This window comes from Phoenix dactylifera, unplaced genomic scaffold (genome assembly GCF_009389715.1).
Source record: "Phoenix dactylifera cultivar Barhee BC4 unplaced genomic scaffold, palm_55x_up_171113_PBpolish2nd_filt_p 000064F, whole genome shotgun sequence".
NCBI lineage: Eukaryota > Viridiplantae > Streptophyta > Magnoliopsida > Arecales > Arecaceae > Phoenix > Phoenix dactylifera.
Window position 1 is genome coordinate 888,499 of NW_024067673.1, and position 142,360 is coordinate 1,030,858.

Genomic DNA, 142,360 nt, shown 5'->3' on the forward strand with positions numbered 1-142,360 from the left:
CCCTGCATGTCCTCCTAAAACACCTTTATAGACCGCACCAAATGACCCTCTGCCCAGTTCTTCCTTGAACATGTCGGTGGCCTTTTCGAGCTCTTTGTAGGTAAAGGAGCGCAAGTTTACTCCTTCAATATCTGAAACCTGGTGACGTCTCTTAAGTTTCCTGCGATATGGAAGCAAGAAAAACAAAGCAATTCCTGAGAGTAGGAAAAGATTGACGAGCATCGAACCACCTAACATCACTGCACCAACGCTGTTCAACTTTGATTGGTCTCTCTTCCTTTCGTGCAATTCCGGAGGAGGAGATGGCAAAGAGGAATTGCCGACTGCTACTTTAATCAAAGCCTTCGCGTCAGGCACAGGGCTTCTTCCATTGGAGAGGGGGAGCTTCTTCTTCCAGCAACCTGCAGTCCCAAAGATTGCCACCGCACAGAGACAATCTTCTAAGCAAGCTCTACTACAGTCATCTTCGTTCATCGGAGTCAGTTTCTCGTAATCCGATGTCGGCCAATTCGTGCGAAGTAAATCCAGCATGCGGTATGTGACTCCTGCTTCCGATGCATCCATGCTACAGCTCTGCGCAACGAAGTCAGGCTTGCAGCCATTGCGAGTGTTGTTTGGATCCATGTAAGAGTACATCCGTGGGCATTTGCATGTAGGCCGGCTGTCTTCGAGAATACAGTAGCTGTTGAACCCACAAACACCGCTGCCAATGTCTTCGCTGGTGAGCATGACTTCAAATCCTCCCTGCACGGTTAGGTCGTTGCCGTTCCGTTTCAGATACCAAATGATGGTTTTGTCAGGAATTTTGTCGAACCATATCGCCACAAGGTAGAGGTCCGTGTGTGAGGACCCGTGCGGGCGTGTGTTTAGTCCCACATCGGTTATTCGCGGGATAGATCTTGGGTACTTATACAGGATTAAGGAACCCAAATAATAACTTCCGGCTAGCCATTTTGGGTGAGATCCTGGATTGTTACAAATGGTATCAGAGCGTACCCGACCTATAACCTATGTAGACTAGGGGACACTGCAGCACGGATCCATTGGGGCTGACCACAGATCAATCATGGTTTTTGTGATTAGATTTGAATAGATTTGAACCCTTAGCCTGATGAGGATGTCAGGGCTTGAACGGGGAGAGCATGTGAGGACCCGTGCGGGCGTGTGTTTAGTCCCATATCGGTTATTCATGGGGTAGATCTTGAGTACTTATATAGGATCAAGGAACCTAAATAATAACTTTCGGCTAGCCATTTTGGGTGAGGTCCTGGGTTGTTCCACCGTGTCAGTGATACAGCAAAAGCCGAAGGCAAATTCCCCAGAGGGAGAAGTGACGCAGGACAGGAAATCAGCCCCGATAGGGATGAAGACGCTGATCCTGGGGGTTGATCGTGATTGAAACCCAACCGCGGAGTGCTGGATTAAGAGTCCTTTTGCATTTGAATTCTGTTTCATTTGAGTCAAGAGTCCTTGTCATTAAGTCTGGTTTGGATTAAGTTGGGATTAGGAGTCTTATTGGTTTGGGTTTAGTATTCCTTGAGTCCAAATGTATGAGGGATTAGGGTGTTTTGTGATCCTATATAAGGATCGCGTGAAGGGATTGTTCTTCTTCTTCTTGGTCTTTGTTTTTTCAGCCGTCAATGAATGAATGAAAATTACGCTTGAGAGTTTCAGCATTAATCTCCTACTTCATGCTCTGTTTCTGGGTCAGCAAACAAAGTTTTACTTGATTTTTTCAGTGCCTATTTGGTTCTGAGTTTCCCTCAGACCCAGCAGCGTTGTGAACTCCTTTTCTCCACGTTCCAGCCGCATCATTTGGTATCAGAGCGAGGTCTTTGGGCTTCGATGGCGAATGATAGTGCTGCGAGTGTTCATGCCGGCAATGGCGATCAAGGGATGCCAGCCTTGTGGACAACTGTTCGCAGCTTGAAAGGAGCCGTCTGTGACATCCAACAGGTGCTCCAAGGCATTGCGGATCGACCCCAACCGGGAGTGCGTGCAAGCCCATGAGGATCTCCCTCACGGTCCGCCGGTACCGGCACGAGATCCCACCCACCAGCGTAGGGCAGACGATTCTTCCGAAATCATCTGACGAGGAAGGAGATGGAGCGGGGGCCTTCATTGTGTTCGATGGACCGCGCCCAAGAGGGAACGCCGAACCAGCCGACTACAGGAATGTGGGAGGCGGACGGAACCGAAGAGGCCCAGGTGGAGGATGGGCGTTCGACCGAGGTTTCCCAAGGGAAGGCAGGCCCTTCAACTGTTTCCATGAGTTCCGCCCAGGAGGGAATGCAGAACCTATGGCGTATGGGATCCATTAGGGTGCTTGGAACAGGGGCTCCCCTGATTTCCATTTGAACATGGACCTCCCTACTTTCAACGAAAGCCTCCATATCGAGGGATTTTTGGATTGGTTGGCTGAAGTAGAAAAATTCTTCGATTATATAGAGATCCCGGATCAGAAAAAGGTGAAGTTGGCCGCATACAAATTGAGGGGTGGAGCATCCGCATGGTGGGAACAATTGCAACAAAATCATCTGCGGCAAGGGAAGATGCAAATCACCACCTGGTGGAAGATGAAGCAACATCTGCGTGGTCGATTCCTCCCATCGGATTACGAGTAGACGCTATATCATCAATATCAAAATTGCAGACATGGCCTCAGGATGGTGACCGAGTACACGGATGAGTTCAATCATCTCAACGCTTAGAACAATCTGTCAGAAACATAAAATCAGCAAGTGGCACGGTACATCGGAGGATTGAAACTGACAATCCGAGATTAGGTAATCTACATCCGATGTGGAGTTTATCTGAAGCCACAAGTTTGTCCCTAAAGCTCGAGGCACAGGCAGCACGGAAGCTGACTAGCCCATAAGTCGGACAGTTTCTCCGGACTTTCCTATGGCAAAGCAGAAGGTCGTTGATGTGGCTGCCACTTCGGGCCATTTGCTGCCAACGTCCATGACCAAAGGAAATGAAAATTTCAGCAAGCAGTTGGCGGTCCCGAAAGGTAACAAGAATCCCTATGAAAAAAGCTGTTGCCCAAGGTGACAACCCAAGAGGGGGGGTGAATTGGTTTTTTCTAAATTTTTGGTGCTTTAAAGGTTTTCTTAGTTAAGTGCAGTGGATGCTTTCTTAAATTATTTGAATGAATTAAACTAAAGCAAAGATGAAAGAAAATGCAAGAATAACCATAAGAACAAGCACAACACAAACACAACGATATATAGTGGTTCGGTGCATCCCAAGGCACCTACGTCCACTCCCCAAGCGTTCCCTTGGGAATTTTACTATAACCCCTCAGATTACAGTAGGATTGTTTTTCGGGCTCACAATCCAAAACCTTTACAATTTGGTTTTTCGGAATCACCAATAACCTATGTTGATTTTACGGGCTCACCAACGAACCTTCACAATTGGCTTTACGGGCTCACCAACAAACCTACGTTGGTTTTACGGGTTGACCAACAACCTACGTTGGTTTTACGGGATTACCAACAACCTACGTTGGTTTTACGGGCTTACCAACAACCTACGTTGGTTTTACGGGCTTACCAACAACCTACACCGTTGGTTTTACGGGCTTACCAACAAACCTTACAACAAGAATAGATAAGTAAAGAATGAAAGCTCCTAAATGAGCAAATAAAACAATTATGAGCAACAAAGAAGAGTCTAGAATATAGTTATCCCTTTAATAAGGCTCTTCTCTTCTTTGTCAAGATTGCTTCACTCTTCAAGGGTTGGTGGAGCTCTTAATGTCTCTTGGAATCTGCTCAACTACTTTCTTTTGGCTCTTTGAATGAAGCAATTGAATGAAGCTTGCCTTGCTAGGGTTTTCTCTTGAATGCACTTGATGTATTTTCCAAAGCTTACTTTCTCTGATGAATACTCCCTCTTAAATACTTCTCCAACCTCCAAATAGTCCTTCCTGACCGTTGGATTGAAGAAACTAGCCGTTTATAGCCCAAAAAGCACTTCTGCACAACTAGCCGTTATGCTTCTGCCCGTGCTTGGGTCGACCCAAATTTTTCTTGGGTCGACCCAAACCACTGTTCATCAGACTTGGGTCAGCTCAAGCTTTTCTTGGGTCGGCCCTCTCAGAAAATCCAGAACCTTGTATTTCAGCCTTCCTTCACTTGGGTCGACTCAACTCTTTTTGGGTCGACTCAAGGTTGGGTCGACCCAACCTTGGGTCGACCCAAGTTCAGTTAGGGTCGACCCTCTCAGGGATTCCAGAGACTTGTTTTCTTGAGGCTTGAGGATGGGGTTGACTCAACTTTCACTTGGGTCGACCCAAGTACTGTTCATCCGTGCCATAAGTGCTAGAATGTGCCAGAATGTTTCTTGATGTGCCGGGATCGACTCCACCTCTTCTAGGGTCAACTCCTACTTTGTGCCAAGTGTTCCAAAGACGTGCCAAACGTATCGGGATCGACTCCAAACTAATTGGGGTCGACTCTAACCATATTTTTCTGCACTTTGAAGGTTAGTTATGCACATTGAAACAACAATATGATATTCCAAGCAAATTATGATGCATGGCACAATAAAGTTTCATACCCTTAACAGTAGAAATTACCGAATTGCCCTTTTAGGTATTTTTAACGTGAAACTTTGTCAAAATAAATTCTTGAGCTTTCTACCATTCTCTATTACAAATTGTATGTCGTTTATCAATCTTGAGAGTGGTTTTGACCATATAATCCTAATGTATCATGAGTGTATCGAGGGTGTGCCATTTATCAATGATGTATCAAGTTAATTTGCATTTCTAATTTGATATAGCCTCAATGGTTGTGTTAATCATCAAAATAACATTATCATCCTCAATCTCTCCCTTTTTGATGATTACAAAACATTGAGTGTAAGCAAATTGGCATTCATATGAAAAGTTAGATTTAATATCCATAAAGTACTTTTGGTTCAAGAGTTTCAAAATAGTCTTATTTAGAGTTTGTATAAATGAACCAAGAGCTCCCCCTATCCTATCCAAATGGATGCCAAATGAGTTTTAGCTTTGCTCCCCCTTACTCTTGTATTTCATTAAGACAAAATTTTCAAAAGTTTGTGTCAAAGCAAGAGTTTCAAGTCATGTATCGAAGCAAGAAAAATCTCTATGATTATGTGCCAGATTTAGATTTTTCTCTTTGTTAAATGTCTCCCCCTTAAGTGTATGATGCATGTCTCCCCCGTAAGTATACAATATATACCTTTTATATTTTCTTCCTTATACGGTCTTTGTTTATAGAATTATCTTTCTTATAGAATTTGCTTCTAGTTTCTCTCTTATACTTTCTCCCCCTTTTTGTCATCATCAAAAAGAATGAATAGCAATGGATAGTATTGTTATGACAATCACAAAGATCATGACTCAAGAGAAACATTGTCTATGCCAAAAGCACTATATTTTAGAGAAGAAATACAAACTACCACAAAGAGCAAATATAAATCAAAACAAATACAAAGTTTGGGAGATACTTTAAGAACATACTTCATGATAATGCTTTAGAGTTAATCAGCTTTAATATTAATCAACATATTTCAATCTAAGCTGATTGATATTCAATTCAAAACATAAAGCACTATGAGCATATACTCAGATATATATATTTTTTTTTGACAATATCAAAAAAAAATTGCAAAATAATGAAATATTTAAGCACAAGACAATATTTCATTCATTGCATGCCAAATTATTGCAAGAATATAAATTATGTGACTCAAGACAATACTGTCAGGGCAAGATAATGAGTATAGATCAGAGCCAATTAAGATAGTTTTAAAATTATGATTGGATCACATCAAAATCAAGGATGAAAAGTTTGGCTTTAAAAATGAGACATTTAAGATGTGAGCCAGAAGAGATCTCTAAATGTAGATTTCAAAGATAGTTTTCAAATCAAGTATAGATGGAATCTTTTTCAAGATATTTCAAGAAGTATCAAGAATAATATTCAAAGAAGGCACGAATGAAAATCCAATAATTTTTTTTGAATATATTAAGTATATAGCAAAATGAGAGCAATCTAATTAAGCACAAAGTTTAATACCACTTTACATTTAGTATTCTTTCTCTCATCTTTAGATGTGAATTTACACGATTAAGTTCTATATGATCTCTCCCTCTGAAATTTTCTTTCTCCCCCTTAATTAATTATCACATTTGAGAGTTTAGAGTTTGAAGATAATTTTCAATAAAGAGATTGAGTATTTAAAGCTCCCCCTCAAAAGATGCATTTTCTTTTAAACTTTCTTTTCTTCTTTAATATCAAGAATGTAGAGTGATCCAGAATTTTTTTTTTCAAAATTTATAGCAATCACTCTTTTTAATCTTTCAAGAATAAATTATATTTCTTCTTAATTTTTTTTAAAATATGTATGAAAATATTAATCAGAAAATAATTCTTTTGAAGCTCAAATTTCTTTCAAAAGTAATTACATTTTCTTTCCTATAAGAATTATTGGAGTGAGTTGAAATATTTTAAGCTTTAGGATCATTAACTCTCTTCTTAAGAATAGCTTTTCTTTTTAATGATAGAAGCATTTAATAATGCAGGAGTGTATATTCAAAATATTAATTTCTTAGTCATAGTTTTTCAGCAATGTATATATGAAGCACGATAAATCTTTTTAATATCAAAATAACATCATATGTTTAGAAACATTTGTTCGCAATCAAGATCATTGAAAAACGCATCATTTAGACTAATTTTAATAAACTTATAAGATAGAAAATGATATGTTTCAGATGCGTATCGGAGCAAACAATCAAGGCATCAAAATTAATTCTATTTTTCTTAGACCGTAGTTTTCATCCAGGAATCATATTGAGTTATTCCTCAAAATGATGCAATCATTGAAGCATATAATGAAAGTTACAAAAATGCAATGATAGAAGCATTTTTTAAATTAAGTTTAAGCTTTTATACAAAATCAGATTATGAATTTCATAAAAAATTTCAAGGAAGCTTTCAGGATTATAATTTGAGATATGCATCTTCTACATTGTAGCTCATCTTAAGTTATTAAGATTGAAAACACATATTTCAAAAGTATTAGAACACATTCAGAATCTTTGTAATTAACATTTAATTTTGGCACAAATTGGAGCAATTTAACAAGTATCAGGATATTATGTACCAATGTTAGGCAAGATAAAAGATAAATCAGAATCAATTCATTTTGCCTAATTTGCAAATTCAAATTATTCTTTTTTTTATTTTTCAAAATATATTCACTAAAACAAAATGATGTTGTTGTTGGTAATAACATGTTTCAATCAAATTTTATAGGCATGAAGCATTACAAGTTATATTTAGGAAAGATCTTTGTTATTTGAATATTGAAAACACATAATTCATAACATCATGTCACATGCAAAACATAATATGCATTAAGTCATAACATCATGTATTAAAACATTAAGAGCAAGCATGTCAAGGATCAAAATTTATTCTTTTCAAATAAACTCTCCCTATTTATATATAATTCTACACTGATTTTATCCTTAAGGTGTGTTTTCAAGTGATCGAAACTTCATTTGGCTTTTCACAAGCTTTTTATATACTTTCATTTATCTTGTCATTCATTTCCTCATTTTTGAATTTCTTCCTTTAACCACTTAGTGAACATTCTAATCTTCATTTCTTTTGGTTTTACTTTTCTATGCTCTATACTCTATTTGCTCCCTATCCGGTGGAGTTGGAAGGGGCACGAGGTACTACCACTAGCCTCCCTCTTGTGCCGTCCCTAATATGCCCTACACCGAATAGTTGGGTCAAATAGTGTCGGGTACTACCACTAGCCTCTCCATTGACACCATCCCTATGATGAGCAATATAGAAGGGTTAAAATGTTCACTTCAAACTTTTTCTGTAATTAATTACGGATTTTATCTCTTCCAAAGGAATGTTCATATTAGTCTCACAAATATGCCAAATATATTATGCTTGTTTTGCTTTTCCTAAAGATTGGAGTATTTGCCTTTACTTAGATTTTACTTCCCTTGAATAATTGTTCATTTTCTTTTCTTTATCTCTTCCTCTTTTTGTTATTCTCAAGTAATTTACATGAAAGAGCAGAATAAAGAATTAATCTAATATGTTGCATATAAATGTATATCATGCAAACAGCATTTTCATTATGCCCAATGATTCATAGCTTATCACAAGTTATTTTGAATTAGAGATTTGAGGCATAAACTTGTGTATTTCATGGTTATGCATTATATAGGAAAAAGTAAACTTCAATTTAATCACACCATGAAACAATTATCACTAGCATGAGAATGAAGCATGATATCAAGATGATCAGCAATTAAAGGTTTAATCATGCTACCATATAATTTCAGACTATTGATTTTGCTCAACTAACTCACAAGAGAAGAGTTTAGATTACCAGTGCATTTAGCATTCTTCAAGCCAAATACCTTTTAGATTCTTTACACCCTTGACTGAAGAAAATCTCCCTTTTTTTTTGTTTCCAAGGGAATGTTTATTGTATCTTTCATCGAGCTGTCCTTCAAGTTGAAATTTCTTGCTCATAAATCCTGTATCATTAGCAAAATCTTTTTCTTTTCTTGAAGGCAATTCATTAGGTTCTCTAGGATACAAAAACATTCATACAACATATTTCTTAACTAGATGACTCAACATGAGACATGACAATAATTGAATTTGAGTCACTTTACTCAAGAGATTGCCTAAATATAAGCAAGCACAAGTCACTTGAACTAAAGAGATAACTTCATTAAGTAAAATGGTTCAAGGACAAGCATGTGAGGCAATAGAAAGATTCATTAAAGTTAAATCATTTTTTTTTTGTTTTCAGAATCAATTTAACTTAGATTCTATTTGCATAAGATAATTATCAATAAAATATACAAGTTGAATTTTAATCAGATTATCTTAAGTAGTTGTTTCTATCAAAATTCTGATTATGATTTAGCTTTCAACACAGATACTCTTGTTTCAGGAAGACAAGCAATCTTCTTTTAGAACAAATAAGAAATATTTTTGACTTATGAGAGATAGTTCAAGAAAATTAATATTCATGCTTTAATAGATTTTTATGCTCAGATTAAACATGATGAGTTAAAATTAATCAGTGGAATTTGAGATCATTTTAGGAGAGGGTATTAATCATTCAATCAAGGATACAATGATTATGCTCAATGAAGTTTTAACATGAAGGCATGAAATCAGCATCAAACGTTTATACTAGAGAGGAAATTTAGATTTTGTAAACTTGAAGAAGAAGGTTATATATATATATCCATTCATTGTTTTCTTATCATGATGCAAGCACTAGAAAGTTTCATGCAAAAATCGTTGAGATAAGATTTAACATATGAGGCATTTAAAAACTTTGATGCAGAGAGTATCGTAATTTCATAAAAAGATAATTTCGGTACACGATGTAGAATGTTAAATCTTATACTAGATTTAATGAATAAATTGAGACTTATCTTTAATTATGTGTCAACGCACCCATTTGTAGGAAAGTTTCATTTGTTCCATGGGTAGCTTGGCACACCTACATCTACACCCTCATATTTTTATTTTGGGTACCCAAGCTTGCTTGGGTCCTTGAGGGTTAGTGCATATGGTTAGGCCTGTTAACGAGCCGAGCTGCTCGGACTCGGCTCGGGCTCGGCCCGGTAAAAGCTCGGCTCGAGCTCGGCCCGTTAATCAAACGAGCCCGAGCCCGAGCCTAAAATGAAGCTCATTTAAATCCGAGCCCAAGCCCGAGCAGCTCACGAGCCTGTTTGGGCTCGCGACTTCCCTGCCTGGTATCAAGCATGGAGCAGGCCGAGCCAGTTCCGCATGGCTTTGGATTTGTTTTTCCGGGTAGAAGAGAACATGCCACCATGGTTCCTCTCCGAGGTGGGCTCCAGCTTCTGATCCTCGTTGAAGAGGGCGAACAGGTAGACATCCAGGTCTGCCTGCGGCCGCCGTGGCATTCCAACGTTCCCTGACAGCACACGCCGCACGCCGCCCCTGCCCCTGTCTTGTTCGCATCCCCCTTCGACGGCCACCCCGTGTCAGAGACCATGTGGAGTGATTGATTAAAACTCCACTTGATTTTGATGAGCTCAAAGCATTTGAGTATATCTTTTGATTACTAATGAATTCAATTGAGTATTTCAGTGAAAATCCTGTCTAGTGTCCCAAGACTTGGTTCATAATTTTTGGATAAGTTAAGGAGTCTATTTGAACCAATGCCTGAGACTCGAGTCGACTCCCGAGTATCACGAGTCGACTCCAAGCGTATCAAGTTCACTGGCACGAGCTCGAGTCGACTCCAGATAAGTACGAGTCGACTCCGACTGAGAACAGACAGAAGGACAGAAAGCTTCAACTCAAAACCTGTCAGCGAGTCGACTTCCGAAGTGCGCGAGTCGACTCCGATGTTCACCGAGTCGACTCCAAGGAAGTAAGAGTCGACTCCAAGCAGTCACAGGCAGAAAAGTCAGAGAACAGTTTTCGGGTCTGAGATTCGAGTCGACTCCAGTGGAACGCGAGTCGACTCCGATAGGTGGCAAGTCGACTCCAGTGGAACGCGAGTCGACTCCGATAGGTGGCAAGTCGACTCCAGAGAAAGCAAGAGTCGACTCTCAGCGGTACACAAAGAAAAAGTCAGAGAGCATTTTATGGACTCTGAGATTCGAGTCGACTCCCGCAATACGCGAGTCGACTCCAAGACACCGCGACCCCAAGACAGACAGAAAACCAAGTTACTGCCTCTGAGATTCGAGTCGACTCCCAGACAGCTCGAGTCGACTCCAAGACAGCTTCACGTCAAAAGGCAGAAGACCATCTTTCGGAAACTGAGAACCGAGTCGACTCCAAGGAAGTTCGAGTCGACTCCAAGACTGGACGAGCCAAAAGACAGAGGATCGGGAGTTCGGGCTCTGAGATTCGAGTCGACTCCCAGGACAGTCGAGTCGACTCGAGTGGACAAAATTCAAAATTGGATCCACGGACTTCAGTGGATGAGCCGACTCCAAAATTGCCAAGTCAGCTCCAGAAGTTGACGAGTCGACTCCAGGTCAAGACGAGTCGACTCCCAGTCGTGAAGGCAACTTTAATTCAAATTTGGAACAGTTGCCGAGTCGACTCCGGAAAAGCTTGAGTCGACTCCCGCTACAGCCGAGTCGACTCCTGATCGCGCGAGTCGACTCCAACCCACCAACGGTCATATTGTCAGGCTGCGCAGAGTGTTCAGAACGGGCAGAAAAAGCACTCTAACGGCTAGTTTCCGTAGGAGTTGGCTTAAATAGCCACAGAGGACTGTAGCAAGGCAGAGAACAACCATTCCACTCCAACTAATCAAGCATTCAAGCTCTGCAACGTGCTCTTCAACAAAAAAGAGGAAGATCTGCATTTACTGCTTCCAACTACATCTTCCCAGCAATTAAAGCCTCCTTCTCCTGCATTCAAGTCGACTACTCTTTCTAGAGGAGACCAGAAGTTTAAGAAGTCATTCCTCATCTCCAATCTAAAAGCGTTTGAGGCTTCTTAACTTCATTTATTGTTCATATTGTTTTCATCTGCTTTTTGAGAAGCTCATTTTCTGTTTTCTTTCTACAACTTGTATTTACTTGGTTCAATCGGGGATTGAATCAAGGGGATTGTGGTTGGTTGGTGAGCCGAGTTAAAACCAACGTGTGTAAGGGTTTGATTGTGATCCCGGGAAAACAATCGGGGCGGTTCTAGTCGGTGAGCCTGGGAAAACCGACCGAGTTCGTTGTGAGCTCGTAAAACAACAAGTTTGGTTGTGAGCTTGGAAAACAACCGGCTGTAATCCAAGGGGGTTATAGTGAATTCTCAAGTGAGACTTGGGGAGTGGACGTAGGAGCAAGGGTTAGCTCCGAACCACTATAAAACCTTGTGTTTGTGTTGGATTGTCTCTCTTCTTCTTCCCCTCACATCACTCACAGCACTTAGCATTAATTAAATAACTTGCAATAGTTTTTAATTAATCAACCACATCGTTTTAATTATTCAAATTATTTTAAAACCCAATTCACCCCCCCCCCCCCTCTTGGGTTGTCTATCTGGGCAACAAGTGGTATCAGAGCCTAAAACTCTTCCACCCAAGAGTTAAAAGATCAAAATGACAACCCCATTTGGATCTTCCCACATTGAGGGTCAGTCCACCCAAAGACCCCCTTTCTTTAATGGATCCGACTACTCATACTGGAAGGCTAGGATGAGAATATTCATCCAAGCCCAAGACTATGAGATGTGGACCATTGTAGTAAATGGCCCATACATCCCATCCATATATGTAGAGGGTGTCAAGGTACCCAAACTAGAAAAGGATTGGGATGAACATGACATGAGGAAGGCACAACTTAATTCTAAAGCTATGAATGTACTTTATTGTGCCTTAGATAGAAATGAATTTAATAGGGTCTCTACTTGCAACTCTGCAAAAGAGATCTGGGATAGACTTGAAGTGACCCATGAGGGCACAAATCAAGTTAAAGAATCCAAAATTAATATATTGGTTCATAAAGATGAACTATTTAAAATGGATTCTAATGAAACAATTACATGCATGTTCACTAGGTTTACTGATATTGTCAATGGCCTAAAAAGCCTTGGCAAGAACTATACTAACAGTGAGCTTGTCAGGAAAATCCTTCGGTGTCTACCAAGGTCTTGGGAAGCTAAAGTGACGGCAATCCAAGAAGCCAATGACTTGAACAAATTACCACTCGAGGAGCTCCTTGGATCCTTGATGACGCACGAGCTAACCATGAAGCAACACAACGAGGAAGAGTCCTCTCATAAGAAAAAGGTATTAGCACTAAAATCTACTTCATCTAACAAGGACTTATCTTGCAGCAGCAGCAGTGAAAAAGAAGAAGATGAGGAAGATGATGGTGAGGCACTTCTTGTGCGCAAGTTCAAGAAATTTATCAACCACAAGAAGGCGTATCATCAAAGGAGAGGCCCCTCAAATTCCTACCGCAAGGACAAAGGTAAGAAAAGGGAAAATGAGGGGATTGGGTGTTACGAGTGCAAGAAGCCGGGTCACATAAGAGCAGAGTGCCCCTTACTGAAGAAGGGGAGTAAGTACAAGAAGAAGAAGGCTCTTGTCACTACACTATCCGACTCCGACTCATCATCCTCCTCATCAGATGATGAACAAGAAGAGAAGGCCAATTTCTGCTTCATGGCCAACGAAAACGAGGTAACTTCCGATACGCATCTTGATTTTTCTTTTGATGAACTTTATGATGCATTTAATGAATTAATGGTAGAATATAAGGCCATAAATCTTAAGAATAAAGAACTAAAAATAGCTAATCAATCATACCTACATAAATACGATAAATTAGTTAAGGATAAGGATTTAATCATCAAAGAAAATATAGAACTTAAGACAAGCAACCAACTTTTAACTCAAAAGAATAGTACCTTAACTAAAGATAATGAAAAACTAACTAAGGAACTTTCAGAACTTAAAAATCATAAACAAATCTTAAATAAGGATCTCACAAAAGAACTTAATGACCTAAAAGCAGAAAATCAAACTCTAACTAAAGAACTTAACAAATACAAACCCTTAGTTGAAAAATTTACATATAGTTCTGAAAAATTAAACATGATACTTAATAGTCAACGAGCCGTATTTAATAAAGCGGGTTTAGGGTATAAACCAAGAAATAAACAAAAACTTCTTAGTAACTTCTTTGTTAAAGCTGGGGAAACTAAAACTAAGAAAATAACTTGCTTTTGCTGTGGTACTATAGGTCATAAAGCAAATGTGTGTAATTTTAGGAAAAATAAAACAAAAAAAAAATTAAAAGGGTATGGGTTCCAAAAGGAACCAACTTGACTAACCATGAAGGACCCAAGAAAACTTGGGTACCTAAGATGACATGATTTGCTTGTGTAGGAGTGTCTTGCAGCCAAGGTCAACAAAAACTGCTGGTACTTGGATAGTGGCTGCTCAAGGCACATGACGGGTGACAAAGATCAATTTTTCACCCTTGAAGCTAAGAAGGGAGGTGCTGTGACTTTTGGAGACAACAACCAAGGTCACATCATTGGTATTGGTAAAGTTCAAATCACCCCTTCTACTTTTATTGATAATGTTAGATATGTTGATGGTCTTAAGCATAACTTATTAAGCATTAGTCAATTATGTGATAAAGGGTATGATGTTATGTTTAAGCCATCACTATGCATTATAACAAACCCTAATGATAATAGTTTAGTTTTTAAAGGGATTAGACGTGGAAATGTATATGTTGTAGACCTAGAAGATCTTGCAAAACATAACCAATGTTTAGTTGTAAATGAAACTAAAGATAATGATGCTAGTTGGTTATGGCACCGTAAGTTAGGTCATGCAAGCATGGACACAATAAGTAAACTAGTTAAAAGAGACTCCGTGATAGGTTTGCCAAAATTAAAATTTGAAAAGAACAAAATATGTGAAGCATGTCAATTTGGCAAACAATCTAGGAACTCTTTTAAATCCATAAAATGTGTCTCTACCTCTAGGCCTCTAGAATTATTACACATGGACCTATTTGGTCCAACTAGAACAACAAGCCTAGGTGGAAATAAATATGGTCTAGTTATAGTAGATGATTACTCTAGGTACACATGGGTCATGTTCCTAGTGCATAAGGATCAAGCATTTTCTATATTTAAGAAGTTCCATAAGGAAGTAACAAATGCTAGAGAGTCTTCAGTCATAGCCATTAGAAGTGACCATGGTACCGAATTCGAAAATCAGTCATTTAATGAATTTTGTAATAAGAAAGGGATAACCCATAATTTCTCAGCACCTAGGACACCACAACAAAATGGAGTGGTGGAAAGGAAGAATAGAACACTAGAGAAAATGGCTAGAACTATGTTATGTGAAAGTAACCTCCCTAAGTACTTTTGGGGAGAAGCCATCAATACCTCTTGTCACATACTAAATAGAGTTCTATTGAGACCCATTATAAAGAAAACACCTTATGAACTGTGGAAAAACAGAAAACCAAAGGTTAATTATTTTCATGTTTTTGGATGTAGGTGTTTTGTGCATAATAATGGAAAAGATAATCTAGAGAAATTTGACCCTAAATCTGATGGAGGAATATTCTTAGGTTATTCTACAACTAGTAAAGCCTATAGAGTCTTTAATAAAAGAACCTTAGTTATAGAAGAATCTATACATGTTGTTTTTGATGACTCTAGTGACATCTCGTCTAGTAAGAAGGTTAATTTTGATGATGATGTTGAAATACTTGAAGAAAAGATAGATAAGATGGGATTACAAGATGATAATCAAAAGTTAATTGAAGGAGAATCATCAAGCCAAGAGGCTATTATGGATCATGGGCTAACTAAAGCTTGGAGGTATGCTCATGGGCATCCTAAGGAACTAATTCTAGATGATCCATCTCAACCCGTTAGGACTAGAGCATCCCTTAGGAATTTGAATAACCATCTAGCTTTTGTTTCACACTTTGAGCCCAAACATATAAAAGAAGCCGAAAATGATGTAAATTGGATAAATGCAATGCAAGAAGAATTAAACCAATTTACTAGAAACAAAGTGTGGAATCTAGTAGAGAGACCTTCTGAATATCCAATTATTGGTACTAAATAGATTTATAAAAATAAACTTGATGAAAATGGAATTGTTATAAGGAATAAGGCTAGACTAGTAGCAAAGGGGTATAATCAAGAAGAAGGTATAGATTTTGATGAAACCTTTGCTCCCGTAGCTAGATTTGAGGCGATTAGACTACTATTAGCATATGCATGCTCTAAGGACTTCAAACTATTTCAAATGGATGTAAAAAGTGCATTTTTAAATGGGTATATTAATGAGGAGGTATATGTAGAACAACCTCCTGGTTTTGAAAATCATCAATACCCTAATCATGTATATAAACTGAACAAAGCACTTTATGGCTTAAAACAAGCACCTAGAGCATGGTATGAGAGGCTTAGCAAATTTCTATTAGAACATGAATTCTCTAGGGGAAATGTAGACACAACATTATTTCTGAAAAAGCAAAATAAAGATATGTTATTAGTACAGATTTATGTTGATGATATCATTTTCGGTGCTACTAACAATCGCCTCTGCGAGGAATTTGCTGATTTGATGCAGAGTGAGTTTGAGATGAGCATGATGGGAGAGCTGAACTACTTTCTCGGGCTTCAAATCAAACAGTCTGAAGGAGGCATCTTCATCAATCAAGCCAAATATATCAAGGAGATGCTCAAGAAGTTTGACATGGAGGGAAACAAGTCAATCAGCACCCCCATGAGCTCATCATGCAAGTTAGACCATGATGAATCAGGTAAATCTGTAGATCAAAAACTTTATAGAGGTATGATAGGATCTTTACTGTATCTTACTGCAAGTAGACCTGATATTATGTTTAGTGTGTGCATGTGTGCTAGATATCAGGCTAATCCTAAAGAATCACATCTAGTTGCAGTTAAGAGAATTTTTAAATACTTAATAGGAACTAAGAACATAGAGCTATGGTACTCTAAAGAATCTAGCCTAAACTTAATAGGGTACACAGATTCAGACTTCGCTCGATGTAAGCTTGATAGAAAAAGTACCAGCGGGTCGTGTCAATTTTTAGGAGAAAACCTTATCTCATGGTTTAGCAAGAAACAAAACTCGGTTGCATTATCCACTGCAGAAGCTGAATATGTTGCAGCCGGGAGTTGTTGTGCTCAAATCTTATGGATTAAACAACAATTAGAAGATTATGGCATTAAACAAGATAAAATTCTCATTAATTGTGATAATACAAGTGCCATAAACCTAACTAAAAATCCAATTCAACATTCAAGAACTAAACACATTGAGATAAGACATCACTTCATAAGAGATCATGTATTGAATGGTGATGTGACACTCCAATTTGTTTGTACTGATAATCAATTAGCAGATATTTTTACAAAACCCCTAAGTGAAGAGAGGTTTAGTGTGCTTAGGAGGGGATTAGGAGTGATTGATCCATCCTAGGGGTTCCACTAGATACATTGATTTTGATGATTACAATGTGGTTAAAAATAGAGTTTCTTTCCAATGATCATCAAATCAGATCTTAATTAAGTGATTTTCCGTCATTCGGCACGATTATAGCATGAGTTTTAGGTGCGTGCCAAAGTTAGAGACGACTCGAGTAAGTTTCAGAGCCGGCTCCTAAGGGGGAGTCGACTCGCGCATTGGCGGGAGTCGACTCGCAAAGATGGCAGCAGAGGGGGAGTCGACTCGCATACTGTCGGGAGTCGACTCGAGGTCCACAGGCGCATAAGGAGAGTCGACTCACGCATATTCTGGAGTCGACTCGAGGTCGAGTCGACTCGCGACTCAGTGGAGTCGACTCGCAGTCGGGATCCGACTTTTTAACCCTAGATTTGTCGTTTCGAAAATACTTTTCTTTCAAGCCGCCACTGTTCAAAAAGCCCTAGAGCCGACTCCTAGGTCGTCCCCGATCGTCTCCAAGCCATTTTCCCGTCGATTCTTCGCCGGACATTGAGTTCTCCTCCCTTCCTAGGTCATTCCCGGTCGGTTCCGAGTCTTTTCCGTCGGTCCTTCACCGTCCTCTAGGTTTTTCCTCTCAGTTTAGGTCAAAATGCCGCGTAAGACCGTAGTTAGGAAGAGGTCCCGACCCGAGGCCGGTCCCGAGCGGCGCTCCAAGGCGCGGCACGATCCCGCGAGGCAACCATCTCCGGCTCGTTCCCCGCCTAGGGCGGTTCCCGCGAGGCCATTGGCCGGGAAGGTCGTCTCCACCGGGAGGTATGTCGATTTCGACTTCCTCTCCCGGGAAGGATTCACCATAGGTGATAGACTTAGGGCCCAGGGCCTAGAGTACTTCCTTACACTGGACCTCCCCACTTACCCGGGCCTTATTAGAGAGTTCTATGGTACCGTCCATCGGGGAGATGGAGGTATCGAGGGCACAGTAGCCGGTGTCCCTTTGCGTGTCACGGAGGATCTTATTGCCCACATCCTCCACCTTCCATTAGCAGGGGTGGCTCCCGCACACCCTGAGGATAGGGTTGAGGCCCTTACGGCCGTTCTAGGACATCCACCCCAGTCACCTCTAGACGAGGTATCCGCGAGCTCACTACCGATTGAGGTGCGGATCCTCTTGAGTATTTTGTCTAGGTCCATCTTCCCTAAGACAGGGAGATTTGATTTTGTAAATGAGAGAGACCTAGCTCTTATGTTCTATATCCTTCAGGACACCCCAATCAACTTCCCTAAGCTCATCTATAGGTATATGTGTGAGCCCCTAGATAGACCTAGGCTCACCCTCCCATACGGCATGATTTTCACCCTTCTTTTTAGGGAGTACGAGGTTCCCATTCCTGAGGGGGAGCCCTTTCGCGCTTTGCGATGGACTGATCGCACGCGTGCGGGGACCCTACACAGGATGGGGTTTCGGAAGAGAGAGGGGGTATGGGTTAGGAAGTCTACCCTCACCGCTCAGACCACCAGACCTTCACCCAGTCCTGAGCCCGATTCAGACTACCCAGACCTTCCAGACCATCCAGACCTTCCATCCACTCCTCCTGCTCCTACCACCTCCGCCGGACCTTCCTCCTCGGCTCCACCATCCATGGAGGTCCGGATTGATCCTGAGCAGCTCCGGGAGCTGCGACAGGAGATAGTCAGAGATGTGAGGGATGAGCTGCTTCGGGAGCTCCGAGGTGCGGTGCCTGCTCCCACTCCTGCACCCGTATCTTCTCAGTTGGTCCCTTTCTTGACAGCCGTGACTGACATGACGGCTCATGTACGGGAAGAGATCTACAATGTCCGGAGTTTGGTCCAGGCCCAGTTCCACAGCATGAGTGAGGTCACGAGCACCACTCGACAGATACGAGAGGACATAGGTCGTGACATGCACACCACCACCGAGGGGGCCGAGCGCTTGTCGAATGTACTCATCGACAAGCTGGACGCACTTCAGACGTCGGTGACTGGGCTTCAGACGTCGGTGACTGAGCTCTCCACTACACATAGCAGAGCCACTACGTCTATTATCACGCAGCTTGGCCATGTTACAGATGCAGTCACCCTCCTCATGGAGCAGAGCCGATTGAGAGGAGGAGCCACATCCTCGAGAGGAGGTGCCTCATCCTCGAGGAGGCCATAGATGTTTTTTGTGTTTTGTCTTGTTTTACTTTACTTATTGTATTCTCACATGTATTCACATTCATATCAATACAATGAGTAGACATTTTATCTTCAATTATGTGCCATTTGATGATTGGTTGTGCCATTGATTGTGTGTGATTACCTCCTTTTTGATATGATGACAAAAAGGGGGAGAAATAAAATATGTAAAAAAAAAGGAAGAAATATGTATAAAGTATGTAAAAGGGGCGAAATATGTAAAAGAAATCAATGGAAATCAATAAAAGCATAAAACTCTTAAAAACACACAAATTTGTTCTAAGTGGATTCGGTACCTCGAGGCTCATTATCTCTCTTTTGGGGCTCCTAATGGAGTAATCTCCAGAATCTATTCAAGGGATATTCGGAGATTAGCTGAATCCTACACAAGAACAAATTGACAGATTTTCCCTCTAAATACAAAAAAATTCAGTTCAAAAACTTCAAAGCATTAAAAGGAAATTCAGAGAATCAAAACATAGTTGAATGCATATGTTGAGGGGAAGAATCTGAATTTTAATCAAACTAAATTATTAATGACATATAAGCCAAACAATTGATTGCATAATATGAAGGCTTATATAATTCCAAATGAAAGGGGGAGCTTTAACTCCGAAATTTATTGTTTCACTCCTTTCAAGCTTGGATAAATTGAATTACCAGACATTTGAATTCATTTATGGATTTTATTTCATTATTTATTGAGCAATTCATTTTACATATACTCAAAGTTTTGTCATCATCAAAAAGGGAGAGATTGTGGAGTGATTGATTAAAACCCCACTTGATTTTGATGAGCTCAAAGCATTTGAGTATATCTTTTGATTACTAATGAATTCAATTGAGTGTTTCAGTGAAAATCCTGTCTAAGTGTCCCAAGACTTGGTTCATAATTTTTGGATAAGTTAAGGAGTCTGTTTGAACCAATGTCTGAGACTCGAGTCGACTCCCGAGTATCACGAGTCGACTCCAAGCGTATCAAGTTCACTGGCACGAGCTCGAGTCGACTCCAGATAAGTACGAGTCGACTCCGACTGAGAACAGACAGAAGGACAGAAAGCTTCAACTCAAAACCTGTCAGCGAGTCGACTCCCGAAGTGCGCGAGTCGACTCCGATGTTCACCGAGTCGACTCCAAGGAAGTAAGAGTCGACTCCAAGCAGTCACAGGCAGAAAAGTCAGAGAACAGTTTTCGGGTCTGAGATTCGAGTCGACTCCAGTGGAACGCGAGTCGACTCCGATAGGTGGCAAGTCGACTCCAGAGAAAGCAAGAGTCGACTCTCAGCGGTACACAAAGAAAAAGTCAGAGAGCATTTTATGGACTCTGAGATTCGAGTCGACTCCCGCAATACGCGAGTCGACTCCAAGACACCGCGACCCCAAGACAGACAGAAAATCAAGTTACTGCCTCTGAGATTCGAGTCGACTCCCAGACAGCTCGAGTCGACTCCAAGACAGCTTCACGTCAAAAGGCAGAAGACCATCTTTCGGAAACTGAGAGCCGAGTCGACTCCAAGGAAGTTCGAGTCGACTCCAAGACTGGATGAGCCAAAAGACAGAGGATCGGGAGTTCGGGCTCTGAGATTCGAGTCGACTCCCAGGACAGTCGAGTCGACTCGAGTGGACAAAATTCAAAATTGGATCCACGGACTTCAGTGGATGAGCCGACTCCAAAATTGCCAAGTCAGCTCCAGAAGTTGACGAGTCGACTCCAGGTCAAGACGAGTCGACTCCCAGTCGTGAAGGCAACTTTAATTCAAATTTGGAACAGTTGCCGAGTCGACTCCGGAAAAGCTTGAGTCGACTCCCGCTACAGCCGAGTCGACTCCTGATCGCGCGAGTCGACTCCAACCCACCAACGGTCATATTGTCAGGCTGCGCAGAGTGTTCAGAACGGGCAGAAAAAGCACTCTAACGGCTAGTTTCCGTAGGGGTTGGCTTAAATAGCCACAGAGGACTGTAGCAAGGCAGAGAACAACCATTCCACTCCAACTAATCAAGCATTCAAGCTCTGCAACGTGCTCTTCAACGAAAAAGAGGAAGATCTGCATTTACTGCTTCCAACTACATCTTCCCAGCAATTAAAGCCTCCTTCTCCTGCATTCAAGTCGACTACTCTTTCTAGAGGAGACCAGAAGTTTAAGAAGCCATTCCTCATCTCCAATCTAAAAGCGTTTGAGGCTTCTTAACTTCATTTATTGTTCATATTGTTTTCATCTGCTTTTTGAGAAGCTCATTTTCTGTTTTCTTTCTACAACTTGTATTTACTTGGTTCAATCGGGGATTGAATCAAGGGGATTGTGGTTGGTTGGTGAGCCGAGTTAAAACCAACGTGTGTAAGGGTTTGATTGTGATCCCGGGAAAACAATCGGGGCGGTTCTAGTCGGTGAGCCTGGGAAAACCGACCGAGTTCGTTGTGAGCTTGTAAAACAACAAGTTTGGTTGTGAGCTTGGAAAACAACCGGCTGTAATCCAAGGGGGTTATAGTGAATTCCCAAGTGAGACTTGGGGAGTGGACGTAGGAGCAAGGGTTAGCTCCGAACCACTATAAAACCTTGTGTTTGTGTTGGATTGTCTCTCTTCTTCTTCCCCTCACATCACTCACAGCACTTAGCATTAATTAAATAACTTGCAATAGTTTTTAATTAATCAACCACATCGTTTTAATTATTCAAATTATTTTAAAACCCAATTCACCCCCCCCCCCTCTTGGGTTGTCTATCTGGGCAACAGACCACGACTTTAACGTCGTTGTACTTGAGGGCGGACATGGCCGCGAACACGGCGTTGATCTGGGCATCGAACGACGTTCCCTGGCCTTTTTTTTTCCCTCTTCCCTCCCCCCAACGGGCCCACCCGCACTTGCTAGCTTTTAAAAGCTCACACCCAGTTGCCGTACAGGACCAGTGCTTCGATATTGGTGTAGCGATGGGAAACTCCGGCGCTCCCCCCTCTTCCCTCAAGCAAAATATCTGCCACTGGCCCACTGTTACTCGCCGCAGCAAAAAGCAATCAAACACCCCTTAAAAGACGTCACCGCCCCACTGCACTCTCCCATCTCCTGCACCCCTCAGCCTTGCCATGGTAGGATGTAATGGCGTCTTCGGCCGTGTCTGCGGCCGACGCCGTGCCGGCGGTGCTCGCGGCCGAAGCCGGCGGCCGCCGCACGCGACGAGGTGAGTCCACTCTTCTCCTTTTTTTTTTTCTTTCTTCCCTCCCTTCATTCTTCCCTTCTTCTTTATTTCTCTCTTTTTTTCTTCTCTCTCCCGCCTGCCCATCCCCATCCCCTGGTCGCCATCCCGGAGCTCGGGCTCACGCTCGGCCCGAGCGGCTCGGGTTCGGGCAAACGGGCTTTACGAGCCCGAGCCCGAGCCTTTGTTGTGCCTACCGAGCCCGAGCCCGAGCTCGATACAAGGCTCGGTACCGAGCCCGAGCCCGAGCCCGAGCCTAAAATTTTGTGGGACGAGCCGAGCCGAGCCCGAGGAGGCTCGGGCTCGGCTCGGCTCGTTAACAGCCCTACATATGGTTCCTTTTGGAACCCAAATCTGTTTAATCGTAATAACTTTACCATTTGATTTATTCGTATTAGAACTATAGGTAAAGTTTTTATGCCCAATCTTTTTATGTTTGAAATAAGTTATCTTATTTGATGGTTTGCTTGGCGAATTGATAACCTTTTTGTTTAGGGGTTTATTATTGAGCAAAGGAATCCAGCCAAGTCTTGATTTATCAAAGACAGCATGTTGGCTTTCAAACATCGTTTTTAATCTTTCTGAACTTACAGTGAATTTGTTAATAAAAGATTTCAATTGGTTAACTTCTTCACTTAAGTTTTGATTTTCTTTAATTAAATTCTGATTTTTCTGAATCAATTCTTCTGAATTTAATCTTAAGCGTTCATTCTCAGAATTTAATTTGTCTTTCATTTCAGCGGAAGAATTTCTTTCTTCTGATATTTTCAGATTTAGCTTTTTAAGATTTTTATTTTTTGTAGCTAATTTTCTACATTCACCATACAAATCATGAAAAGCATTTAATAGTTCATCATAAGAGAATGCTTCCTAAAATTCATTAGGTGTAAAATCAGATTCAGATTTTACCTTATCTTCTTGTGCCATAAAGCATAAGTTAGTTACCTCTTGTAGTTCTTTGGAGCTAGTATCATTATTGTTGCTCCTAACTTTCATTTTCTTGCTTGACTCTTCCTTGGTCAAGGCTTTCTTGCTTTTTATCTCTTTCTCCCTTTCTTCTTGCTTCCTCTTCTTCTTTGTCTTTAGGAAGCTTTTGAATTTTTCGGTGTTTGGGTATGGATCCTTGTTTTCATCACCGAATTCTTCATTTGTTGTTCTTTCTTCCGGATTAGGAGATTCAACATCTTTTTCTGCAGGCTCACTATTAGTATGTAATTGAAGCACATGTGAGCTAATCTGAATTTTTTCATAAATATTTTCTAAAGTATCCCAGATTTTCTTAGCAGATAAGCATGCAGAGATTTTATTAAATTCAGTTTCATGGATAGCACAATATAGTATGTTCATAGCATTAGCATTTAATTGTGCTAAGTCTTTTTCATTAATAGTGTGAGAGAGTGAGTGAGGGCCATTTGTTATGACATTCCATAACTCATAGTTTTGTGATTGAACAAAGATTTTCATTCTAGCTTTCCATTGGATATAGTTATTTTCATCAAACAGTGGAGGTTTGTTTATGGAAAGTCCCTCGGTGAATAACATATTATGCGGGGTTGCCATGATCTTTGGCTCTAGTCGGTTAAGACTATAAATGACAAGAGAGCACCTGCTCTGATACCACTTGTTGCCCAAGGTGACAACCCAAGAGAGGGGGTGAATTGGGTTTTTCTAAATTTTTGGTGCTTTAAAGGTTTTCTTAGTTAAGTGCAGTGGATGCTTTCTTAAATTATTTGAATGAATTAAACTAAAGCAAAGATGAAAGAAAATGCAAGAATAACCATAAGAACAAGCACAACACAAACACAACGATATATAGTGGTTCGGTGCATCCCAAGGCACCTACGTCCACTCCCCAAGCGTTATCTTGGGAATTTTACTATAACCCCTCAGATTACAGTAGGATTGTTTTTCGGGCTCACAATCCAAAACCTTTACAATTTGGTTTTTCGGGATCACCAATAACCTATGTTGATTTTACGGGCTCACCAACGAACCTTCACAATTGGTTTTACGGGCTCACCAACAAACCTACGTTGGTTTTACGGGTTGACCAACAACCTACGTTGGTTTTACGGGCTTACCAATAACCTACGTTGGTTTTACGGGCTTACCAACAACCTACGTTGGTTTTACGGGCTTACCAACAACCTACACCATTGGTTTTACGGGCTTACCAACAAACCTTACAACAAGAATAGATAAGTAAAGAATGAAAGCTCCTAAATGAGCAAATAAAATAATTATGAGCAACAAAGAAGAGTTTAGAATATAGTTATCCCTTTAATAAGGCTCTTCTCTTCTTTGTCAAGATTGCTTCACTCTTCAAGGGTTGGTGGAGCTCTTAATGTCTCTTGGAATCTGCTCAACTACTTTCTTTTGGCTCTTTGAATGAAGCAATTGAATGAAGCTTGCCTTGCTAGGGTTTTCTCTTGAATGCACTTGATGTATTTTCCAAAGCTTACTTCCTCTGATGAATACTCCCTCTTAAATACTTCTCCAACCTCCAAATAGTCCTTCCTGACCGTTGGATTGAAGAAACTAGCCGTTTATAGCCGTTGGGAGTCCAAAAAGTACTTCTGCACAACTAGCCGTTATGCTTCTGCCCGTGCTTGGGTCGACCCAAACTTTTCTTGGGTCGACCCAAACCACTGTTCATCAGACTTGGGTCAGCTCAAGCTTTTCTTGGGTCGGCCCTCTCAGAAAATCCAGAACCTTGTATTTCAGCCTTCCTTCACTTGGGTCGACTCAACTCTTTTTGGGTCGACTCAAGGTTGGGTCGACTCAAGGTTGGGTCGACCCAAGTTCAGTTAGGGTCGACCCTCTCAGGGATTCCAGAGACTTGTTTTCTTGAGGCTTGAGGATGGGGTCGACTCAACTTTCACTTGGGTCGACCCAAGTACTGTTCATCCGTGCCATAAGTGCTAGAATGTGCCAGAATGTTTCTTGATGTGCCGGGATCGACTCCACCTCTTCTAGGGTCGACTCCTACTTTGTGCCAAGTGTTTCAAAGACGTGCCAAACGTATCGGGATCGACTCCAAACTAATTGGGGTCGACTCTAACCATATTTTTCTGCACTTTGAAGGTTAGTTATGCACATTGAAACAACAATATGATATTCCAAGCAAATTATGATGCATGGCACAATAAAGTTTCATACCCTTAACAGTAGAAATTACCGAATTGCCCTTTTAGGTATTTTTAACGTGAAACTTTATCAAAATGAATTCTTGAGCTTTCTACCATTCTCTATTACAAATTTTATGTCGTTTATCAATCTTGAGAGTGGTTTTGACCATATAATCCTAATGTATCATGAGTGTATCGAGGGTGTGCCATTTATCAATGATGTATCAAGTTAATTTGCATTTCTAATTTGATATAGCCTCAATGGTTGTGTTAATCATCAAAATAACATTATCATCCTCAAAAGCCAATGCCCATAAAATGTTACGATGTCAAGAGATTGGGCATCGGTCCAACGAATGTCCAAAGAGGCAACCAGCCAATGTGGTCGAAGCTGCGGAAGAAAGGGTGCCTTTCGAAAAGGAAGAACAAGAGGAGGTGCCGACTGACGACAACGACATCGTGCTGACGATGCCTAATCAGGGGCCTCTAGCTTCTTTTGTGGTTCAGCATATCCTGTTTGTCCCGAAGAGTGAAGAAGAGTCGCTACGCCACAACATCTTCAAGACTCGTTGTACCGTCAACAAAACTATGTGTAATGTGATTATTGACAGTGGCAACAGCGAGAATATTGTTTCTTTCGCATTGGTTAGTGCGATCGGATTGAAGACAGAGAGACATCCATCTCCCTACAAGATTGGTTGGATTAAAAAAGGTGCGGACATGAGAGTGGACAAGATTTGCAGAGTGCCACTATCAATCGGGCGGTACTACAGGGATGACGTTTTGTGTGATGTGGTGGATATGGATGCATGCCATGTTTTACTTGGGCGTCCATGATAGCATGATACAGATACATACAGGGGTCGAGATAATACTTATTTATTTCATTAGCAGGGTAAGAAGATCCTACTAGTGCCAGGGAATGAAAGCACTACCCCCAAGCTTCTAAAGTAGAGGGGAAGTCTTTTCTCATTGTGCCAGAAGAGATAGATGAATTGATCGAGAAGCAGCTATATCCAAACATTAACTTGAGGGAGAGTTGTTTTCAAGTGGAGGGGACTGATGCAGAACAGAAAATCAGCCCCGATGAAGATGGAAGCAATAGGGATGAAGATGTTGATCCTATGGGTTGATTGTGATTGAAATCCAACCGTGGAGTGCTGGATTAAGAGTCCTTTTGCGTTTGAATTCTGTTTCATTTGAGTCAAGAGTCCTTGTCATTAAGTCTAGTTTGGATTAAGTTGGGATTAGGAGTCTTATTGGTTTGGGTTTAGTTTTCCTTGAGTCCGAATGTATGAGGGATTAGGGTGTTTTGTGATTCTATATAAGGATCACGTGAAGGGGTTGTTCTTCTTCTTCTTGGTCTTTGTTTTTTCAGCGGTCAATGAATGAATGAAAATTACGCTTGAGAGTTTCAGCGTTAATCTCCTACTTCATGCTCTGTTTCTGGTTCAGCAAATAGAGTTTTACTTGATTTTTGCAATGCCTATTTGGTTCTAAGTTTCTCTCAGACCCAGCAGCATTGTGAACTCTTTTTCTCCACGCTCCAGCCGCATCAAGAAGCCCATGAGCTGTTTTCCTCAAGGGCGGACAAGGAGGAGCCCAAGGTTATTCTGCCGTTAGTTTGAGCAGTGATGAAGGCAGGAGAAAGGAAGAGCAGGAGGTACAGAATAAGAGACTCAGAAGCCATGGTCATCTCTTTGTGGCCTTCGTGTTAAATAGAATTCTCGTGACAGAACTTGGCTAAAGATAGGCCACATTCGAATACTTTTGTGTGCTTACCATGGAGGTGACCTGAAGTGGAGCCCTTCGAAAATTAAGCACCATAGAAACTAAATTATTTGCAGATTATCACAGGATTATCTAGCTCATCACCCTCGGAGGATTGGTACTCATCCTGAAGTGGAGCCCTTCGAAAATTAAGCACTGTGGAAACTTTTGGCAAGATATGTTGCTGGAAGTCTAGGAGGGAACCTCACCAAGTCTTCGCTCCTCTATACAAACATTTCGGGAAAAACAAAAGATAAAAAAGAAAAAAATTCACAGCCAAATTATAAAAAAACGACTAGGAATTTTACATTATTTCATCCTTTACCATTGGTAGCGCAAGAATTAGCATTCTTACGGATTCTACAAGGAACCACATGCTTTGGAAAAAGAACAGGCTAGTGCTAACTTTGAAATGAACGGTGAATTATTTATTTCAGTAGACAAAAAAGAATGATAAAGTCATTAACTTTAAAATGGTAAAATTTTAGGGAGTAAATATACTCAAGTATGCTAAATTGCATGAACCAAAAGCTGCGCTTGACACGTGTCTCAAGAACATGCCTCGGGAGATTAGATACTAGATCTTATAGGAACTCAATTATTTGCAGCAATTGTAGCAGATTAAGACATGACTGGGACCATTTGCAGCCGAAGAGCCAATTAGGAATCTCTCATTGATTACTACACCGGCTGAAAGGACTTTGATGGCTAACAGAAGACTTTTCTTTTCTTTTTTTTTGGCGTAAGGTGAGTAAGAGAAGATTTTTTTTTGGTACGAGTTGGTACCGATGCGAACCGAATCGAATCGGATGGGACGATTCCAGCCGGTTCTAGTTGATTTCGGTTGATTTTGGCTAGAGCCAATTAGATTCCAGCTTTCTTGGGATCGAAATCATTTTCTACTGCCGAGCTGATCTGATCGGTCAGAGACCGGATCAGTTCAGTTCGGACTAAACTGATCGATTCGGCTTGGTTCAACCCTTTTTTTTTTTTTTTTTTTTTGACCAGCGGAAGACTTTAAGGTCTAGTTTTTAGTGCGGACAAGAGAAAGCAGTGAAAATGGGGCGGTCGGGTCTGCAGACTATTCGAACGGTGTTGGAAGACTTTTCTGTCTCTGATGTTATACCATGAACGAATGGCTACCATTTACTCTCTCTTGGGGACATCTACGACTATTCCGCGATGCTTTCAGGGTGCTACATTTTTCCAAGATTCCTTCCTCCAATAACTGAGCCAGCTACAGCCAGGTTAACAATCTCCACTGGAGAAAAATCCTACAACCAAATCCCACTCGCTGGTATGGCGCCCTCTTCTCTGTTCCACCATTTCCTACCACCTCTCCTCCTGCTTCAAGCTTTAATCAGCCCTTCAGATGCTCAGGCTTACCACAACATAAGCTTGGGCTCCTCCCTGACTCCCCTAGGCGAAAACAGCTCGTGGCTCTCGCCTTCCGGCGAGTTCGCCTTTGGATTTTATCCCCTCGAAACCGATAGCAGCCTCTTCCTGCTTGCCATCTGGTTCGTGAAGACAGCAAACAAAACCGTAGTTTGGTACGCGAACGGAGACAAACTGGTGCAAGACGGAGCCGTAGTGCAGCTGACCACCGACGGGGATCTCTCGCTCAAAGACCACAACGGCCAGGACGTGTGGGACGCTGACATCAGCAATGCCTCCTACGCTGCCATGCTCGATACTGGAAACTTCGTGCTTGCAAGCGCTGATGCATCCGTTAGTTGGCAGAGCTTTGACAGTCCCTCGGATACCATCTTGCCCTCCCAAGTATTGAATCTGGGCACCGATCTGCGAGCCCGCATGATGGACACGGATTACTCCAGTGGAAGGTTCAAGCTCAGCGTCCAAGCTGACGGTAATCTAGTGTTTTATCCCGTGGCCGTCCCGTCTGGATTTCAATACGATCCTTACTGGGCCAGCAACAGTGTTGGAAACGGCACACGGCTCGTCTTCGACGAGCTGGGTACCATTTACTTGGACCTAAATAACGGGACTCGATTCAATTTTACATCTGCGCCAATAGCTTCAATGGGTGATTTCTATCACAGGGCAACCCTCGACTCTGATGGGGTCTTCAGGCAGTACGTCTATCCAAAGAATGGGATGCGGGATGGAAGCTGGAACGAAGGCTGGAATCTGGTGGATTTCCAGCCTCCAGATATCTGCCAAGCGATAAGGACGGCGAGCGGGAGTGGGGTTTGCGGCTTCAATAGCTACTGCACATTTGGCAACCAAAGCGTCGACTGCGAGTGTCCACCCGGGTATTCCTTTTTGGATCCAAATAGGAAGTACAAAGGGTGTCAAGCAAATTTTCCAGCACAAAGATGTGACGCAGATGAGAAGGAGATAGAGTCACTGTATGATTTCTCAGTGAAGATCGACGTCGACTGGCCTTTATCTGATTACGAGCACTTCAACCCCGTAGATGAGGACCAATGTAGAAAAGAATGCTTAAGCGACTGCTTCTGTGCAGTTGCTATCTATAATAATGGGGATTGTTGGAAGAAGAAGCTCCCGCTTTCCAACGGGAAGATGGGCGCTTACGTTGAGAGAAGGGCTCTCATCAAAGTAGCCAAAGGTAATAACTCCCAGCCTCCATCTCCGTCTCCAGTCATAGTGAAGAAAGACAGAGGGGCTTGGATTTTGGTTGGATCGCTGCTTCTAGGAAGCTCTGCTGTTGTGAATTTTGTCCTCATCACTGCAATACTTTTCGTGAGCTTTTGTTCTCACAACAAAGTGAAGCGGAAGCTTCAGCCTGGCTCGAACATGGCAGCGCTGAGCCTTCGCTTATTTACATACAGTGAGCTTGAAGAAGCCACAAATGGATTCAGCGAAGAACTGGGTAGCGGTGCTTTCAGCAGAGTCTACAAGGGTTACTTCGATGATGGACCCACAACCTGTGTTGCGGTTAAGAAACTTGATAACCTTTTGCCAGACATGGACAAGGAATTTATGAACGAAGTCGGAAGCATCGGCCGGACCTACCACAAGAACCTAGTCCGACTGCATGGATTCTGCAACGAGGGGAATGAACGGCTTCTGGTATATGAATTCATGAAAAATGGCTCACTGAGGGAATTCCTCTTTGGAAGCGTCAGGCCAAACTGGAACCTGCGAGTCCAGATAGCTCTGGGGATTGCAAGAGGCCTCCTGTACTTGCACGAAGAGTGCAGCAACCAAATCATCCATTGTGACATAAAGCCTCAGAACATACTCTTGGACGACAATTTAGTTGCAAGGATATCTGATTTTGGACTGGCAAAGCTCCTGAGGACAGACCAGACTCGAACAAACACCGCCATCAGAGGGACCAGAGGGTATGTTGCGCCAGAGTGGTTCAAGAACATAGGGATCACAGCAAAGGTGGATGTGTACAGTTTTGGAGTTATGTTGCTGGAGATCGTGTGCTGCAGGAAGTGCGTGGAACAAGAGGTGGGGAACGAGGAGCGACTGATACTCACATACTGGGTTAGCGATTGCTACAGAGATGGGATGTTGGAATTAGTGGTGGAAGGTGATGAAGAGGCAGCCTTTGACATGAAGAGGGTGGAGAGATTTGTGAAGGTGGCCCTTTGGTGTATCCAGGAGGAGCCATCAATGAGACCTACAATGCAAAAGGTGACTCAGATGCTGGACGGAGCAACCTCAATCCCAGAGCCCCCTGATCCTTCCTCCTACATGAGTTCAATCCAGTGAAATCATGTGCTTTTCTTGAGAATCTGAAATCATGTACTTGCTACTACGATATGTCTCATGTTTGTTGTTAACCTATGTCCTGCTTCTGCAAAAAATAATGGCATTCTCTAGCCAACCTTGATCTTTGTGTAAATCTATTTTGTCAATCCATGGGTTAGCAAGTGTATCGATTTTAAAACTCCTAGAGAGTGTTTCTTTTTGCTCTCACTCTTCATGTAGTTAGCTTGTGCATCAAATAACAGGGATTTTGATAGTATGTGTTACCCCTGAAGTGTTGCATAAGAACCAGCGTGTGAATGAAAGCTTAATGTACAGGAGAGAGGGAAAGTCCTTGATTTTACATGATGGTACAGTAATCGATTCAAAGCAAGATCTATTGAATGCAAAGAGGAAGCATATTTGGACCTCAGAAATGTCATCAGCCGAACTGCCTGCTCAGTTATTGGATTTAAAAAAAGAGAGGAAAAAATAAGGGAAAAAGTCCTAAACTCTTTGCAGTATCTGTACTTGCAACTGGAAGAAAATACATAAAATTATACCACAGAAAAAAGAATCAAGAGGGTAGATTGTAAGTGTAATTTGAAAAAGAATCAAGAGGGTGGATCGTAAGCGTAATTTGTCTAAAGTCTTTCTGATATGTTCTGAAGGAAGACAATCCCATGGAGAGCAGAGCCAACCTTGAACTGACCACCAATGGACAGTTTGCTCACAAACCACACTAGCTAGGCAGCCTGGAGGGCTAATTCACTGACGCCTCATATGCTTTTTACAACTTGACACCAGAAACTTTGTCCTTGCAAGATCCAGAGGCGTTATTGAATGACAGAGCTTCAGACTGTTTTTACATGTCTAACTCACCCAGATTACCCTAAAGAAAGGTTCCAGCTTGCGACTTAAGCCTGATGGCAATTTCATGCTTCAACGGTTGTCTGTACCAACCAGATGCACCTATGATCCTTACTGGTTAATGGACACCATTGGAAATGGAATTCAGCTCCTCTGAAGAAATTAAGCATCATCTACATTCCTCTACATTCCAGGTCCGTAATTTAACATCTGTGAGCCTGCCCTCGATGACAGAATTCTACCAGAGCAATGCTGGATCTTGATGTAGTCTTTTTTTTCTTTTCTTTTCTTTTTTTTTTTTTGGTCAAATGTGATGGAGTCTTCAGGCAGTATATCTATCCAATAAGAACTGGAGCGAGATCTTGGAGGAGGCAGAATGGTGCAATGCTGTGGTTTATGTTCAAAAGCTACTATAAGTCTGACGATAAACAGAGGGTGGACTTGCAAATGTCTGCCTCAACGTTTCTTTTTGGGTTCTGATAGGAAATATGAAGGGAGCAAATCAGTCTGGTAACCCAGAGACGGAAGTGGAAAGCAGACAACTTCAGATCTGCAGGGATATTGATCATTGATTGGCCTAAATCATTCTTGGAGTTATTAAACCACAGATGTGAAGAGCAACCAACAAAATATATATGGAGAAAAACTCACTGTTTTACCAAGGACCAGGCAACAAATCTAAGAACATTCCTCTGTAGCCACTGATAATAAATGATAAATTTTATGGAACATACATAATAGGATCAGGGTTATAGTGAGTTTCATTGGGTCTTCCCAACGAAATGACAGTTTCTGCCCACATAATGTTCTGACAATGACCGCTGAAGCGTGCCAGATGCAGTCAAGGCTGTAACTTGAGATGCCTCCCATCAATTTATGATAACCTGATCTCTAAATGTAGTCCATAACTTTGTTACCAAATGAAAAAGCTCTTCAGGTTTAAAAAAATCAAAAAGCCACAGATTTTTAAATATACTTTCAAATAAAAAAGGTTGTCTTCACGTACTGTTTTAATTGGCAAGCGCAAAACCAAATGGAGACGCATCCATAATCCTACAGGAAACAAAAGATAAGCAACAAGAGTTCCAATAAATGAGTGCCACAAATTTTTTGCTCAATATTAATAAACTTTGCAATATGGATATGTGCTAATCAAAAGCATGGATTGTGAGAACCCGAGCGGGCGTGTGTTTACTTCCACATCGGTTATTCGCTGGGGAAATCTTGGGTACTTATACAGGATCAACGAACCCAAATAATACCTTCCGGCTAGCCATTTTGGGTGAGGTCCTAGATTGTTACAAATGGTATGGGACACTGCAGCACGGATTCATTGGGGCTGACCACAGGCCAATCATAGTGTTTGTGATTAGATTTGAATAGATATGAACCCTTAGCCTGACGAGGACGTCAGGGCTTGAACGGAGGGAGTATGTGAGAACCCGTGCGGGCGTGTATTTAGTCCCACATCAGTTATTTGCTGGGTAGATCTTGGGTACTTATACAGGATCAAGGAACCCAAATAATACCTTCCGACTAGCCATTTTGGGTGAGATCCTGGGTTGTTACATGGATGCACACATTGATATAGCTAAAAAAGACAAACTTAAAATGACAACAACAACAGTACTATTATAAGAGTAGCTGCTTAAGATGATTGAATGAGTAAACTTGATGATTAACATTTCATAATTACAGATAACATTATCAGGCACAGCATATAAAACCAACAGGTGATCTCAGATAAGAAGCTAAAGCTACAGGCACAGATCCAGATAAACATGCAATAATTCTATGATGGAAAAACACAAAAATCAGTATACCAGTATTACAGAATGTTAGTAATTAATGATGGAATAAAACAAAATTGGGGAATAAAGCTGGAGAATAGACATAATCATCAGCCAAGAGTATGCACTAAAATATACAGAAGAAACTTCAAACAATGGTTTCATGACCTAAAGTCAAGGGCAATTCAGAAATATGGAGACAACTATTAGTGAAAGATAAAAATTAATCACCTAATTTCACTGAAAAATGCTGCTGACAGAGCCATCACCATGAACACGACGGATGGTCTCAGCAAGAAGGTTTGCCACAGACAGAACAACCAGTTGAGGAAAATAATTATGTTCGGCAACTGGAATGGTGTTTGTAACTATCACTTCTTGAAAAAGACCTCCAGAGAGCCTTTCAATTGCAGGAGGACTGCAAACAAAGCATGAAAAATCTTATTTAACAAAGAACTCAGATGCAAAAGGTAATGTTTTAAGAGCTATTACTTCTTTCAACATGCAAAGTAATATCAATGACCCAGCAATCGTAACAACATCAAAACTCCAGATGAGGCGCACAGAAATTCTATTTTATTCGGTAGAATGGCTTCTGCATTGCATCTCATACATATTTGCATCCATCTAACCATGCACCAAATTTCCTTCTGCAGTATAGACAAGTTTAAAACATGCATGGACCGAAGGGATTATTTTGCACGGACAATGCACATGGTAGGCCAGCGGCTACGTCACTATTTCCATGCCATACATCAACTGAACTTTTGTCCTTCCTCATCTGGTTCCTGAGCTCTAGGAACTCATAAGTAAAAAAACAATGATAGAAAGGCAAAATTATGCACCTGACATCTCTGAATTCTTCTTTTTACACTATCAAAGTTGTCTTAAGACCAACAGTGGGATTACAAATTGATGATATGTACTGTTTCCTTATACTTTTAAATATGTATAAGACACAATAGGTTATTACTCTTATCTCTTGAATGCTCTCTTGACACAACATGTTGGAGAAAATCATGTAAATATTGTATAGAGATAATATAGGAATAGGAAGCTTTTGTGACTATCCATTTGTACATAAAACAAGAAATAGGGGATGATTCCCTTCCTGTGCTCTTCTTCATATCAGTAGATACCTTAAGAAAACTTATAAAACTTACTGTTCTTTCACCTTCCAAGCAGTCATTTGGGAAGTAGACAAGCTGACAAGCTGCAAAATGTGTTTATGTGTGCACATATGTACGCATACCTAAATGCACAAATAAAAATATATGAGTACTCATACAAACACACATATACCCCTGAGTGAAACCTCTTGACGTAGGACCAACGTCGGCGGAACCGATACTGGGCACCGGACTGGTTGCTTGGCGAAACGAGTCGGTACGGGCCCGCGCCGTGCCACGTCAGGCCTGTACTGACACAGTAAAAGAAATGGGGGAGAGGCAGAACGAGAGAAGAAGAGAGAGAGAGAGAGCGGAAAAAGGAGGGAGAGGGAGACGAAGGAAGAGAGAGGCCGGCCGGTAGAAGTCGGGGAGCCTTCATGTGGAGGAGGCGGAGGTCGGGGAGACGCCCTGTTTGCCGACTTCAACTTAAAAAACCCCCCTCCGGACCGGAGACTGAACGCTGCCTCCGCGTCTCTCCGGCCTCTACCTCCTCTGCGCGGAGGCTCCCCGGCCTCCGCCGGCCAGCCTCTCTTCCTTCCTCTCCCTTTTCCTTCCTTCCCCGCTCTCTCTCTCTTCCTCTTTTTTCTTCTCTTCTCCCCCTCCGACGACGGCAAGAGGCGTCTTGGTTTCAATGGAGGAACCGTCCCGGTCCGCCACCGGTACGGCCCGAGACGCCCCGGACTAGGCGGTTCGAGACAGTTCCGCATACCTTGCGTAGGACAGTAGAGGTTAGAGCTGCTTATATGCGATGGCAGGCTTCTGAAGCGAAGAATTACGGTTTAAGATGAAAGGAAATTAGGGTTTCATGGGTAGGGACAAGAATTTTGAAGTGCTTTTAGCTGCAAAATTAATAGCATAAGACATAATAATAACAGGAAGAGTAGTAGAACGTGGAAGAAGATAAGAATTAGAGAAAAGGACGAGGAGACAGAATCGGAGAAAGAGAGGGGAGCATGGCCGAACTTTGGCTTTTTTTCTTTCAATCAAATCATCTCAAAGACCATCTCTTGGAAAAGAAGATTACAACCTTTATATATACTCAACACCATAACTTTAAATCTTGATTACTGGAAAAAAAACAAATCCTAGCAATCAATTAAATCGTAAGGAAAAAATCCTAAAAGACACAAAAGCCCCTGCATAATCTGCAATCAATACCCTTGAATAGTGGCTGATACAGTAATGCTACAGTAACTTGACGAAAAGAGACTTTAAAAATCACCGAAACCCTTCATTAAAATATGGACGGCTAGGATCTTTTAAACTAGTGATTTGATACACATCGGTCTCGATCCCAAAACTAGGATGCGATTGAGACAAAAGCCCCCACATCACCTTGCATTTTGTGCACCTTCTAGTCATTGCACATATTAGAACAACTAATTTAACAAATTGCAGATATTCTTCTCATCCAATGCATTTATTTACCCGAAAGACATTGAACTGCCATCACCTAGAATAGGAAATTTAAATCAACATTTTCATATGCATTTTCAGTCCATCTTAATCAATACTTCCAATTAGTACTATGATACCAAGAAGCAATTTCCCATTCTGTGGCAAATTCATCCTATATGTATGTACCTTTTATGCTGAGATGCATGGATTAGAATTCAAATAAAATTTTAACTATTAGCTAGTACCTGATTTACAATCTTCTGCATTCCATTTTGTACGCTGATTGGTTGAAATTCTCCACCTTGCCACACCGCTTTTCTAAGGTATTACTACAATGTATGCAAAGTTCAAGCATTCAAAGTTTTCTTTACCTTCATATATGCAAATATTCACAAAAGATCTTTTTTTATGACTTCCCATAACTTCTGAAGGAATAAAATTGGAAGCCATCAGCCCCTGGAGCTTATTTTCACCAAGATCAAATAAAAGCTATGTGAGTTCTTTGATAGTAAGATTCAAGATCAGATAAGCACTATCATCATGACAGCCTATCCAATCAGCAATATATAGTCTTAAATTTCCATCCCAACTAGTTCCTCAAGAAAGGCAGTAAAACACTCCATTTCCTCTTCCAATAAAATGTTAAACAAGCAACTCTAGAAGGCCATTCATTTGGAACCCCAGACCTAGGCTCCAACCTCCAACAAGTTACACAAGCAAGGAAATTTAACACCTTGTGCCATTTGAGCTAAGCCAAAATGATATGCGATTACTTCTTTCTTTAGTTTAGTATAGATTTACAAATTAAAAATATCAGAGGAGTGTTCTAAGGAGTACTTATACAAATATATTCACCACATATTCCCTGAATCTTGATGGATATAAAAGTTTTATTTTAATGTATATAGCATAAAATCTTAATAAACATAAAGTAATTGGATCAGAAATTTTATGACTTGGTACTACATTACTTGTGCAACTGCCTAGGCATCTAAGCAACTGCGTCAATAGGCTAAGTCTATCACCAGTGGTAGCTTTGGGCTATCTGACTGCTATGTTTAGACTATATACTAATTATGGAACTGACTCTCAACTGTAGCTTATGACTTTAAGAAATAATTACCCAATCATCAATTATCAACTATATACTTTCTATCTAACCAAGAAATCTTAATAACTATGAATTATGGACTTCAGATGCATAAAACATTTTTTCTGAATTCAGTCATTCATGACTGAGAGGAAGTATTGCATATTGTTTTAATTAACAATTTACAACAAGCAAATTACTAAGTATAAATATAGACTATGGAAGACCACGAATCTGATATTTCAATCATGATAGGGTTGACAGACATGGATGTGAATTCAAAACAAGTGGTTACCTGAAAACAGCATGGGTGCAGCATGCATAAACTGCACTTGCACCCTCCTTCTGCAACAAATCTGCCGCATTGGTGATTGTTCCTAAATTCATAAATATGTTAAGTAACATGAAAAGCATGTCTACAATGATATATTGCAAGATTTGCCTTGTATATTATTAGTTTAGATGCAGAATAGCTTACCAGCAGTGTCAATCATGTCATCCACCAGAACAGCTACCTTTCCCTTCACATCCCCAATCAAGTTCATAACCTGCATAATTCAAATTCAATTTTTGATTAGGATTCTGTGAAAATTGTTTCTTCCACATATCTGAATTTGATTCATAAGAATAAAACACAAGGTCTATTCTCCGGTCTTATTTATTTTTTAAAAAAAATATTATGGAAGCTAGAAAAGGATTTTACAATATTAGATTGGAAACATGAGACACAAAGGTATAAGAGATATTTAGAAATATTGTGTTTTACAATCCTGCTTAATTGAACAAATCTACTTCTTCAGGTTGTAGTTTTATGACTTCTTACTTTAGCAGTCTGAAACATAAAAAGAAGAAATTACAGGATAAATGTATGAAATGATCCCTAAACACAGCATATTCACCTCAGAGATATTATGTCCTTGACGTCTTTTATCAACAATAGCTAAAGGTGCATCTGATAACTTCTTGGCCAAACCACGGGCTCGTGCAACCCCTCCCACGTCTGGAGAAACAACCACCAGGTCCTTTGGAGAAATTTTCTTACTAGCCAAGTAATCCAGAATCACAGGCTGCATAAGTTAAATAATTCGTTATACATTTGACAGGATAATAATATTCTCCAATTTTCATATGCCAAGCACCACAAAAGATAATATTGTTTTAGTGCAAACCTGCTTAGAACTAAAAAAACACGCATGATGAGAAGGTACATATGCAAAAAAATACCTGTCCAAATACATGATCGACAAAAATATCAAAATATCCCATTGCCTGTCCAGAATGGAGATCACAAGAAAGAACTCGATCGGCTCCAGCTTCTGTGATCAAGTTCGCAACAAGTTTGGCAGCAATGGATTCACGTCCTTGAGTCTGGAATCATGAAAGATTCAACAGCATCAAGGAATTAAAAAGAATAGGTCATCAGAAAAAGAAATACATCCCGAAAAGTGAAAGGCCATCTAATAAGTGTAATAAGAGGTGAAGCTGAATGGCAGCTGTAAGCATCATCCACCATATCGAAGGCTCAAAAGCTGATGTTAAAAAATTCTAGCTCACAAGAGAGAGCATTTAGAAAGACAACTGGAAAGTACAAGCTTATTCTAACATTTCTGAATTTTGTGCTGTTTAGAAATACTTTTGTCTTCAGTGTGCTTGTGTATAATATATGTGCATCTGAAAATGTCAACTTAGTACCAAAATAGATGTACAACAATGGTCTCAAATCCCGGCAGGACTCCCGCAGGACACCGGAATAGGGTCCCATCTTGAGTAATCGGACAAGAACGTCCCCCCATTGTTCGAATATACCAATCAGTACGTCTTAGAACATCCCCTGTCCTAAGTGTCGAGACGGAGTGGGATGACAGCTCATCCCGTTCCATAGGCAAACCGCCACAGCCCCATCCCACAGGATTTAAAATGTTGTGTACAACAGAGAAAAAGAATTTACCTTTCTATCTGCTCTAGCATATCCAAAATATGGAATCACAGCTGTAATGGTCCGTGCAGAGGCTCTCCTACATGCATCTATCATTACCAGAAGCTCCATAAGATTCTCATTTGCTGGGGCACATGTTGGTTGCACAAGAAAAACATCACATCCTCTGACACTCTCTTGCAGTTGCACGTATATCTCCCCATCAGCAAAGCATTTAATATTAATTTTGCCAAGGTTCAAACCTATGTAGCTTGCAACTTCCTATGTACATGCACAAACAGCAGAAAGAAATTGATGAATATAAATTGAAAATCATAACAAAGCCTTTCATATCATGCTAGAAACTAACCAGATCCCCACTCTGAAAATCAAGGAACAAGGAATTTTACATCAAAAAATGTCAAGACTAGACTCCTTAGGCGCACTCTTGTTGCATGAACAAATCTATCTCTAGTTGTTGGCAGAGTCTCATGCAAGTGATCTGATGTTGTTGGGAGGATTGGAGTATTCATCAAGGCATCCCAGGTACTCATTATGTTGTTTGGATGTCTCTTATATCCATGATAATGCATAGGCATCTAGCTAGCTCAGTTTGTTCAAAAGCACAACTTGAAGTGAGGCAAGAATGATATTACTGATTGCATCTTTACGCTTTTAGCCTGTGCAGCACTAGTACTAGATCCATCATGTCAAGTTAGCATTGCCCCATGCATTTGCTAAAAGTTAAGGATCAGTGACACACCACTACAAACATAAACTCAGACCCACACTAAAGCACCAGTAGGTAGTTGAGAACAAAACAGGATGCAGTATCATTATGAATGCTCTGGCCCATCATCCATATGTCAAGGTAAGCCATTGGCTAAATGATTACCTTTATTTATCTGCAAGATATAACATTATTTTCCCATACTCTAGATGATCCGTCATGTTAAAGGAATATTTGCAATTGATCTAAAGCACAAGCAGCATCTGCAAAAAGATAGACAGACTTCACAAAAGATGGCTTAGGTTTCTCCTTTTAATTTTGGATTCCGTAGACACAGTCATCCTTAGAAGGTAAGAAGCATCGTTTTCTAGAAAACAAGATAACCTGGTTACAAGGTTGTTGGTATAATATGGAAATGTACTATGTTATCACTGATTTATTCCGATGGGCCCTCTGGAATCTGGCAATTGATAGCATAAAAAATTTGATTTGATAGCCCAAGAAACTATATGCCATATCGCCAATGGCAAGTAAATAGATGTCATGGCAGCTTCGCAACATAAATGTGAGCAACCTTTTATTTACATTTGCTATCATTGAATACTTTCAAGATACGAATTGAGAGTACAATCGCATTCTCCATCCACACAAAGTAGGCATACCTATATTTTTATTTTTTTCTTTTGAGAGAGGATAGGCCTGCCTACATTATTAAAGAAATATACTTATCCATTTCTGAGTGCAAATTAGTTCCTAGCCAGTGTGAATTAATAAAATGCCCATAGGTCGTGCGCTGGGCTGGACATCCATGTATTTAACTGAAGCAAGAAAAGTAAGAACCTGTGCAAGTGGAAGATTTGCAGTGCCAGAGAAAATTCTCATTCTTGTATCAGGCTTCTGTACAATTTCCTTCTCTTGATGTGTTACTGAAAGGCCAGGTACAGCGGGATCTTTCAATGCTGGTGTGCACAAGCTTTCATTAAAAAATCGCAATGGCTTGGGCACCTCAGACTTCTATCAGAAGGAAGAAACAACAATAACAATCAAAGAAGCACGTGATTATAACCAAATGAATAGATAAACTTTAAACAAGTGATTAAAAGAGATGGAGTAATATCTTCACTAAACAAGTTTGAAGTTACTGCATATTGTTTGGCATTTATGAATTAATAACAGCATTAAGCTGAAGTTGCTTCAGCATTGTCTCAAACTTCAATCAATTTAATCATAAAACAAAACTAAAAGAACTTTAAAAAAAAGAAAGAAATTGCCCATTTTGCTTCCTTATATTCTATAGCTGTAGGCAGAGTAGCAGCACGTTCTCCAATTTTTAGCACTGGCACCATCAAACACCTCACCTGGTGAATATATGAATGGGAAATAAAGTATCTTTCTTTACATATGGCCATTCTAATAAGTTATTAGTCATGTAATGCCATATAACATGATATGAAAATGTGCTTATTTTACTTATCATTAATAAAGTTGATACATAAATTGGGACCCTTTTATTTTCTCTCTCTCTGTTCTAGAACTTTCTTAGTTTCTTCTAATATGGCCCAGAGATCATGATGTGTCACCGCGAACCCTAATGTTCCATTATCGTGAATTCATGCATTGTGCCCCTGATTGCCACAAGATGCTCTTCATTGGAGTCCATGCTCATTCAGTTCTTTCCCCCTTGCTAAACTCCTACCCACCATGAATCCCAATGCTTTGTTGCAAATAGCAAATACCCGAGGCAAGTGACTTTAGAGGTCTCCAACATTTTAATACCTTGGAACTTGCTCTAAGTTCATATCAGCTGCAAATAAACCTACAAGGTCATTTTTCAGCCGCATGGCTCCATTAAACAGTGCAAAGGTAACTTAGATAATAGTCAATAAACTTAAAATGCATTATCCCAGTGTTAAGAGATAATGAAACTATGAATTTTGACTGATTGCAACGTAGTTCATGCTTAAGAAGGTCTACAAGCTCCTCGTAAGCTTCAACATCCTCCTCATGTCATTTATCATCTTTGTTAAGTAATCTAAAATCCTCGCAAGCTTGGCCTAGACATATTAGCTGACTAGTCCTTCAAATTCTAATCAAATCACAAACATGAGCATATAAATTAGGTATCTTTTTCAGACTTGGTAATATCTAACACTAATCTTTGTCGCAGCCTCTCCCTTTGGGCTCATCAACCCTCTGTGGTCAGGGAGCACCCCCCCTCCCCTTCTCTTGCCCCTTCCTTCCCTCTCTCCTCCTCTATTCTCCCTACCTCCTCTTTCTTCTCTAGTTTGAGAGTCCCTTTAACAATAGCCCAATGGGGTTGTTGCATTGTAGGGAAGCCATGCGGGGTGTCAACGGCAAGTGCTGGAAAGCACCTCTTTGGCATCTCCCTTGCTGCCACCTTCAACTCCATCTCACCACTGCCTCCCACTCTGCCGCTCTCCAGCATAGAGTCGAGAAAATCACAGATCTCGACTCACATCTTGGCTTGGGAAAAATAAGGGCTACACTGCTACACCATTGTCTCGGCTACCTCGTGCCACTGCATCACCTTCAATTCACACTCCATGTTCTGAGAAATATATACTATCCTGCCCTGAAACTGACCAATGCACGGTGCCCATTCGCTTCGCACGCAGGAAGCCAAGGAAGTTTCTTTTTCTCTACATCGCTTTCTTCCATCTCATCAACCCTTTAATTTCTTTATCAAACACTGTGTAACCACAGTGTAGCTGAGCATCTCAAGCATCTATGCACTATCTCCATCCTTCAAGAGAAAATCTTATATGTGAAGCTCAAGAAATGCAATTTCTTAGCTAATAGCCTGGTTGGGTGGATGAGGAGAAAGTGAAGGTGGTTCGTAAGTGCCCTACACTAAAGTGTGTTACAGATTTGAGGAGCTTACATGGGCTGCAACTTTCTATAGGTGATTCATGCAGAACTTCAGCAGTATAGCTGCACGACTTACAGATTATATGAAGAAAGGATAATTTAATTGCACGGAAGAGGCCGAGAAAAACTTTGTACTCTTGAAAGAGAGTTGACTTCTGCACCAGTTTTAGCTTTTCCTAACTTTGACAAGTTATTTGAAGTTGACTATAATGCTTTGCATATTGAAATAGGAACTATTCTTTCTTAAGAGTCGACCAGTGGCATATTATGGTAAAAAGTTGAACATTAGCCAACATAAGTGGTTCACTTACGAGCTTGAGTTGTACTTTATGGTCCAAGCTTTATAGCATCAGCAGCATTATCTTATTTAGAAGGATTTCTTGTTGTATTCTAATCATAAAGCTTTGAAGAATGTTAGCAAGCCAAACAACACGAACTGGACGCATGCTAGGTCGATTAGTACTTTGGAGGAGGCAAGGAGTATAATTATGTGCACTAGTCTGGCCACCAAAACAAGGTGGCTGATGCATTGAGTCGAAGAGCTGCTCTGTTGGTCATTTTAAGTAGTGAGTTTGTGAACCTCAATTACCTAAAAGATCTTTATACGGATGATGAAGATTTCCAGGAAGAATGGGCTAGATACAGCAAGGAGCAACCAGTAAAACTGTATGAGCATGATGGTTATCTATTTATTCCTCGAAGTTCCTTACGTGAGCACATTATCCATGAATTGCATGCGAGTGGCCTAGCCGGGCACTTAGGACGAGAGACAATACTACATGGTGGAGGAGAGCGATACTGCAACACAAGAAAGATGTGGGAAGAGATGCGGAATGGTGCTATATTTACCAGACTGAAAAAGACCATTCACAGAACACTGGCTTGTACACCCCATTGCCTATTCCAAGAGCAGGTAACGAACCAAACAAGGTATGATTTCTACTTTTGTAATGGTTGACAGGTTCCTCTGATTCCTCATGCCTCCAATTCCGTGAATCTATTTTCAGGGAGGTGGTTCATCTTCATGGTGTGCCCAAAGCCCTTACTTAAGTTGTGATAGAAAATTACTTAGCCATTTTTGGCGAACTTTTGGAGGTGGTTTGACAGATCCTTGCAGTACAAGAGTACATGTGACCCATAAACTGATGGCCAAATAGAGGTGACGAACCAAACTCTTCGGGACATCATTCGATGTCTTTCTAGCATCAAGCCAAAGCAATGGGTTTACTGCTTGGTGCAAGTTGAGTTTTCCTTAAAGTCGCCATTCCAGATCGTCTATGATTGAACACCTCAACACACACTAGATTTGGTACCATTGCCAAAGATTCCACGTTTGAATGCAGCAGCAATTAATATGGTTGAAAAAATGGCTACAATGCATGCAGATGTGAAGAAGTTGGAAGAATGAAATACCAGGAACAAGGAAGTTGTTGATAAACATCGGCGAGCTTCAGTATTCCAAGAGGGAGATCAGGTGATGATGTATATGAGGAAAAAAATTTCTCCAACAAGAATACATAACAGGATGAAGGACAAAAAGATTGGACTATATTGGATTATCAAGAAAATTAATGACAATACCTAAGTTGCTGATCTGCCTTACACCATAGGAATCTCAAAGACCTTCAATATAAAAGATCTTGAGCTAGAGCTTGTGTTGTAACTACTGGAAACTCAAGGATGAGTTTTTCTTAAGGGGACTGATGTAAAATAATTAGCTTGGATTATCCTAGAAGATGGATCGAACCAAGTTGCAAATCAGTTCAGGAGCATGGGTTTAAAACGTGCAAGCATCAGAAAATGAGCATGACTTAAGTCAGATTTTAGTGATCTAGGTGGCGTTGGAAAGCTTATGAAGATGGTCAAAAGTTGCAGATCAGTCAAAAGCTAATCCCGTTTTCTTGCTGTTTTTGGTTGGTCAAACTAGTCCTTTGTATTTTAGGAAATATTTAGGAAATTTCTATTCCTGAAGCTTAGAGAGTCTAATTTGATGAGGATTGAATCGGGGTTTGAGTAGTAGATATGTTTTGTTTGGAGTTTTCCTAATTCAAGTTATTTTTCTATTTTTGGTAATTTAGGATTGGATTCTTATGAATAGGGGCTGATGATTGTATAATTGAACATTTGTTCATAATAACATTGAAATTTGAGCTTTTTCACTCCATTGGTTAAGAAGATAGTGTTCTTCTTCCTTGTTTTTCTTGCAACAATAGTAGCCTAACAAATCCAAACCAAGTCAACTAGTCTATTAAAATGATGACCTTACAACTCAATCCAAACAAATTAAGACCATTTCAAATTTTGAAAGTGTCCATCTAGGCTCAACCGGCTGGTCCCCCACGAGATGAAGGACCACAATGCGTGCTGCTCCCGAGTGCCCTTGTGCAGCTTTCCATCATCAGACTCTAAGGCTATTTTACTGGACTCCACCACTAAGTTAATCTACTGCTAGTTGATTACTCCTTCCATCATATCCTTTGCCGCTCTTGACGATTAAACACGGCCATAGTGGCATGCTCACCTCCATGACACCCTGCAACGTCTACACCACTACCTGAAGGCCGGTCACATCATCACCTCATTCCAAAGGGACTACAAAACCACTTTGGCCACTAGGTTGACTCCGCATTAGTCCAACATAAAAATAGCATAAGCAAAATAACAAACAAATTGGGTCATTGGGTGGAGGCTGCTGGCTAACCCTCAAGTTCCAACACTTGATTCATCTCGGTGACCCTCCCATGCTCGACCACCACTGTCTATCCTCCACTAGCTCCACCCCTATCACCTAACGTCATTCCCCGTGCCCTCTCTTCACCAGCATGGCCTTATTTCCATCGCAGAGCAACTCCATCGCCGCCTTAGAATGAGTCAAACCCATGTTTGAATTAAAATTGAGATTTTCCAATGAAGGGATTCAATACTTGGTTCATCAATCTCATAAATGTGCTGGATGCATTTGAGAGCCCAAAAGGGATAACCAACCACTCATACAAGCCCTCTTTAGCCTTAAATGCTATCTTCCACTCATCCCTAGATCTGATTTGAATCTAGTGGTATCCACTTCTGAGGTCAATGTTTGAGAACTTTGACCCCTCCAACATGCCTAACATATCGCCTAAATGTGGAATTGGGAATATGTACTTCATAATGATTTGATTCAAGGTACATCATCTCCATACCGGGCTCGGTATCGATGCTACCCTATTACGTGGTCAATACGCCTCCCTTACTGTGTGCCAGTATTGAACTGGTATGGTATAGTACGTCCTATACCATCCGGTTTGATACAGTACGGCATATCTTAATTTGATTGATAGCCCGACTGTCCATACACATCCTCAAGCAACCATCCTTTTTTGGTATCAATAAGAACAACACGGCCTTAAGCTTTCATGCACTAAGCTCTTGCACTACAGGCCTTGCACTTGGCCTTGTAGAATCTCGTGCTCCATGGGACTCATTCAATAATGTGGTAGCTTAGGTAAAATCACGCCAAGAACGAGATCAATCTAATACTGGATATCTTTCTTATGAGGTAGGCCATCTAGATATTCCTTAGGCATGATCTCTTAAAATTCTATCATCAATGGCTTCGGCTCCTCTAAGACATCAATGGGCAGCACATCATCTCCTTGCACCATCAAAGCATAGATCTCTCCGCCTTCTTCACTCTCGGTCCGCAAATCCTTTACCACTAGAAAGGACTTCCCCTCCACTTTAAAAACTTCGAATTGTTTCTTATCAAGCCAAAGATGATTTTATTTCCACCTTTATAAGACGTAAACAAACTATCCCTGCCATTATGAGTGAAATCTACATCATGTTGCTAGGACCTACTAAGTAGTAGATGACGTACATCCATACCTATTATATCACACCACATGTTATCCTTATAATTCTTGCCAATAGAAAGACGGGCAAAGCATTATGGTTCTGATATGCATTGGATCAGTATGGTAAGTACAGCTACCATGTTGAACCATTCACTGGCAATACAATCTCCAATACTAGTTCAACAAATCTTGTTTGGGTATTATCATCTTCTTGATATAGCTGCTCTTCATATTCTTCTATATCTTCAGGGCTACAATGTTTGTTTTAGCATGTTTAAGACACTGGTTGAAATAATTCCTAGACCTTTCTCCATTTTGGTTCAAGATGACAATCGATTGGATGCTCATTCTTGTTGGGACCTTCCTGAGATCAATTATTCTATAATCTGCATCCATACAAGGGGCAGGGGGAACCATGCTCATCTGCCCTACTCCTAGTTGGCTTCTAAGAGTTGAACAAGCAAGCTACTCCTCTATATAACTTGAAGTTGGATCACCTCGTTAAATTGGTAGATTGGTTGCATATCAACCCTATCTTGGATTACCAACTACAACCATCCAACAAATCTAGAAACCTTCTGGGCATCCCTCTCATTCAATCAATTGGTGAGGTGAGCTCAAAGAATTCTGCGGCATAATCTTGTACTAATTGGCTCCCTAACAGCAGTTTTGATACTACTTGTCTAGAACCTGTTCATAGTCAAGTGACAGAAACTGATTTTGCAATAATTTCTTCATCTTTGGCCAAGATTTTACTAGGGGGTTTTAAGATGGACTCGAGTGTGTTGAAGCTCCCCCCACCAGGCTACAACAACTCCCTTAAAATGATACACCACCAGCTTCACCTTCTACCCTTTAGAATGTTCATGTACTCGAAGAATCTTTCAACTTCAAATAGCTAGTCAAGGAACTCAATTTGAAGGAACCCATTAAAAGAGGGTAAATCCATCTTTGTACAAAAATTTCCATCAGAATTTCCTTATCTTTCATGATGAGGGTTTCCATCATTCACCTCCTCATCTCTGGAATCATCTCCTCCTTGGAGTCGATCATGTTAATCGAGATTTTGATTTCGTTGGTGCTAATCTCAGCCACGACCTTCTAATTGGCCTAATTGATTATGCAGATTCGTTAATTATTGATTTTGCTGAACCATGCATTAGAAAATCTAGGTGATCACTCTATAGGGATCTATTAAGGTAAGGTCCTTAGGAATACTACCTTGACGGTTCTCCATGCCCTATTGAGTCTTGGTTGCCATGGATCGGGCAATCCCACTCTAATAACACATTTCCTAGCACCAATCTTTTAAGAGTAGGGAAGAAGAACATTGTCTTCTTAAGAAACATAGAGTGGAAAAAAAAACTCAAAGAAAATAAGCTTCAATATTATTATAAGTAATGTTCAATTACGCAATCATCATCCCTTATTTATATGACTCCAATCCTACATTATCAAAAATAGCAAAACTCGAATTAAAAAAAAACATCAATAAAAACATATACTACTCAAAATATATCTCCCAGCTCAAACCCGATCAAAATCAGACTTTCTAAGCCTAACGACATAGAAATTTCTTAAAAATTTTCTAAAATACAAGCAACAAGTTTGATTGACCAACAATTGCAGGAAAATGATGGAATTAGCCTCTGATCGCTTGTGACTTTTGATCATCTAGTCGATAACTTTCCAAGACCACCAAATCACTAAAATCCAACTTATAGTTTGGAAGTCATGCTCGATTTTCTAAAGGTTGTGCATTTTGGCCCCATGCACCTGAAGCGACTTGCAACTCAGTTCAACCCTTTTTCTCCGGATAATCTAAAGCTAATCGACCTATATTACATTGATTGTTAGGCTATTAAGGGTCCCTTACCTCTTTCTTTTTCTTTTCCTTCTCTCTACTTTCTCTTTTTTATTCTTGCTTTCTCTTTGTACTCATTTCATCTATAATGAAATTTGTGGTGAATCTCTTTAAACATTTTCCTCAAAAAAATAAAAAAATAAAAAGGTCAGACTCTATCATCCTAGTTTAAGGTGTGATGACAAGATCATTATTGGAGACAGTACTCCCATATTCATTCTTATAAAGCAACATCTTTGACTTTTGTTGGGGATTCAAAACCACTCATGAAATTTCAAGCTTTCTCTTCTCTATTCAGAAAAAAAAAAGGAGGCTTAAAAGTTATTAAGACACTCTTGTCCTATTGATAGTATATTCGTGATACTTTAATGGGTCTCCAAGTGCAAAATTACATAGACAAATTGTATTAATGGCAAGTGTTGAGGAGTCACAAAGTGTTCATCATTACAACCTCCGAAACCTAATGCATGCATGTACGCATTTATGCATGAAGGCATGCAGAATGCAAGTATGGTTGTAAGTATGTGTGTCGGTTTTCATGGCATGCTAAACATTAAACCTTTAGTATAATCTATAATGAACCCCCAGAGTTGGAGATCAGATCATTGATCATGATCTATACATAAGAGAGCATATAATTTGACAAATCGAAGTTTATGCCATGTGCTAGATTAAATTTTCTTGTCAACATACTTTTCACTAAAAAGCATGCAAAAGGAGAAGTTGCAAATTTAAAGTTCCTAAGTCTTCTATTACAAGAAACTCTAGAAAGTCATTTCAAATGCTAACACTTCTGACTGAGTTAAGTTGGGGCAAGCTGTTTATTAAGTGCCACTGTTCTGTTTATTAAGTCAGGCACCTCTGATTTATCTTCATAACTTTGATTCAAGTGTCGGTTCAACCAATGAGCCAATTGCCCCCTTTTCTTTTTTCACTGTTTTCTACACTTCCACATACTACAAATATCATTCACACCATCATTGAAAGATTTTATTCCCTTACACATTATACTGCACTCTCATCGTGCTCAAAAACAGAACTCCAAATATATTCACACACTAGATTCTTCCTTCCATCAACTTTACGAGCACTCGTTCCATATTCTCCGCGAATAAAACCTGTTCTTTACTTCTAATCCATCATCGTCTTTTGTTATCAAGTTGCATCTACCTTAAGATACGTAAAGTTATTTCGCTCTGTTCCTTGGGCCATTACTTTATTTCGATCAAACATTAAACGCTCTTTCACTGGAATAATCTACCCAAAGACTGATAACCAAAAAACTACCCCTTATTCATCCAAGCACCTTCTTATTTCCAGAATCCATGACAGATATTCTTCAGAGCAAGAAATAAACAACCATCATAGTATAAATTCAAGTCTCAGCAAAATAACTCACCACGAATCCAGATAGAGGCACTCTCGAAGCTAGGGTTCTGGAGGCCGTATGAATCCCCGATCCTCCGACGAGGAACGATGCCCCGGGTCTCACCGAAGGAGAGGAGAGGGCCATCGCCGCCATACTGCAAGAAAAGCGGACGAAAGAGAGGAAACCGAGACGGCAACGATCAGAGGAGATAAGGGCTTCGACGGGGGTTTTAAGCCAGAGCGAGGTTTGGGGAAGGAAGAAGGGGGGATAAACCTCCGGATTCGGCGAATTTTCGCGCCGAGTGGCTTTCTTCCCCCCCTGCAGCTTTATGCCTTGCCATTTTAGCAGGGGAGGACCGGGCACCGCGACCGCGTCGGGATTTAGGCGGTTCTTTAAACTATTGTTGGACGAGATTACTAGATTGGCCCTGTTGTTTCGATCATATTACCTAATTTGCCATCACAGCGCCCGCAAGGGTTGGATTCGGCGCCATAAGTGGGGGTAAAATTTGCTATGCCAGAAAAGACGCTTTCCTCCCGTTGCCTTGCGGGCTTGTGAAAATGTATGTAATTATGTTTACTGTTCCGATAGATTTCATGGTTGATTTTCTTTTATGCCCTATTTACTTGATCTCTTGATTTCCCAGTTATATATCGTTCTTGTGCTCTTTGATTTTTCCAAATGTCATTTTTTGTTTTCTAAATAAAGAAATTAAAGATGAGAGACGGTGCATCTAGAAAATCTTGATTTGGCCATCGCCGCCCCCGACAAAATTAGAAAATCTTATCCAATTTCACTACCTACCACTCAAATCATCTAATATTGCTAATTGCCTTCATAGGCATCATGAATTGTAACAACAAATTGGTCTAAGTGTTGCATAGCCACATCATGCATTCAAGATTAGACATATTGAGCTTGAAAATATATGTTATCTATTAATTATGTTTGAAACAATGAATAACAAAATTTCTAAAATTTTATGAATGTTGGCTTGTACTAGCTAAGCTATAGCCTAATAGGTTGCACCATCTTTTCTGTTGAAAAGCTCGGCAATGTTGTATTTGAATCTTAGGTAGGTCTCTGCTCGAGTCATTTTTATAAAATAATTGGTGGTTCTTTCACTAATTTTCTCAAGGGAAAAGGAATGTCATATGCATTGACATGATAGGAAATCAATAGTTGAAACTTAACATTCAAAAGTTAAAACATGTGTTTAATTCATGCACAGGTTTATAGAAAACCGAAATATGTACTATGGTATAGTTTTAGGTATGATAAAGAGAACCAATTATAAAGCATAAACCAAAAGTACAGGGGAAAACTTCTTTTTCACCATTGTACCATGAAGTCTAGAATTTTATGAATGTAGACTTGCTCTTAGCTAAGATATAGCCTAATAGGTTGCACCTCTTTTCTGTCGAAAGGCTCGGCAATATTGTATTTGAATCTTAGGCAGGTCTCTACTTAAGTCATTTTTTATAAAATAATTGGGTGTTCTTTCACTAATTTTCACAAGGGAAAAGGAATGTCATATGCATTGACATGGTAAGGAAACTGTGAGATCCCGAAACTGGGCCCGGTCCATTGACCGGCCCAGCCCAAATTTTGGCCTCACGTGCGTCGCACGTGAGGGCGTGTGAGAGGGGGGGAGCCATCCCGAAGAAGCCGGCTCCCCCATTCTTTTTAAGGCTCCTCCTCTCTTTGAAGGGATGGGAAGAGGAGCCGCTGCCAGCCAAGAGAGAGGGAGAGAGGGGGAGAGAGAGAGAGAGAGAGAGAGAACCATTAAAAAAGGTGGGTCTTCTTCGGCACGGGTCTTCCTCTTCCTCCATCGCCGCCGGAGAGGAAGGAAGGCGCCGGATCTTCGTCGGGGCTAAGGTAAGCTTTTTCCTTCTCCTTGCTTGGTGATTAGCCATGGTGGGTGGTGATTTTGAGCCGGCCGATCGCCGGATTTTAGCCCAAAAAGAGATGCTTCGCTTCGGCTAGAGGCGTTAGCGCCGGCGTGCTCGCCGCCGCCAGCCGCAAGGGGTGGTCGGGCTTGCTCCGCCGCCTCCTGCCGCCGTCGGGGCCGGCCACCATGGCCGCCCCGGAGTCCGACCGAGAGGGAAGAAGAAGAAGAAGGGGGGGGTCATGGGACCCCCTGTTTCGCCGAAAGAGAGGAAGAGAGTCGGGAGAGAAAAGAAGAAAGAAGAAAGAGAAAAGAAAAGAAAAAGAAAAGAAAAGAAAAGAAAAAGAAAATAAAAGAAAAGAAAAGCAAGAAAAAGAAAAGAAAAAAAAAATAAATAAATAAAGGGAAAGGGTGGTTTACGGGTATGAACCCGAAACCGAACCTGAACCTGGGGGGGGCTAGACACTTCTGCAGGGTCGGCCCTGGAAGAATATTAAAATTTAAGTTTTATATATATTGTGATTAATTTTAAAAGAAAATATGATTTTTGGATATTAGGTTCTGCGAGGAATTTGTGAGATTAATTGGATTTGTTGTGGATCGCGTTCAATGTAAGTAATGAACTGCCTTCTCTAGACTCTTCATTTATATAATATTATTTTTGCATCGAATAAATTGTTAATGAATTTATATTTGATTTATGAATTTTACGAGATGATGATTTGAATGAAAAATGAATATGTGAACTGGAATAATATTTTTCAGATTATTGCTATATTTACTGTTCTTGCATCGTATAAGCATATTTAGATCGGATTATGATACATGTATTATGTTACCACAAGAATTTTGATGTGCATCAGATTTAGAACTCTCAGCCTGGCTATGTTCTAGACCCTGCCAATAGGGGGTTATGCATTGGCAATTCTGGCCCCACCACAGGGTATAAGTGTGGTATTCTGGCCCACTCCGCAGGGTATAAGTGCGGTATTCTGGCCCACTCCGCAGGGTATAAGTGCGGTTCTGTTTCTGGCCTAGCCACAGGGTATAAGTGTGGTCGTAGCTAAAGGCTGATGAGATGAATGTGATTTGTTTCGAATCAGATTTATGATTATGTATATGAATATTTGAAAAATACGAATTTTAATGAATTTGTGCTTGAAAAGGAATTGAATATGTTATTATGTTGATTCATCGTAATTTGTATTCATATTTTATGTTAGTATATGAATTGACTAGTTAAGGTGTTTATTACTTACTGGGCTGTCTAGCTCATTATACGATTTCTTACTGTTTTTACAGATCCGAAGAATTAGCTCGATCCGGGGTTTTACAATATGGGAGTGCGAATAAAAGAATTATGGCTCAAGTTATCTTAGATTAAGTTTTTATTTAATTTAATGTTCCATCTTTATTGTTCCGCTGCGTATTTAGAATTGTGAGACTTTATAATTTATGTCAGTCAATGGAATAAGATTGCATTTATTTCAGCTGAATTATTTTAGTTATATATATTTGAGATATTTGGTTTAGATGCCTTGCATGCTCGTGGGGAGAGTTCCCTACGGGTGTGCGGCGGTTGGCGCGGACCCCCGGCTCGCGATCTCGGGCCGGGGGCGTGACAACTTTTATGGTATCAGAGCATGAATGGATAAATTCTAAGATAAAAAAAAAAAAAATCTAGACTTGACACGGGTATGTTGAGGTTTAAATCAGAATGTGCAGAGAAAATATGGTGAATGGAATTATTTGAAATTGGTCAGACAAGACGACTTTGATTTGAAGAGTGTTATGACTTAGTTTGGAAGAAGTATAATCTACTCTTGAACTACATGTACGAAAATTTCGTGGACGAAATTTCTTTTAAGGGGTGGAGGATGTGAGATCCCGAAACTGGGCCTGGTCCATTGACCGGCCCAGCCCAAATTTTGGCCTCACGTGCGTCGCACGTGAGGGCGTGTGAGAGGGGGGGAGCCATCCCGAAGAAGCCGGCTCCCCCATTCTTTTTAGGGCTCCTCCTCTCTTTGAAGGGATGGGAAGAGGAGCCGCTGCCGGCCAAGAGAGAGGGAGAGAGGGGGAGAGCGAAAGAGAGAGAGAGAGAGAGAGAGAACCATTAAAAAAGGTGGGTCTTCTTCGGCACGGGTCTTCCTCTTCCTCCATCGCCGCCGGAGAGGAAGGAAGGCGCCGGATCTTCGTCGGGGCTAAGGTAAGCTTTTTCCTTCTCCTTGCTTGGTGATTAGCCATGGTGGGTGGTGATTTTGAGCCGGCCGATCGCCGGATTTTGGCCCAAAAAGAGATGCTTCGCTTCGGCTAGAGGCGTTAGCGCCGGCGTGCTCGCCGCCGCCAGCCGCAAGGGGTGGTCGGGCTTGCTCCGCCGCCTCCTGCCGCCGTCGGGGCCGGCCACCATGGCCGCCCCGGAGTCCGACCGAGAGGGAAGAAGAAGAAGAAGGGGGGGTCATGGGACCCCCTGTTTCGCCGAAAGAGAGGAAGAGAGTCGGGAGAGAAAAGAAGAAAGAAGAAAGAGAAAAGAAAAGAAAAGAAAAGAAAAAGAAAATAAAAGAAAAGAAAAGCAAGAAAAAGAAAAGAAAAAAAAATAAATAAATAAATAAAGGGAAAGGGTGGTTTACGGGTATGAACCCGAAACCGAACCTGAACCTGGGGGGGCTAGACACTTCTGCAGGGTCGGCCCTGGAAGAATATTAAAATTTAAGTTTTATATATATTGTGATTAATTTTAAAAGAAAATATGATTTTTGGATATTAGGTTCTGCGAGGAATTTGTGAGATTAATTGGATTTGTTGTCGATCGCGTTCAATGTAAGTAATGAACTGCCTTCTCTAGACTCTTCATTTATATAATATTATTTTTGCATCGAATAAATTGTTAATGAATTTATATTTGATTTATGAATTTTACGAGATGATGATTTGAATGAAAAATGAATATGTGAACTGGAATAATATTTTTCAGATTATTGCTATATTTACTGTTCTTGCATCGTATAAGCATATTTAGATCGGATTATGATACATGTATTATGTTACCACAAGAATTTTGATGTGCATCAGATTTAGAACTCTCAGCCTGGCTATGTTCTGGACCCTGCCAATAGGGGTTATGCATTGGCAATTCTGGCCCCACCACAGGGTATAAGTGTGGTATTCTGGCCCACTCCGCAGGGTATAAGTGCGGTATTCTGGCCCACTCCGCAGGGTATAAGTGCGGTTCTGTTTCTGGCCTAGCCACAGGGTATAAGTGTGGTCGTAGCTAAAGGCTGATGAGATGAATGTGATTTGTTTCGAATCAGATTTATGATTATGTATATAAATATTTGAAAAATACGAATTTTAATGAATTTGTGCTTGAAAAGGAATTGAATATGTTATTATGTTGATTCATCGTAATTTGTATTCATATTTTATGTTAGTATATGAATTGACTAGTTAAGGTGTTTATTACTTACTGGGCTGTCTAGCTCATTATACGATTTCTTACTGTTTTTACAGATCCGAAGAATTAGCTCGATCCGGGGTTTTACAATATGGGAGTGCGAATAAAAGAATTATGGCTCAAGTTATCTTAGATTAGGTTTTTATTTAATTTAATGTTCCATCTTTATTGTTCCGCTGCGTATTTAGAATTGTGAGACTTTATAATTTATGTCAGTCAATGGAATAAGATTGCATTTATTTCAGCTGAATTATTTTAGTTATATATATTTGAGATATTTGGTTTAGATGCCTTGCATGCTCGTGGGGAGAGTTCCCTACGGGTGTGCGGCGGTTGGCGCGGACCCCCGGCTCGCGATCTCGGGCCGGGGGCGTGACAGAAACAATAGTTGAAACTTAACATTCAAAAGTTAAATCATGTGTTTAATTCATGCTCAAGTTCATAGAAAACTGAAATATGTACTGTGGTATAGTTCTAGGTATGGTAGCCAGAACCAATTATAAAGCATAAACCAAAAGTACAAGGTGAGGAATATTTTTTCAACACAAAAAATTCTTTTTCACCATTGTCTTATAAATTCTAGAATTTTATGAATGTCAGCATGTTCTTTGCTAATCTATAGCCTAATAGGTTGCACCTCTTTTCTGTTAGAAGGCTCGACAATGTTGTATTTGAATCTTAGGTAGGTCTCTGCTTGAGTCATTTTTATGAAATAATTGTCAGTGCTTTCACTAATTTTCTAAAGGGAAAAAGAATGTCATATGTATTGACATGGTAGAGAATCAATAGTTGAAATTAACATTCGAAAGTTAAATCATGTGTTTAATTCATGCACAAGTTTATAGAAAACCAAAATATGTACTATGGTATAGTAGCGAGAACCAATTATAAAGCATAAACCAAAAGTACATGGTGAGGAACAATTTTTTCAACACAAAAAAAATCGTTTTTCACCATTGCACTATTTATAGTATAACATATTATTCGAATCTATCATCATTAGATCATCTGGTTCATGACTGAGATATAGTTAGTCATTTGACAAATATGCTTGATTTTCTTTTTTGTTAGATTATTAAATTAGATTTTTTTATTAAATTATGGTCCTAGCTCATATTCAGCTTAAGAATTGATCCACTTATAGACCCAAGATGAAAATGCAAAGAGAATCTAAATCTATGAGTTGCAATATCCTATGATAAATATATTATAATTTTTTTCAAAAGTCAAATTTAACTAAATCTTCTGCAACCTTTCCAAAAGTTAAAAAAATAACCAAGTGGGGATATTTCTGGGGCAAATAAAGGAATATATATATCCAAGCTGAGCGACATGATAAAAAGGTGGTTTTCTTGTAAAGTTGCCTCGTATGATGGTCCAAGGAGTTTTGCTATGATACTCCAATAAAATTTATACAACCTTCTTTCTTGGTAACTTCTGACTACCTTATTTCTTAGTCACGTATATCCTCTCCTCATATGCCCTCTTTCCCTTTACATCTGGCATATGTTGTTAGAATGTGGCCCTTCACCCTCCCTCTGCCCCCTCTTTCGCACATTACTGCTCCTTGTCGCACTAAGCAAATGGTCATTGTGACCCAACCCATGCTCGTATGTCTCCCTTTATTTGGTTTCTCTGTATTTAAACTCCAGCACCTCTCGCTCTCTACCAAGCTATACTTGCAATCACTGCCATGCCAACCACATGATAGTTGCATTTGCCGTGACTGGTTCGCACTTTCATATCACTGCAAAAGAGACAAATAACTAAGGGTAGGCCATTATAAATGAAGGGCAAAGATCCAAATCCCTAGATTAGTGGTAGACTTTTGTCACAATCCATAACTTCACCCAAAAAAATTAATAGAAAGATATTTTTTGAATTTCTTAGCCCTATATAAATACCCAACATCTTTTGGGCGAATAACTGAGGTGGACCAAACGCACGAAGTCCTCGTCAGGCTAAGAATTCAAATCTAATCATAAGCACCACGATTGGTTTGTGGTTAGCCTCCATGAGCCTCTACTGTAGTATTTCCTAATTCACATAGGCTGTGAGTCGAGTTCGCTGTGATAGCATTTTTCACAACCTAAAACCTCACCTAAAAAAACTACCGAAAAGGCGGACTGGGTCGCCTCCTTCGCAGCACCACGCGAGCGCCTTCATATGGGGGACATCGGAGCATGTGCCATTGGCACTAGAGTGTATTTTGCACTATGACTATTCAGAGCGTCCTCACGGCCGTATGTAGTGAGGCACCGTTACACACACAAAAAAAAGGGGTATTTTTTAAGTTTCTTAGTTCTGTATAAGTACCTAAAATTTTTTTGGCGAATAACCGATGCGAGATTAAGTATACATCCGTATGGATTCTCACAACTTTTTACCTTTGGAGTTTTGTTTGCGCATATCTTTGTCCAGATGGCTTTTGTATTTTTGTTTAATTTGTAATTATGTAGTTTAACCACAAGTTTAGATAGCATATTTAAAAGATAAGAAAATAGATAACAAGTATTAAGTTATTAAGCACTTGCTTATGCAACGTCACTCTCTTGCCAAGAACAATTTGGAATCATTTTCTCATTGAATATATTAAAAAGTTCCATAACACAACACTAGATCATGAGCTGCGGACCGTTCCTGCATATTTAACAAATGATACTCCTGCATTCTTATCCTAATCTACCTGAACAATCAGATCAAACTAGCTATTGCTGGATTTAATTCCTACAAAAGAAATATCAAATTCTTAGCTTTCATTTTTTTATATGTATTTTGTATAACAATTTATTTATTATTTTATTTTTTAGACCAACCTAATTCAAGATTTTTGAATGTTTTTGTTTTTGGTCAATATAAAAGTTCAAATATCATTACCGAATCTTGTACCAATTTTTGTTGAATGATACGGTATCGAGGATTTGAGACAAGTTATAGGACTACGTCTTGTACTAATATGCTTTGCGCTAATGTCTGAATGATATCTGTTGGTCTCATCCAATTCTAACTGTATTTAAAATTTTTGTTTAAATATAACCAAAAAATATATAATTTTAAAAAATCTGATTCAGGCTTAAAGATATATATTTTAATATTCGATATATATATATATATTAGAATTTAATTTTGTTAAATAAATATTTTATATAATATGAGTATAAATATATTGAATTAAACTTAGAAAATAGTGCACAGCCACAGGATAGCTCCCTCTTTAGCCCAAAGCGCTTCTAGGATAGCTGGCCACATAAACAATCACTTAATTTGTTGTCCTATTAGACTCTTTGAATATATACTTGGCCCGAAAAGCCAACCACTAATCTACCATCCCTCCGGTCTCGGAGCAAAATCACTAGTCAAATCTTATGTGCTCTTACAGAATTCATAATTAAATATTATATATATATATATATATTTTTTTTCTTTTTCTTTCTTTCCGCAAAATAAAAGACTTCACTGGCTAAAACCCTAGATAGGTCGCTAACGCGTGCCCGATGGTGCCCGTTCACTCCTGGCGATCCTGAAATCCCAGCCCCGGTCGCTTTTCTTGCCTCCCCGCCTCTGTTCTTGTCCGTCTTACGGCCCAGAAAGGGAGAGGAGAGCGGAGTCGGTGATGGAGGAAGCGAAGAAGCGAAAACTCGAGGAAACCGGCAACGGAGACGTCTTCTCGCCCCAATCCGAAGGCCAACTGCGTAATCTCCTGGACCCGCTCCGGAAAGACCAGCTCGTCGATCTCCTCGTCAAATTGTAAGCTCTCCCAATACGCTGGAGAAGAAGAATCGATCGATTATTAGAGAAAAAAGAATACAGCTATTGCTTTGTTCTGTTATTTATTCTTATCGCTTTCGATGTCATGCGTGGTTATAAGTAGAGAAAGCGGTATTTGATTTTAGGTTTTAACTATAGTTTTCAATTTCATGAGATAGACAGATACGTATAGTCTCTGGGCTTAATGTTGCAAGTCGAGGAACTCACGAATTGTTATGCTTTTTAATATAAATTTCAAGGTTTATTAGATCTAGAAGAAACATTTCATCACCGATACTTGAACATTTTTTACCCTCTTTTTGTGTGGCTTTGAATTTTAATCTCATAGGTTGATTGGTTTTTTAGAGGTAGAGTCATGGGACAGCATTTTCATCAACAAGAAGGTTCCCTTGAAACCGTTAAAGATTTGATGGGCTTTGACCCCTTTACCGCTTAGTTTTCTTGCTTTTCTTTCCTTTTTTTTCCCGATTTAATATCACCCCCCAAAACTCCTCCTCCCATCACATCGCGGGTTCTTACCATAAAATTTGTTAATTTGCTCCTCAGAACCAATTTATCCTTACTTCTTTCACACATTGTTCTATCATTTTTTTTTTTGTCTGTTCACAGGCGTTTTATATGTCTAAATGTGAGCAATGCGAAAGGTTGATAGTGGAATGGGCGTAGTAGGATAATAATGTAAAGATGGACATGTGGTAAACCTAGGAGAGATGGAAGTTGAAGTGACAATATTATATAATAAGGTGAGGGAAAATGGTTCTTAAGATGGCTTCTATCGATCTAGGATGGTGTAGAGGGCAGGATGGTAAGGGAGGGACTGAGGGAGTGTTTGAGGTTTCTTGGAAGTTCTTGCAAGAGAAGGGAGGGGGTTTGGGAAGCACAAAGTAGACTCGGATCAAGCAACTAAGAATGATGTTTAAGTAACTTGTATCTCAAAGAATTTGCCCTTTGATAGGGGTCAATGGCCTAGCAAGATCAATGCAGTCAACTAAAATTGTCTTCAATAGTGCTTCTCCTTCAACCCCCTCTCCTTTTTTCCTCTATATGGACTTTGGCTAGAACTTTTTTCTGCTTATCTGATTTCATTTTTAGTGCTATTCTTCATTTTTCTCATGGAGGATAAACAATATTCCATCTTGGTCCAAACGATGCTGTAATGTTACTTGGCTTGACATGGGTGTCAAGTGTCCGGATTTCCAGAAAAATTTGACATGGGAAGTTCTTAAAAATTGGACACGGGTCATATCTTACATACATTTGTGTAAATATGGATTAATTGTGTACAATAAGCAGTATACTGGACCTATTACTCCTTTAGTTCAAAAAATTGATAAAGGTGTTCTAATTGACATGTTAGAATTGATTACTTTTATATACTAGTGCCAAAATAGACATATAAAGATGATGATGACATTATGATCTAATGGCATGAGGTGCCTCAAGTGTCTGACACACACACACACACACACACACACACACAAACCCTCAAAAATTGGATTGCCCAAGTACCACCGAGGTGTTCCTCACTTATGAATTCTTCTATTTGATGTCTTTGTCCATTTAAGTAATTTGTGGAAAGTGAATTCTTTCTCATCAGAGATTTTATGAAGTGTTGTTCATTTGATATATCTGAATTTCTTACTGACTATATGCAATCTTCTACATATTTTTGTGTAAATTGTTTATCTTGCATTTGAGAAAAAATGACTGGTGAAAGATGTAAAAGAAAATATTATGTTTTCGAAGGTTTGTTCAGGGTTGATATTTGAAGTGCAAGGTCATATCAACATGTGTCGGTCAACCTATCAATTTGCACTTTTAGTGTTTTGTTAGTAATCTTTGACGACCTGGGAGTTTGTCTTGGAAGGGAGGTGGGTGTGGAAGAGGGGATGTTCTTTGCAAATTTACTGATATAGTAGATTTTAGGTTTTACAAGGTAACGAACATTCTCTCTCCGGTGAAACAACTACAAACTATAAAGCAAGGCTTAGATGGAAAGAAGATTAGGCCAATATTTGAGATCCACATGGGTTTACTGGGTTGACCTGCCAAACTTGTGATCCATAAGCCTATACCAAAACCTGTGCTACCCAAGGACCTAGACGGTCCAAATGCTCGACTGACTGGGGTCAACTGGTTTCAGTCTGTCTGGTCAAGCAATTTAAAAATGTCAGAAAAAATAAAAGACCCGCAAAAAAATACTATGTTCTTACTTCACTTCTTAGGATTATGTTCAATATTAGCCCTAATAAAAATCTTCCATCCCAAGTTTGCAATTCTCTTCATAGTCATTGCATCCCAAGTTACTTGTAGGTATATTTGGCAGGAAATAATAGTGCATATCCCTTTTTTTTCCAAAAAATAGATTGTGGGATTCTATCATTTTTGTTGTATCGATTTTGCACATGTAATCGAGTTATTATGACTAATTTTGTTCATGTATTTCAAAATATTTTTAGATTTTTAAATATGTGTTTCTTTATTTATAAGGTCATGGGCTAATGAGTTGACCCATGGTAGACCCGTGGTTGAACTGATGATCCATGATCTGGCACTGAAACAAATCTGTCTGTCAGGCATGTTTCAGAATAGTGGATCAGGAAATTGTGATTTTTGCTTATAGGTTTGCTTTAGGGTTGTGAACAACTTAAGATTGCCATGTGATTTATAGTGGTTGATGGATAATTTTTGGAAATATGGAGATGTTAATGGCTCGTAACTGCTCCTCTTTTGTATGCTTAGTCGCTCATCTTCTTATCATTTAGAAATGTGGATATACAAAAGCTTTGTGATAGCATGTAGGATCCAGCTATTTGATTGCTCCTATGGTTGCCAACCCGACCTACACTCAACATAGATTTACAACATATGTCACCTTGCAAAAGTACTCTCCTGAGCCTTGTTTTTCTATTTTGTTTTTACCAAAGAGGTGAGTTTGTTGTTTGTGTTTCCATGTATAAAAGGAAGAGAGTTTGCTCTAAGCAATTCAACAAGGGTTAAAGGGTAATTCAAGATGGGTGTACCATCACGTGTATCTTGTTTGTCCATGCATATGCACTATGAGTTGATTAAAACATCAACTTCCAACATATAATTTACTCAAAATTATAAAAGCATTGGTAGCTTTTGTTTATTCTAACTCTTTTTGTGATAGCTAAAATAACTTTTGAACATAGCTTATACCATGTTCAGTGAAACACTTTATTATTTTGGTTTGTGGAAGTGATATCCTTTGTGTTCACTTTGGCATTTCATAACACTGCTTAAGTGGCATTTGTTAACTCCACCGTCGGACTTCATAGCATGACTTAATTAAACTTGGTTTTGGATATACATTTTTTGAATGTTAACATTTTCTGTTTACATATGGAGGCACATCATATTGAAGTATCCCATGTCACATCTCTTTGAGGCTGCCATGGCTGGTGGTGATGATGAAGGAGAGGTTGAAGGAGCAGGTTGGAGTGAAGAAATGAAATGGGGCTAGGGTTTGAGTAAGGGATTTGTTGCTTCTTAATGAAATTGTTTAGGCAGATGAAATGAGGTGGGGGAGTGGCTGATGGTATGCTTACACTACTACAGGAGGGTGGATGATTCTAGTACTCAATGTTTGAGTAACGCCACTCTTCAGGAACTCAACTGCTGCTTGCACCATTGGCTCAGCATTGTCTGTTTAGGACTATGTGAGGCTGCTCGATATAATGGCTTTGGAAAAGGGGATGCTGTGTCTTTTAGCTCATATCAGCTTATACACAGCATTACAAATGTGGAAGTTTAATGAGGGTTAATTCAATGTTGTTTCTTGCTTGCTTTGCTCATTTGTAATGTGAACAAGAACGTGAGAAAAATTTATATGACAAGAAGAAAAAACACTGAGGTAGCTAATGTTGATTTCCAAATCAATTGATTTTCAATTTACAGTTCATTTTACATGATCTTCTATCTGTCAGGGCATCAGTGTTTGGTGAATAGTACGAATTCTCATTTGGGCTACCATCTGCGAATCTTCATATGTGTTTGCACATGCACATACAACTTTATTGCATGCTTTAAGAATAGTTTAATTCAGGGGGCTTATAATAGGTCAGAGTTAACCGGATACCTCCAAGACTGAATGGAAGTTAAAATGGGGCGTAGAGTTGATTGACATTGCATAACCTATCTCTCTCTCTCGGAGGAGGAGGAGAGTTGGGGGGAGATTAACCTCTACCAAATTCTTCAAAGTGGTCAATTTTTTAACTTTCAAATTGCTCCATTTGATGTAAAGGATGGACAATTTAAAATTTCTCTAATTTGAAGTTTTTTGGTTTTCATAGTTTGAATTGTTGTCAATCCTTAATTAGAGAGGGTGCATGAATGTTGTTATTGATTGCATGCCTGTGTGAATTGACGGTGCGCATATGTGTGCCTGTGTGCATGTTGAACCTTGCAGAGGTACCCAGTATTCTACAGTTGCTGAAGAAATTAAAGGTGTTGCCTGTTCAGATCCTGTTCATCGCAAGCTTTTTGTTCGTGGCTTGGCTTGGGAGACTACCTCAGAGACCCTGTGTGCCGTGAGTGCTTTGCTGCTTGCTGCCTGCTGTATGCTGTTTGCGTGCTGGGAGTGCCTGATTAATCTTCTATAATAAGTTTGCTATATATTGAAAGCTATTTACTTATTTTTCTTAATTTAATTCTTGCTATGAAGTTTTAAGAGATCCAGAGTTTAAACCATTTCTGATAAGATCGGAGATGTTTCTTATCCAGGCATTTAGTATGCATGGAGAAATTGAAGAGGGAGCTGTCATTTTTGATAAGGCAACTGGAAAATCTCGTGGATATGGTTTCATTACTTTTCGGCATATGGAATCTGCTCAGAAGGCATTGCAAGAACCCAGCAAGATGATTGATGTAAGTAATATTGTCAAAGTGTTCATTTAGGACGTGTCTGTGTTCTGCAGAGAAACTTCCATCATATGTGTTGATAATTCCAGCCTCTTCGACATGGATAAATTGATTGCACCAAATGAGAGCAAAAAGAATTTGGCAGTATTGGTAAATTTTGTTTTCGTTTTGTGTGATTGTTCCCCAAGGCTTTTCAGGCCTGAGATTTTTGCCAGCTTGGTGAGTGGATGATACCAAGATGTGCGGCTGGAAAAGTTCAGAAAGAAGTAGATATTTCAAGATGTCGGCCACTATATAGCATATTAAATTATCGGGATATACTAAAACTGTTTCATATTGAAAAATCTTAGCTGATTTATTGATATCATCCGCCAGTATATTGGAATGTATCAGTTTATATGGGTGAGATAATCAGGCATGAGATTTATGTACATCTTAGCAATTAGTTCTTAATAATGATACAAATCAATGGTGTCTGGAATCTTGGCTGAGACTAAGAGTTCCACTAGCTGCAGAGCTGCAACCAAAAATTGGGCAGATAAATTGACACACATAATGGAAATACTAATATTCTTTCTGTATATGTGTGTAAGCATGATATTGGATCAGTCTTTCTTTAATGCAATTCAAGCCTGTTTTAGGGTTGCGGTCGTCCCACTATATGCAAATTATTTTTCTATATTTTTCTTTTTCTTTTTCCTGTTAATTTAATAAGGGTGATTATAAGGATTGTTGATGACGATGCCAATAACAACAACAACAACATCAGTTTATAAATTATATGCCTTACATTCAAGTTCTTCAAAATATCATGTATTTTTCCTTGTTAAGTTTTTTTTGTTGTTGTTGATTTTGCATTATCTTATAGTCTTTTAGCCATTGTTCTGTTATGTAAATGTATATTAAGGTATTTTCTGTATCTAGCTGTCTGCCAACTAGCATTTTCTAGAAATATAGCTGCCTCGCTTCCTGCTAACTAGTATTTGCCAGTGATTTAGCATAAAACAGCGTCAAGGTCTCTGCCTGCAACTAGCCTAGGCAAGTCATCTATCTCTATGCTATAAAGTTTTTGTTTTAGGTGGAGAATTCATTGCCAACAGATTCTTGAATGAAAATATCAGTCCATTTACGCAGCATTCTGTGGTCTCGAAGCAGTGTTTTAAGGAGGATTGATAGTTTAACTATTCTTGTTTAACTCTGCTATGATGTTATGATTTGCTTGTTTTCTTTTAAGCGTCAACTAGCTTTATGCTCTTTTTGAACACAGATCAAACTACAGCTTTGCCTCCTTTTCCTTCAAAAAAAAGAAAAGAAAAAGGAATACAGATCAACGACTGCTATTATTTTATTTTGTTGCAAAAAATATCTGAAATAATATTCACTTCTCCTGCCATTTTGCTACAATATGGTGCTTCTCATTCAATTTATGTCCAGTAATACAGTCTTTCTTTATGCATTTTTGAAATTGGTTTCTTTCTTTTCTGGCCTTCTGAAATTGAGGTGTGAGCACTATTATCTCAGGGCCGTTTGGCAGTCTGTAATCTTGCTTGTGAAAGCTTAAGCAGTGCATCTGTCAGCACTGATGTAGCACTGAGAAAGATATATATTGGAGGCCTGTCACCAGACATATCGAGTGAAACTTTGCTTAGTTTCTTTGGTAGGCACGGGGATATAGAAGAAGGCTCAGTTGCTTATGATAAAGACACTAACAAATCTCGGTATCATAAATCCTTCGTACTGATCTTTTCTTTGTTACAGTACCAATTGCTGAGCAAGATATTCTTTTCCTAATTTTGCAGAGGATTTGGTTTTGTTACATACAAGACAGCCGAGGCAGCAAAGAAGGCCATAGATGACCCAAATAAGACTCTTGGGGTGAGTGGAACGAATTACACACTTTTATCCTTTCTTTGCAGTACCTAGTGATGTGCCCCTAGGCCTTAGCTGTCGGTTGTTTTGGAAAATTGTTGAATTTCTTATCATTTTGGAGATTGCTGGAGGAATCCATCAACTTTTTATTCTTTTTTAAGTTATATTTCATGCATCTTCTTTCCAGGGAAGGAACATTACGGTGAAGCTTGCGGATACCCATAAGAGTAAGGTAATACAAGCACAAGTGCCGGCAGCAATGGTTCCAATGGCTGTACCTTTTCCAGCAGGATTTGCACAATCTGGAAAGTCACAGTCTGCAAGCCCATCTCCTGTAGGCTATGCTCCTTATTTACCTGCCATGTCAGCATACCCCACTGCTTACCCAAATGCCCCTGCTCAGTATGCATCACCACCTCAGATTTCATATCCACAAGTTGGTGGAAAAAAGGAACCAGTTGGACTGCCATCAGCAGCGCCTCCTGGAATTCCAGGGTACCCATATTATGCAACAAAACCATAGAAGACAAATCTTGCAGGTAAACCATATCAGATCTCATGTTATCAGGCTAGAGGATTATTCTAGTAGTTTAGGAGGCTTACAACTTACACATTGTATATTTGGTGATTCTGCAGTGCTTATCCCTAGTTGGCATAAGGGTTAAAAGAAACAAGCTGAAGCATTGAAGACCTCTTTTTGTTTTTTTTTTTTTGGGTGTCAGATATATTGGCTATAGATTATGGCAATGACTTGTAGTTCATGACCCCTATATCAGAAGCAACCAGCTTCCGGGACAGGTAGAATTGCTAAATAGTTTTATTTTGGATGACACTAGGGTGTACCTGCTGAGTATAAATCGGTTTATTTTTTTAAGGTGTCTATTTGTGTTGCTCTATTATGAACATGCCTTTCTGCCCTGCAAAGCGATCAAATTGAATCTACCGGATTGCCAACTTTAATCAACAGAAGTTCTGTTTATTTGTGACTTAAATGACTTAAATCCATCGAGAGGTGCTCTTAGGATTGACAGACAAGATCTATTCAAAGAACGGTACCTGGCTCTTGATTCTGATGCTAGTTTTCCTCTTTAAAATGTTACGGCTTCCAGGTCATTACAAGATATGCTTCTAGCTGCATAAGAGTAAAGGTTCTGCATTTTGGAATTAAAATTTCAGTGGTAGATCTGTTTATTCCAATATTATGAGAATGTTCTGTTTATTCCAGTCTTTGAGATTGTTTTCCAGTTGTTGTAATGTGGGATGTACGTGCCTTGTGGTTAGCATGTTCGGTAGACTCTTTGCATTGTTCAGTAGCTTGATGATGTTGGCGTCATGGAACCCAAATGCATTCTTTCTTATTTCTTTTTTCTTTTGAGAGAGGGCGAGCGTGTTCATAATTGCAAATGGGAAGCATCGAAACTTCTGCGGAGAGTTGCCATGGAGCATAAAAAACCAATGTGGTGCAATGTTTCTTGACTGTTGCATTGTGGCGGAAAAGGTTTACTGCAGCAAGGCAAGAAGGTACGTAGATCGTTAGTCATATTTTTTCAAAGTGGAATTTCAATCAAGATAGATCTGTTGTGAGTGCTTGTTTATATGTAGATAAAACAATGTAATCATCGTAAATTACCATGACTGGGTATTCGGCGGTTGTTGAGTGCTGGGTTGGGATCATGTAGTGCTAGATTAATAGGTCTGCAGGAACGCGAAGGAAGTGCATGGGGTTTGGCCTGGTAAAAAGAGAGATGATTCAAGAAGCATGAAAACCTATAAAGTGGATGCAAACTTTTTTTTTTTTCTCTCTGTGGGTGGAATGCAAATACGATTTTTTAAATTTGCAGAATCCTCTTGTAGCTGCAATATGACAAAGATTATGATAAACTCTGAAATAAGAATTTGAAAGCGTGACAAGCAGAACCTACCACTTTTCTCAATTAACAAAAAAAATGGAAAAATTTTCTATTTTTGAGCATCCACGATTAAGGTGATAGAAGGTGGCAAGTGGCTAAGGATCGGAAAGGTAATGGAGAAGGTACTTAAGAAAATGACCAGGTTCAGTTGGTTGATGAAATGAGTCTCCGGGTTTGAAGTGCGACAGCTTAAAAAGAGCTGCAGAGTTGATGGTTGAACACGAAATGAATTATTGTCTGCTATGACACAGTCAGAACAGGCAACATTATGTTTAATTCTCCAGCCAATCTCTAACCATAGGAGATGTGATCCCTGATGGAAACTTGATTAGTTTCAGTGCCATTAAAGCATCATGACAGCAGAACACTGGAATTAACCTAGGCAATTGTCTCTGCAAGCCACTAAGACAGCCCTCTCCACAAAGAGTAGGCTTCCTTTGAATATCTGCAATAGCAAACCAACCAATAGAGATAACAAGGGGTACTTGGTGCCTTATCAAAATGAAGAGGAAGAATAATAAGAAGAGGAAATTTGTGCAACCATAAACCTGGTAGGGTAAGGTATACCTATGTACCGAAATAGCTCTCAAACTATTTTTCTCAATTTTCATCTTGATACGTCTCGGTACAGACTGGTATGTATTTTGGTTTATCTCAGTACATGTCGGTATGGATAGTATGGGGATTGTACAAACTTGATGGTGTGTTTCATACCAGTACGGTACGGTATGCACCATATCAGGTGGCATAGAGCGGTACAGGAGACAATTATCATAGGAATCATATGTTAAAAGAGTCACAACTCAAGCAATATCCGCTTCAAGGAGATCCACTATATTCTGAAAGATGATGTTTCCATTTAAAAGACAAAGACACCCTTCAGCTTGAAGATACTGAGCTTTTCAACCTTTCCCATACCTTTGGCCCTTCAGAATGGAGATCTACGAAGTATTTTACAAATCGTGCATCAGAGCATGCAAGAATGGTGCTCAAGGCCACTGTGGACCTAATTATCTTCCTGTTTTTGGTAGGTATCACTACTCCTTGCTCCTTAAGCCAATTGTACATTGAAAACCTCAGCTTTATCTTATCCGTATTGTAGCACAGGAATGTCGGAAAAGCCGCAAGTGACTCCAGAGAATAATCCAAATGGTTTAGAAGATAATCAATCTTCTTCTCGATTATGTCTGTGGATTGATTTAGTATTGAAGGAACTAATTTGATCATGTCTGAAACTGTGTGGTAGTCGAACCCAGCATTCACTAAGCAGTCAAATCTTTCCTGCAGTTGGTCTCCTCTGCCTCGGAACTTGCACAGTGCTTTTGCCATCTCATCTGAGTTCTCAACAAACCCAAGTTTCAATAAGAAATTGGTCTTCTCCTGCAGAAAAGTTCCATCCACTCTAGGTAAATTTACAATTCCGACCTTCTTTCTAGAAGCCAAATTACTGAACTGACTTGGATCCTCCTTAATTATTTCACACAACTTTTCAGGGGATATCTTTAAGCTTCCCAGTACAACTTTAGGCCTCTTACAAGAACAGGAACCTAAAACTTGAGCATGAGAAGCCACTATCCTTGCAATGTCCTCTGTTTCCATCCCAATGTCAGCTAAAAATTGCACAGACTTCCACAAATTCTTTGTGAAATTTCCAATCAGAATTCGAGGGTACTGCACGAATAAAGTTAAAATATCATTCATCTTAAGACCCAACTTCAACAACATTGCAACTAGTATATAAATCTTCTTTCCAGAATCATCAAAAATAAATCTGGGGTGTTCTTTAATTAGCCTAGCCAAAATTTTCTTGTTACAGCCCATTCTATCAAGAAAATTCAGCATTTCAAGTATACGACTCCAATTGTACATGCTCTTGTCTGATAAACATCCTCTGATCCAATCCAGCTCAACCCCTAAACTTTTCAATTTCTCAAGAACTCGAAGAAATTCAACATTTACATCACCAATTAAGAGTTCTGGACAGCATGTAACCAACTTGATAATGGTGGGTTTGGTCAGGCCAAGTTTCTCATAAGCTTGAAGCTTTGATAGTAAGATACCGTAACCATATCTAAACATCTCAGTCCCTTCCTTGTACATCTTGCCAATCTTGCTACGAGGAACTCCATAATTGCAAAGACCATGGTAATTGTTAAGCAAGACATCATCATCACTAAGAAACATTAGATTCCGGGGAAGAAGGGGATACAACTCCGATGGTTTCAACCCCAAACTCTCGAAGAATGGTTCAAACTCATTGATAGGATGGTAGCGAAGAAACCTTGTAAGTGACCGTCCGACATCAGGCTCATTCTCAACTTTTGCAATCAGATTCTGGAGAAATACTGGGGAATTTTTGCTCATGTGTTCAGCATCAGTGAAATGCAAGCTCCTGGTACCGTGAAGGTATTCAAAGAGAGCATTTTGGGCATCAATTCGATCCATTCGAGAGATTCGGGATGCAGCGTGACCATCAGGCAATGGCTTTCCATCCATGACCGTAACATGGACATCAGCGCATGCAGCTTGCGTAGTAGAGAAGGATCGGTTCCACTGCTGATTTAAAAATCTGCTGACATTCGAAACATTCGGAGTGTGGGCAGGCAAAATACTGCAACTATTCCACCTTCTTCCAAAATCAAACAATCCTATGCTCTGAAATTCAGCTCGTGAATCCAAAAGAAAAGGGCTTTTCTGTGAGTGAAACAATGGGTGTTTCTGGATATAGAGAGACGCAGCTGGGGTGCCTGAAATACTGTGGAAATTTCGATTTTTCTGCAACAGGGGGGGTGGGCAATTCTGAAAACCAAAAACTTCCCCAGAAACAGCTGGAAAAATCATAGCACTGCTCGCTTGGGTCACCATTTTAGAAGCACCGATACATTGAAGAAATCGGAGGCTTATCATGACTAGAAGCAGAGGGCACACGAAGGGAGAAAGATTCTAACAGCAAATTGAATCCATATCTAGCTTTTCTACACAATTAAATCAGCAATCTCGATTTCTCTCAAACCAATCTATCGATCTAAGTTCGTGTGCTTACCTCGGATTCAACAGGAACTCGGACTTCTCAGCTGGCCGTTAAAGCTTTGAGACTCGTCGATTTAGAGGAGACCGCCATTAGAGCGGGGGCGCAATCTTCGGTGGGCAAAACCCTAGCCATTTCGGAGGTTTTGACGCGAGGACCCGTGGTAGAGTTACCAAACAGGGTCCCTATACGGGGGAACAACCAAAACTATAAGATCAAAGCCGTCCAATTTCTCGGTCCGTGCTAAATTGGACGGTTGAGATTGAAATTTCTAAATAACGAACAAACCTCTAAAAGACCGCTTGCTGCCCAGAAGCCCTCGTCTCGGAGCTCCTCTCATCGCTACCCCGTAGACAGGGCAAAGATGCGGGCTTTCGTCCACGGGAGAGAGACGGCAGACCGCCGGAGACCCTTCGAGCCGTGGAGAAGAGAGCCCCAAAGGCTCGGCACCTGAGGTAACTGTAGTTTCTCATAGATTTCACCACTTGGAACTCGATTTGGATCGCTTTTCCCCATTTTTTTTGGGATATAGACATGGCCCATTTGTGGAAGCTCCAGAAACCATCGCCTCTCCAATGGATTTCTCGTGTTGGTCAGGAGGAAGTCGTGCGATTAATCAACAACCCAACTTTTAACGGTAGGAATGCTCTTTGCTGTGCTAAAATTCCAAATCTTCCCCCAAGAAGAGGATTTTGTTCTAAAGAATCCCACATTACCAAGTCGGCATCTGTGGGAAGTCAGCTTGGATCACTGAAAAGTTCGTGTTTTCATCATCGGATGACTCTTTGCTGGGTAAAAACATCATCTTTGGTCCATATTAGAGGCTTTTGTACTGATAAAACTCCAAAAGACTTGCAAGCTATTTCTCGAAGCCCTCGTGTGGTTGCGGAAGCTCAGGCAGCTCTCGTGGACTACCTTCACTCCACAAGAGGCTTGCAGTTCCCCGATGCAGAGCAGATGAGCAAGCACTCCCCCAACTTTCTTGCAAAGCTTCTGAAAAAGGTAGAGAATGAGGAAGACACAGCAAGGGCATTAACCCGGTTCTTTCGCTACCACCCCATCAATGAATTCGAGCCATTCTTCGAGGGCATGGGCCTGAAGCCTAGCGAGTTCAATTCGTTTTTACCCCGGGATTTAATGTTTCTTTCTGATAATGAAAAAATGCTTGAGAATTATCATGTTTTGTGTAATTATGGCATTGCTCGTGGCAAGATTGGAAAGATATACAAGGAGGCTACTGAAATTTTCAGCTACGAACCTGGCATTTTGGGTTCAAAGCTTCAGGCTTATGAGGGACTGGGTCTGAGTAAGACTAGCATTATTAAGATTGTTGCTTCAAGCCCAATACTTTTGGTTGGGGATGTTAACAGGAAGTTTGTTAAGGTGCTAGAATGGTTGGAGGACATCGGGATACAGCTTGACTGGATTTGGGGGATTTTGTCAGAAAAGAATTCATATGACTGGAGCAGAATGCTTGTAATTTTGCAGTATTTCACTGAACTGGGATTTACTAATCAAGAATTTGGGGCTTTGATCAGAAAACATCCAGATTTTTTGCTGGATGGTTCAGGAAAGATGGTGTTATTGGTCTCTGGCTTGCTGTTGAAATTGGGAGGGACAAAAAAAGAATTATTTGGCCTGTTCTCTCAGTTCCCAGACGTTCAAATTGGGAGTTTCATGAAAAACATGCGGCGGGGTCTGATATTTCTAATTGAGATTGAAATGGACCCTGGGGATATTCAAAGGCTTTTGCTTACTCATACAGAAGTGTTTGGTTCGTATTCTTTGAAGAAAGCCAACAGCATTCTTACCTATCTGAATGTCGGGAGGAAGCGCTTGTGTAGAATTATAAAGGATGACCCACATCAATTGAAGAAATATGTATTAGGGTTGAAGCTCAATCGTCTACCAAACTCTGGCGAGAGTGAAAAATCGCTTGGGGAGAAGAAAAAGTTTTTATTGCGTCTGGGGTTTGTTGAGAAGTCAAAAGAGATGGAGAAGGCACTAAAGGTGTTCCGTGGCAAAGGTTCTGAACTTCAAGATCGCTATGATTTTTTGGTGAAAACTGGACTGGACCCGAATGATGTGTCGAATATGATTAAACTGGCTCCACAAATCCTCAACCAGAAAATAGATGTTCTCCAGAGCAAGATTGACTTTCTAGTGAATAATTTGGGTTATCCATTAAGTTCACTAATAGCATTCCCTGCATATATGTCATACACTGTTGAAAGGGTCAAATTGAGGTTCTTGATGTACACTTGGCTCAGGGATAGAGGAAAAGCCAGGCCATCATTAGCACTAAGCAGTTTCCTTGCATGTTCTGATAAAATATTTGCAAAAAGGTATGTAAATCATCACCCAGAGGGTCCTGTAGTTTGGGAAAACTTCAAGAAGGCATTATCTTCAAGCTAACTAATATCTTCATACTTGTATTCTACCTGCCTTTATTCACTTAACAATGGATTTAACATCTTTACTGCAAAAAAGTGTCTTCTGTGCTTGAAATCCAGGAACCCACTAACCAAATGAAGTAACTATTTTTCCTTGAACTGTGTCATGATTGAACATTTAGCAGCCATGCAAACTCTATTGCAAACTTATTAGTTTTATCCTTATATACCATCTCGTTTTTTGGAGAAGGTATAACTATACTTCGGTAGAACATTTCAGTCTTTATAAAATAGTGAAAAATAACAGAAGACTGTTGTGGAAGGTTGTGGTTAACTGTACATCTTCTGGAGATTTTGAAAATATTTGACCATATTACTGGCCTGATAAAGTGTTGTGCTCTGCAAAAATATTTGAGAGACCTTTCCTCTGCACCAAACCATATCTCAGTTGGTCATGGGTGTTTTAAATTTCAATCAAACTGTTAATCTTGGACACCACCCATGTTTGTGCATGCACATCAACTTGTTCTTGTTGTCAGGACACTTTAAAGTATCTGCTTGGTTGGCACGACCAGTATATTAATGTAAAGAGTATCAGTTACTCCTCAACAAGATTGATTGTCCTCCTTGTCACATTCCAGTCCTTCCAGAAACTGGATTTTATTTGTCAAGTCATATTTTTTGGGTAAAATTATCATGGCAATTTAAGAACTCATTCCCTCCTTTTCTGTTCTTGTAAAAGAAACAAAAAGGACTTGTAATTCCTGTCACAACACACTTGTCTTTTTTATTGTTCTGGAAGACACAGAACACACTGACACGACAAGTTCTCTTTCAGAAAGCAAGGCGTTTGGGGTATACAGATTGATAATCTATATTGTGTGATTGCTTTCTTTTCTTGGAAGCTTTGCATGTTTTGTACCCTTGAAGGATGTCATATTTTGTGCACCAGGACTTACCTCCAGCTATGACTGTTTCTTGACTGTTTCAATGGGAGCAGGCACTCAAATTTCCATTTATTCCATGGTTTAGTGCCAAATGGTTTTTGTCTAACAAGATCTCATGGCAACTCGCATCTAGCATGCAAGTTTGATAGATGAGGCAATTTGGCTTTGGTTTTTGTTGTATATCGGTGTTTGTTAGGAACCAGGTAGCTCACCTACAGATATACCTGCTTCCATTAGACTTCTGGGCTCCAAGTACTCTGTCATATTCATATCATCTATGATTAACGAATAATAACATAGGCATCATTGAAACAACATGAAGCTGTTTCAGTTTCCAACTTCCATGATGGCGCTTATACAGAGGGTCATGGGCATCTGAATGCTTCAGAAGAGAATCGACAAAATCATCACCGGATCAAAGTTTATCTGGGCAATTTGGAGCTGGTTTTGAATTGCATGTCTGGTGCAGCAGTTTGTGGCAGAAGAACATATTAGCAACTTTGTTTACCATTTGTTTTAGGTCTTTTGTACATACTATATGAAAAGGATGATCTGACTCTTTGCTTCATTCTTCCAGCACCTACTACTTTATTCTGGACAATACGCCATCCTGTATTAGATGAACATATGCATGTATCATTTGTCTAGGTATCTAACAATGATGGTATGCACGCATATCTGGTCCAGCAGGCAAGTTTTCAATCGTTTCATATCTAGTTGAAGGTAAACAGATTGAGTTTCTAAATTCAGATACGTTAATTATTTTGTCACAAGAAATTTTTACCTACCTTTGGCTATTCAATTGGTAGCTAAGCACAATTTATTTTCTTTCTAAATCTTCTTATTGCAAAATGTTGCAAGCTTTTACTTTTTAATTAACAATTTAATATTCTCTTCTCAGAAGCATTTAGCATGTACCTAGTAACTGCAACAAGAGCTTCTTGCATTTTGCTGATGTCCTTTTATTTCTCTAGATATGATACAAGATGTAATAGAGCTTGGAGCCCTCCTCCTTTTTTTTTTTTTTGACTATAATAGTTAATCAAGTGCAGAATCCTTCTAATTCTCTGAGGTTGTCGAAGGTGAGAACCCACATTGTTCTGGAGCAAACTGAAACAAATGGGTAGCAGAAAAATATTGGGATTTATCTATAATTTGAACGTTTATTCCTTTTTAAACTAGAAGTACATTGATACAGATTGGGCTTTCCATTTCTGCTAGAAAATGATTCTCTTGTTTTATGGATGATGTTAAGACTTAATATGCATGTATAATTTGGGGAAGAAAATAAAGTTAGAAATGCAGATAAATAGAGCGAACCATATACACTTAGAATACTCGAAAAAAATCTGATATTTACATGTTTAATTCAGCCTGTTAAAATTTTCATTTTCACTTTTCTTTCTTTTTTCATAGGAGGTTAGTTGCAAGTGTTTGAAACTTTTACAATTTAAAATAAAGGACAGCCGAGTTTCACATAAGATCAGAGAATTAATAGGTGCAAAAATACGCAATTAGTAGGAAACAAGTTTAATTTGAAAAATTATCCAAGAACAAAATATGACCACCCATCTGCTATGACTTATGAGTTATAATTAAGCTAGATGGACGGCAACAGAGAACCAAGCATAAGGCGATGATGTAAAAATTAAAACCAAAGTTGAAATTACAAAAAAATTAGCTATGCTACAATCAAATTAGTTTCGGTTGATAGACTTTGTGCCAGAACTTTCTGAATTCTATGTATTTTCTGTCTGGGTACATACTGTATTGAAAATGCATTGGCTGAAGAAATGACATGGAACTAGAGTTCAAAGTTCTTTTATTCAGAAATCTTGGCAAGAAATATATCATATATGTGGAATTAAAATAAAAGAATAAATATTGTATCATGAATATATGGTGGGTAGCTTGTGGAAAAGTCGTCCCAGAAAGCAAACAAGATTTAAAATAATTCCTTCAAGTTAATGGATATCTAGATTACCTTTTTTTAAAGTGAAGTGATACAGAAAATAAATGGATCAATCCAAACTAATATCCACGTTTGTGATATCATTGTAAATTTTTATGCTTTTGCATTTTTAGAGTCTAGGTTTGAAATTTAAATGATCACATTTTGCCTTTGATTATATCTGTTCCAGCATAACTTGTACATTTTCCGTGCTAACTTAATGCCATTTATTTTTACATCTTCCATGCTAACTTAAAGCGACAAAAAGTTATTTCAGACTATATTTGTTTTGCTTGTAAATACCACTAGGCTAAATGTTTTCAACAAATGACATTATAAATTTCTCACTTCACAGAAATGTGTACATTTGGTTGTCCTTCCTGATTCTATTTCGTAACTTTCAGCTCTTTATGCTAGGGCTGGGATTGTATCTTTCGTGCGAAAGATTGCACAAATTCACCATTGGATCACCTACTTGTTGCTTTGAGATTTGTGCAGGTGGATGACAGGCAGAGTTCAAAGTTCTTAGAGATTTGTGCAGTGGGTGATCCAATGGTGGATTCGCACGAAGGAAGGTGAATCCTTCTCTCACATGAAAGATACAACTTCTATCCTCTATGCTATGTACTCTCGTTTATACATAGCTCAGAATTATTTTTATTGAAGATTACATTGTAATTGTCCATTGGAGCATATGGCAATAATGGAGCTTAAAGTGCATTATCTACATTTTGCTTGAAAGAGATGCATTATTTGCATATAGTTTAATTCTTCATTGTGAGAAAGTTTGAACCAACATGTCTTGTATCATATTTTCTGACAATGTGATATCATATATGATGACTGAAGTGTTTTGAGGCTGATAAGCTTCAAGCTACATTTTAGAAGTAACAGTCGTGGTTACATCAACAATGTGATATATTTCCAGGACTTCTGCTTATTTCCAGGAAATACCTCTTAAATTTTAACAAATTGTATGATCGGGCGGCTTGTGACTGCCTCATATGCCAAACATACAGCAAACTTATGGATGTTTCAGAGTTTGGTAATGATTCCATGATTTCATAATGAGGCAGAACCAGAAAATAAAATTCAGAATCTTTGCCAACTTCTTCTTTGAGAACACAGTTGATGCAACTCCCAGTTGGTGGTTTCTCATTGTCTCCCTTGCTGCTCCCTCATCCACTGTGACTGCATGGCCAGTCCGCTCCCTCTCTCTCTCTCTCTCTCTCTCTCTCTCTCTCTCTCTATATATATATATATATATATATATATATATATATATATATAAGTATATATATATATATACACACACTCCCCGGGCATGTCCATTCCAACCACTAGCTTTAAGCTTCTATCCTCACAAAATGCCTTGTACTCTCGCTCTCTCCTACTTCCTTTCCCTCTTCCTTCTCCCTTTGTTATCCTCTGGCCCCCATCCCGTATCATCTGCCCGCTGCCACAGTGACGACAAGAAGGCCCTCCTTACCGTCAAGTCTGGCCTCAGCACCACCGGCCGCGTCACCTCCATCGATATCTCTAGAACCAACGCCTCCGCCACCCTCCCCACCTTCGTTGCCGATCTCCCCGGGCCCGATCTCCCCAGGCCATCGATCACCACTTGTCTGATAGGATAAGATAGATTTTTATTTATATATTTTATATTTTTTTACACTTTCTTTTACATGTGGGTTGGATTTTTCTTTAATGGTTGAGTCCAATATGTAATTTTTTTTTTTAATAATAGGGTTAAAAAGTGCAGATACAGAGTTCGAACTTAGGACTTCTGCTCTGATACTATATTGAAATCACTACTTATTTCAGAAACTTAAGTTGATTGGGATCTCTTGGTAAATTTTCTTTTGACTTTCTAGTGTTGCCACTCCGCCCTTCTCAGACTCCCTCATATTTTCTTAAGTTGTGCCTGATTTAGGCATCGAAGGATTCCTCGTCGGACATACTTCGATGAATGGATTTCTTTGGTTTTGCTATTTTAGGTTGGAGTCAGCATCAAAGCATGGCCTAAAGCCATTCTTCCACCATCCAATGCCAACTTATGGGTCTTTGAAATTGAAATTGAAATCACCATCGATCGAGCCTAGCAGTCCACTGAAGCATCGCCGTAGAGATGCACAACAATTCCATTCGATTGCTCCGATCCAGACAACAGATAAAGCTGACATTTTCAGCGACCTCCACCAACTTAGTGTTTGAGTCACACTGGTTCCCAAGGGCAACAGTTCCCTTTTTTTGCTTCTTGGATAAAAGTTGGACAGGGAGGTGCCGGCTATATCTTCACAAAGGGCTGAATTTTCCAAGGATTGAAGCCCTTTTGGCCATCATCTAGTAGGGCCTGGATGGCTAGCTTTAAATTTGAATGGGGGGGATAAAGCAATCAGCCGTTCTCTACTTAGTCAATATAATGCCACCCCTTTCTTCTGTTGAAGGTTTCTAACTTGACTGATCCCTGATGAATATATAAACACAGAGCGGATAAGGATGCCGGAAAAAAGAAGGAAAACGTTCCAATCCGTCATGATAAGGCTGGGCCCTGCCATCACTCCATGATTGACCCGCATGATGGGCATCTCCACATGCATGCGTAACATATAATACACGATCATCTTGCGTCTCATCCAATGCTCTAGTTCTCTCGATGCCAAGAAGCTGTAATCATGAACTCTCCCACCCACTCACCCAGTGCTGACATAGCGAAACTCAGATAATTTTGCCGCAAATCTTCTTCTTCTTCTTATTCTTCTTAAAATGCTTCAACTACATTCCAAGATGATGTATTTTGAGATTTTTGTGTGACGTGTTAGATCTACGTATGCTGCATAGGAATCTTTGGAAATATGTTGGGAACGCCATCTAAACCATAGAAAAAAAGTTTAAAAATTTAATGCCACAGAACTTCAGTTAACACGCCGGTGCATAAATGAGCATCGTTTGCTAAATTTGCTTGGGAGGAGGTTCCAGACATGCACTTGTATGAGTTACTATAATATCCATTCATATTTGCAAACGAGCTCAACTCGGCCGAACAATTGGCCAAGGTTAATTTCTACATCAGATTATCATGGACGGCATGGCTTGGAGGGCTTGAGGTATGGACATATGGGCTGAGAAGGCTGGGCCTGGGCCTGGGCCTGGGCCTATTGATTACAAACCACCACAGCTAGATCCCGGGCTGCTCCTCAGATCAGGCTTTTTGCTCAAAGTCAGCACGACTTACTCAGATCGGGGCCAGACCATGCCGGTTTTGCTCGAGCTTCGGGCTTCGAGCTTAGGTTCAAGCCTCCAACTTTCTTCTTCTTTTTTTTTAATTTTTAAAATTTATATAAAATATTTCAAATTATTTTTAATATTATTAAATATGAATAATTAAATATTGTCAATAACTTCCTATATGTCTATCATCATGTTGAATTTACACAAACAAACAATACGAGAAAAGAGCATTCCATTCCAGTGATGCTGGGACGGGCTTTAATTCTTAAACCGAATTCAGGCCCAATGGTGGATTCGAACGTAGAAAGATGATTTTTTTTTTTGATTAAAAAAAAAAATCGAATCCTCCATTGTAGACCTGATTACGGTTCTGGAATCACCGATTTTGCTTCCACAAAAACCTAGAACCTTAACCGTAATTGAAAATAGTCGGTTCGGTTCCGGTTCTAGAATCGCCGGTCCCGGTTCCGGTTCTAGACGGTTCTGGTTCCAATTCTAAACGGTTTCGATTCCGGTTTTTCAACATAAATTATAAAATTTTGAAAAAAAATAGATTGTGTAATTAATTTGGAAAAAAATTATAAATACAAATAGATTGTGTAATTAATACAAAATGATAATTTGTACCTCATTTTATTATTTACTATCAAAGTAAATTTTAATAATACAACTAGATAACATTATAAAAAAATAATAAGTTACATTAAATAAATTTGGAACTAATTTATTTTATTCTAAATAGAAAAAAAAGAAAAAATTAGGCTTGAACTTAATTAAAATTAAGCTTCCTATGTATCCTCTTGGGGTTTAGAGGAATCAAAACCCTCGTAGTTCACTTACCTTCATAGTTAAGCAATTAACCCCCTTACCTCAATGATCAATCACTATCGTTGCTGCCGACTGTAGACGATCCGCTAGTTCCAATGTCAAATAAGTCTTCATTGTCCTCAAATGTGTTATCTTGTAATCTATGTTCTGTCTTTCTCCAATCGTCAACACATGCTTGGGCTTCCAAGTTATTCGGCCATAAACAAGATCGTCGCTCATCTAAGATTTGGAAATTCAAATGGTCATCATGACCATTTAAATTTTAAGGGAAATGGCGCCATTCTTTTCTCTTTTTTTTTCCAGTTCGAGCCGAAACCGAACCGCCGATTCCGGTTCCGGTTCCGGTTCCGGTTTAGTTCTATCAAACCTGAAACCTTAATCGAACCATATTCCTCAAGGTTCCGGTTCGGTTAAGAACCGTGAGATACGGTTCCGGTTCCGGTTCGGTTCTTTCCGGTTCGGTTCCGATTCGATTTCTCGGTTAGAATCGAACCGTGGTCAGGTCTACTCCATTGGCGTGGAAGATAAAACTCCAATCCTCCTCTTGACCGGGTCAGCATTTTCGTTGATAATTTTATTTTTTCGTTAAAAAAAATAACACTTTCCTGTGATGGCTGATTCGCGTCGCGTGGGTGGATTTGATAAAGAGTGTGAGAGGAGAAACGCCAATCATCGACGCAGAGCCATTTCCAACCTGCTCTACCCGCTCGCAAACCCGGCACAGCCTATGCCACAATTGGATCAGATAACCGACGGTGGGAATTGGATCAGATAATCCGACGCTCATGATCGATCAAGATGAATTGCCTGGTTGAGAGGAAACGGCCGATAAAGTAGAACGAAACCACCCTCAACTGGGCAGAGAGATCATTGACTGGGTCAACATGACACTTGGCAAATCTGCAGCGCCATGTAGGTCAAAAAGACTCGTCGGATGGCATTTCTCACGCACGTATATATATAGACCTGGAGAGGTCGAGCTTCCATCCTTTCCCATGCCCGGTCCCCAAAAAATTATGAAGAAAATGACAGCCGCTGGCACCCTCCCCCCCTTCCTCTCTCTTTTCTTCTTCATCCTTTTGCTATTCTCCAACCCCCTGCCCGTCTCCTCTGTCCGCTGCAACAAAGACGACAAGAAAGCGCTGCTCGGCATTAAGGCCGCCTTCAATAACGGCGACCACTTCGCGTCCTGGACGGAGGAGTCCAGCTGCTGCGAGTGGTACAGCGTCATCTGCGACGCCGAGAGCGGCCGCGTCATGGAACTCAACATCTTCGATGCCGACTTCGCCGGCAGCATTCCTGCCGCCATCGGCGACCTCTCTTACATCCATAGCATCGTCTTCTACAAGCTTCCCAACGTTGTCGGCCCCATGCCCTCCGCCCTCGCCAAGCTCAAGAACTTGGTGTACCTCACCATCAGAGAGACCAACATTTCCGGCCCCGTCCCCGACTTCCTTTCCGAACTCACCGCCCTCAACCAGATCGACCTGTCCTTCAACCGGCTCTCCGGATCCATCCCCTCCTCCCTTGGCGACCTCCACAATCTCACCTCCCTCGACCTCAGCGGCAACCAGCTCTCCGGCACCATCCCGCCTTCATTATTCCAGAAAATTACCATGAAGGAGCCGCCGTCTCTCCGGCTCTCCCACAATGATCTAACCGGCGAGATCCCGCCGGCTTTTGGGAAGGTGGGCTTCTTCGAGATCGACTTGTCGCAGAACCGGCTTACCGGGGACGGCTCTCTCCTCTTCGGCCGATCCAAGCCGACAAGCAAGATCGATTTGTCGAGGAACCAGTTCGAGTTTGATCTGACGCACGTCGAGTTCCCTGAGGCCATCAACGTGGTGAATCTAAACGAGAACAGGATCCACGGGAGCATTCCGGCCCAGATAACGAAGCTGGAGAATCTCCAGCACCTCAACGTAAGTCATAATGACTTGAGTGGACAGATTCCCAGTGGGGGGGAAATGGGGCGGTTCGACGAGTCCCGCTTCCTCCAGAACACGCGTCTTTGCGGAAAGCCTCTCCCGCTTTGCAAGTGAGACCGGGAATGGTTTGGCCATGCTGTTTCTTGGACTCTATAATTTGTATGAATTTGTGTTCAAGCGTACGTGGAAGATGTAGAGGAAGTGTCCGTGACAAGATTTCCGACATGTAGAAACTTAATGTTTAATGAAGAATATTATAATTAAATTACTATTGACCGAGGAGATTGGCTGCTGCTGCGTGTGATCTTTTCTCCAAGTCTTGATTGGGATTTTTTTCTATGGACAGTCATAACAAGATAGCATCCTCATGCGAAATCAGTATTTCCAAAATAAAATTTTATTTTTTGCTTGATTTGAATCCTAATCTTGTAGTATTATAAATGACTGCGGCTGCGAATTGAGAGGCATTCAACAGCAAGTGGCTTTGGAGTCGGCCAACCTAAATTTTATATAGAGGGGCGAAAAACAATATATATCTAGCATAGTTTATAATTTTATAATTTTACTAGTTCTATTGGTCTAATCTACGAATTATACAGATTTAATCTACAAATTGTATAGAATTTTTGGCCCAAATATTTAAATATGTTCCAATGCAATTTAGGAGATACCCACTGCGTCTGATAACATTTAATTTTTTTAGAGAATACTATATATATATATATATATTCCTTTAGAGGAGCGCAATGTGAAGCCCTTTTGATTGCCATAAGTTTTTTCTTAGAAACAATTAAGGCATGATGCAAGGCTGCACTGAACAAATTCCTGTAGCCAAGATGAGCCAAACAAAAGCTTAAAACAAAGTTTGGCATGTACTTCCAAAATTTTATAGTGCAAAAAAAATTCCAATGTGCAAATATAACAATAGTTGCTTTCATCTTGTTTCAGAAAGAAGATCCATCTCTCCCCGCTGGCTTACATAGACCATGCCGCTTTGCTTGCTTAAATATTTAACATTTATCATGTAATATCTTAAACATCCTAAAATTCTCTCAGAACCAATCTTAATAACTAATCTCATTTGGCAAAGCTTTTGAGAAGTTAGAAAATACTTTCTGACCCTCCAAAAATATTTTTTGATGGTATAATAGTGTTTGATTAAAAATCTGAAAAGATTTGGCTGATGATGATGAAAATGCCTATGAACAAATCTCATAATATATTTGATTATATCTCATTATTATATTATAGTAATAATATATTATATTATATCATATCATATTATTATACTATAAAGATAATGATTATATAATATTATTACATTATTATACAAATATTATATATTATAATAAATGCTAATAGATTATCATATCATATCATATTATATTACATTGCAATATTATATCACCTTATATTACATTATAATAATATTATACTATATGATAATATTTTAATATAATATATTATATTATGCTCTATTGTATAAATGCTATGCAATGTACTTTATTGTCATTTTGTTATAGTAAAAATATTTTTTCAGTTTAGTTACCGAACATATGTTAGAAAACACCACTGCCACCAAGAGCTGACTTGACCCCCAATGAGGTGGTGGTGATGCTGTAGTGCCTAATTTTCGAGTTTGTTGGTTGCTGTCCGATCATGGGCAGCTCCTCAATCCCACAACCTTCTTGGTTTTGGTGTCGCTCGCTCATCAAAATCTTTTTTAGGCATACACGGTGGGGGCTTTTTTTTTGTTGGTAAAATGGTTTAATTAGGCTATTCAAGTATAGATACTCCGTGGAAATCGAAAAACAAAATATTTAACAATTGGATAGAATGATTTGTCGAAGAATCCTATAATGTAGATCTAGTATAATTGACTACATAAGACACCATCCAAATCAGTTGTACCATTAACTTCATGTAGATATGTGTGATACTTCAATAGAGAGCAACATGTGTATCATTCGCCAACAATCTTGTAGAAGTTAATAGAATTTGAGTGGCACAAGTCAGCCCCTCCCATGCCTCACACAGTTTCACTATTGTAACTATAACATCAAAGATCATAACACCATTTGCAGCACTTAATAGAGCACCATTAGCAGTCTTGATGATAACGCGTGCTCGACTAAAAGCACATCTCTCCTATGGCCCTGCCCTATTATTTTTCTAATAACTGAGTCATGCTGCTTTGAATATCTACTATGCATTCAATTTAGTAAATAAAATTGCTTTTCCAAAAAAAAATAAAGACTGAAAAGTTACAAAAATAATAGTATAATAGGTAATAATGAGCCCGATCATTTAAACCTTTTCTAGGCTTCGTTTGGGGGAGCTTTTGGAGGGCCAAAAAGCACTTTCTGGTCCTCCAAAAGTATTTTTAAATAAAAACCTCATCTCACCATCTGTACCTCTCCCACCCACCCCCCTCCCTCTCCCCCGCCGCCGCACCCCCTCCCTCTCCCCTGCCACCGCACTGGGGAGGTGCCAAAGAAGAGGAAGACAGGCCGGTCTTTCTCTTTCCGCGGCCGCCGCCGGCCACGATGTCCCCATCACAGATGGAGAGGTGCCGAAGAAGAAGGAGGTCCCTACGGTGGGGAGGTGCTGAAAAAGAGGAAGAAGAAGGGGGTGCCCTCCCCCTTCCTGCGGCCGCCGCCGGTCATGACCCGCTCCCTCCACTACAAGAAAAATAGGTTTTTCCGACGTTTTTTATATCCTTTACCGACGCTATTTAGCGTCGGTAAAAACCCAGCCGACGCAACAGAAAGCGTCGCAAAAGCGTCGGCGATACCTGAGTGGAAAAATTTTTTGCCGACGCTTAAGGAAAGCGTCGACAAAACCTATGCTTTAGCGACGCTTCATGAAGCGTCGGCGTACGTGCTTTTGCCGACGCACTAAAGCGTCGGCTTAAACTGCTAATTCGGCGTCCAGGCTGGGTTTTTACCGACGCTTATATAGCGTCGTCTAAAGCCATGTTTTTACCGACGCTTGAAAGCGTCGGCGATAGCATGCCAGCCCGTGCCAATGGGTGTTTTTAACGACGCTTTAAAGCGTCGGGAGTGTATTTTTTTTTAAAAAAGAAGAAAAACAAAAGCATATTAAGAAATATATTATAGCAATATGAACCTGCATTACATTTACATCAAGATAAATATACAGATCATTCGAAACATTCATATTGTCATATAAGATTAAATTTACATAAGTTTAAAATTACAATGTATTTTAGAAAATATAAGAAAGATACATATAAAACTCCTTAGATAACAGTCTAAAAAATATTAGGGACCGGATTCAGCCCCATCATTATCTCTGCGAGCTGTTGAAGTATCAGAAATCTACAAAAAAAAAAGAAACTTTAGAAGTTAGAAATATGAAAATCATTAATTCATGCAAAATAATAATTATGTAGTCATCAAATACATATAGTTATTTACCTGAGGAGGGAGAAATCGCTGTAACATAGATGAAATATGCTCAAGCTGAGACTGCAAAGTTTGTTGGTTCTGCTTCAGCTCCGCCAACTTTGCCTGATGGCGATCCTTCATATCTTCAATTGTTGCCCGAAGTCTTCTAACTTCTGCATTGTTACTGCCTTCTCCAGCATTTCTTGTATACATGCCCACTGCAGACAACTGAGTGGAGGTAACTCCAACGCCATAACCCCTCACTCGACCATAATGCTCTGGGCCCAATAATTCAGCGAGCACCTGAGCTTTAATATGACTGGTCGCGTCGGATGATGATAACTCTCCGACGCGCTCTGAAATAAGAGTTGTTGCCCTGTCCTATATCTCTCAAAAGAAAAAGTCAAATTAATGTATGCCAATAATAGAACTAATAATAATATCGTTGAAAGATTCAAAGATGAATACATACAACTATATCTCTTGACTCCTCTCGAACAAAACTGCCATCTCGGTGGGTGTGAGTCATCTTATAAAACTCCACCTTACCAGGCTCCCTCCCATTATCATCCATCTACAACAAAAAATATATTGGCAAGCTAGTTATCTTGATACATGCTATATGATAGAATAGTTACAAATAGTTTCAAAGAGTTTCAAAAAAAACTTACGAATTCAGATCTACGCCTAGCATAACTCATCGAGCCTGAAGTATGAGGAACAGTCTGAGAGGCTCGTGCAGCTCTACCAATATTGGAATATGTCTTTCCAAAAAAAGAATAAACAATATAATATATTTAATGTATAAATTTGTAATCTATATTATTAGTAAATACAATCTAAAGTATTGAAAAAATATACACAATCTGAGCTTTCTCGGAAAACCAGTAGTGAACAAGCTCCCTCCACTGATGAGGGATTACATCAGGAGGACAAACATGGGCAACCTCCTCTTCTGTCATACCATCGTGCTTCCAGTCTGCCTTTAACTTGGCCCTATATTCTTTCCACTTGCGATTGACGGACTTCAACATCCAATCATGGCTCTCTTAGGAAGGACAAACTTTTTCTATATCAAAGTCAAGAATGTTATAACAATGATAAATCAAAAAATAAAATTGTGATAGTAAGCAAATTCAATTATTTACCTCAATAACTTTAAGAAGCTCAACCTTATACGAAGGAAGCATTTCATTCCATTTCGTATAGTTGAGTAGACACAACTGATCCTTCCGCGCAACCGATCCTAAAAAAGTCGATAAAATGCTTGCAGCCCTCTTGATAGGCTGCCCCAGTTCATTGCATTGGACGACGATCTTCTTATCCTCACGTAGGCTCCACACGTCCTGTGCTCGAGTGGGTCCTCGTGTCCTCCTCACTCTCCCCAGTCCATCTATAAAAATAAAATAAAATATCCATAGATTGTAAGAAAAATTAATATAAAAATTGTAAATCAAATTACCCTGTATGTGCACATCATCCATATCTGGACAATCAACATGTGGCACGTGCGCAGACTGAGACTCGTGCTGCTGGGGCTCGTCGGGCTGTTGGGACCGTAGGGACTGATCGGAAGAAGATCCCACGGATGTGTGCTGAAACTCAACATCTCTGAATCATTTTTCTCGCGGCATGTTGTTACTCAGTATGCACAAAAAGAAGCAATATTAGTTAAATAATAAATAAAATCTAAATGAATTGCAATAGAATATGTCTGTTTCACTCATCTCTGAAAACTTTTATTAACTTCCCCTCTCACTGAACTTTCTCAAGTAAATGCTAGTAATCTTGTTTTGAAGTTATGCATATAAATGGCAGCATAGATCATTTTGGTCACTAAAATGCTTGTAAATCACAATTTCAGATGTTTACTGTGGCATCCCCCCTAAAATATGCATTTAAATAATATGGCTTTTCCATCTGTCCTCAGAACTAAAATATGCATTTAGATAATATGGCTTTCCCTCTGAACCGCTAACTGAGGACTCCATAAAAATTAGCAACATCTGCTATTTCAAGAGATAAGTGTTGATCAGTTGGTCACAGTTCAATTTTACACTGCAGAAATCCACTTCCCAACTTATATGTTTAAATATGAGCTCCTGAATTACCAGTCTGATTCCAGATTGAACACCAGCCTCTACCTCTCCTTCCCAACTTACTATGAACTTCCAATCAACTTTCATGTTCACAAAATTAGTCAATGAACTTCGCAGCCATAGCTTGGTGGTTGATATCCCACCTGTACGGCAAACACCAGTTACAAAAGAAAACAATATAATCTTCTATTCTCCCACATTAAGTTTGGAAAAACTCTTGATCAAATCTGCATTAAACATGGTTATGTGACAAAAAGAACAATCTCAGTGCTTTGCCTGTACGTCTGGAAGCTGATCAGGAAAACCCATACCGGGAAATATATTATAGTGTTGTTCAGCGATGTAGCACAGGAATCTCTTCTTTGAAAGTTAATTGGCTCCTGGACGGATGTCTGTCAGCATGTCATAGCACTTGAAAAGCAACCTTTCAGTGTATGTTACCATGTTGCTAGTTGAATGTTAATTTTTATACTCTACCTACTAGATATCATCTTCTTTTATACTTCAACTGGAGTCTTCTCGCCTAAAAGTTTCAATTTAAGCTACATGACTTTTTTATTTTTGTTAAAGTCTGGATTAACAACGCGCCACCTTCTTTTCAACAGCAATACATACAAACAGAATCTTGCTGTGTCCTTCTCAAGCACTGCAAGCATGAGAACTTCTTCCAACCCTACATTTCCACTCTTCTTATTTCACACCAGGACTGACAGTGATTTTTCCAAAACTATATTGTTTGCTGACCTGAAAGCTCCATTCTTTCCCCACCTTAAAAGACAGTACAGAACTATTTACCGCATCTTCGCCATTGTTTTCCTCCGTGAAGTTCTGCATAGCGATTCAAGTAGCCTTAAAGGGGGTTAGCAAGTAATGGTTTATATGTACGACCATCTTTACTGCATGGTTTGCCATCCGAAAATGTAACTATACCATTATATTGTTAAACAGTACTGTCAAGATAAGGGCAAATTTTGAAGCCAGATAGCCGTAATTAACTGCTCCTTTTTCTTTAATGGATTTCAGGTCGATATGGTCATAATACCAGCAACAACTGGGCAAATGGGTGTTTTGCCAGGGCATGTTGCAACCATAGCAGAGCTCAAACCTGGGTTGCTTGCTGTGCATGAGGGGAGCGAAGTGACCAAATACTTTGTCAGCAGTGGGTTTGCATAATTATCTATCCTTCCCGTACAAAGAATACAATAATGCATTGTAAAATTAGCACAAAGAATACAATACATTGCAGAAATCTATCCTTCCAGTACAATAATGGCTGCCGATATTTACACTCATTAGTTCAAGAAACCTATAAAGATCGCAAAATTTACCATCTAAACAACAAAAAAAATATTTAGAGATTATAACGCTATCACGAGATCAAAACTGCGAAATTATAACGGAACAAGAAAAATATCTTCCATACCTTCGGCCGGAGATTCGTCGGGAGAAGCGGTTGGAGGAGAGGGTGCGGAGGACGCCGAATGCTGGACCGCCGCCACCGGAGAGGAGGGGACAAAGGTCGGCGCTCAGAAAAATCCTAGAAACCCTAGGTTTTGGAGAGCGTGGAGGCGGAGGAGGGAGGAGCTAGGGTCGGCTAGGGCTTGATATCGATCGAGGATGGGGGAGAAGGGGGGCGGCCGCTGGGTTTTGTTTAGAATTAGTTTTTCGACGACGCGAATACGTACAATACAACGACGCTAATTAGCGTTGTATATTGCCGACGCTTTTTAAAAGCGTCGAGCTTTTTAGGCGCTAGAAAGGAAATCGCCGACGCTTGTATAAAGCGTCGGTAAAAAAGCGTCGGCGAAAACCAATTTTGCTGTAGTGCTCCCGCGTCTGCCATGGTGCGGCCCCTTTTCGGCGCTGTTGGCCTCGCGGGAGGAGAACACTTTCCAGGGGGCAGCCACGGCCGCCGAGACTGTCGCAGGCACCGCCGGCCATGGCTCGGCCCCCTCCCATGGCCACTGCAGCCTGGCCCCCTTCCAGCGCCGCCGGCCGTGCGGTAGGAGAAGAAAGGAGAAGGGGGGAGAGGAAGGAAGGAGAAGAAGAGAAGAAAAAAAGAAAAGAAAAAGAAAAGGAAAAAAGAAGAAGAAAAGGAAAGAAAAAAAAAGAGAAGAAAAGAAAAGAAAAGAAAAAAAAAGAAAAGAAAAGAATAAATAAATACATAAATAAATATTTATATAAATGAATGAATGAATGAATGAATGAATAAATAAGATAATAAATAAATATATTTCATTGAATAAAATAATAAAATAATAAAATAATAAATAAGTGCATAAATAAATATATATATATGAATGAACGTATAAATAAATAAATAAAAAAAATAATGAGTGAGTGGCAAATAATCTGATCTTTATGATATTGATAGGTACAGTAAATTTGTCACTATTGCAAATAGTTAAGTAAAGAGATAATCTGTTAAAGAGATAAATGGTCATTAGAAGGGTAAAAAATTAATTTACACTAATAATTATAATATTTTATACATTTATTGTTGTATCATACTATAAATATAATATTATATTACATTATATCATAATACATTAATATGTTGTGTTAAATAATTTAATATTATATTATATTATGAAAATTAATTTATACTAATAATTATAATATTTTATACCTTTATTATTGTATTATACTATAAATATAATATTATAATATATTATATCATAATACATTAATAGGTTAAGTTAAATAATTTAATATTATGTTATATTATGAGAAATTAATTTATACTAATAATTATTTTATTTTATACCTTTATTATTGTATTATACTATAAATATTATATTTTATTACATTATATCATAATACATTAATATATTATTTTAAATAATTTAATATTATGTTATATTATGAAAAATTAATTTATACTAATAATTATAATATTTTATATATTTATTATTGTATTATATTATAAATATAATATATATTACATTATATTATAATACATTAATATTTTATGTTAAATAATTTAATATTATGTTATATTATGAAAAAATAATTTACTTTAATAATTATATTACTATTATGCTATGCTATGCAATGTCATATTACTATATTATAATAATATTATTTTACATTACAATAATATTATACTATATCGTATGTATTAATATATGTTATATTTTATTATGCTCTGTTGTATAATACTATGCAATGTCGTTTATGGTAATTTTGTCATACAAAAGTACTTTCTCAATTTGTTTACCAAACACATGTTAAAGTGCCACGACACTTTAGAAATATAGTTACTAAATAGCAAACAACTTTTTATAAAAGATCTACTTTAGACAGCTTTACTTCCAACAACTCTACTTTCATCAGCTCTACTGCCAGCAGCTCCCTCAAACAGGAGCCTAGTCATGTACACTGTCGTAGGATAAGGGTCACATTTTGTTTACTAATAACCAAGCTACTTTGAAGGGCGCGCTACTTTGGATACCTACTGAATTTTCAATTTAGTAAATAGAGATTGCTTAAAAGTAAATAAAGATTGAAAAAGTTACAAAACAATAATACGATAAAAGCTGAAGCATCTTTGGAACCTGTTGGGGGAAAAACCCCAAGTCATACCGCCACGGAGACGCTCGACCAAAGAGCGCCGACCATAGAGTTGCTCGGCCAAAGGGTGCCGACCAGGGAGGTGCTCGACTAAGGGGCGCCGACCAGAGAGAGCACCAAGAAGAGGCGCCCAGCCAAAATAATCAAAGTAGGGATGCTCGGCTAAAAAGAGCCGACCAGAGGATGCCGATCAGAGAAGCGCTCGAACTAGAAAGTGCCGACCAAAGACAAAGCGCCAAATAGAGGCGCTCTGTTAGAAGGTGCTCGCCTGAAGGGCGCCGACCAGGAGTACTCAAGCAGCCCCGCCACAGGGCGCCCCATTGGGCGACCAGCTCGGCTCGGCACCCCTGCCGAGCCGATGCCTTAACTAAATATTCAACCTCCGCCTAAAGTCCAAGGGACTTGACAACTTCTACAGCTTGCAACCTGCCGCTATCTCCAAGCCATCAAGGCATAAGATCTCCGCAGGCATTCGGCACGACCTGCCATTAATGCATGAGACTCCCTCAAGTCTCCGATGCACTCAGTCATTTAATGAACACGGCCCAAGACGATCTCCGGATCACTGAACCATCAGAGCGTATGGCTCTACCTGACCGCCGGTTCATTCGGTAATAAATGCACTTACCATCCACGGACCCCAGGCCCACCACGGCCGGCGGTTCAACAACTCCAACAGGCCCGATCGACCGTGACAACTCCCTGGTTCCGGTCTGATTCGGTCCCGTTCGCCACTACGCCATTAATGGGCCAAATCGTGCCCAATTATTACAAAACAGGACAAACCTCCTGTCACCTCCCAGGTAACAAAAATCCTTCTATAAAAGGAAACCTGGGGGGAAAAAGGAGGGACCCCAACAAAAAAACTCCCTCGAAACTGAACCCTCCTGGACTGGGTGGAAGGAAGCACAGACACAATTGATGACATAATCCCCTTCATCTTCTGGATCTTATCCAAATATCCTCTGTGTCTTCTCCACATACTCTCTTCCCTGCTCTCTCCACATACTGGCCCCCTCTGACTTAGGCATCGGAGGGCCGGCGCCGGGGAGCCCGGCCACCGGTTTTTCTTGCAGGGCACGCACCCACGCCCCACGGTGGAGGACGCAGCCGGCCGGCGCACCGCCGTCCGCCCCCTGTAGCAGCGGAGCTCCTCCTTCTCCGGCTTCGCGGCGGCCCCCGGGTCCAATTTCCAGCAACAGTTGGCGCTAGAGGAAGGGCCCGAGTTCGCTGCCATGAAGCTAAGAAGCAAAGGGGCTTCCAACGCCTCTCGACGTCCTCCACCTAGTCCTGAGCGTTCCGTTCGGAACTCACCACCCCCGGCCGAGTCAGCGCCTCAAGTTCGACCGGAGCAGTTTGATGCCCTGGCGCAGCAAGTGCAGGCGTTGGCTACCGCCGTCCAAAGCTTGCAACCCAGGGGCATTCCAGCGGCACCGCCGCCTCCGGCTCCAGTCCAACCGGAGCCTCCTACAAGCGGACTTCCCCTTCGAGGTCAGGACTCCCAAGTCCAGGCCTCCCTATGGAGAGAGCACCCAGCCAGGGGCCACGGAGGCTGGCCACAGCCTTCAGAAGCTGAGTCGGTTCCAGGGCAACCTGCGCTCGAACGAACCGCTGCAGCGATCCTCCAGAATGATGAACTCGACAAGAAGGTCGAGAAGTTGGAGCGCCAAATCCAGGCACTCCACGGAAGGAAGTCGGGGCGTGATGGTGACTTTGAGTTTACTACGAAGTCGCCCTTCTCCCCGGAGATTGAAAGTGAACCGATTCCGCTACGGTTCAAGATGCCCCAGGTGGAGCCCTACAACGGCAAGGCTGATCCCCTTGACCACCTGGAGAGTTACCGGGTCTTAATGGCCCTACAAGGAGCCTCGGAGGCCATGATGTGCAAAGCTTTTCCGGCGACACTCCGAGGGCCAGCCCGACTTTGGTTTACCGGGCTGAAGCCGAGTACTGTCTCTTCCTTTGAGCAGCTTGGCAGACAATTTGCTGGCAACTTCGCCGCCAGCCAACCCCAGCGGCGGACGTCCGACTCCCTCCTAGACATTAAACAAAAGGAGGGAGAATCCTTCAAGGAGTACTTGGACCGGTTCACCGCCGCAACATGGGAGGTCCGGGAGCTTGACCAGTCCATCGCCATGTCAGCACTGAAGACTGGAGCCCGGTCTTACAGATTCCTCTTCTCGATTGAGAAGAATTTTCCCGCGGACCTCACCGAGATGTTTGCTCGGGCGCGAAAGTACGCCAAGGCGGAGGAGGCCGTGGTAGTCAGGCGGGGCGGGACCGAGCAGAACCCCAAGAAGAGACGCCGCGAGGAGCGCAGCCATCCCAGAAGCCCGTCTCCGCGACGAGCCAAGAATCCGCCCCGCCCGAAGAGTCCACCCCGGCTGAGGGGACCGCCACGGCAGAGGTCACCACTCCGCCCGAGGTTCCCACTGCAAGCCCCTGCACCCGAAGGGAGGTATGAAAGATATACTCCCCGCCACGGCAGAGGTCACCACTCCTCCTCGAAGCGCCTGCGCGCCTCTGAAGCCATCTCCTTTTCAGATGATGATCTAGAGGGAGTCGAAACTCCCCATGATGATGTCGTGGTCGTCTCCATGATTATAAATAGATTCGATGTAAAACGCATCTTAGTTGATAATGGAAGCTCGGCGAATGTTTTGTACTTTGGTGCATATTGTAAAATGGGGATGACCAAAAAACAGCTGCGGAGGATGAATGCCCCGTTAGTTGGATTTACTGGAGATTTAGTCCCAGTAGAGGGCGAGATCGACCTTTTGGTCACAGCCGGGCTCGCCCCCCGCGAAAGTACTGTGGGGATGAGCTTCCTCGTGATACGCCTTCCCTCGGTCTACAATGCCATCCTCGGAAGGCCAGGCCTCAACGCCCTCCGAGCGGTGGTCTCAACTCGCCACTTGCTTATGCGATTCCCCACCAGCCAGGGGGTCGGCGAAGTTCGAGGAGACCAAATAGTGGCAAGGCGATGCTACCTGGCGACCCATGAGGCAGAGCGACCCGCCGAGGTGCCTGCCCCAGCGACTGACCGGCCCTCAACCGAGGTTATGGAGGCACGGGTCGACCCTCAGAAAGAGCGGGTAGAGCCTGGTGAGTTACTGATCCAAGTTCCCTTACAAGAGAACTTCCCTGAGCTAACCGTGCAGGTCGGTTCTGGCCTCGATGAGCACGAGAGGAGTCGTCTCGTCAATTTCCTGCGAGACAACATGGATGTCTTCGCATGGTCGCCTGCAGACATGCCAGGGATAGATCCAGAGATCATGGTCCACTGGCTCCAAGTAAAGCCGACCAGCAAGCCTGTGCGGCAGAAGAAGCGAGGTGCCGCCCCTGAGCGCCAGCGAGCAGCAGCCGAGGAGGTCAGTAAGCTCCTTGAAGCCGGCTTCATTCGGGAGATAGCCTACCCGGAGTGGCTCGCCAATGTGGTCCTCGTCAAGAAAGCCAACGGGAAGTGGCGTATATGTGTGGACTACACCGACCTGAATAAAGCCTGCCCGAAGGACAGCTTCCCACTTTCCAACATCGACCAGCTCGTGGACTCCACCTCGGGTCACGAGCTGCTGGCATTCATGGACGTCTTTTCCGGATACAACCAGATCCGCATGGCGTCAGAAGGCGAGGAGAAGACCGTCTTTATCACCGACGGGGGAACCTACTGCTACAAGGTGATGCCGTTCGGCTTGAAAAATGCCGGGGCAACTTATCAAAGGCTGGTCAGCCGGATCTTCAAAGATCAAATAGGCCGGAATATGGAAGTCTATGTGGATGACATGCTGGTGAAAAGCAAGGTGGCGCAAGATCATATAGCCGACCTCAATGAAGCATTCTCCACACTCCGAAAGTACCAGATGAAGCTCAATCCAGCCAAATGTGCATTCGGGGTGACCTCCGGCAAATTCCTCGGCTTCATCATTACACAGCGAGGAATTGAGGCCAATTCAGAGAAGATCCGAGCCCTCCAAAAGATGACGCCCCCCCAGGACGGTCAAGGAGGTACAACGGCTCACAGGCCGAGCTGATGCTCTCGGGAGATTCATCTCCCGCTCGGCTGAGCGCTGCCTTCCATTTTTTGCAGCCCTCAAAAAGCCGAAGAACTTTTTATGGTCGGACGAGTGCCAGCAATCTTTTGAGGAGCTCAAGCATCTCCAGGCTTCCCCTCCCCTGCTCACAAAGCCACAACAGGGTGAGATCCTCTACTTATATCTAGCCGTCTCCCCAGTTGCAGCAAGCTCGGTCCTGATCCGAGAGGAGGGCAAACTTCAAAAGCCAGTGTATTACACCAGCCGGGTCTTGAGGGACGCCGAGACCCGATACACCAAGCTCGAGAAGACCGCCTATGCTCTGGTCATCTCGGCTCGAAGGCTCCGACCCTACTTTCAAGCCCATACAGTGGCTGTGCTGACCGACCAGCCGGTCAAGCAGATCCTGCAGAGATCAGACCGTGCGGGTCGGATCACCAAATGGGCCATTGAGCTCGGGAAATTCGACATCGAGTACCGACCCAGACCGGCAATCAAAGCACAAGCACTCGCAGACTTTATAGTCGAGTGCACCATACCGGATGAGGTCGAACCCGAGCCAGAGCCACCCACGGAGCAGGCCCCGAGTTTGACATGGACTCTGCATGTCGATGGCTCTTCAAACTTGGGGGGTAGCGGAGTAGGGCTCATTCTCACCAGCCCAGAAGGGGTGGTCGCCGAGCAAGCCTTGCGCCTGGAGTTTCCCGCCTCTAATAATATGGCGGAGTACGAAGCGCTCGTCGCCGGGCTTAAGCTAGCCAAGGAGCTAGGAGTGAAGGACTTGAAGGCCTTCAGTGATTCTCGGCTCGTCGTCAACCAAATTACGGGCGACTTTGAAGCTAGAGACCCGACCATGCAGAAGTATCTTCAGAAGGTACGGAATCTCGCCTCGACCTTGGACTCTTTTCACATCCAACATGTTGCCAGGTCGGAGAATCTCAGGGCCGACCAGCTATCAAAGTTGGCGTCCTCTCGCATGAGCAAGCTTCCCAAGGAGGCAGTACTAGAGTATCTCCAAAAGCCCAGTATAGACGAGACCGAGCAGACCCTCTGCACTGAGTTCGAGCCAAGCTGGATGGACGAACTCATCAGCTACCTGCAAGACGAAGTCCTCCCCACTGACGAACAAGAGGCTCGCCGGATCAAATGCCTCGCCACCCGATACATACTGTACGAAGGAAAGCTCTATCGAAGATCCTTCACCTCTCCCCTCCTCAGATGCCTTCGCCCAACGGAGGCCGATTATGCCCTGCGCGAAGTCCATGAGGAAATTTGTGGAAATCCTCTGGGAGGGCGAGCGTTGGCCCACAAAATTCTGCGTCAAGGATACTACTGGCCGACACTCCAGAAGGATGCTATGGGCTTCGTTCAAAGATGTGACCGGTGCCAAAGGAACGCCAATGTTCAGCACCGGCCCTCGGCTCCCTTGACTTCGATCAGCTCCCCTTGGCCTTTTGCCCAGTGGGGAATTGACATCCTTGGGCCATTTCCACTGGCCACCGGGCAAAGGAAGTTCCTGGTCGTCTCCATCGACTACTTCACAAAGTGGGTGGAAGCTGAGCCCCTCGCCCGGATCACCGAGCAGAAGATGCGAGATTTCGTCTGGAAGTTCATTATCTGCAGATTCGGACTTCTCCGCATCCTCATTTCTGACAACGGTCGCCAGTTCGACAACATCCACTTCAGAGAGTTCTGCTCCGAGCTTGGCATTGACCATCGCTTCACCTCGGTCGCGCACCCTCAGACGAACGGAGAAACCGAGGTAACAAATCGTACTATTTTGCAGGGTCTCAAAGCCAGGCTCGACAAATCCAAAGGACAATGGGTCGAAGACCTATATAATGTCCTGTGGGCTTACCGGACCACGTTCCGTGTCCCCACCGGCGAGACTCCCTTCAACCTAACATATGGAACGGAGGCCGTCATCCCACTGGAGATTGGGCTTCCCTCTCCAAGAGTCGAGCATCATGATGCCAGCTCCAACTCTCCGCAGCTCAGAAGCAACCTCGACTTGATCGAGGAAACAAGGGAGGCCGCCCGAGTTCGTATGGCGAGGTACCAGCAAAAGACAGCTCAGTACTACAACGCCAGGGTCAAAATCAAATCTTTCAGACCAGGGGACCTTGTCCTCAGAAGAGCTGAAGCCTCCCGACCAACTGAGCAAGGGAAGCTGGCCCCAAACTGGGAAGGACCATACCGAGTCACGCGCATCCGCCGACCCGGGACTTATCAGTTAGAGTCCCTAGACGGGACTCTCATTCCGCGGAGCTGGAGCTCTGAAAATCTCCGCGTGTACCATCAGTAGAACCCTAAGGGGTTCCCCATTATTCAATTATTGAATTTCGTTTTATGAATTCCATTTTATAATAAACTTATGGTCCGCATACTCATTTTGAGCTCACCGATTTTCCTGATTATCTCATGGTGTCAGGTTTATTTCTCCTACCCTGACCACGGTCAGGATGCCCTGCCACAACGGGATGCCCCGATCCGTCGGGATGGCCCGAGACGTCGGGATATGAGTAGCGGTCCTCTCTGACCGGACGAGCCCGGCTCGTGCTCCATCGGCTATGAGTTAGCGGTCCTCTCTGACCGGACGAGCTCGGCTCGTGCTCCATCGGCTATGAGTTAGCGGTCCTCTCTGACCGGACGAGCTCGGCTCGTGCTCCTACCCTGACCACGGTCAGGATACCCTGAGACGTCAGGATGCCCCAATATATTGGGATGCCCTGCCACAACGGGATGCCCCGATCCGTCGGGATGGCCCGAGACGTCGGGATATGAGTAGCGGTCCTCTCTGACCGGACGAGCTCGGCTCGTGCTCCATCGGCTATGAGTTAGCGGTCCTCTCTGACCGGACGAGCTCGGCTCGTGCTCCTACCCTGACCACGGTCAGGATGCCCCGAGACGTCGGGATGCCCCGATCCGTCGGGATGCCCCGAGACGTCGGGATGCCCCGGCTATAGGGACGCCCGAGACGTCGGGATATGAGTAGCGGTCCTCTCTGACCGGACGAGCTCGGCTCGTGCGCCATCGGCTATGAGTTAGCGGTCCTCTCTGACCGGACGAGCTCGGCTCGTTCTCCATCGGCTATGAGTTAGCGGTCCTCTCTGACCGGACGAGCTCGGCTCGTGCTCCTACCCTGACTACAGTCAGGATGCCCCGAGACGTCGGGATGCCCCGGCTATAGGGATGCTCGAAACATCGAGATGAGTAGCGGTCCTCTCTGACCGGACGAGCTCGGCTCGTGCTCCATCAGCTATGAGTAGCGGTCCTCTCTGACCGGACGAGCTCGGCTCGTGCTCCATCAGCTATGAGTAGCGGTCCTCTCTGACCGGACGAGCTCGGCTCGTGCTCCATCAGCTATGAGTAGCGGTCCTCTCTGACCGGACGAGCTCGGCTCATGCTCCATCGGCTTCAGCCAACAAGCTCGGCCCGCTCTTTATCGCTGGATCTCTGCCGACGTCCCCAAAGAACGGAGTCTGAGCGGAGAAGTGTCTTCAGTCGCCTCGGCGCAAGGACGCACACGGTACAAAGTACCCATTTACTTAATGTTTCTACATTAATGTTTCTACATTATCTATTCTGTTCTCGGATTTTTCTCTACCGACGTCCCCAAAGAACGGAGTCCGAGCAGAGAAGCGTCTTCAGTCGCCTCGGCGCAAGGACGCACACGGTACAAGGTACCCATTTATTTAATGTTTTTACATTATTTTATCTATCTTTGGATTTCTCTGCCGACGTCCCCAAAAAACGGAGTCTGAGCAGAGAAGTGTCTTCAGTCGCCCCGGCGCAAGGACACACATGGTACAAGGTACCCATTTAATGTTTCTACATTAATGTTTCTACATTACCTATTCTGTTCTCGGATTTTTCTCTGCCGATGTCCTCAAAGAACGGACACCGAACAGAGGAGCGTCTTCGATCGCCTCGGCGAAGGAGTGCTCATGACACCAGCACATTATTATGCAAAGTCCGGCGAATCCCCGTCACGAGCTGACGGGCGTTCGACCTATTCGTTGGAAACGAACGTGGTCCGCCCTGGCAACGCGAGGATTGAAAATCGGTAACTTCGCTGAAGTTTAAGTCCTGGTGACCGCCTTAGGGCTCGGTCAAGTCCTGGACTAGGCTCGGAAAAACTCTCCGAGCCCAAATCCTTGGTATAAGCACAAGCGCTGCTATACCACTAGTTGAAGGACCGAGCAATGGAGCTCGGCAAGCCAAACTTAAACTCAAACCCTGTGGCGGGAAAAGCTGAGGCCCTAGAGCCCATATCCTCGGAACCTAAAACGGATCCGAGCAGAAAAACTTGGACTATGACAGACGAGTTTCCAAAAAAGAAATGTATATTCATTTCAAAAAGGCCCGTAGGCTAAGTACAAAATTCGGGTTTGGCCCTTACAAGTATGGGAGGCCATTCCGACTTTACAAGAAATAACAAAAATTACATCAAAGGCTCGAGCTCGACCACCTCGGCCTCGGCAGTACCGGAAGTGGTTGACTCAGCAGCCGGGACCTCTTCGGTGGCCTCGGCAGCAATGGGGGTAGCCTCGGAGGCGACCTCGGCAACTTCGGGGACGGCTCCGGCCGCCTCGGCCAGACCTCCCTGGTCGACCTCCGGAGTCTCTGCCTCCGCCTCCGCCCCCGGCCTTTCGACCCCTGCTCCCGGTTTGAGCAGGTTTACATCAAAATCCGGGAGAAGCCGCCGCAACTGGTTGCGGAAATCCCGGAAGCCTTGGATTAGCCCGTTCACGCCCTCCTCTGCCATGAGTTCGCGAAACTCCTCCGACTCGCGGAAGAGCTTCACTGCATTTTGGGCGTTCTCCCGGGCCTCTATCTCCCGGGCCTCGTGGTATGCGGCTCTCCGCTCGAGGCCCCTCAGCTCCTGCTCGAGCTCCGAATGTCGGAGGCGGGCATTCCCCACCTCCTGCTCGCGGGAGGCCAACGCCTGCTCGGCTTTGGCCAATCGAGCCTCTGCGGCGCGCAGCTCGGACCTCGCCAATGCGTGCGCGCCCTTCTCTTCATCGAGCTCAGCGGTCAGAGCTCGAATCTTTTCATCGGATGCTCCGACCTTTCCTTGGAACACCTGTCGTTCGGCCTCAGAGGCCTGGTATTTCTCCTCGGAGGCCTGGTACTTCGCCTCGGCGGCCGTGTACCTCCTCTGGGCCTCCTCGTAACTGCGCTGGCACCTCTGGGCCTTCTCCCGGTATTCTTGGACTAGGTGCATCAGCATCTCTGTCTCGTGCAAATGCTGTAAAAGAGACGAAAAGAAAAACATAAGGCGCCACTAGTACAAAATCTATACGGATTACACAAGTGGAAGATTTTACTTACCCGGACGGCGTTGCAGCGGGTATAGTCCATGAAAGCATTATAGCTCATGGACTGCATCATTGCCCGGTCGGCTGGGAGCAGCGCGACCCGGAATACCTCCAGCGCTACTCGAGGGTTTTCGAGGGCTGAATCACCCTCGAACACCGACCAGGTGGGTGCAAGGGGCACCCGTCCCCCCGAGCCCGATGGGCCCGGAAGGCCAGCATCAGCTGGCCTAGGTAGAGCCGACCCTGAAGCTCCCTGACTGCTCCCCGGTTCGGAGCTAGGGGGCTGGGGTCGGACGAGCGGCTGATCTGACCGCCGCACAACTATAGCGGGGCGTGCAAGCACGGGACCCGCTGAACTCCTCCCCTGGTCGGCAACTGGAGCGTCCTGCCGACCAGGGATCTGCGCCAAGGGCGCCGGGCATGGGGGCGCCATCGGGGCTCCTCTGGAGCCCGAGCCCTCGGAACCCGCGCCCTCTCTCCGATCAGCCTCAGGGCGCGCGGGCTGAGAAGGACCCGCCTCGGAGTCAGCGGGGCGAGAAGGCCCCGCCTCGGGATGCGCAGGGCGGGAAGGACCCGCCTCGGCCACCGCTGCCGCCGAGGGAGTCGAGGTTGCCGAGACCTTTTGCTTCTTTCTCGGCTCGGTGGGCTCTCCCGAGAGCTCGGCCGCTCTCTTCTGGAAGCGGGCGTAAAGAACTTCGCTTTTCGTCACCATCTTTGCGATGTCTGCAAAGACGAACAAAATTAGAACATTAGAACAATAAGGAAATAAAAGGTTGCTGTAACTATCCTTACCCTGAGGACGTGCCGAGCTCAGGCCCACGTTCACCAGAGCGTCCTCGCTAATGAGGCCGTTCAGCAAAATCCCGTCCCCAAGGCTGCGGATGGTGTCAAGGATCTCCTGCTCACGCGGAGAAAGCTGGGGGGGCCTGTTGATGGACTTAAGCTGGGCCGGCCTCCACCTGGGGTCAAACCCCCAGGACCGTTCAGAGCCCAGAAAGAAGAATTTCTCCTTCCAGCCATGAATGGATGAGGGGGCACCATGAAAGAGTGGCCGACCCGCCCGAAGGGCGATGTAGAGCCACTCCCCGTCTCCCGGATTCGACTTAAAAATAAAAAGTCGCCGGAAGATGTTGACAGAGGTAGGAATCCCCTGCAGTAAACACAGTGACAGGAAGCCCATCACTGTCCTCCAGGCATTCGGAGTGAGTTGCGCCGGAACCAACTGGCATACCGCCAGCAACTCATTCACGAAGCTGTGAAGAGGAAATCGGAGGCCGGCCCAGAGTGACTCTGAGTGCACTCCGATCCGGCCTACCGGAGGATCGGTTATCCGATCCCTTCGCCTGGCGGGTTCCAAACGGAACCCGTGAAGAGGGAAAAACCACTCTTCGGTCATCTCGACCTCCAGGACACTCATGGTGGACACTACTTCACTAGGCAAAGAACCCATTGCAAGAGAGAGAAATCAAAAAGAAGGGGGACCTGGGGAAGATGCCGGAGAAAAGGGACTTCGGTCTGAGGAAGATTGGAAGAATAGGAAGCTGGAAGCAGAAAGCAATAGAAAGAGGACAGGGGGCCGGGGGAGAGTTTATATAGACCTCCCCAACGGCCCGGATCAGCGAATAAAACGCTGCGTCCCGGTTAGATGATAACACGTGTCGGTCTAAAAGACAGAACGACGCATTTAATTAGGGCTAGCGCTTCGAACATCGAAGCGCCCCATCGGATTGTGCGGAAAGGCGTCCGCAATCGAAGATCGTGCGGCCCCATCATGAGCCCACGACGCGAGGACGCTTCGCAAAAGGTGTCTCAATAATGAGGCTTTTCGGGAAAGAAGAGATGCCGCCTATTAAAGGCACCTCGAAGCTTCCGATAATTCAAAACGCGCAGTAAATCGAAATTTTCGGAATTCGTAATGCCCCAACTAAAGCTACTTCCCGCACTCCAGCTGGTAGCCAACTGGAACTCGGAAGTCGGGGGGTAGTGTTGGGGGAAAAACCCCAAGTCATACCGCCACGGAGGCGCTCGACCAAAGAGCACCGACCAGAGAGCTGCTCGGCCAAAGGGTGCCGCCCAGGGAGGTGCTCGACTAAGGGGCGCCGACCAGAGAGAGCGCCAAGAAGAGGCGCCCAGCCAAAATAATCAAAGTAGGGATGCTCGGCTAAAAAGAGCCGACCAGAGGACGCCGATCAGAGAAGCGCTCGAACTAGAAAGTGCCGACCAAAGACAAAGCGCCAAATAGAGGCGCTCTGTTAGAAGGTGCTCGCCTGAAGGGCGCCGACCAGGAGTACTCAAGCAGCCCCGCCACAGGGCGCCCCATTGGGCGACCAGCTCGGCTCGGCACCCCTACCGAGCCGATGCCTTAACTAAATGTTCAACCTCCGCCTAAAGTCCAAGGGACTTGACAACTTCTACAGTTTGCAACCTGCCGCTATCTCCAAGCCATCAAGGCATAAGATCTCCGCAGGCATTCGGCACGACCTGCCATTAATGCATGAGACTCCCTCAAGTCTCTGATGCACTCAGTCATTTAATGAACACGGCCCAAGACGATCTCCGGATCACTGAACCATCAGAGCGTATGGCTCTACCTGACCGCCGGTTCATTCGGTAATAAATGCACTTACCATCCACGGACCCCAGGCCCACCACGGCCGGCGGTTCAACAACTCCAACAGGCCCGATCGACCGTGACAACTCCCTGGTTCCGGTCTGATTCGGTCTCGTTCGCCACTACGCCATTAATGGGCCAAATCGTGCCCAATTATTACAAAACAGGACAAACCTCCTGTCACCTCCCAGGTAACAAAAATCCTTCTATAAAAGAAAACCTGGGGGGAAAAAGGAGGGACCCCAACAAAAAAACTCCCTCGAAACTGAACCCTCCTGGACTGGGTGGAAGGAAGCACAGACACAATTGATGACATCATCCCCTTCATCTTCTGGATCTTATCCAAATATCCTCTGTGTCTTCTCCACATACTCTCTTCCCTGCTCTCTCCACATACTGGCCCCCTCTGACTTAGGCATCGGAGGGCCGGCGCCGGGGAGCCCGGCCACCGGTTTTTCTTGCAGGGCACGCACCCACGCCCCACGGTGGAGGACGCAGCCGGCCGGCGCACCGCCGTCCGCCCCCTGTAGCAGCGGAGCTCCTCCTTTCCCGGCTTCGCGGCGGCCCCCTGGTTCAATTTTCAGCAACAGAACCTAACCTGTTTGGTACGCTTGGTAATTATTTTACACATAAAATATAACTCATAAAATACATTGTTGGGGGTAAAGGTGGCCCCTCGAGAAGTCGAGCCTTCCCAACAGTAGCTTCACATCCAAGAAAGTCCCCAGCTACGATAAGTCAAGCGTCGCGTTTGTAAGATCACGTGGCCCCCATCCACCGACTACGAACCCCTCTATGAAAAGGCCTTTGATCTTCCCGTCACTCACCATCCAGTTACAAAAATTCTATGAAATTAAATCTCAGGACCAAGAAATAGATATGCTTCTTCCCTCGCTAGCCACCTTCCCCCTATTTATTTTCTTCCTCTTCCTTCTGTCCCCCAACCCAAGCACCGTAACTTCTATGGATTGTGATAATGGCGATAGAACAGCCAGCCTTGCTCAAAATTAAGGAGTCCCTTGGGAACCCACTCGAGCTCTCCACCTGGGTCCCCGCCGCCAACTGCTGCAACTGGAGTAACCTCTATTGCACGGAGTCCGCCCGGGTCTACAACGTTTACCTCTCTGCCGTCAACATCTCCGCCCAAGTCCCGTCGGCCATCGGCGACCTCTCCGCCCTCCAATCCCTATCGTTCGACACCATGCTAGGCCTCAGCGGCCCCATCCCTCCCTCCTTCGCCAAGCTCTCTAGCCTCGAGCTCCTCCAGATCAGCGACACCTCCATCTCCGGCCCTGTCCCTGCCTTCCTCTCCAGCACCAATCTCAGCGCCCTCATCCTCTCCAACAACAAGCTCTCCGGCCCCATTCCTTCCGCCCTTAGTAGCCTTTCCAACCTCCGCTACTTGGATCTCAGCGGCAATCGCCTCACGGGATCTATACCGCCAGGCTTGCTACATGGAGAGTTTCGCTTCCTCATTCTCTCCCACAACCAGCTAACCGGCGAGATTCCTCCATCCTACGGCGACGGCGACGTCGACACCATCGATCTGGGCCACAACCAGCTCACCGGAGACCCGTCGTTTTTGTTCAGCGCCGTGAAGCCGATGACCAAGATCGACTTGTCGTGGAACGAGCTGGAGTTCGACATGACTCGCGTTGTGTTCCCCAGGCATCTAACGAAATTGGACCTGAGCCACAACCGGATCCGGGGGAGGGTGTCCAAGTCGCTCATGGACCTGAACCAACTCAAGGAGCTGAATCTAACCTACAACCAGCTGTGTGGAGAGATTCCCACCGGGAGGGCGATGGCGCGGCACGGCGCGGAGTGCTACCTCACAATAAGTGCCTCTGCGGAACGCCACTTCGGCCGTGTCACAAAGCCCGGCGAAGCTGAGGCAAATGGTCAAAGTAAAAGTCAATCGTGCTAAATTGTCAAACTTGATTGCATTTCTTTGTCTTCTCTTCGGTGCGTGCGCATGCGCCTTTCCTTATGTAGCGTTATTTCATCGTGCACTCCACGTAAAATAACATGCATCATTTTATGGGTCACGACATTGGGTCAAGCAATGCCCCGAACATTATATGCCAACGACAAATGCTAAAAGGTACAGTTCTCGTTCCTGGTCCAGCGATGTGGTGATTGGTTTGACGAGATCTATCTGGCTGGTTTCGCCATTAGAAATTTCTGTAAAAGATAAAATAATTATCCTTCGTAAGGGCATAGGAAGTGAATAGAATGATGTTAAAATATTGTATTGCTCCATTTACCACCATCTCTCCATTTTCATATCCAGTTAGAATACTATCATGGAGCATTCACTTCCGCTACGTTTAATATTGCCGGATGCTTGATATAAATGCTAACCAATATTATAGTAAGTTGTTAAGCCAAGATGAAAACCTTCTGATTGTAAATTTGTAAAGGACATTTAAAGCAAGTGCGCCAGGTGCAACGTCGAATATTGTGGGCTAGCTAGTAGCTGTCCTTTCTATCGTGGCCTAACTCTTGCTCTCATATTCCCATTTCCCTCCACTACTTTCATGACGATTAGAATTTTAAAACTTTGGGATTTTCCGGTTTACAATAGATATTTACGCATATCCAATAATTATGAATACATTATAAACAAAATTTATTTTAATAAGGTGCGAGCTAGACAGCTAGTAAGTTTTTTAAACAATGTACCAACATTATTTGAGTGAAAAATCTAAATGTAGTTTAGTGAGGGGATCTTAAGGATCACCCATCCCCCCTCCTCTCCCCTCTCACTACAGAAAAAAGGGTAAAAGCCGACTCTTGATTGCCGACGCTATGTAAAAGCGTCGGCAAATTTGGTTGCCTGTAGAACTTTTTCCGACGCTTATTAGAAGCGTCGGCAAATTAAAGGAATCCATGACGCTTAAAAGCATCGTCAAAGTCCTCAATTCCAAATGACGCTCGATAGCGTGGGAACTGGTTATAGGGCGACGCTATTACGCGTCGTTGTTTTTCCAGACCTACAACGACGGTTAAATGCGTCGGAATAATACGACGCTTATAAGCGTCGATATTAGACGACGCGTATAAGCGTCGTCGAATGCAAGCGCACCACCCTAACCCAGCGACCGACCCCGATCGAGCCCTTATTTCTCCTCTCCGGTGCTGCTCGAGCTTCCGTACTCCTCTCCGATGCTTTTCTAGGTTCCGTCTTGCTCCTCTCCGGCGCTATCGTCACTTCCGTCTTGCTCCTCTCCGGTGCCGGCCGTCCGACTCCAACCCCTTCTCCTCCTCCCTCCTCTCCGGCGTTGACCGACCGACCCCAACCCCTCCGCCCGAGGTATTTTTCTCCTCCTCCCTCCGCTCCCTCCTTCTCGCTTGTTCTCCTCCTTCTCCGCCTCCTCTTGTTCGTGTGTTGGTTGGTGTTTCTTTCAAATTTTACTGATTCTCTTGCTTGGCCTCCGCCCGAGGATCTCCTCCTCCTCCCTCCTCTCCGGCGCCGTCCGAGCAGCCCTCAAGCCTCGATCGAGCGGTATCCCTCCTGTCCGGAGACCGGCGTCGACCGACCAGCCTGAAGCAACGAGGTATTGTTCTTTTTATTTGATTTTTATTTAAGCCATGATGTTGTTTTAAGCCATGATGTTGTTTCAGATGAAATTTTTGTTAAATTGAAGGGTATTTCAATATTTTTGTGAAGCTTTGCTGTTGTGCTTCTTTTAAGATGCTAAACTAAAGTATGGCTTCCCTCCTTTCAGGGTAAATAGTGATTGGGAAGCCGCCATTTGAGGTAATTAGATTTTCAATTCTACAGTATTTTACTGACTTTCTGCCTTGGATTATATGTTGATAGATACTGGCTAGATATCCATCTCTGAGTTTTTTGTTTCTTTTTTAAAAAAAACAAACCATTACAATCTATTAGTTGTTTGATATTCTGATCTGGTAGTTTGGAATTTAATTAGTAATGTCCAATCTCATATTAAGTATAAGTTAAATCGTAGGCAAGTTTGCATGTTAGTTATTTATTTTTTTGAAGAATGTTAATTATTTAATTAAAGTGAGGTCTTTATCATCTTTCTTGCCTTCATAGAAGTTATCTCCCAGCTTCTTACTCTGTTTTGAGGCTCCTGTGGCCAGTTAAAGCTTGAAATCCCGTTCACCAGCACATACGCATTGCTTAGGTTGTGCTTCGCTCACATTTGGTCCTTGTATTGTTGAAGACCACAATTTGTGAATCAAAATCCAATAGCATCCGGTTTTGGTTTGCTTCAATCGTCAAAACTTATGTTTGCCATTGCCTTTTTATGGTTTATTGCTACGCTGTTGGTGGTCATGTACGACAGAAATTGTCATGAACTTGAATTGTTGCATTGAAGCACCGAGCTTGACAGCCTTAAGATGAGTTCTGGTTGCTTTGGATTGCAAAATAGCACCTTTTGTGGAGAAATGACAAAATAGCATTATAAGATAGCATCTTTTGTTTCAATCATCTGAAGAGATGACTTTAAATTGCCCTTTATGAAGGCTGGAGGGTTGCATCTAAAGGATGAGGAAGGATGCTGTATGTGAAACTGGCATAGTGAATGATCTTCTTAGCTATAAGATGGCTGGATTTGTATTTGTTGGGGGCATATGGCAGGAACAAATCTTTAGCTAGAAGAGCTTCTTAGCATGTCCACCAGCCCTTGTACTGTTGAATTTGTGCATACCATGTATAAACCTGACTAGGCTGAATTTGATTGGACTTTGTCCTGCCAGCATAATTTACGGATTTGGCATTTGGAAATTGTTTCTGGCAATGGAATGATTATAATTCAGAAATCTTGCCAATGTCTACCAGTGAGTTGGATAAAATTGCATATGGATATCAATCTCTCACTATAAAGTTTGAGATAATTTTGAAGTTATCATGACTGTAGGTTACTGAAAATTGTCCCTTTGGTTGTTAATGATTATCAATAGATGTCTAACATGATTCTATTTGCTTAAGACATGCTGTATATATAACTTATACAGTGCCGAATATGTATTTATTATATATATATATATATATATATATATATATATATATATATATATATATATATATATATAATAAAGTAACCCCTGTTTCTTTCCTGTCTGTTTTACTATTTGAGAGACATGAATATGTTCGCTTTCTCATTGTATAAAGGAATGAATTCTTGTATTCTGTTGAAACTTGCTGACAGAGTACACCTAGAAGATGTGGTAAAGTATGGGTTGATTCTTTAATCTGTTTGTGTAGATGATTGGTATCAGCCACTTGACTGATGGATTGGTATCATTCAGTATTGTCTGGTCTTTATCTTCTTTGTTGAGATGTCCTAATTTTGTTTATATTTTTTTTATAAACTGCAGTTCAATCGGTATTCTAATAGAATAGACAAAAGTTGGATAAATAAGTTGAGATCCAGTGCCGAATATTTGGATGGAGTTCAGAATTTCATTAAGTTTGCTTTTGAGAAATCTAATATGAACGGGAAGATTTATTGTCCATGTCAAAAATGTGTAAACGGTTCTGCTCTTGATCCAAAAATTGTTGAAGAACATTTGGTGTGGAATGGTTTTCTAAAGAGTTATACTGAATGGGTTCTTCATGGAGAGTTCATACCTTCATGTAACCAACCCTCCTATCTAGAACACACCTTCAATTTTAGAACCAGTGACACGAAACAAAATTCTGTAGAAGAAGATGATATAAGGGGCTTACTTAGAGATGCTTTTGGACATAGTATTAGAACTGTAGGAGAAGATGAGCGTACAGTTAATGATCAGTCCATGCATGTTGATGAATCTATACATTCTGATGACACAGCTCGTTATGATAACTTGGTGAAAGATTGTGATCAAAAACTGTATCCGGGTTGTAAGAATTTTACGAAAATTTCTTTTCTTCTGCATTTATTACATTTGAAATATTTGAATGGGTGGTCAGCAAGTCTTTTACTATGCTTCTTCAATTATTAAAGGATGCATTTCTGGAAGGTGTTACTTTGCCAACATCTTCATATGAAGCCAAAAAACTAATAAAAGAGTTGGACCTTGGATATGAAAAGATACACAGTTGTCCGAATGACTGCATTTTATATCGCGGTGAAAATATCAACCAAGACTCGTGCCGAATATGTGGAACTTCATGATGGGAAAAACATAAAGAAGATGAGAATGATTCGATGACTGAAGTGGATGCTTCACCGATTAATAAAAAACCGGCTAAAATTTTGAGGTATTTTTCTCTTATACCAAGATTGAAAAGGATGTTTGCATCACTAAAGACCGCTTCCTCGATGAGATGGCATAACGAAGGCCGTACAAAGGATGGAATGTTACGACACCCAGCGGATAGTCCCGCATGGAAAGCATTTGATGATAGGCATCCCGAATTTGCTTCTGATGTTCGGAGTGTTAGGCTTGGTTTAGCTACTGATGGGTTTAATCCATCCGAACGATGAGCTCAACATACAGCACTTGGCCGGTTGTTTTGATTCCATATAATTTGCCGCCATGAATGTGTATGAAACAGTCTTCAGTAATTCTGTCAATGGTTATTCCAGGTGACAAGGGCCCAGGTAATGATATTGATGTTTTTCTACAACCTCTAATAGAGGAATTGAAACAAATATGGGAGGGTATTGATGCATTTGATGCTTTTGCTGGCCAAAATTTCAAATTGCGTGCAGCTCTTATTTGGACTATCAATGATTTTCCTGCACATGCTAATTTATCTGGTTGGAGCACTAAGGGGCGTATTGCATTTCCTTCTTGTGGAGATTCAACCCATTCATATTGGTTAAAACATGGAGGAAAGTTCTGTTATATGGGCCATCGTCGATGGTTAGAAGCAAACCATCCATTTCGATTTCAGAAAGACTTGTTTGATGATACCATAGAGTTGCGATTTGCCCCTATTCCACCAACTGGAACTGAAGTCTTTAGACAAATGCATGGCACCAATTATATACCGGGTAAGGTCTCCAAATGTTCAAAGAAGAGGGGAAGGGAGCATGTTGGCAGCACAATGAATGAAGGATTAATAGCAGAGGTTGCTGAGGATGTTGACAACTTTTTTGAGAATGAAGACAACGTATATGGTCAGGAAAATGATGATGACCCAATGACAACATCTACACAGAAACAACTATGGAAAAAAAAGAGCATTTTCTTTGATTTACCTTATTGGGAGTATAATCTTCTTCGACATAACCTTGATGTGATGCATATAGAGAAGAACGTTTGTGATAACCTGATTGGAACATTGTTAAATCTTGATGGAAAGACCAAAGATAACTTGAAAGCGCGTCTTGATTTGAAAGATATGGGCATAAGACAAGAGCTTCATCCGACAGAGCTTGCCCATGATAAATTTTATACACCTCCTGCATGTTATACAATGTCTACTCTAGAGAAAGATCTTTTTCTAACAGTTCTGAAAAATATGAAGGTTCCTGATGGGTACTCATCGAATATTTTCCGATGCGTGAATCTCAAAGAGCGAAAACTTTCAAATCTTAAAAGTCACGATTGTCACATTTTGATGCAAGATATCTTTCCATTGGCTTTAAGATCGTCAGCACTGAAACAAGTTTACGTAATTGTTTCTCAATTGTCATCATTCTTTAAGGCATTATGTTCCAAAGTTCTTGATCCTAAGGAGCTTGATCAATTGGAGTCTAATGTTGCACTTACACTATGCCATATGGAAAAGATCTTTCCTCCTGAATTTTTTACTATTATGGTTCATCTACTCATTCACCTAGCGGCGGAAGCTAAACTTGGTGGACCGGTTCACTACCGATGGATGTATCCTATTGAGAGGTGATTTTTCTAAACTCTAATGTCCATATTTAATAATCAGTTTGATTTTGATATTTATTTTAAAAATTTATTGTTGAAGGTTTCTTGTGCGCTTAAAAGATTATGTACGCAATCGATCCTATCCCGAGGGATCGATTGCTGAAGGATATATTGCTGAGGAGTGTTTGACATTTTGTTCGAGATATCTTGAAGGTGTTGAAACGGTTTTCAATCGACCTCAAAGGAATTATGATATCATAGAGAATGCAGAAGTTTACAAGTTCTCATCTGGTGGAAGAGTTTTGGAAAAAGTTGAAAGTGTTGTTCTTGACCAGAAATCGTTGGCACAGGCACATCGCTATGTCTTACTTCATAGTGATATAATATCCGAGTCTCGCAGGTTAGTACGGTTACTTAAAATCTAAATTTACTGTCATGTCAGAAGAATGTAATATTGGCTTTTAATTAATTATTTTCTGATCGTGCAGAGAATTTTTAATAGCTCAGCGAAGTCTCAACTATAACATTCGTTCTACACCAAGGATTGAGCAACGATGGTTGGTTGAGTTATTTTCAGAATGGCTTTTCAAACAGGTTAGATGTCTAATATATTAATTTTTTTTTAAAAATTTTTCTAGAGAGAAATTAATCATTACTTCCATAATTTTTTTTAGGTACCGGTGATGATGGAGAGGAATTGTTCTGAGGAGTTAATAGTCATTGCTCGAGGTCCGAATAATATTGTCAACAGATATGATGGGTTTATTATAAATGGTTTTAAATTTCATACTAAAGAGCGTGAGAAATTTAGAAAAACCCAAAATAGTGGAGTAATGGTTGAGGCGGATGGAAAAAATTATTATGGTGCTCTAACAGATATTTATGAGCTGGATTATTATGGAAAGTTTAAGGTAGTATTATTTCGATGTAATTGGGTGGATATAAACTCACCTAGAGGTTTGAGGCAAGATATAAATGGCTTCACACTAGTAAATTTTTCAAGGTTGATACATACAGGTGTGCTATTGAAAGATGACCCATTTGTTTTTTGCTCGACAAGTATTTTTTGTGCAAGACTCAAAAGATAAAAATTGGTCTCTTGTTATTAAGACGAAACCTAGGGACTTGTATGATATTGGAAAAAGGTTGGAAGAGGAGGACGATGATACTTATACTCAGTGTATGCCTTATAATGTTGTGCCAACTGATGAAGTAAATGCGCCAATGAGTTTGATTAGGATGGATGTTGAATGAGAATGTAGTTTCATAATGGTAAGTAAAATTTATCATTTAACCAAATATTATATTCTTTTTTATTATATTCTCTTTTATTAGCCCTTTATTTAGTATAAATTTATCATTTAACCAAATATTGATTCTTTTTTGTGCATACCAGGTAACAATATGCCCCGAGGGAGACGATTTAGAGATGTGGAGCTCCAGCATTCTCAGGTGGGATCTACTTCTGAGCAGTCCCTACAGTCCTAGCAGCCATGTGAGCACCAGCAACACGAGTCAGGATCTCAGCACGAGCCTCCTGCTGATTGTCCGGAGGATGAGCTCCGGATCCAAGGTAATTCGATTTAAAGTTCATATTTTATGTTCATATTTGTCTTCAACTTTTTAAGACTTTTTAATTTGAATAGATGGACAAGGGACAGTGAGGATGAGACGGGGACCCACTCAAGCAAAGGATGTGTGGAAGCTTCCTCCAGGTGAGAAGATCATCATCCGATGCAACGAATTGGGGCAGCCCATCAATAGAGATGGAAGTCTTCTATCAAGCTTTTTAGGATCGGTTGCACGCAAGGGTCAGCTGTGTCCGCTCAACTATACGAAGTGAAATGACATGCTTCCTTCGTATAAGGTTGAGCTTCTTAGACTCATACAGGTAATGAATTGAATTTGTTCTTTTTAATTTGACACCTTCTATATGTTAATTTGTTTACTACCATAATTTTACTTTTGAGGTTTAATATTATTATAACATTATGTATCTTATTGTAGGGTAAGTTTGTACTCCCTCCAGAGAGCCATGATTGGGTGCTAAAGTCCCTCAACCGTAAATGGAAAGAATATAAAGCAAAATTGAAGACGGACTTCAAGCGCGGGGGTATGACAGAGGAGGAGGTTGCTCGTGTGACTCCTCCTGATGTATACCCTCAGCAGTAGAGGGAGCTTGTTCACTACTGGTTTTCTGAAAGAGGACAGGTCACGTATATTGTTTCAATATCTTATTATCTTTATTATTAATATAGATTGCAAATATATACATTGAATCATATTATACTGTGTGCTTTTATTTTGTCAGACATATTCTAATATTGGTAGAGCTGCACGAGCATCTCAAGCAGTTCCTCATACTTCAGGCTCGAAGAGTTATGCGAGACGTAGAAATGAATTCGTAAGTTCTTTTGAAATCCTTTGAAACTTTACTAACATATAGCACGTATCATCATATATAGTTTGCCAATATACTTTCCGTATGTGTAGATAGTAGAGCATGGAAGGGAGCCTGGTGAGGTAGAGTTTTATTAGATGACCCACACCCACCGAGATGGCAGCTTTGTCCGGGACGAGTCGAGAGATATAGTTGTATGTATTCATTTTTTATTTGATCATAATTTTTTTATTAATTTTACTTCTTTTAAAATATTAATCTGACTGTTTTTTTTTTTGAGAGAGATATAGGAAAGAGCTACAAATCTTATTTCAGAGCGTGTCGGGGAGTCATCATCATCCGACGCGGCCAGTCGCGTCGAGGCTCAGGTCTATGCTGAATTGATGGGCCCAGAACGTTATGGTCGCATGAGGGGTTACGGTATCGGAGTTACCCCCACTCAGTTATCTGCAGTGAGCCGATATACCTAAGATGCCAGACAAGGTACTAGCACTGCAGAGGTTTGTAGTTTGAAGACGGAGATGGCACAGATAAAGCAGTCATATGAGACAAGGATAGAGGAGATGAGGCAGAGTCATATGACTGATATGGCCGAGTTGAAGCAAAGCCAAGAGTTAAAGATACAATCTTTGCAGGATCAGCTTGACCATATTTCATCTTTTTTGCAGAGATTTTCTCCTCCGGTACATAACTAAATCTATTTGAATATTTTATGTAATTATAATATATTCTTGTATGAGCGTGATGATTTTCGTATTTTTAGTTTCTAAAATATTTTTTTTTTCTTGTAGGTTGATGATACTTCATCTACTCGTAGAGATGATGTCGTCGACCCTTGATACATATCGTAGATTGTGTACTTAGGAATTTGAGATGTATGTTTTTAGAATGTTTTTGAAGTACAATATAATCAAATATGATAATATGAATGTAATCAAAGTTCTTGTTTGTGACGTGTATTTTTTTATATATGTGACTCAGTGTATTTGTTTTGTTAGAATTTAATGTACACAGAGTATTAAAAATTACTTTTATGAAAAAAAAATTTTCAAAAAAATTTATTGCCGACGCTTTTAAGCATCGGAAAAGGCAATTGGCACGTAAAATGGCACGCCTTTAACGACGCTTTATCGCGTCGGCCTAGTCCCAATGTCGGTCCAAGTTTGCCGACGCTTTTAAGCGTCGGTTGCATCCGCGAGGAACGACGCATAAAAGCGTCGGTATAGGTCGACGACGCTTTCTTGACGCGTCGGCCTAAACCGAGCCCACGCCCACCTGCCCGACGTGTTACCCACGCTTTGGGGAGCGTGGCCAGGAGATTTACCGACGCTTATAAGCGTCGGTAAAGACCCAAGAAAGCGCCGGGACATCTACTTTCTTTTGTAGTGTCTTCATCCAAGTCAGGAGTTCAAAAATTATCAACAGTCTTATCTACAAGGAAAAAAGCAAAAAAAAAAAAAAAGCTAGACAACATGTAAAAAGAATTTTTCCCTAAATAAACACCTAACTCAATTGGAGATATTTATTCCAATTCCTAATTGAGCATATATGCCACAGGTTGAGAACTGAGAAAGAAATCGGCTATTATCTCCATTTTCAGTTGTCACCTAATTCAACTCCTACTTTACCATTAAATCCATGGATTCTAATAGATGCATAGTGGGAGATACCGTTGGGCTTGTTAGCTTGAATCAGAAATTAACAAGAAATGCACTCATTGCATTTATTTTATAGGGGTTGCATCTATCACAAGAAAGAACGATTCACCTTCCCTCGTGCGAATCCATCTTTGGATCATGAAATGCCCACTTCAAGATTTATACAAGCAGATGAATGAAAAGGTTTGCAATGCTTCAAGATCTATGCAAGGTGCAATTAATCCAATGGTTTTGTCATGAAAAAAAAATCAATCATTCTTTTACACCAAAGAAGATCAATCATTCTTCCACACGAAAGATACAACCCAAACCTTATTTTTTGTGCTCTATATGTGATATTCAAGATAGAAACAAATGATGACTATATCTTCCAAAGTGGAAGCATATTTAATAGTTTTTATAAATTAATGATAAAGTTCTAAAAAACAACTTTGGAAATACAAATGCTACTACATTAGCTTTAATGAATTTTTTTCTTTCTTTTTTAGTGAATAATAGACTCTACAAGAGAAGGTGTGTGTGTGTGTGTGGGTGGGTGAAGGTATTTGCAGACCATGCTACAACAACCTAGCAAACCCGTTCCAGCCCTCGATGCATAGATGGCTCCAATAGGTTTGAAGAAATCACGATCGGTGCAATGCCCAACACTACTTTAGAGTATGGCGGTCAACATATCTTTTAACACCACGAAATCAGCATGCATCCTATACTAGGTGCCTTTTTAATTTCTATACTAGTGATAGATTTTCACCAGTAGTTTACCAAGAAATGGCTCAAATCAAATAAAAATTAACAGCTATGAATAGGCTATTCCAGATTGCAATGGCGTATAATTATCAAAAGTGATGAATTTTGCATCAATAAAATGAAAATATATGCCCCAAAGACAAACTCATCCTAATCAAACACTAGTTTTCTCCTTTTGCTTCATGTGCCATTTCTCAATTCTCTCCTTTGCAGCTAATGTTGGAAATAAGTTTGTTCATCTATCCCATGTCAAGCCCAATTTAAGTTATTTACCAAATTCTCCTTGGAGGCTCGGTGGCCCCAAGCACAAACATTCATAGGATGAATTCGACTGACGTTTTTCAAGAAAATAGAGAAGAGGCCTAAGTATTTGAAGAATAAACCAAAGATTTCATAATCTCATACCTAGATTTGGAAGTAGATGGGTTTCGAAAGCCATCGACCACCTCACAAATACCGCCTCCAAGGCCGAAATGGACGAACTCGGGGAGGAAAGAGGGACGAAGATATGGATGAACTCGAGGAGGTAAGAGAAGAGCCGAAGACGATGGGTCATGGACTCATAGATACGATTATTGATGGACCCATCATCTGGGTTCTAAATCCTAGAGGACCCGATTTGATCAATTAATTAATCAGATATCCAAATCCGAATCTGAAAAAATAGATTTATTCGTATCTGTATCCGTATCCGTATCCAGAATATTTTTTTTGAACTAACTATCCGGATTCATATCTGGATCTGATCGGATGAAGAAAATAGTATCCGAATCCAACCCAAATCAAATACGAAAATGGATACGGTTGGATAAAATTTGATCTGTTTTCAGCCTTAGGCGGAGCATTCCAAACAGTTTACTGCCATTAATTACTAGGGGTGCAAATGGTCATCGTTTGTGGTCGGCACCATGGGATTTGGGAATGAGAAGAAGGGATTTGAGTTTTCTAGAAAGCGATTGGGATTTGGGCTATTGAAGGGATTTGGGCGGGACGACGGACACACTTAGTTTCATTTTGGATTTTTCTCTTTTTCTCTTTTTTTTTTTAATTTATAATTACTCAAAAATAATATTTTTAATATTTTTGTAATTAAAAATTAAATTTGGTGATGGAAATTTCTGTCAATAACCTGTCACTACCAAAAATAATCTTTTAAAAATTTATAAATACTTGAGTTACGATTCTTGTGATGGCTGAATTTGTCACTATCTAGTTGCAATTTCGATTACTAGTTTTGTGACAGATATCCCATCACTACGGTGGTCACTAAGTTTTGGCGCCCATCCTATCCGTGTATTCTGTGACCAATCTGTTACTAATCTGTCACTAAGTTCACACCACGGTGACCAAATTTCTGTCTATCACTAATCCGTCACAACTAGTGACTGATAACGGGTCGTCACTAGTTTTCTGTCACTATACGCTTGTTTTTCGGTAGTGGGGGGAGGTCTCCATTGTTGCTACGAGATTCTCTTCCGGAACGACCAGGGACATCTGGGGTTCCACTTCCGCTGTCACAACGCCCAAGTTTGCTCTTGTTTTTTGGGTACCCCCACCCTTTGATCATCTCAAAGTAAATTTCGATGGTAGTATGTCGGCGGACGGGTTGCTTGGAGGTGTTGGCTTTGTGATTCGTGATATTCTTGGTAGACTGATAGCAGCTGGAGGGCGTCGCACGCCTGGGCTCACGGTAGTTAGAGCAGAGCTTCGAGCAGCTTGGGAGGGCATCTTCTATACGAGATGTGTATTGCGTGCTGAGCGTGTTTACCTCGAAGGAGATTCCTCCATGGTGATCGACTAGATTCGAAGAGTTAATAGGTATGGTGATAGTCATCTTCTCATCCGTGAGTCCCGGAGGCTGGTCTAGGAGCTGAGTGCTTTTCAGGCAGTAATGTGCTCAGAAAGGCGAACAGTGCAACATACTGGGTCGCCTCTTTCATCGCCCGGCATTTTAGAGAGTTTTTGTGGACATCTGTAGCATACATTCCCCCTCTCCTTGACTTTTTGCTTTCTTCTAATTTAACAGGATGTACTCATATTAGAGTGATATGAAATGTCATTTTACCAAATACAAAAAATCAACTATGCATTTTGCTTATGGAGGTAAAAATAATAATAATAAAAAGAGCATATATAGCATGTCTATAACAACAACGGTTGCAGTAATAGTAATAATAATAGTAGTAGTAGTAGTAGTAGTAGTAATAATAATAATAATAATAATAATAATAATATAAAATAATGTGTTGAAATTATTTGATAATCATATGCAAATAAAATTTGGTCAGCTTCTTTTCGATCATTAGGTGTATGATTCTTGTCCAAAAACCTTCAAATAGCACATCGAAAAGTCACGAAAATTTCGACCTTCTACTAACATGTAGGCCCACCTTCTGATGAAAAGATGCTAGCTGGCTGCTCTCAATGATCAATGCAGTAAGAGTGCTTATGCTTTATAGGCAACGTTGGTTGCTGGTCAAATCGTCCAATGTATATGCCGCCCATGTTTTCATTAAGAAAGACAACCAATTAACATCAAGTTTAAACCTTTAGTTATTTGCTGCATGATAGTATTGAAAATATATGAGGCAAGCAAACAACAATATATTAGTTAATAATTGACAATGTGATGCATGATATCTAAATCTAGAATGAAATGGTATTGAAAATAATCAGTGAGTAAACGACAACCTAGTGATGAAAAACATATTATATCCAAATCTAACATACAAAATATGTTTTGCTTTACAGCTATATTAATAAGCAGAAGGTTGTTTGTTTATATAGGGTTTTTACATATTAGTCCCACAATCTTTCATATTTAATCTTTATGAGTTTTACATTTTCATATTAATCTCCGCAATTCTATAATTATTTGCATATAAATCTCTCGGGTCAAGTAAAACAAATCTGAAGTAAATATTATTCTCCAAAACTGCAAACCTGAATAGCTGCACCTATTGGCGTGCTCCATCTGCTTTATACAACACAAAGCCAAGAGAAAATGGTTTCAGCCATTGCATGTATCCTAATTAATCCTCCATTCCAGCATTTAGAATTCAGTCAGATTTAGTCTTGGGTTTATCAGATAACTTGGTTCCTTTCATTTGACTGTTGTCCCTCCTCATTGATGAGCTCGGGTCATCATTGTATTGCTGATTCATTCTTTTAATGAATTCATGGCTGTCAATCTTTCTTCCACCAAGAAATGGAGTGCTAATATGCTCCACCATAACTTTTATTTGCATGCCAGATAACTTTTATTTGTTCGATATGTTATACACAGGGGCAAGTTGATCGATATAATAGTAATCTATTATTTTTCATATGATACTAGGTCCAAAGAAGCTGAAGTTGAACACGAAAGTGGCAAGCTGGATCCTGGATTTCCGGCTTTCCAATTACCGAAGTCAATATGATGGTCTTGCTAAGCTGTTGGAAGTCAAGGAGCGATGGGTCGCATACTCGATCCAGCTGCACCCCATTTCGGCCCTAAAGCTCTCGTTGAAAATAATACCTACACCCCCCAAAATAAACCTAACTTGGTTTAAATCTAGCTTGATATGATATAAGGGTACCATCACCTCTATACTTGCTCCCTTTAGGTATATTCATCTAATTGCATTAAAAAAATTTAAATGAGAATTATTTTTCTTCCATATTTCCTTTCATATATGTTACAATTAATCGCTCTAATCTAAGTGTTCCAAAATATATCCGAAAAGGTCATTTTTCATGCCCTAAACATCTTGGAATATGCACCGATCCAATTCTTCATATATTTTTTTTTGTTTGGCCTATTTACTTTTTGATCCCCTCCTAATCTGAAATAGCTATCGTATGGATAAGCTGTCCGAGATAGCATCCAATCAAGCTCCGAATGTAGGTACATTGAAGGATGCCTATAATCTGTCTAGGAATCTTGCTCCACATGCATTTGCTATGCTTTGGTGTAATCCAAATAGCAAAGCCATGATAGCTGTCTGGCCCAGTAATCACCTAACACATATAACTAGGTAGGAAAGTGATGTGGTCCTGTGGGTTGGGTTCTCCTATCCTGGCTTCTGTGTTGGCCGGCGGAGGACCGTCCGTAGGGGGTTTACTGCATAAGGTCCCTACAGAAAAAAAAAACTTTATTTCAGCGAATAGAAGATGTTCGTTTCTGCCTCTAGTTAATCTTAAATTGAATGCTTAAAAAAAAAAAGTTGATATTATGAGGCCCTGTTACACAGCTCATTTTTTTCATTTGGAGATGGCTTATCTTGTAAGAAGAGTTTGCAAGTTAAAAATGACTTCTTCTTCTTTTTCTTTTCTCCGTTTTTATTTCTCCCTAGGGTTCGTGAAGGATGACGGAGCTATAAAAGGCTCCTTTCAAAAGGGGGTTAACCAATCTCGTCTGCCGCAGAGGGTACAGCCCATGTCCACGCCATAATTGAAAACATTTAGGTTTCTTTTGCTTGTTTAGGTAACCGAGACTTTGGTTATATATATATATATATATATATATATATGTAAAGCTGATATTTAGATATATAATGTTAGAAAAAGTAGTTTTGGCATATTTTGTTGCCATGGAAAAAAAATGATGTATTCAAAAATAGCTAATATTTAGTTGAAAATCTATTTTTCCGTAAAAGTTTTATAAAATATCTATTATATTCTTAATAAAAAAATTATTTTAGCAATTTTGTAAGTCTATTTAAAAAATTAAGGATATATTTGAAAAAATAAATATTCTAATTTTCAACCGGTAGAACTTGGATTTTTCTATATCCCACATAGATTTTTTTCATCAAATATAAAAAATTCTGTATTCAAAAAAAGTTTTTTTTTTTTTTTTGGAAACTCTAACTAAATATATTTTTTTTTTTCTGACCATGGTTTTCTGGCTGAGTCCTGGCAGCCAGAACAAAACAGAAGGCGCATTAGTCCAAATCCGTGCCATCTCTCTGCTGTTGGTACCGCAGTCATGCATTCTGTGGGTGCAACCATGGTGCTTTATGTGCAATTTTCACATGAGAGGAGTACCGGCGTCACCTTATAAATTTGAATCTTATGGCAGTGTCAAAACCTACCATCAACCTTCCAACTCCATGTCGTGCCTGTTATTGCTCCACATGGAAGGTTGAGACTATCACTGATCTTGGACATGCGACTGATGGGCAATCTTAGCCGCAGCAACAAAGTCTGGTGTTTGGGACAATCAGCCACACAGAGACCAATGTCTCGTTTGGGAAAGAAAAAAAAATGCCCGATCTAGCACGGAAAGATTGTGCTGGAAGGTAGAGATGCATAAAAAACCGATCAAATTGTGAACCCAATTCGAATCGTTCTTATTGATTCAGTTTATATTATTTTTATTTTAATTTGATTTTTATCAATTTGAGAAAGATTTGATCCAAACAAATTCAGTTAAGTTTCCATTTGAGTTTTCAAAAAATTGGCTCAAATCAATCCGACTCGTTTCATATGTATATGTATATAAATATATATTTAATCCGATCCGATCTTATCCAGCCCGACTTGACCAATAAATATGCATGTCTCTCTATATATATTCTTTATATTTTTGTTATATATATATATATATATATATATATATATATATAATTTATATAAATCTAGACCAACTCATTTAGCTCCTTCCATTGAACATCAATTCTATATGGTATGATTTTTTTTTATATTCAAACTTAGCCTAATCTATTAGCCCAACCTATTGTACGTCAATATGATAAACTGAATTTCTCAGGTCAGTTTCAAACAGTTTTTGTAGATAGACAATTTAATTTTGATTTCGGTTTTAGAGAGTTAATTTAAATGGATTTAGTTTCGTATTTATCTTTAAACCAGTCCGACCTGATCTGTGCGCGCCCATACTCGAAGGGGAAAGAAGGCAGCGTGAGTATAAAGGGAGTGGGGAAGGGATCAAGGGCTCCAATCTCCATTGGAATAAAAGAAAGATATGGAGAGATCATTTTTTTTAATCCTGCAAAGTTTGGTCCTCCAACCCGACGATCTCCACTTTGCTCTCACCACCTCTCTCTCTCTCCCTCCCTCCCTCCCTCTCCCAAGCCAATGCTTTCGGAACCGGCGAGTCATTCCCAAGCAGGCCCTTGAAGTTCAAAATAATTGTAAAGATGGCCAAAAATTTAAGAAATCATCAAATACTTAAAGATTGGAAATAGATTTACAAGGAAAAAGAAAGGAAGTGAGATGGTTTAGATATTTATTTACTTTTTCATATTACACATATGCACGAGGAAGGAAAAAAAAATAATAGTGAAAAGAAAAATAAATAACAACGTGGCCATAAAAATTAGCATTATATTTTTGGCTTTTTTAGAAGCATACGTGGATAGATTGCAAACTTTGTCCACAATATAATAGATCATAGATTATTTGACTTTGAAAATAAATTTAAAAAAAATTGATTGAGGGAAGCATCATGTAAAAGATGAGGAATTTTGAATAATTTCATTTTGAAATTTTAAAATGAATCTATTATCCTTGTGTTAAGTACATTCATTTTGGACAAGGTTTATTCAAGAATAAGAAAAAAAAAGGGAATGGTAAAAGTTATGAATGCTATGAAATTTTTTTAGTTTTTTATCCTTGAAAGATAAAAGCTAGACAAAAATAATAGCTTTATACCATAAATAGCCTACGGTAGTTCTTTTACACAAAAGTAATACTCATGGAAAGCAAATTTGACTTTCGTAACTATTCTCCCTTTATATCTATTTTTTAAAAATTATTTAGCTGGCACAAAGCTTATTCAAGCCTTATACTTTGTTGACTCCCCAGCCTACTTGAATCCCCATTTACGTTGTGTAGTTAGATCCCCTTTGGCAGGGCGGTTGACAGTAGAGCTTTGAAAAGTAAAGCTTTTATAAAAAAATACATAATAATATTATTTTATATTATTTTTTATTGCTCCATTGTACCAGACCTATCGTCTGATCTATGGACTCCCAATTGAACGACTAAGATGATGGGCCTCCACTAACACTCAGAAAGCTCGGTCGAATCTTTACCGACTGGGCCTCTGACGAAACCTGTACTCGTGCTCTTCCTGTACTACTTTTATTTTTTTTCAGGGTTCGCCCTCCAGTCCTCGAAGTCAAACTACAGTATTTCCTCGTTACCGAGCCCACCAAAAGCGGATCACTGGACCCGGAGTCCATACAATGGACGGCTACAATTTTAATCACTTGGCCCAGAGAGTTACGAAGTATATCCGACGACATAACCATAACGGACGGATACGATGGACTACCCTATTTTGTGGATGGCCCAAATCAACTTTCCGTTACTGGAGCGGACGTCCAACCTCGGATTCGAATTTACTCAGGTGCGGACACTTGCGAGCATATAAATTCATATGCGGGTGAAAACGGAACATCCGCGAAGACGATGGATCACGAATTATAAAGCAGGAGTGCAAAAGTAATTTTGTCGTTTTGAATTCTTTAAATTATCTTAAATGTTCGAAAATACTAATTTGGTATAAAAAAAAAAAATCGGTCGAAGTTTCGGTAAATCTGCCGCAATATAGGGAATGGTCCCCCAAGTAGACCCAAATCCTAAATACAAACCCAAAGTGGGTTTTAGTGAAAAATTATAATATCACAATGACCGTTTTACCCTCATCAGCCTTCTCCAAAGGGTGAACCCCGCCAACAGTTTTGTCAGATCTCTACCACCAATCTGTGGCACACGGGGGAACACGAATTTTGACGTAGCAATCACTGCCTTCCGTTTTATCTTTAAGAGGAGGAAATTTGATAGTTAATTAATTATCTAAACTTGTAATTTAATATTCATCGGTTTAGGCTAACAACCCGGAGAAATATCTCCTCTCCGGTCCTCCTTTTTCGTTCTTCTTCCGCTGCTTCTGCTTCATTTGCTCATTTCTCAGCTCCGATAGCCCATTGGACGCCAGATGCCGGAGGTTTATACTACTGAATCCTTCCTTCTTTATTGAAATTTATACCCTTCGCTTTAAGTCTCTGATCTGGGTTTTGTTTGGGTTGTCCGCAGATTAGTCTTTTAGCCATCGAATCCCCCTCTTTCTGCTGCCAGAGTCTTAAAAAATCCATTTTTTTAATGCTTTCTTTCTTTGTCTTCTCTCAAATATATTAGATTTGGAGGAATGAGATACCAGGGGCCGCTGAAGGAGAGAGTAGTTTCATTTGAGGTCAGTAACAGCATTTGGTTCTCACACCTTGTTTTTGATATTCAGGGTTATCTTTTTGTTCTTCTTTTTGGCGTTCATATGATAAAGATTGGATCTTTTTTTCCTGTATTTGGTTTTTTCTGGGGAGGCTTGGGGTTCTTCACGCTTTTGATCATGCTTTGGATTGAGTTGAGGCTGGCTTTTTTTTTTTGTTTTATCTTTGGGGAAACGATTTAAGCATGGGCACTTCCAACAAGCAATCTTTGCTTGCAATTTTTGTTGCTTACTCCTGATGAGTTTCTTCAAAGATTGAACTTTTTGATCAGAGATTGAGGATTTTGGGTTTCGTTGTGAGTTCTTGGATCTTATCTTTCTTCTCTCTACTCTAGGATCTAGGTTGGCACGGGTTTTTTTTCTTTCTTTCGATTCAAGGGAAGGATTTCTTTGATCTTCCAAGGGTGCCCTTTTGTAAATTCTTCAGTTTTGGTTATAGTGATGCTAATGGCAAAAAGAAATTTTTGTTCCTTCTCTGTAGTTTCCTGGGATCAATATTTGGAAAATAAGTGAAGTATCTGTTTCTTTGGGATTATCTACTGCCATGTGGTATCTTCAGAAACATCGCATTTGACATTTTTTTTTTGAAATGGAAATCTGGATGCTTAATCATAGTCTGTTTCTAGGATTATCTGGAACTTACCAGTTTTATGTGAATTCTTTTTCTTTTTGAAATCTAAAATATGTTATCGGTTTCTCTCTTGCATCTTTTATTAGTTTTCAAATCTTGTTAGAGATTGGATCCGGCTTTTGCTTAATTATACTTGTAGATCGGCTGTTGGTTATGAATATTTGGTAATTTAAGTCAATTGATGTTTTATTTTTTGTGTGTCTATTGCAGCTTCTATGATTGTTTGAGTTTTCTCTATTATTAAATTTTGGATTAATGGGTAGAGGCAGAGGGAAGGGGAGGAAGTTAACAGTAGTAACAAGTCATGAAGATCCAGGGAGTGGTGGTGAAGAGGTTCTTCCTGCATATAAGAGGAGGGGAAGGCCACAAAAGCCTTTAAAAGAAGACATTGACGAAGAGGATACTGCAAAGATTGAGGAAGAAGAAGGAGATGATGCGAAACCTTTTGCCTTGAGCAAAGATATAAAAGGCTCGACAGTTGAGAATGGGAAGAAGAGGAAGAGGTATTCACAAGTGAAAGAAAATTCTGAATCAGTCCTGGAGGAAAATGGTACTGGGGTGAGATCCATCAATGAGGAGTCAACTAGGTCTAACGGCTTTCGGCAAAATGGAAGCCGGCGAAAGAGCAAACCTCGGCGGGCTGCTGAAGCAGGAGTTGAGTCCAAGTGAGATTTGCAACAGTATCTCTTTTGGGTTTTCCATCATCCTGTTGCTAGCTATATCACGCAGCTCAAAGTCCTTAGTGGCCTACCTTTTCTTTTCGGTGTTCATTCCTATTTTGCTTTTTATCTCGTTTTGTCCATGAATGAACTTAACTGGGTGGTGGTGGTCTGATTATGCTGTTTTATAATTTTCCCTGACACCATAAAGCTGCTATAAGGTATTTGCTTTAGCTTAAATGGAGTTTCTGTAGGCTGCAGAATTATAAGCATAAAGTTTGCTTTAGCTTGTTTTATCTCTTTTGCTGTTACTATTTGATGTCCTAAATACCTACTTTTTTGTCTAACGAATTGTAGCAACGTAGTTCATTCAAGACTCTTTCCTCTTCTGCAGTAGACTGCATACCAGTGCTTTGTGGTTCTTTAATTTGAGGTCTTTGGGTATATATATATATATATATATATATATATATATATATATATATATATATATATATATATTCTCAGTTTTCTAGATATAATGCTGTTTCTGCTCGTTTTTTTTGATAGCACTGGCTTATCTTTATTATTATTATTTTTTTGGTACCATTGTCGCTGTTGCTGCTTGTCTTTAACTGCAGCTATTTTGCTTTCTTTATAGTGCAGCAATTTTGACTTCCTGTCAGCAGGTTTATTTTGCTATTTTCTGTTGTCCTCTATTTGTGGTGATGGGAATTAAAAGTGCGTTAGAGATGGTTGCCTGCTGTATTCTTTTGGTCCTCTCTGTTGTATCAATTTTTGTACAATGTGGTAACTTGAAAGAATATTCAAAGGCACTGATTCCCTTCTTTTTAAGGTTTTGAGGTGATTCTTTTTCACAGAGTCCACTTGAAGACAAAACTCACAATTCTATATGGAATTTGAAATCATCTGTAGCATATATTAGTGCTTATTGTTTGTATTGTTTTATGATCCAATTAAGCTTGCACCTAGTTTGTCTATGTTGCAAGTCACTGAAATTTTAATACATGCCAATATCTAACTTCCTTCTGCAATCTTTTTCTCTAAGCTTCTCTTTTGCTTTCATTGTATTCGTTTTAGTTTTCTTTGACATTTATGAGAAGTGAGCAATCACCTACTCTGCTTATCTTGCTCTATTTATATTTTGTAGATAAGTTCTACTTATTTTGAGTTCATCAGATCAGAATGGAGCCACAGCTGTAATGTCCCATACCCTATTTCTTTTTTTCTTTGAATTCCTGTTAGAACCTAGTCACTACTTTCAGTTGTAGTGGTAAGAATATTAATATTATAACTTAGGCCTAAACTACTTGCATGTCAGTATGTGTCACGTGGATCTCCTTGTAAGTAATAAGCAAGACATTTATATTAGAACTATTACATTATCTATAAACAGTTAGTACAATGTCGTTTTGCTTATAGTGCAAAATGAAATGGATTTATAAGTAGTAGGTGCCATCTCATGCATCCCCCTTGGTTTGGGTTTGAAGTGATGGGATCCTTCTAAACATGATAACAATGTCTTTTTTTGTTTATCGCCATTTTTATAAAGCAAAGGAATCTGCTCACACAGAAACTAGCATTTTTCTTCAAATAAAGTCAAATACTAGATAATATTATGAAATTAAAATCTCTAGGTTTTGGAGTTAAAGATCTCTGAGATAGTTTTGCTCTGTTTATCAGGAAAAAGAAAAAGTACTTGCACTTCACGGCTAATGCTTAATGAAGTTTGATGGTAGCTTCATTCAAAGTAACATAGGTGACCCAATCTCATCATTGTAGCCATCTATTTTGATAATCCAATATCATAGGGAAATGAATTTCAAGAATGCTATCAAAGACAATCTACCTTTTAGTAAGCTTAGTAAGCTAGTGTTTGAGAAAGTATTGACAACTAGCCTAGAGTTAGCACTCTTTCATGGTGTATAACAAACCTTCAGAATTCAGTCAAAAGCATTCCCCATGCAAGCCTTTATAATTTTTGGAGTTAAGGAAACCCTACATTCTTTTCCTAATCTCTCGCAATAGATTACTGCATCTAAAGCTTGACACATGATTATTGAAATTTGGGTTACATTCTTTGAGTTTGTTGTCATTAATTGAGTCTTGTGATTGCTATATTTATTATCTGAACTTTTATTATCAGCTCATAAACTGGCAATTCTTAATCTATGAGCATGAATATTATCTTGGTTCCTAAGTACAATATTCTTTCTAACTTAATTTGTCACACACTTTTTCTTTCCTTGTTTGTCACTTATGCGTAAAAAGTGACATGTTCATACCTCCTTTTATGCTAAAGGTTTGTAAACTTTATTAAATCTACAATACATACGGTGCCTGTGCCATATCAACACACAGCATTGACATTATGCTGGCTGTATGCTAGTACTTGCTGATATGCAGCGCATGCCAAGCACTGGCCCCATATAAACCATGCAAGTGCCAATCAAGCAACTGACACAGGAAATTTCAACCCTTGGTTCAGAGTGATTTGTGTCCCAGTTCTCTTGCTTTTCTCTCTGTGATATTGTTCATTTCTCCTTACAGGTTTGGAGGCTTGGTTTGCTTCTTGTACTTGTTTGTTTAACCTAGTCACTTGAAGAAACATAACTTTTCGGAACCAATCTAGTGAAATGTTTTTTCTGTACAAGTGAAAGAAAATGACTAATGCCTGATTAAGTTGAAAGACAACCTACCTTCTTCTTGGAAACAATATGGATTTCCAAAGGCCTATTATTGTTCACACTTCACTATTATGTGATTTCCAAATTAATTCCTTCCTTTCTCTGCATTTATCTACTTACATTCTAACCTACCAAACTCTATGGTCATGAAAACTTCAAGAAGCACTGAACATACAATCTGTGAAGGGGATTCTCTTTTGTCATTCTCATTCGGAGCCACTAAGCAGCCATTAAATTCTAACAATGTATTAATCTACCATAAATGTAGCAGGGGAATGCATCTAACTATGCACCGCAGTATTGACATGTTCAATAAACTTAGCTTTCAATATGCTCTTCCATGTTGAGTTTCTATGTGATATAGACTTCATTTATTGATTAAAAATATTACTTTGTAACCTGGACTTGTTAAGATGCTTTTGTGTTGCCTTGTATGACATATCTTTTGATGTCACATAAATCACTCTGTGCCTTACTATGCAGGTATACATCTGAGTTTGCTGTTGAGGGATGGATGATTGCTGAAAATTTACGTATGATTAAAATATAACTTAGAAGACATATCTAGATCCAGATCTTCACTCCTGATGAACCCAGACTTAAACCAGCATTGCATAGGAATCATTGCATGTATTTTCCTTTTTATTTTTCTTTAATATTAAATGCGATAATAGACAAAGTCCCTTTCAGTAGTTGGACTGAGGGAAGGGCAAGGAAGATGTGTCAATTAGTGAGGATTTGTTCAAGCAATGGTTTTAACCGATTCGATGCAAGGACAAGAAAACCTAACATATACAAAGTATACCAAAAGGACTGGATATATTCTAAGGAGGCCAGCAACTGTTACAAGCTTATGTATGAATGAAGATTAGTGCTAGAAATGGAGGTGGGATATTGCTGAAGAAGAATGAAAGAAAAAAATGATGCAAATTAGACTGGTTTATAGCTATTGAGTTGGAGTATCGGAGGACGTATTTGACTGTTATATGTGTGAAAAGCAGGATTTGAGGGGGCAAAATAGGAACCAATGAATGAATTAGGGCAATAATTATGGAGAAGTTTCAGGATAGCAATACAAAGCCTGCTTTGTTTCTTTGCTTTTCGATTCCTCTGAATTTGTAGTAGCAATTTACATATAAAAGTAAAACAATGTTTAACTGACTTTTCATGATTGGATCAAATGCTTTATGTTTTCATTGTATGCTCCTAGCAAAAAAGAATCATTGACATGCAAAACTTTTGAAGGTAGTATTTCTGTGATCTACTAATAAAACATTCTGAAGTAGTTGCGAAAGTTTATAGTAAGAGCAAAAAAGAAAGAGGGAGATAAAACCATAAATCATCTTTGAATAGTAACTATATAATATACTTACGAGTAAGTTGTTATTGAAATTTGAAACATGCAAAAAAAAACAGTGTAGACTCTAATGGCAAATAGAGAAAAAATTGCTGAAGAATATTTTGGACGATATAATGCCAAAGTTATGATGGAGACCAGAAAGTTATTAATTATTCATGTCATAAAGAATCATATATTAAGTTGGACCAGAAAGATAGCTAGAACGAAAATATTGAAATAGCTTAGATCAAATTAGGCACCAGAAGAGAAGGCACATATCCTTTCCATAGATGGTAAAATCAAAGAAATAGATGGGTAAAGTCTTATGCCAAGTGATAACTGTATTACAGTAACCATAAGAGGGGATGATGCATGTATACTTTTTGCTCCATATAGATAATTGATGCTGATAAAGGTTTGAAATGTATGCTATTGTTCAGAAATTCATAAATAGCTGAGTTAATATGGTTGGGCAGCATATGTTGTGAGATTTTTAAGAAAAGTCTGAGGAAAAGATTATACTGAAAAATAGTTGTCAGTATAAAGGTGGTGCACAGAAGTGCAGGCTTTATGAACTGCAATATCGAGCTAAGGGACATGGCGATGACACAAACTTTGAGAAGAAAATGATAAAAAGATCATTATTTGGTTTGCCTTTATGCCAAAGATGATCGACCAAAAGGCTATTCAGAAGTGTTAAGTAGAACACTCATTTGATGTAAAGATTTAGAGATGTGAGTCTCCACTTATGGCATTTTTAGACATGCGAAAGCATCTGATACAGTTTCTTGAGATATCGTTGGTCAAAATTAAGTCAGTGTTGTTTACCTGAAGGGTGTGTTGGAAATGTTCATGAAGTATTCAGATTTTACTTTTGGTCAAAATATAGGAGATATTGTGTGGTCAAAATAATGTGGTACCAAGTTATCTTAGTGAATAATTCTGGGTTTACTGATTGCAACCTAGATCTGGGAATTGAGGAGTATGAATTTGTTGGTTTCCACAAATTCTACTTATCCGTTTGTTACATTACTTTTCTACTGATTTGTTTTAAAATATTGGTTTGTCCTGTATGTCACTGGTCATGCTCCTCTGAGATTCTTGTTGCTAGGCAATGCCATGTCCATGTTGTGAAACAGGCTATCTCACTCTGCAAAAAAAAAAAAAAAACTATTTCCATGGTCATCACTGAGTCAATAAATTAAAAAAAAAAAAAATCTGCAGCTTGAAGGAATCCAGGAAGAGCAGAAGAAAGAGAGAGCGAACAAGCCCACTGCAGCCACTACATCTTTATTGCACAGTTCTTCTCTTGGAACCCTCCATCTTTATTCCTTGGTTTTAATCGCCTTGCCTATATTCAAGGTATTTGAAGAGTAAGTTCGGATAATATTGTTCTTTACATCACTGCTTGAGAAACATGGAACTGTTTTATTGCTTAGATTTTTGAAGCGTAAGTTCTGATAATATTGTTAGGAAAAAGAGTTAATATGATTGCTGTATCTACTTAGCTGAAAACTGAAATATAACCTAGCTTTTCAATTTTCAGTACCATGCTGTAGAAGCTTTATTAAATCGGGCAAAAGTTTCTTTTATGTTTGTGATCTAATAGGTAGTTCTGACTGTCCATGGAGCTCTTGACAGACTCACTATTAATGAGCAAAAGTAAGTAATAACTCATCCATCTAGGTGATAATCTGGATGTTGTTAACTCTTTGTTCAACCCGCAGATATCAGCCACCATGTCCCAAATGCTGCCTTAGCATTTCCAGACAGATTTTCTGAGGTATGTCAACTATTTTTTTAAATGACAAATTTGTGACAAGGATATTTAGGTTTTCTTAGTGGTTTTTGAGTGCCATCCGATAGCAAACTGCCCCCAGAAACTTTAGTGCATTTTCCCCTTGGATTGCAGATCCTTAGACTCTCTATGGGAATATCCACTGGTTTGCTTGCCTGACAGGTTGGGTGGCTTGTACAGTGTGGTGCAAATTGGTTGGGTCCTATAAGGTTTGACATCAACCTGGCCTAGCTTGAGCAAAATCAGTTTTGGTTTAGAATTTGGGTCCAATCTGGATACGGTTATTGAGACTACATCCAGCATGGTGGGAATTTAGATGCTCGTTTAAGATGAGCATGATTTTATCATAGTCTACCCCCATAAGTAGGAAAAGCTCTTCTTGGAGTGCATTTATGGTAAGAGCTATGGTCATTGGATGAGGATATTTTAGGATCCAATGACTTCTATATTTCATCCAAGCTTTATTTGAGTGCAAGTATAGGATTTAGGAGCTAATTAGGCTCATACGCTATATTTGGCCTTAAAATCAAGGTAAGTTAGCTTAGAAAGACGAGATAGCCCTAGGGTTGGATTGATCTGGCAAATTTTAATCAAAGATATTGAACACAAAGTAACTTAGGCCAAGGGTTGATCTGGGGAGAATGGAGTTAATTTGGTTAGCTAAGATTAGGGTCAAGTTGGATTGAATAAAGTAAGGTTCATATTGTATGGACAAGTTTTATAAAGAAGTTATTCTCTCTACAGCCGAGGTTATTTGCAGAGTCATTCGAAACCTTTTTTTTCTTTATGATCTTTGTGATTGATGGTTGGAGCTAAATTAGGCTAACTTGCATTCAAAATACATTAGTAGCAGTAGTCGTGGACCACAAAACTTCAGATTCCAGAAGTCCGACCAAGTCATGTGGTTTTTTCCCTTGCCCAAAACGACGGCCGATAGGGTCATTAATGCTCGGTCGACACTTTGACCCGTAAGTACTATTATACTGCATATTCCTGAGCTCTGGTTCCACTTTCATCTGGCCATGCCTGTCTGAATTGTCATATTGGTCTCAGTCCAGATTTAGCTTCTCTCTTTTGTTGGGCTACTGTTAAAGTCCATAAAGGAAGAGTGAATCAGAAGCAGAAAAGAACAGGAGAAGATTGAGAAATTTTCTTGTGTTTGGTTTGAACTACATACATTGAAGAGGAAGTTATACTGAGATAGTTTTTTTTAAAAAATATGATTTGGTCATACTGAGATACTTTTTTTAAAAAAAATCCAATTGCCTGGTTTATCATTTTACTTTTCATATATGGGATCTTTGTCGCTGTTGGATTGAAAATGAGGCAAGCACCAATCCTTTCAAACACTTGCTGGTCTGTCTGTCACCTGAAAATGGTACCTGTATATGTGTCATCTTTATTTCAAATCAGGTGGTGCTCAAATGCAAGCAGATTGAGCCATCTGACGCTTTTTTTTTTTTTAAAAAAAAAAAGTATAAAAAGGAGAGAAACGTTTGCAGGAACACTGAAGCAAGCATAGGCTAATTTCTAGGCTTTGAGAAATTATATCCTATATCACTTGTGACATGGTGCACCAGAGAAACAATCTGAGACGGGACCTGTAGGGCCCTACAAGACGCTGAATGGAGCGTACAAAAATGATGAATGTGATTAGCGCGATACACCGATATGGTGCATATGGTGTAGAATATAATTTTTCTTTAGAGTCGAGTGCCTGCTACTTTAAAGCATCACTTATATCTCTTATCTATTTCTTTGGGAAAAGGCTAGGGTGAAGACTACTAGCATTCGCAAATCCGATGGCCGTCAGATCTGGATCTAAATCTCGAACTGGAAGGCTATTTGAGATGGATTGGGGTCAACCTAGATCCACATCAAATCTGACCCACTTGTGCCCTAACTTGAATTGCTCGAAATTAGATGAGTTTGAGCCCAAAACGTTAGAACTTCCCCCCAACCTTTACCTTTTGTGAAGGCCTTCGAGCTGTGGAGAAAAGGAAGCTTTGGGCCTGTTGGCGTCCAATTTCAACAAGCTTGTTTCGCTCCAGTTCACTGTCCACGTGATGCGGCCCACCTCGCGTATTTGTGCCATCTGTTTGTTAATCGTTGAGGGATGATGGTTGATGGACGTGCATGCTGGACCCAATGGAGAACATGTGTGGACTCGTCATTTGGATGGTCTGATTACTGATGAGCCATCATGATCTCTCAAAAGAGCCCCACAAATTTATCGAATTAAATGATCTCCCAAATTTATTTTTCAAGACAGCCTTTAGTTTATTTATCATATTAGATCGAATACAAATAGCTAGAGGTGATAATTTTTAACTCGGTTATAGGTTAGTTTGGGTTTTCTATTTAATAAAATAGTTAAGTTCGGTGACGTATTTTTGGTACATTTGATATATTTTTATCAATGATATATCCAACTCAACATGATTGCTGCTCCTAAAAGTAACCACGGGCCTCCCTAATTTAGGGTTTTGTGCTACTCTCCCTGTTATTTTAAAATCCTGTATGCGCTGATCGTTAGAGGTGTACTTCTTGAAGGAAAATGTAATCCTTGTTTTCTAGAGAGCGAGAGAGGGAGAGGAATCTTTATTCCGAAAAAAGAATGAGATTGAAAAATGCTGACTAGGAAATAAGATGGCAGATTATAGTTTTGAGAAATATATTTTACTAAACAATTTTTATTTATTTTTTTCTCCAAAAGGATGTAGTTCTACTATGTTACAAATACTTGCAACGTATTATGAGAATAATATCAATATCACGCAACAAACACAAATTCATCGTGCATAATCCTATTATGATTAAAGTTACTTTGTTAGATGCATGTTCCATATCTCCTGAGAACGTGGGCACCCATACAATTAGTTTCGTAAGGTTGGTTTTGATTGGAAGACCTATGCCACATATTGATGATTCGAGCCGTTGAATATGATCTACTATCTCTAAATTGTTTCCTGCCAATAAATCATATAATTTGGAAAATCTTAATCTATACATTTAGTGATATAAAATTTGATAATTTAAATAACATGAAATAATATATATTTGTGACCAGTGAATATTTAAATTAGGGATATCCAAATTATATGATTTTTTTGATAGGAATTAGTTTGGAGATATTATATCGAATCTAATAGCTTGGATCATATATGTCAAATCCTTGGTCATCTGATTGGGGTCAACTTTACCAAAGTTGTTATGTGAGTGCCAATGTATTATCTATATTCTTCCTTCATATATAAAACTAAGATAAGATCAACTTTCATCCAAATTGGGTGAATGTGAGATTTTATCCTGGGGCATTAATATCATCTTGCGGTGAGCTTGACAATGCATATAGTTGTCCAAACATAAGATCAAGGATGGAATTAAAGGAAATAGTTTGACATACTGCCAATAACAAATGCTATTTGTAGATTATGAATGGGCCAGGTTAGTCAATGTTCAGGCTTAGGTTGGAACTAGGTTGAGTCAGAGTTTGAATCAAGTATTTAATAATTTTTTAGCTAAAAATATAACAATCAATAGTCAAATAGAAAATTATTAAAACAATTAGATAAAGCTAAGGAATGCCAACTTAAACATGAGTTTTATTCAAAAAACTTGTGCTTAGCATGATTTAAACATGATCCAAGAGAATGAATGTTCTCAACGCATGATTTTAAATAATAAATAAGTAATACATTTGAGAATATTGCAAATAAAAATTTATTGAAATGAATAATAAATACTTAAGTATAACAAAGGGAGAAATAGGTGAGAGGAGATGAGTTGCTGCGATAAATTTCAAGGGACTTGTTTAGTTTTGGGTTGATTATGAACTGGAAGCGACATTTGAGTAGAGGAAGAAACAAGAATTTATATGAATTGGAGCTTCCCGCAAATCATTTTAGAAAGAGAAACTTCAGGGAAGTTTTTTGTTCTGCTCACTCCTTAAGGTCTCGGAGAGTGGTAAGAGGTGAGGATTTTGGATGTCTTCTTCTGCTCATGGGGAGACGTGGGAAGGCAAATGGGGAGGTGAAAAATGTTGTGCATTTATATTTCACTACTAGAATTTTGTATAGATACCATACTAATACAGTATTGATGTAGATTATAAATTTTGGATTTTTGAATTAAAAAACCATACTGCTGATGTTTAGCCTTAGTTGTGGTCCACTAAGTTGGAGCAGGCTGTCGATAATTTTGTGTGAAGAGCTATATTGTGATGCATACATTGAATGCAGATCTATGTCTTTTAAGCATAGACGAGTTATACCTAGCTATTGAATATTTTTTTATAAAAAATATAATAATAACTATTTTTTATATTTTATTTTTATCTTATTGAAATACTTTTAAAATTTAAACCTACATGGCATTTCTAAGAAAACCTGCATGGCATTTGTAAAAATTATTTTCCCCCTTAAATGAGCAATAATCTAAATAAAAGATAGTGTTATCTTTTTGTTGCCGTCAAATATTTTATATATAACTATCCAACTACATATCAAATATTTTGTTTTGAAATAGATCTAATACATGCTAAATTGTTTTAACTGCCACATGAGGATATATCAGCATTATCAAGAGTCTAGCGCTAATGATAAGAAAATATTATCAAAAATGTGGAGTGAAAATATTTCTGAAAAAATAATGAAAAAGTGAAAATATAATTTGAACATATTTAAACTTTAAAATCTTTTTATTTTTAACAAAATTAAGAGGGCAATCAAGTGGTACCACCACAAAGATGGGCTTATGTCCCGAGAAGATCTACTGACTACTCATGACCGCTAACTTATGGTCCTCCGCGCTTGAAATCGGGCCCGACCCTATTGCACTTCTTTCCTTCACAATCAGACTGACGTTGGCTTCGTTGCCTGCTCCAAAATAATGGAGGGAGAGAGATAATAATTTAATTTAAGACACATCGTATCAATATCAGATTCTATATCGATACTATAGTATCATCATATTGGTACACGGTACCGAGCTGTTCCACATATGAAACATCTCCCATATCATAAATGGATACGGAATCAATACTATCCACTCCATACCATTCAATTCCAAAAAAAATATTTTTTTATGAAACAGATGGATCATACATATCTGATATAAATATATCTAGTAAAATTAAAAAATAAAATATCATAAAGTGGAGGCGGAATGGTTGACATATCGATTTACAAAACTTCACCAAAATATCGTAAAGTAGAGGCAGGATGGTTGACACATCGGTTTACAAAACTTCACCAAAATGTCATGTTACATATGAGACGATCTAGTTTGCTGCCCCATTTGTCTCTCTATAAATGTGGTTGGCCATCAAAGACATGCACCCCCCTCGAGTCCCTTAGGATATCATACAGTAGTGGATGGGCGACTGCTATCTCCATTTAATCTTGGATCCATTCAATCACCGTAGCTGTGTTTTTTTTGATAGCAATAAAGTTTGCTCTCAGAACCCACCCCGTATATATAATGCTAGCCCATGCCGCTTTCACCTTTAGAAGCTGAGATATCAAAAGGCTAAAGCTCCGCCAGCAGCTATTAGTCTAGATTTCCAACCTCAGATAACAAAACTAGCTCAATCTAAAGAGACTATCTTTTGAGCTGTTGAGAATAGAAGAATGAGAGAAGAAAATTGTATTTTTGTTTGTTAATTATAATATACAGGAGCGCCTTTATATAGTACTAGGAGGTTGATTAAGTTTGACAATGCAATCAGCCTTTATAGAGGCTGACTAAGTTTGGCACAATTAGTTTTTATGGAGGTCGACTAAGTTTGGCACAGTCAGCCTTTAGAATACTCATAATCAATGTCTCCTCATAATTAATGCCATACTCTTGAGTATATCCATTTGCCACCAACGTGCTTTATGCCGCACCTCAGAACTATCAGAGTTAGTTTTTATCTTGTAGACCCATTTACAACCAACTGTAGTCTTTCCAGGAGGAAGATCAACCAAATCCCAGATATGAGTTTTGTGAAGGGCATCGAGTTCTTCGGTCATAGCTTGCTGCCAAAGAGGGTTAGAGAAAGCCTCACAGTAGGTATGAGGTTCGTGTAAAGAAGCACAAGCAGCATAACAATGATAATCACGAAGATGAGTAGGAAGTGCTCTTATCCTAGTGGAGCGGCGAAGGATGGAAGGATCAGGCTCAGAGGAAGACAACTCTTGTGGTGAAGTGGGAGGACCGGATTAGTAGTAGTTCCTATCAATGGAGCGTTAGGGTTCACTCGTCAGTAGTAGTGCCCGTCGATGATATCTGAGCTCTGATACCATAAAAAAATGAGAGAACAAAATTGCATTTCTATCTGTTAATTACAATATACAAGAACAATCTTTATATAGTATTAGGAGCCTGACTAAGTTTGATAATACAATTAGCTTTTATGGAGGCTGACTAAGTTTGGCACAATCAATCATAAATTAATTAAGATCCTAATTAAGAATATACATAGAGTCATCCTGGAATAATCTAGAATGATTCTAACACGAGGAATGTTTCCATAGCCCGCCAAGGCAACTTATATTCCCCACTGCTTTTCAACCAAAAAGGAAAAAAAAAACCCTACTAGAAGGCATTTTGGTTGGCCTCCACGGAGACCGTTTCCTATTGGACCAATGGGGCATCGAATGCAAAGATGGGACAGACCTCATAGGCGTCTATAGACACTTGCGTCTCAACAGAAGGAATGCTGCACCGATAAGTGCCTTCAAGGTGGCGCGCAGGAGGCGCAACCAGCTCTGTACGTAGGCTTCCGTTGCCGAATTTTATGCATGATCTTCTTTCGCATTTTTAATTACTCTTATATCATAAGTAGAACCTAGCTTGTGTCCTACACATATTTTATATGTTCGAGTGAAAAAAAAAACGAATAGAATAAAATATTTATTAAAAAAAATACAGAGTTAGAGATAATGGATAGCATAACAAGTATTTTGGTAAATATATTACGTCATAAGAAAATAGAGTTTTACCATCAAAAGTTCCTAGTAGATAAAGATCTCACAGATGCATATAGAGCTGTGAGACAAACTAGCTATTCGCGAGTTAGTCTATTTTTGGCTCTACTATCTTCAGTTTGGCTCAAATGAATCTCTAAACAGCAGCATAAAATAGTAATATAAATTATATACTCTTTTTAATTATTTTACATAAAAAGTAATATATAATATATCTTATTCATATATAAAATTAAATATTATAAATAAAAGTCTTAAAAGATCTTAAATTTTTCTTAGAATCCCCAACAAGCAGCTTATGAATAGTTGGAGTTCGGTGTATATTGAATAAACTTGTTTAAGCTTGATTTGTTTAGTGAAAAATGCATAGTTTGAGCTAAAGCTCGCTTGGTTGTTGTGGAGTGGTTCATACCCACAGATGCATGATTAAATAGGCCACAATGATTGTACTTGAAAAAAGTTTTATAATAAATACCTTTTTTATAAAAAACAAGGAGGTAGGCATTTAAGATGTGGCATGATGATGACCGGATCAAAGGGCAACTCACAATAGCACAGATTGGCGTGAAGATGAAAAGTTAATCCATATTAGATTGGGGAATTGTGAGGCTCCCCAGTCATTTAGACTATATGCGTGCGTGCGTGCGCGAGGCCAAGAACCGTGTGCATTATATTTAGTGTAGAAGGGAAAAGAAAGATCAACTTTGTGAAACCCGGCCGTTTAGGAAGCTGGTGAGCTAGCTTATCTTAAGCTCGTTATCTTGCCTTTTGGTTTGGCTTAACCAAAGAAAGCGGTCTACCTTGCTGAAGGTGGAGAGTAAGCAAATGTTTGTACCCAATAATTGAGGGGACTGCACGTATAATGCACATCTCCTTGTATTGTACCCAAATATTCTTTATTTTCTGATTTTATTAGATGTATTCGTATACGTAATATATAAAATATCTGTTTTAACAAAAAAAAAAGGACTGCGCGTGTGATGCGCATCCGCTTGTATTGCACTCATTCGTGCAAACCACGGAAGGCACGCATCATGTGCTTTCCCCATGATCATTGTGCAGTACATGCAGCAAGCTGAACCGTTTCCTTAACTAAAATGATGAAGCCTAGAGATCTAGTGCTCTTTTGATTTTATTTGCTTACTTTTAACTAGCTGATATTTTTATAAAGAAATTATCCTCTCTTTTGGTGTAACCCACCTGACTACCTCAGCTTGCAGCAAAATATTGACCATATAAATTTTCAAGAAAAAAAATTAAAGATCATGCAGCCAAAAATTCAAAAAATCATCGAAGCATATTCAAGAGATTACTAAAGCATATTTCTAAAATTTTTATTGTTATATATTTTTTTATTAAAGGATTGTCGAAGCTTATTTTTGGAATACTTATGGAATCTCCAAAATTTTGTAGCTATTTAGCAAGGAATTTGCAGAATATATTCTTGAGATTTATATATTTTCATCCTTGCATCTATTATCATTGTAAGCAATTATAAGAAACGCTATAAAAGAATATATAGACCTCTTCACCAAAACAGATTGCATGAGTGTTTTTTTTTTTTTACAGCTCCATTTTTTTTTCCAAAAATATATGATTTGAAACAATTTGCTACACCTCGAGATATGGTGGCTCCTACGTTTCTTCATTTCTATATTGACGAGCATCTTCATCATAGCTAGTTTGACCTAGCTAAACTGGCCATATTCGACACAGAGACTATGTTAGGTCTCAAATTTAATTTGCATTGGATTCTTAGAATGGATAGGATATAATGCCATACATATTATATTCCACTCGGCTAGACAAGATGCAAAGTCATTATTTGTAGGATGCCTTTCATACTGGTTATTTGTGAGGTTTCGGCGCATACCCAATTTGTGCTAACGCAATGGCAAGGTCAAGCACAAATATTTTTCATCAAGAATAGACCGATAATCTTCACTTTCGTCTATCAATTTTCCACGCCAGCCGGAAGTTATTTGATTGTGAGTTTAATCTTCAGTTTGTGGTGACCTAAAACTGAAAGTTTAATCTCTTCAATTGTTGATAAGTTTCGTCATAGTTTATTGGCGAAATTACAAATTGCTGATAAAAGCAAAGGGAGAATAATACTGAACTTGCATTAGTAAAGACATAAGGTCATGATCAAGAGATTTTTTTAAAGCAAGTGACATAAGTCAATTTATGAGAGAGAGATAGAGATCAAAATAACTTATTTGTCTCCTTTCTTCGCTGGACTTTATATTAATCTGGAAACATGGCAAAACAACGGGCAAGCTGCAAGAGATGATTCTGCAACCATATCTCACGTATGATTGCTTATAGCAAGAGTGGTTGAGAACCGTGAAAGAAAGGAGCGCTTCAATCCACCTAATTAGTTGACTTCGAATTATAAGTTGCTTATAATTAGGAGATAGTCTTGCTACCGTTCTCTTAACCTTGATTGCCTAAAATCCTCATCATGGAATTGACATGGAACCAGCTATCCTGGTCCAGAAAGGCTACCATAAATCCACATAACCACCTCTAGTTATTCTCATATAGTCTTTGTGCTTCCTTTCTCTCTATAAAGCAACCAAATCTCCAAGGACCACAAATTCCTTGTGGAGCAATAAAAAAAACGATTAGATGGTATCTTACAATGAACTTAAGAGCCATTTTGTCCAAACACTTGAATTTTTTAAGAGGGAAACAGCCATCCTTGGTACCATCACTTAACCATTCTGGGATACGGCAAAAAACTAGGTTTGTTGCCGATAACTCAAGAGTTTGTTTGGCATTGCTGTTTCCTTTTTCCCCTTCTTTTCTCCCTTCAAGTTAGTGAGGTTACCATATGGAGATTCACAGGGAAGATAACATTTGCATAAAACTTCTACCATACATGCTTTTATTTTCACTCCATTAAAATAATGAATCTTTGCTATCAAAAACTCTAAAAGGTTTTACAAGCAATTTGAAAATAAATGAATTTTATCATAATCATAATCTTAATTATGATTATTAGGGCTCATCTGATAGGGCTTTCTATTTTCTGTTCTTTATTGTACTATGTTAGACACACTTGACCTTGCACTATTATTTTAATTATCATTTTATTTTTAGTAAAATATTTTTTTTATGGGAGTGCTGCTTAAAAAGATATTTTATCTTGATTGAAAGGCTTAAGTTATGCAAGAAAACATACTCTGGCATTGTTTTCTTTCTTTTACTTTTTCTTTATTAGTTAAATATATCCTATGAATATAATAATGACCCAGGATCTTACTCGAAAGGGCTAGCTGGAAGGTATTGGGACTAAATGCACCTTCACACAAACACATACATGCACGGATCCTTACACTCCTTTCGTTTAAACCTTAGTATCTTTGGTAGGCTATGAGTTCAATCTAATCATAAATACCATGATTAACCCATGTCTAGCCCCATATAGGTCTCATGCATTTGCTCGTATGAGTTTCTATTTATGCTTTAGCATCCTTCCTAAGGGTCCAAATAGAAGCACAAGTACTATAATCGGCCTATAGTTAGGTCTCCGATTAGTACCAAATAGATTCTCACACACTCCTCCTTGTTTAAGTCCTAATATTTTCATCAAGTGAAAAGTGCAAATCCAATCATAGGTACCTCTCAAGGGTCCAAATTTAACTACAAGTAACAGGGAGATACCATAATCAACCCAATAGGAGTCTCCATGAACCCTCTATGAGTCCAAATCTAATTAAGAATGTGCTTCCATAAGATTTATAACAACCCGGTCTCATCCAAAAAACTAAGGAAAAAATACTATTTAGATTTTTTTGGCACTATACAAATATTCAAGACTAAATACATATCTGTGCATATATGAAGATCATAGTACCAGATTTAAATTTGTTAATATGATTATATGTCATTTTCCCACCCAGCAACTTAAGTTGTCATGGAGCAACAGCTCTTCTTTGGAAGATAAACACTAGGGCCGGTGAGAAGCTCCCTAAACCCCAATGAAAGTTGGAGGTCTTCATCCCCCCTAAAAATAAATAAATAAACAAAAATTGGAGGTCAAAAAGTTTTGACCCGTAGCTTGCTACTTAAAACACAACAAATCTCTCTGATGCCCTAGGTCTTCGAAGATAACAAACCCTAAAATGATTAAATAATATTATAATAAAATTTCGAAGGTTACCCCTTCCAAATATAGAATGCGAAAGGAAGCCACGGCTCGACTAAATGTACTCAGCTGAGTGTAGCTCAAACTACTCTCCAGGAATCACGAACCAAACAGCCATTTGCTCATCATCCTTAGCCATCTTCCGTATGTACTTCTTCTCTGAGCTAATTGTTTTCTTTCTTTCTTTTTTATTAGTCCTCTCTCCTCTCCGTCTATCTTATGATTGCATTGCTTCATCAGTAACAAATTAGTCCCCGTAGAGCCTTACAGTTTTAACCTTTCGCCAAGTCCTTACCACTT

General features: G+C 40.4%; 9 protein-coding genes, 2 long non-coding RNA genes and 1 pseudogene across 22 annotated transcripts; 9 read left to right on the forward strand and 3 right to left on the reverse strand.

Moving 5' to 3' along the window:
- The window catches only part of LOC103701181, a 2,419-nt pseudogene extending 1,690 nt beyond the window's left edge, over positions 1-729 (reverse strand).
- A 27,642-nt stretch (positions 730-28,371) lies between these two features.
- LOC103697208 (G-type lectin S-receptor-like serine/threonine-protein kinase LECRK3) lies at positions 28,372-31,231 on the forward strand. Its single transcript, XM_008779022.4, has one exon. It carries the CDS (start codon positions 28,450-28,452, stop codon positions 30,973-30,975), a length of 2,526 nt encoding a protein of 841 aa, XP_008777244.2. The 5' UTR covers positions 28,372-28,449; the 3' UTR covers positions 30,976-31,231.
- Positions 31,232-31,388: 157 nt separating this feature from the next.
- Positions 31,389-50,223, reverse strand: LOC103697209 (ribose-phosphate pyrophosphokinase 1-like). 6 transcript variants are annotated; one of them, XR_005507024.1, is made up of 11 exons: positions 49,902-50,223; positions 40,754-40,927; positions 39,217-39,465; positions 38,493-38,636; positions 38,168-38,335; positions 37,747-37,816; positions 37,564-37,645; positions 33,843-34,029; positions 32,828-32,874; positions 32,473-32,712; positions 31,389-32,371 (listed from the first exon to the last, which is right to left on the reverse strand). XR_005507024.1 is itself a non-coding variant. In XM_008779023.2 (9 exons), the coding sequence occupies exons 1-8, from the start codon at positions 50,022-50,024 to the stop codon at positions 33,849-33,851; spliced, it is 1,191 nt and encodes a 396-aa protein (XP_008777245.1). In that variant the 5' UTR covers positions 50,025-50,223; the 3' UTR covers positions 32,433-32,874; positions 33,843-33,848. The 6 variants fall into 6 exon arrangements, 1 of the variants encoding a protein (XP_008777245.1); XR_005507023.1 differs by having other exon boundaries at positions 31,394-32,371; positions 32,473-32,874; XR_602536.2 differs by lacking the exon at positions 31,389-32,371 and having other exon boundaries at positions 32,433-32,705.
- Positions 50,224-51,591: 1,368 nt separating this feature from the next.
- Positions 51,592-52,366, forward strand: LOC120104668. The gene is made up of 2 exons (XR_005507036.1): positions 51,592-51,749; positions 52,318-52,366. It is a non-coding gene; the product is annotated as an uncharacterized LOC120104668 (long non-coding RNA).
- A 1,057-nt stretch (positions 52,367-53,423) lies between these two features.
- LOC120104652 lies at positions 53,424-54,836 on the forward strand. Its single transcript, XR_005507025.1, has 2 exons — positions 53,424-53,965; positions 54,524-54,836. It is a non-coding gene; the product is annotated as an uncharacterized LOC120104652 (long non-coding RNA).
- Positions 54,837-58,667: 3,831 nt separating this feature from the next.
- LOC103697210 (UBP1-associated protein 2C-like) lies at positions 58,668-66,630 on the forward strand. The gene is made up of 7 exons (XM_008779025.3): positions 58,668-58,957; positions 63,411-63,531; positions 63,725-63,868; positions 65,384-65,580; positions 65,662-65,737; positions 65,919-66,270; positions 66,368-66,630. The coding sequence occupies exons 1-6, from the start codon at positions 58,824-58,826 to the stop codon at positions 66,252-66,254; spliced, it is 1,008 nt and encodes a 335-aa protein (XP_008777247.1). The 5' UTR covers positions 58,668-58,823; the 3' UTR covers positions 66,255-66,270; positions 66,368-66,630.
- Positions 66,435-70,816, reverse strand: LOC103697211 (transcription termination factor MTEF18, mitochondrial). The gene has a single exon (XM_008779026.3). The coding sequence runs from the start codon at positions 70,546-70,548 to the stop codon at positions 68,521-68,523; it is 2,028 nt and encodes a 675-aa protein (XP_008777248.1). The 5' UTR covers positions 70,549-70,816; the 3' UTR covers positions 66,435-68,520.
- A 174-nt stretch (positions 70,817-70,990) lies between these two features.
- LOC103697212 (transcription termination factor MTEF18, mitochondrial-like) lies at positions 70,991-77,166 on the forward strand. Of its 5 annotated transcripts, none has more exons than XM_039116145.1 (4): positions 70,993-71,124; positions 71,202-73,014; positions 74,658-74,732; positions 76,459-76,718. In XM_039116145.1, the coding sequence occupies exons 2-3, from the start codon at positions 71,204-71,206 to the stop codon at positions 74,728-74,730; spliced, it is 1,884 nt and encodes a 627-aa protein (XP_038972073.1). In that variant the 5' UTR covers positions 70,993-71,124; positions 71,202-71,203; the 3' UTR covers positions 74,731-74,732; positions 76,459-76,718. The 5 variants fall into 5 exon arrangements, with proteins under 5 accessions (XP_008777249.1, XP_008777252.1, XP_038972074.1 ...); XM_039116147.1 differs by having other exon boundaries at positions 70,999-71,124; positions 71,267-73,014; XM_008779027.4 differs by having other exon boundaries at positions 70,991-73,014.
- A 3,845-nt stretch (positions 77,167-81,011) lies between these two features.
- On the forward strand, positions 81,012-82,227 carry LOC103719703 (polygalacturonase inhibitor-like). The gene has a single exon (XM_008809071.2). It carries the CDS (start codon positions 81,015-81,017, stop codon positions 82,059-82,061), a length of 1,047 nt encoding a protein of 348 aa, XP_008807293.2. The 5' UTR covers positions 81,012-81,014; the 3' UTR covers positions 82,062-82,227.
- A 21,668-nt stretch (positions 82,228-103,895) lies between these two features.
- LOC103719705 (polygalacturonase inhibitor 1-like) lies at positions 103,896-105,028 on the forward strand. The gene has a single exon (XM_017845855.2). It carries the CDS (start codon positions 103,969-103,971, stop codon positions 104,917-104,919), a length of 951 nt encoding a protein of 316 aa, XP_017701344.2. The 5' UTR covers positions 103,896-103,968; the 3' UTR covers positions 104,920-105,028.
- A 4,465-nt stretch (positions 105,029-109,493) lies between these two features.
- On the forward strand, positions 109,494-111,871 carry LOC120104662. The gene is made up of 4 exons (XM_039116170.1): positions 109,494-109,543; positions 110,884-111,183; positions 111,272-111,377; positions 111,458-111,871. The coding sequence occupies exons 1-4, from the start codon at positions 109,494-109,496 to the stop codon at positions 111,869-111,871; spliced, it is 870 nt and encodes a 289-aa protein (XP_038972098.1).
- An 11,532-nt stretch (positions 111,872-123,403) lies between these two features.
- Positions 123,404-125,483, forward strand: LOC103696424. 3 transcript variants are annotated; one of them, XM_026800887.2, is made up of 3 exons: positions 123,404-123,543; positions 123,633-123,789; positions 124,664-125,483. In XM_026800887.2, the coding sequence occupies exon 3, from the start codon at positions 124,709-124,711 to the stop codon at positions 125,120-125,122; it is 414 nt and encodes a 137-aa protein (XP_026656688.1). In that variant the 5' UTR covers positions 123,404-123,543; positions 123,633-123,789; positions 124,664-124,708; the 3' UTR covers positions 125,123-125,483. The 3 variants fall into 3 exon arrangements, with proteins under 3 accessions (XP_026656688.1, XP_008776263.1, XP_026656689.1); XM_008778041.4 differs by having other exon boundaries at positions 123,418-123,543; positions 123,735-123,789; XM_026800888.2 differs by lacking the exon at positions 123,633-123,789 and having other exon boundaries at positions 123,432-123,543.
- Positions 125,484-142,360: the final 16,877 nt, after the last annotated feature.

Excerpts from the sequence above, each read along its gene's own strand:
- LOC103697210 (XM_008779025.3), top strand. The coding sequence starts at position 58,824 with ATGGAGGAAGCGAAGAAGCGAAAACTCGAGGAAACCGGCAACGGAGAC. Across the intron at positions 58,958-63,410 it reads GTCGATCTCCTCGTCAAATT|AGGTACCCAGTATTCTACAG; the intron begins GTAAGCTCTCCC and ends TGAACCTTGCAG. Across the intron at positions 65,581-65,661 it reads AAAGACACTAACAAATCTCG|AGGATTTGGTTTTGTTACAT; the intron begins GTATCATAAATC and ends CTAATTTTGCAG.
- LOC103696424 (XM_026800887.2), top strand. The coding sequence starts at position 124,709 with ATGGGTAGAGGCAGAGGGAAGGGGAGGAAGTTAACAGTAGTAACAAGT.
- LOC103697209 (XM_008779023.2), bottom strand. The coding sequence starts at position 50,024 with ATGGCGGCGATGGCCCTCTCCTCTCCTTCGGTGAGACCCGGGGCATCG. Across the intron at positions 38,637-39,216 it reads ATGCTAGAGCAGATAGAAAG|ACTCAAGGACGTGAATCCAT; the intron begins GTAAATTCTTTT and ends TCATGATTCCAG. Across the intron at positions 38,336-38,492 it reads TCGATCATGTATTTGGACAG|CCTGTGATTCTGGATTACTT; the intron begins GTATTTTTTTGC and ends TAACTTATGCAG.
- LOC103719703 (XM_008809071.2), top strand. The coding sequence starts at position 81,015 with ATGCCCGGTCCCCAAAAAATTATGAAGAAAATGACAGCCGCTGGCACC.
- LOC103697212 (XM_008779027.4), top strand. The coding sequence starts at position 71,204 with ATGGCCCATTTGTGGAAGCTCCAGAAACCATCGCCTCTCCAATGGATT. Across the intron at positions 73,015-74,657 it reads GATAAAATATTTGCAAAAAG|GTATCTAACAATGATGGTAT; the intron begins GTATGTAAATCA and ends TCATTTGTCTAG.
- LOC103719705 (XM_017845855.2), top strand. The coding sequence starts at position 103,969 with ATGGCGATAGAACAGCCAGCCTTGCTCAAAATTAAGGAGTCCCTTGGG.
- LOC103697211 (XM_008779026.3), bottom strand. The coding sequence starts at position 70,548 with ATGATAAGCCTCCGATTTCTTCAATGTATCGGTGCTTCTAAAATGGTG.
- LOC103697208 (XM_008779022.4), top strand. The coding sequence starts at position 28,450 with ATGCTTTCAGGGTGCTACATTTTTCCAAGATTCCTTCCTCCAATAACT.
- LOC120104662 (XM_039116170.1), top strand. The coding sequence starts at position 109,494 with ATGAATGTGTATGAAACAGTCTTCAGTAATTCTGTCAATGGTTATTCC. Across the intron at positions 109,544-110,883 it reads TCTGTCAATGGTTATTCCAG|GTTTCTTGTGCGCTTAAAAG; the intron begins GTGACAAGGGCC and ends TTATTGTTGAAG. Across the intron at positions 111,378-111,457 it reads CAGAATGGCTTTTCAAACAG|GTACCGGTGATGATGGAGAG; the intron begins GTTAGATGTCTA and ends AATTTTTTTTAG.